Here is a 144,179-nt window from a genome sequence, read left to right on the forward strand (position 1 = left end):
TGCTATTGGAGGTCACTCATTCATAGGGTGGCCATAAGTCGTAATCGACTTGAAGGCACATAACAACAACAGCCCTTGTAAATCTGTCACTAAATTTTTCCATGTATCGCAAAGGATTGTGAGCACAAATTCTGGGTCTCAGTCTAAATGTGGGCTGCTGCTGGTCATGCCAGTTGAACCTAAATGTTGCAACACATAAACAGAGAATATGCTAGAATGTACCCATCAACTCTCCTTTCCCCTCCACTCACCTGTTGGATTAATACTTTGGAGAGGATTTGGTAATAGTGGACAAGCCGTCTCAAACACTAAAACTTGAAGTCACCTAAAGAAGCTGGATATGCAGTTAAGTTCAGGAAATACCTTTTTAACAGAATGCACAAGGAATGTATGGAACATGCTGTAAGGCAGTCCTGCCCTGTGCCAGCTTGTGACTTTAGGATGACCAGGTCTTTCTGGGCTTCCATTTATTTTATTTGACAAAATTTATATACTGCTTAGAGAACAAGACCTCTAAGTAGTTTACAGTAGACAGTCTAAAATATTCATTAAAAATACCAATAAAAACATTAAAAACAAATTAAATGAACAAAGGTTTAAAATATAAAATAAAATCAGTAATTTAAAAGACAATTAAGTGTTTTTAAAATTATTGATTTTATTTTATATTTTAAAACTTTTTTCATGTACTAAAATCATGCATCAAAATTACTCCATCACATATAAGCGGAGAAGTCATGCCTCCCTTCAATACACTCAGTGCAGAATGGGTTCTACCTAGCAAGGAAGGGGGAAATTGCTCCAAGCAATTGCCAATCTCCCAACAAGTGTCAAGCACCTCTCCCTGATGGGCATGACTGTCTTGTGAGTGGCTGGTTCAGAACCATCTGTCAGTCAAAACCCACCTGGATCAAGAACTTTGAAAAGATGTCTCTTGCCAACAGTCTTTGTCCCTCAACCTCTGTCTGACCAGCAACGCTGCTATGTTACAGGGGAGGAGACCAAAGGCTTGTTTGGAAATAGCCGCAGTGGGATAGACTTAAAACTTATTTTTCCATGCATGATTCTGCACCTTACTTTTGTCCTTTCCTTTTTCTTCATACAAATTCCTAAAATGGGCTGTTAGGTTGCCCCCAGGCAGAGACTGCTGAGCCCCATCGTGGCCGCTCCCGCCCAGCGGTGCCCACAGCATGAGGGGTGAAGCGGCCGGGCATCCTTTCCGGAGCAGGGGAACCAGCTCCGGGGCTAAGAAGGAGCCGGCCCAGCCTGGCCTCCACTGCCACCACCTCTTCACAGCTGCTGCTGAGGCTGCCAGGCCGCTCGGATGCCATCTCCTAGCAACTGCTCCTGTGGGGGCTGCTGCTGGGGGGGTCCCTGCAGGGGCGGCAGCTGGACGAAGGCGCCCACGTGGCAGATGCGGGCCAGGAGGCTGGCCTCGCTCAGGCATAGGAACAGCGACGGCAGCAGCTCTGGCCCCAGGCCAGGCGGCTGCGGGCTCCACTCCAGGACCCTCACCTGCGGCTGTGTGGGTGGCAGGGCTGCTGCTGCAGCTGTGGCTGTGTGCCGCTTGGCAGCAGGCAGGGGCTGCTGCTGGGGGGGTCCCTAGCTAGACGTGCTGGGCTGCGGCTGGACGAAGGCACGCACACGGCAGCCACAGGCCAGGAGAGTGGCCTCACTCAGGCGCAGGAACGATGGCGGCAGCGGCGGCAGCTCGAGTCTTGAGGCACCTGCTGGCAGCCGCTTCGTCCTCCTGTGTCTGCAGTCCCCGGCTGACTGAGAAAGGGGCGGGAAGGCGGCCAGCCAGAGCCTTCAACGTATGCGTGTGTCAATCACGCATGCGTGGCTGAGGGGGCCACTGAAAAGCCGAAGATCCACCTGTTTGATGTGAGCATGGCCGGAGACCAGAGACGGACCCCTTTTGCCGAAGACTCCGGCTGAAAACCGGAGATCTGGCAACCCTAATTCAGGATGATATTCTATGGAGCTTGGAGCCAGTAATAATTTGTGCTGGATGGTATTTGCTGGATCAATGTAAGTTTCACAAATGATGCGTTCTATGTAGCATTCAAGTGAGGGAACGGGAAGGATGGAACCAGAATCGACAGTGGAGCTTTTGATGTCACGACTCAGTGAATGTCAGACTGTGGTAGAATTAACCACCACTGGAAGAACTATAAATAAAAACATGTTATTACTGGACTTAAAACAGGAGTCTATGATAGAACAAAAGAACTACAGAAATTTCCACCAGTCCCAATGCTAGCATTTGATAAAAGCAGAATGGTCCTACCTCAGTAGCTTTCCAAAGAGATGGATGATATTTATCATATACTTTCACTTCATTAGCTCACCTGTCCCCATTCAGCCCTACACAGATCGTTCAGAAAAGCAGTCATTTCTGGTTTGGCACCATTATTACTTGAAGTCCTGTGCTAGCTATTAAATAGAACAGAGGATAAGATTCAAGAGTCACCTTGAGATAAGGGGATTGGATAAGAGGGGGGAGGGAATAAGATTAGTGGGAGTGATAAAAGGATATACACTACAAATGGAAAAGCCTACAAGTCTTTCTCCCAACTTCTCTTCTTCCTCAGTTTCAATTTCTTTCTTAAACCATGGTTGTTTACCAATCACTGCTCTATTTTCACAGTAGCACAGTAGTAGAACTGAGTGTGTTAACAGTGTGCAGTGCTTGTCTACATCTAGACTGTATTCAGAATGAAGAAGAATGAAGAATGAAGCTGACATCAGTGCTGTTCAAATGGCTACATTAAATCTGCAGAGGTCAATTACTTTTTCATGAATGCCTGAGAAGTCTTAACGGTGATGATGATGTCCTCTGTACATATATTGAAGTACTCCTTTACATTGTGTTTGAGTTGAACATCATACATACATCATGGACTTAAGGTTCTGATAGAGATCCCAATATGCCAAATCTCTGTACCAGTGCCCCTCCTGAATAAAACAACCTAGCCTAGTATTGCCAAGTCATATGGGCAGTGATTCTGTAACAGCCAAGTAGAAGTCTTTCCCATACCAGCATCCAATATGCTTTTAATGTTCAGAGAATGAGCCTGGTACTTCATGCATGCATGCTAAGCATGTAAAGCACATGCTTTGTCATTGAACCAGAGTCCCTCCATTGCTACTTCAGCAGTAGGAATGTTACAGGAATTCATCCAAGGGTGGCTCAGAAATTAACCCCCTCCTCAATATGGAAGACAAATGTCCCAACTCCCCAAATTTCCTCTCTCTGATTGGATCAAAATCCAAGTGCTAGCAATGGGAAGTCCAGGTAAGGGAAAGTATTTTTGTGGGCGCTGGGTATGGCTTTGACAGGAGTCACTGCAGAGGCATCTGGTTGGGCACTATGAGCACAGAATGATGGACAACAAAAGGCCTTCTGTCTCACCCAACAGGGCTTTTCTCAGGTAGGCTGTTGTGAAGACAGTGTGGGTAAAACTTCACCAAGCCAATCAAACTGGTTTAGGATTTTTCAACCTGTTCCCAATTTCTGTTGGGAAAAGATGGAAAAAATCCAAAGCTAATTTAAGGAGACTCTGAGAGGATTCACCAATCAATACTCACTGATCCTGAGAAGGAAATCGAGAATGCATAATACTGACATTAAAAAACATTCATGGACCAAGTGCATTGTCAAAAACTTGCCTTTACCCTTCTTCCATCTTTTGCATTGTCAGAAATTGTGGATTTGCATGCTAGTAGGCATCAGGCTGATGGAATTTGCAGGGGGGGAGGGAACTATCTTTAAAATTAAAATCCAGTGTACATCTGAAGAGAAGCTGATTAATGAAACAGTTGGATACCAAGACCTCCTGCTAGTATTGATAAATTTGAGTTTCTGTGGCCATCCTCATCCAAAGAGATCTACTGATCATAACTTGTCATCTTGTGAACACTTTAATATAAACCCTAGATTCATTAAAATGTTATGGAAATTTTGAGCAGACCTGAGTAGAGACCTTCTTCAATAATAAAGCATGAAATGCAAATGGACTTTGATTTTGGCTAGACCCTTGGCCTCTCAATTGTGGTGTGCCACAGGGCTCTATCCTCTCTCCCATGCTATTTAACATCTATATGAAGCCGCTGGGAGCAATCATCAGGAGATTTGGGCTGCAGTGTCATCAATATGCAGATGACACTCAGCTCTATCTCTCGTTTAAATCTTCACCAGAGTTGGCTGTGGAGACCTTGTCCAACTGCCTGGAATCCGTGAGTGGATGGATGGGAAGGAACAAGCTGAAGTTGAACCCTGATAAAACTGAGGTACTACTTGTGGGGGACAAGAGAAGGTTGGGTGACATCGACCTGAAGTTCAATGGGGTGAGTTTACCCCTAAAGGACCAGGTCCGCAGCCTTGGGGTTGTGCTTGATTCCAGGCTGTCCATGGAGGCTCAGATTTCGGCAGTGAGCCGGGCAGCCTGGTACCAACTACACCTCATACGAAGGCTGCAACCCTACCTTCCTGTTCATCAGCTCCCACTGGTGGTACACGCCCTGATCACCTCTCGTTTGGACTACTGTAATGCGCTGTACGTGGGGTTACCCTTGAAAACGGTCCGGAAATTACAACTGATACAAAATGCAGCGGCTCGACTACTTACGAATAGTCGCCGCCGAGATCACATCACACCAGTGTTGTTCGACCGACACTGGCTTCCAGTTGTTTTCTGGGCCCAATTCAAGGTGTTGGTATTGACCTTTAAATCCCTATACGGTTTCGGCCCAGTTTATCTCACGGAGAGCCTTCAACGCCACCAATTATGCCGCCCGACAAGATCGGCCACACAGGGCCTTCTCTCAATCCCGCCAACAAAAACAGCCAGACTGGTGGGTACAAGAGAGAGGGCATTCTCAGTGGTGGCCCCCACTCTTTGGAACTCCCTCCCACAAGATCTCCGGCATGCCTCTTCCCTAAATGTATTTCGGAAAGCCTTAAAGACCTGGCTTTTTCAGCAGGCCTTCGGGGTATCCAGGGAGGGTTAATTGATATAATTGTAATGCCTCCTACCCAGTTTTAATATTGTCGTTGCAGATCTATTGTTTTTATTGTATTACTGTAATTTATTAATTGTATTTTAATAATTTTGTAAGTCGCCTAGAGTGGCCATCGGCCAGATAGGCGACGAAGAAATTAAATTATTATTATTATTATTATTATTATTATTATTATTATTATTATTATTATTATTATTATTATTATTATTATTATTATTATTATTAGACGCAGAAGCATGGAAGGAGACAGATTAGTAGTAACAGGGCTGTGTGTTCATACTGGATTCTTTCAACAACAACAGCCCAGCAAGCACTTAAAAGACAAAGTACTGGTGGTCTGATATCTAAGAGAAAAGCAGGCAATTTACCAACTCATTAGAAACGTTTATTTACATTTGATTTGCAATCATTTCTTTTTTCTTAGGTCTCATGGGTTCCATAAGGATTATGAAAATTAATTTTGACTAGCTACCAGTTCACGATGTATCTGTACAACTGTAAATAAGAAAAGCAAAGTAATCTGCTCTTGTCAGCTATCTCCTGAAATCTACAACGAACATCATTCACCGTTCAAGGATCTCTGAATTTATTACCATCTCATTAGGGGATCTCTTATGTGGCCTACATGAAGATAAACTATAAATCAGAAAGCTCATGTGATGACACAGGAGAAATTTCCGATCAAGCAAAGTAATCTAATGCTGAAACGATGAAAATGATTAGTTACACTCTTATCATTTTCCACAGATACAGCCTAGAATCCCTACCACCACCATACAACAGGGTCAGGGCCAGTTCCAAAGGGCGGCCAGGTTGGGCACTGGCCTGAGGGCCCCACAGCTACATGAGCCCCTGGGGGGCCCCTGAGGGGCCCTCCACTCCCCTTCCATGATCCGTGGCACAAGCCGCACCGCAGATAGCAAGACAAGAGCTTCTGAGCCACCCGCCACCACCGCTGCTGCCCGCCACCCACCACCATCCCCCCCGCTTCACCTACCTCTCTCTGCTGTTCTTTGCGGCTGTGCACACTGCGCACACAGGGTTGCCATCAATCAAGATGGCAGCTGAGGTTTCCGTAAGGGACTGAAGCCTCTGCCGCCATCTTGGTTGATTTGTTTCCTTTCTGCTGCCCTGTCCCCTCAGTTTACTACTGTCTGCTACTCTGCTTGAGAGCCTCCCTTCTGCTGCTTCCTCCTCCTCTTCTTCTTCTCCTTCTCCCACAGCCTTGCCTCTCCCCGCCCACACAGTGGACCAGAGACAATGTGCTAGCTGCTCTCCTCTTCGCCTGCTCCGCGCTCTCTGCCCTTAGAGCCTCTTGCACTCCCGCTCATTCTGCTCAAAGACCTAGTGGCTGCAGCTGGTTGGCTCTGCCGCCGTCTTTATCACTGGCAGGTGACCTCCCCTCCTGTTCCCTAACTCCGCAAGCAGAAGACACACACGGCACAGCTAGCTCTTGCCTGCCTGTCCGCCAACCTCATAAATGTTTGTGTGTGTGTGTGTTTTGCTTCACCCTTGTTCACCATGAACCCCCCATGCTCACGTGCGTGCCTGTCCTCCTCTCTCTCTCTCTCTCTCTCTCTCTCTCTCTCTCTGCATGAGCCCTTAATAATCCAAATAGAATATATATGTATATATATAATCTTAACAAAATAGGATAGGCATGTCTCATTTTGAAAGATTCCAAATCCACAGATACTAAAGAGACAATGCAGTTCCACAGTATTCCCTTATTTTTGAAGTTTCCTACTAATCAATCCTTCCAGCCTCCATCACCTCAGTACCTGGTTTCAATCCTGTTTCTTTAAGAGTTTTGCTGTGCACAAAACAGACAAAACAAACTATGAAAAAGTGGTAATTGATGCTCATCTTTTTGATGCACCTCTTACTTGCCCAGCTAAATAAATCCAGAGTGTTTATTCTGTGCCCAAGCAGGAAAGGGGTACTCACCTCTTTCTGATGGGTGAATATTAATATGTAACAAAATTATAGCTGTTGCAACCCCAGATCTAATTGTTATGGATCATTTTCAGCAAGCCAGCTGCTGGGAAGACACATGTTTTAGTGAATGCCTTGACACACCAACACACCCCACTAGAATAACCTGAAAGGAAACAGAAATGTTTAATACCACTACCTGCAATTATTAATCCTATGATAAAAAGGAAGTAGACAAATTGCATACCCTAAGAAAATATTTTCATTTTCTTTTGCCCAGACAGGAAATGTATGTTTCTGATAGATCTCAGTTTGTAATTAATTTGGGGAAATGCATGTGTGTCTGTGTGTGTGTGAATGCACGCGTGCATGTACACACTTCTGTATGTTACAGATCTGTGTTTTGGGGAGGATCATACTTTTCAGAGTTGAGAAAAATGTAGGAGAACAAAACTGGAAAGCCAATAAGGAATTACATAAATACAGTAGAAGGAGCCAATTACAAGCCCCATCACCTCCTGTGAGAAAAGTTGTTCACAGAACATAATTTCCCAGTGAAAAGTAGTTGTTCTCCATCTGATACCTACTCCCTCCAGTTAGATAATTTTAGACTTTAAACTCCATGGTATTTACTGAAGAGTTTTTTGAATGATACTTCCACTGGTTTCAAAATATAATAAGTTATGCTTGCTTTATATGGGGACCTTCCTGCTCATTCTGCTGAGTGGAGCCATGGACCTTGCCCCTGAAATCTGCCCCTGACAAGACCACTCAGTCCCCTTTCTCCAGGCTGGATCTTTTTCGGCCATACAGGGAAGGGTAGCAACAGAAGATGTCTGGGTGGGTGCGAGCCGCATTGAGAGTGGGCTGTGCAGATGACACCAAACTGTGTAGGGCAGCCAATACCTTAGAACATAGAAACAAGATTCAGGATGATCTGGACAGGATAAATAATTGGCTCAAAACTAACAAAATGAATCTAAAGTTCTGTGGTTAGGCAGGAAAAACTAGATGGACAAATACAGGATGAATTTTACAGCAGTACATGTGAAAAAGGATTGAGAGGTTCAATAGACTGCAAGCTAAACATGAGTCAGCAATGCAACACAGTGGCTAAAAAGGCTAATGAAATTCTAGGTTGCATCAACAGAATAATAATATCCAGATCACAAGAAGTAACGGTACCAACCTATTCTCACCTGGAGTACTGTGTGCAGTTCTGAGTGCCACAGTTTAAGAAAATAGAGCCAGTGTAGTATAGTGGTTAGAGTGTTGGACTACAACCTGGGAGACCAGGGTTCAAATCCCCACGCATGAAGCTCACTGGGTGACCTTGGGCCAGTCACTGCCTCTCAGCCTCAGAGGAAAGCAATGGTAAACCACCTCTGAATACCGCTTACCATGAAAACCCTATTCATAGGATCGCCATAAGTCGGGATCAACTTGGAGGCAGTCCATTTCCATTTTCCAAATCATGGGCAACCAATGTGGTGCCCTCAAGATGTTGTTCACTACAGCTCCCATCAGCCCCAGCTAGCATGACCAATGCTCAATGATGATGGGAGATGTCATAGAAATCACCTGGAAGGCACCATGTTGGCTGTCCCTGGTCTAAATAACGTACTCATGCTACATGGTGAACAATGCGTTTAATTTTTAAAAGATATATGGATCACATAGTGAAGCTGAACGTTGCAGGTAGAAGCTGAATGCATATTGACCACATTAACAGTTGTCACTTTAAAGGAGACGAAGTGCAGAAATCAGCACATCCCTCTCCATTTCTAGGCTTGAGTTTTGTAGAAAGAAGGGAATGGATGAGGATCCTTCTGTGCAACACCTCTTTTAAAAAAGCAGGAGCCCCTTTAAAGGAGGCAATGATCAGCAGGGTTTGTGGTATGCTTCTCCCCTCTGTTGGCAAATGATAGCTTTTGTGCCAAAAATCCACTTTCGTAAAAACTTGGTGCATCACTCACTACTATTCTATAAGCCCTTTCTTAACCTCTATAATATAAAGTATGATAAGGGTTTATAAGGTACCTTGTTCTAGACACAAGCTTATTATAGAATAGAATGTTGTGGTGTATATGAGAACAAAATGAGTCCAATGAGTTTTAAAAAATGGATGGTGGTGGTGAAGAATGGAGTGGAGGGAAAAAGGAGCCAGAGGGCAAGAACATGGATAAAGGAGAAGGAGGCAGCAGCAGAATGAAGATAAAGAACTGTGGAGGTGAAAGATGACATATGTGTGTGTGTGTGTGTTTGAGAGAGAGAGAGAGAGAGAGAGAGAGAGAGAGAGAGAGAGAGAGAGAGAGAGAGAGTACTGTGTTTGCGCTTGGCACACAAAGTAGCCTCCACCACCCTCTCTGGCTACTGTGCTGCATTTGCAGTATTTTAACTTTTTGCATCTCAGAGGAAAATGTTTGCTTGGGTGAGTGTCCCTTAGTTGGGGACAGGGCAGGGTCCGGGAGGTGGTTAAGTGACAGAGATTATACTTGCTGGCTGAGAGGGGGGTTGCACTTGGTTTGACGTGCAAAGATCTGAGTAGTGCCTCTGCCTCCCTCCCCACCTCCTTGACCAGCGGAGAGACCACCATTGCTATCTTACGGATAAAAAGAATTATTCTGCTACCTCTGGATGTGTGTTTATTTTTATTTATTTATTTATTATTTAATTTGTATCCCGCTCTTCCTCCCAGCAGGAGCCCAGGGCGGCAAACAAAGTGCTAAAAATACTTTAAAACATCATAAAAACAGATCTTAAAATACATAAAAACAAAACAGTGTTAAAAACATTTTTAAAAAACAACTTTAAAAAGGCGTTAAAAACATTATTAAAAACATTTTTAATGTTGTTTTAGGCTACTTAGATGTGCAGCAGCCAAGGCCAGCACCTTTTAGGCATTTTTTAAAGTAACTGAAATGTAATTGTAGTGATTACTTTTGAGAAAAAGTAAAGTAATCCGTTACTTTCAGAGCCATTGTAATTGTAATGGTAATTACTACTTTTTGGGCCATGTAATGTAATCTTCCAAGCTCTGCTCATAGTCAAATTATGCTACTACAATATGCCACCAAGTTGAGCAGCTTTAAAACAGAATTAAACAAAATCACGGCTACTAGTATATATCTCCAGCAGGGCTGTAGTTTGTAGTCTGGTGCCGGTTCGGTTGTCATTTCGACAAACTGGCAGCTGGTTATGGTCCGTTGTAGTTAGTGCTTCATTATCTTTGGCTTTTCGCATATCATCCTTTTCCATTGCCAAAAACTAATGTTCTTTTTTCAAAGATGCCTCTGCTGCACACTGAATGCAAATGAGAAGAACAGCTGAGATGGAAATGAGGGAAGCATTTCCAGGGGAATTAGAAGGCCCCTTATGTTTGGGGAAGAAGTGGGTTAAAGGAACTAGCATGTAGGAAGTGGGTTTTGGAAGAGTTAAGAGCCCTTTGAGATGAGTCATGTGTTAATAAGAAAATATCAGATGCTGGCAGAATCCTGATGGAATCAGAGTGATGACCTCTAGACTTGTCATCTGTGTAGTGTGCAAGCTGGAAGTGGGGCAATATGTACAACAGTTGGGTATCTTCTTCAGTTTTGAAACCTACATGGTAGTAAATACAGCTCTAGGTTTTTACTCTCTCTCTCTCTTTCTTGGCAGTATGGATCTATCAGATGTTATATGTACCACAGTACTGATTAAAAATAAACATTATTTTTACTTTTTTTGACACACACACAAATTATTATTTATTAAATTTATATCCTCCCCTTCCTCCCACTAAGAGCCCAGGGCACCAAACAAAAACAGTAAAAACACGATAAAGCATCATAAAAACAGACATTAAAAAATATTAAAACAAAACATATTTGAAAATATATTAAAACAAAGGAACTATAAAAGATCTTTTTTTAAAAGCTTTAAAAACATCTTAAAAAGCAATTCCAACACAGATGCCAGTTTCTATGTTGTACTGAATGGAGGCCCTCACCTGCATAAGATGGTATCTGCAGGAAGCCCTCACCTGCAGAGTGCAGTGATCAACTGGGTATATAATCTTTCAGGTATCCTGGTCCCAACCTGCATACGGCTTTGTACACCAAAATCAGAACCTTGAACTTAGCTTAATAGCTAATGGGCAGCCAGTGCAATTCTTTCAACAGCAGGGTGACATGTTGGCGATACCCTGCCCCAGTGAGCAGGCATGCCACAGCATTTTGCAAAAGCTGCAGCTTCTGGACCAACCTCAAGGGCAGCCCCACATACAGTGCATTACAGTAATCCAATCTGGAGGTTACCAGTGCATGGACAACAGTGGTCAGGCTATCCCAGAAATGGCAGCAGCTGTCTTACCAGCCAAAGGTAATAAAAGGCACTCCTAGCCATGGGGGTCACCTGGGCCTCTAGAGACAAAGATGGATCCAGGAGCACCCCCAGACTATGAACCTGCTTTTGCAGAGGTAGTAAGATCCCATCCAAATCAGGCAACTGACCAATTATCTGAACATGGGAACCACCAACCCACAGCACCTCCATCTTGCTAGTATTCAAACTCAGTTTATTGGCCCTCATTGAGTCCACCACAGACACCAGGCACTGGTCCAGGGTTTGCATGGCCTCTCCCAATTCAGATGTTACAGAGAAGTAGAGCTGGGTATCATCAGCGTACTGCTGACACATTGACCCAAATCACCTGATGACCGATCTCATTACCATTACCAAGGTACCCTGTGGCACCCCATAGCACAACTGTCAGAGGCCCAAAAGACAACCACCTAATGCTATTCTCTGAAAATGACCCTGGAGGTAGGATCAGAACCACTGTAAAACAGTGCCTCCAATACCCATCTCACCAAGTCAGCTCAGAAGGATACCATGGTCAATAGTATCAAAAGCCGCTGAGAGATCAAGTAAGAGTAACAGGGTTGCACTCCCCCTGTCCTTCTCCCAATAAAGGTCATCCATCAGGGCGACCAAAGCCGATTCATTCCCATAATCAGATCTGCATCCAGATCGGAATGGGTCAAGATAATCTGCATCATTGAAGAGTACTTGCAATTGCTATGCCAAAACCCTCTCAATCATGTTTCCTAAAAATAGGGTATTTGCAACCGGGCAGTAGTTGTCAGAAACAAATGGTTCCAGAGTGGACTTTTTCAGGAGCAGTAGGATCATGACCTCTTTCAAGGCGGCTGGAACCACTCCCTCCCATAATGAAGTGTTGACCACACCCTGGATCAACTCGGTCAAACCCCCTCAGCAAGCTTTAATAAGCCAAGAAGGGCAAGGGTCGAGAGGACACGTTGCTGACTGCATTGTTGCAAGCATCTTGTCCACATCATCAGGATGCATCAACTGGAACTGACCCCAAGAAGCTGCACCAGACATTGCACTGGACACCTCACTTGGGATTACAGTAGATGTGGATGGGGCATCAAGATTGCTACAGAGGCAAGCAACTTTACCATCAAAGTGCCTTGCAAACAATTCAGAGTGTGCCTCCAAAGGGTCTAAAACTCCATTGCTTGGAGTTGATGTCAAGAGACCCCTGACAATACAGAAAAGCTCCACTGGATGGGTACTTGAGGTAGGGCTTCTTCGCCACCCTCACCACCACACAGTAGGCACAGTTATGATATTTTACACATGCCCGATCAGCCTCACAGCATATCTTTTGCCACTTGCACTCCAGCCGTTGTCCAGCCTGTTTCATTGCCCTTAGGTGACTGGTGTACCAAGGTGCAAACCGGGCTACACAATGTTTGTTGAGGGCACTCAAGGGCAACTGTGTCAAGAGCCTAAAGTGCTTCATTGTTCCACAGTGTGGAAAGGGCTTCAACGGGGTCACCTGCTCTGTCTACTGGGAACTCCTCCAGGGCATTCAAGAATCCAGTGGATTCCATTAGTCTCTGGGGGCAGACTATCTTAATCTGTCCACCACCCATGTAGGGGAGGATCAGAACCATAGCTCTAAACGTTACCAGGAAGTGGTCTGCCCATGGCAATATGGTGGCATCCACCCACCCATCTGCAGACCACCCCTTCCTCCATCTGGAGCAAAAACCAAGCTGAGGGTGTGCCCTGCCCTATGCTTCGGGCCGGTGACAACTTGAGACAGCCCCATGGTCATCATGGAGGCCATGAAGTCCTGAGCTGGAACACTAGAGGCAGCCTCAGCATGGACATTGAAATCACTCAGGACTATTGTTCTGGGCTCCTCCAATACCACAGCCGAGACGGCCTCCACCAGCTTGGAGCAGGGTGAATGGCACACCAGCAGCAACCCTAGTTTCCTTTCTCCTTGGCCCGACACCAGGTGCAGGCCCTCACAGCCAGCTCCAAGACAGAGTGGTTTCCTGGTGACAGAGATGGAACTTCTGTAGACCACAGCAGCACCCCCATCCCTGCAGCCTGTGCTGATGTTGCACTGAGCATCCAGGTGGGCAAAGCTGGATCTGATCAACTCCTCCCAGCCAACCCACCCAGGTCTCAGTAATGCACACCAAATTGGCACCCTCATCCATGATCAAATCATGGATGTACTACTTTGTATTATTTTTAATGTTCCTCAATAGCACGTTTTCTTTGGGGAAAGAGTCATATTTTTTTTTTAAAAAAAATCTTTTGCTGGCATGCTCATAGACTATGTATGTATATTAGGGATGTACTCAAATTTCACAAAATTTGAATTTGACACCTGATTTCCTATTTATTCACTTTTTTTTATCCTCACAGATTGGGTTTTGTCCTAGCAGTGTTTTGCGGTTTGAAAAATTGCCTCTATAATATTGATATTAATGTCAATATTTTCCTCAAAATATCAATATTAATACTGATATTTCCCTCAACATATCCTTTTTAAAAAAAAATTATGGAACATGGTATTTTTAAAAATATCTGTATTGATACTGATTTTTTTGAGGGAAAACCCCAAATCAATATTTATTGCATATAATAAACATTTATCCCTTGTGAAGTGGTACTGGAAGGAAGTGTGACACAGCAAAAATTGAACCGGCACCGAAGTGCAGATCCTATCCCTAATGTATATATCACATACATACCCAAAGGAATACACTTTCTTTTTCCCTTCCAGGTTTTGCACGTTTGCAAGATCCCTTATCTAAATTCTGAATGCTAGTAATTATTGGTTCAACAGTCAACACACTTAACTGGACATGTCAAGGGTTGAACTTGGTACTTTACACATGCAAAGCATGTGCCTTACCATTGAGCTATGGTATGGTCCCTGCTCTTGATTTATATTTCATCATATGACACTGAGATCTTTTGGCAAGATTTTTAGCTCCCAGGTATACATTAAGGCCTCCCCTTGAGTTACAGGCAACCATTAACAGTTCCTCTTAGTTTGGTAGGAAACAGAAGACTTCAATAGTTTTGTTGCTTAAGATTTATTTCATGGCCATTAGGCTTAGCTGTTCACAGCCCATGTAATTGCTGTTTCTAGGAAAGGAAAATGGGAAGTTACACAGTATGCTCGCTGCCTCTCCTCACTACAAACAAGAGACATGCTAAAAAATATTTTGTCTTTTGTCTTTTAGATGACAGCTGCCAATGCATATTGTTTCTATAAAATGTGGGTTTAAAAATTGTATGAAGGTACCATCATGATGACCCAAATGATTTCAGTGATAATATGCCGTATACTCTGGTGCTCATTATTGTACCACATGCAAAGTGTTGCAGTATGAGGATAAGAAGTATAGCTTAGATACCTAAGTATCCACTTATTTCTAGAGATTATGATCTTCATAAGCATTTGGGCTGGGCTAGGCTGGACAATTGACAGCTGCCTGAGGGGGCATTTGTACCATACGTGTAAAGCACCATTATACAATGTAAAAAGTCATTGATTCCCCCACAGAATCCTGGGAACTGTAGTTTGTAAAGGGTAATGAGTGTTGTTAGGAGACCACTATTACCCTCACAGAGTTACAATTCCCAGAATTCCCCAGGAAGAGGGATTGCTCCTTAAACCACTCTAACGCAGGGGTGAGGAACTTGTGACTCTCCAAACGTTGTTGAACTCCAACTCTCATACATACCAACGTGTACAACACAGATATTTGTAAGCATCCTTGATTCCTCTTTTGATACACATTAAGTCACCTCAGCCTGTCTTTCCCCCCTTGTTTTGAAGTGCACTACTCTACCTTACAGTTTTTCACAGTCCTGTTTCATAAATATCCCTAAGCTTCAATCTAGTAAAATATAGACGTAATCATACTTCTTTGGTATCAAATTCTAAAATGAGTCACAGCAGTCTTATATGACTGACATGTAGAGGCAAACATCTTGAAATGAAAGACATAATGAGGGACATCAAGCTTGTAGTAAAGGATGGAAATGAAACAGGGCTGTAAGCTGTACTTCTGCAATTGGGAGGTCATTTATTTTTTTTAAAGAACCGGAAGTTTATAGGATTTAGAACATTGTTTCATGGAGCTTTATGAAGCTTAGGGATATCTATGGAACAGAAGTGTGTGAAATGTATTTCCTAACAGGAGTTAGGCTGGGCATATCATAAGGTAAGTGGAGCTATTCCATAAAGCATTGACCACAGAATCCCTTGAGCGATGGAACATCTTGAGACAACTAGTTGTAATAGATTCCCATGGTGTAGCAACTGTAACAAAAGAAGGAAAAAGTCAACACATGTAGCAGGGGATGGGAGAAGAAGGATTGTTTGACCCCTACCAAACCATAGTTAGTTTTAAGACAATCCTAATTTCAGTTCATGATTCTCTACAGATTGCCTGCCCGCATGAAGCTTGTGAAGAAAGGCTAGTATGATGTACACAATCACTTCCTAGTATTACGGCCTTTGCTTGGCAATTTTGTTGTTGTTAGAAAAGGAAGCATTTCTTTTTCTCTAAATCTAATAATTTTCCATATTTCTGAATCTTTATCACTCCGTCCCCCCCAAAAAATCCTGCCTTCTTTTCAAGACCTCTTATACCATAATATAACCATTCATTATGTTTAAAATCAAGCCAACTTTGATTGAAATGCTTGTGTGAAAATTGGTTTCATAATAGTAAAATATATCTATAATATGGTCAATAAATTCTTAACTGAAAGCATTTAACAGGTTTTTGGGTTAGATTAATGATTAATCTGGTACAAAGTGCATATTATCCACTGTGTTTTCCTTCCACATACTTAGATTAATTGCTCTCTGGCCACCTTTGATTTTTCTTCCTATTTTCCTGCTGCCCCTACAGGAAAAAAGGGTAGAGTAGCAGCAGGTAAAATGATCGTGAATCTCAGAAATGCACTGGCACACCTTGCTGAAGAATAATATTTTTCATCTGAAGCAGCACTCTTTCAACTTTATCTCTCCTAAGCAGTAACAGTGGTATCCAATGGTCAAATGTATTACTGGCTAGTGTATAAATTCTAATGTTTTCACCATAGCTATATGATAAATCAGATGATTCTCTCAGCTCTAGACATGCAGCAGTGATCATTTACAAAACTGAAGCATTTACTAGATCTCTGGGACTAGCCAATAGTCCTGTATGGACTATTTATATTTCCAATGCATGAACTCTGAAGTTATATAATTAAGATGTCAAGTAAAAAAAATCTGTTCTATAGTTCAATAATGGTAACCTGCTTTATGTGCACATTTATTCCTCAATCCATTTCAGAGGGATTATGAACACCAAGCCACTAGCAACAAGAAAAAGAATCCAGGGTATCTACATTGGACGAGTTGAGAGATTGCCTTTCACTACTGCATGTGAAGAACAGCTCGCTAGCAGAAGACTATAATAACTGGGTTTTTCTTGCTCACAAATGTAAGACTATAATGAATTGTTCTAGTTTATAAAGTCCTCCAAACCAGGAACCTATTGAAGGAGGCAGACAGGATGTAATATACCCCCCTTTTTAAATGATATTTGATCATTTCTCAGTAGCATCTATCAGTTGTATCAACTAAGTGCTATTCAGAGTAGACCCATTAAATAAATTAACTTAAATTAGTCATGTGTATTAACTTCAATGGGTCTTCTACTATGAAGTTAGGATTAGTATTGAATACCACCCTATATCTTTAGCTAGGTCACTTCTTATAGACATTGGCAGAGCGATCCTATGCATATCTACTCAGAAGTAAGTTTTGGTGAGTTCAGCAGAACCTACTGCCAGGTAAGAGTTGCAGCCTTAGTTATGTATTTTTTAAAACAATTAAATGGCCTAACCAAGGCTAGCCCAAGACAGTCTGTGGCTTGAGGCAAAGGAAATGATGGCATTACCATCCCCATTCCATATACAGAAGCCAACTGGCCTGACAGCTGCATCTTACATCTTTCCTCACATTAGTAATGAAATAGTATCTTCCATCCCTCCTGAGCCAATAGGTCAGATTTGGGGACTCAAGACAGACCATGTGGCAATAGAGAGGAATGATTAGGAGTTTCTGAAGGAACAGCTGGGGGCTGTTGCCCCCAGCATCTGCTGCCTGAGACAGTAGCCTCGCTTTGCCTAAAGGAGGGCTGGCCCTGATACTAACCAGACATGGTAAAGACACAAATTGCTTTACATAACATGGGGGGGGGGCTGTTTGATTACATTTTTTGAAATGAATATATTCAAGAGCAAGCCTTTGAACCTTGTTGTGGGTCTCCTTCCTCACTTTTGAAAGCAAAAAACAGTGAGGAAGGAGAGTCACAACAAGGTTCAAAGGCTTGCTTTTGAATATATTCCAGATTACATTTCAAAATATGTACACATTTGACAAGGTTTACTTTTATTTATCATGTATTTATTTATTATATTTATATCCCACCCTTTCTCCCAGTAGGAGCCCAGGGCAGCTTTAGCTATATCGGTCCAGGTCAAACACACACACCCCAGTGTTAAGTCTTCCCTATGTCTGGTTAGTCCATATTACTATATTTCTGAAGAGACAGGAAACTTGTCTATGAAAAAAGATCAATATCATATATACATACCCTCTAAATTTGCCCACCCCTAAATAGCTAGCAAGCTGAAAGGAAACAAGGGCAGGATTCCTGTTCCCCTCCAGTCACCCACATTTTTCTGTTTCAGCCAGTTCATTCTGAAGGCTGAGAATGAGGGTTTAGTTGTGCTGGGATGAGGGTACTCTGCATATTCAACCCTTGCTTTCCTCTAGGTTTGTGGGGTTCATTCTGACCACAAGAGTTACAGTATTTTACTGCAAGAGTAGAAAATCATAGCAAGCTGCCTTTTATTGAGTCAGACCACTGGTCCATCTAGCTTAGTATTGTCTACACTGACTGGCAGTGGCTCCCCAAGGTTTCAGGCAAAGAATCTTTCCCAGCCCTACACAGAGATGCTAGGGGTTGAACCTGGGACCTTCTGCATACAACATGGATGATCTACCACTGAGCTATGGCCCTTTCCCAAATCCTTACTCTCACAAGAGATCCTCTTCTTCCCTGCCCTCCCTTTGAGATACTGTGGCTGTTCCTTCATGAGATATATCACTTTGCTAATATAGTTATGCTCACCATATGATTTGCCATCTTCACATAACAAATAATAAATCTATAATATTTTCCACAGAAGCCCCTCTCGTGGTATTTGTGTCAGAAATCAGGGTTCCAAAAAGCACAGGGAGCCTCCAGAAACCCAAAGATAGAAAACAGCAAGAAATTGGATTCAGTTCAAATTTCAAGCTAAATCTATTCAATTTGCACTTTCCAAAACAATATGAGAACAGTAACACAGCCATCCTTCAAAATTTACACTTATTTGAATTTTGCCAACCAAACAATGTTTACAAAAATGCATATGTTAGGGGAAAGTGTGCACCTATATGAATGAAAACAACGTACAAAAATGCATTATACAATGAGAAATTGCTTGCAAAAATATGTGCATTAGTCAAAAATGTGTTTATCAGGAAAAAAATCATGTTAAAATGCTGGAAAATATTCATGAGGATTTTGTTTAAAAATCACAAATTGCAGCAGAACTTAATTAAACTTAACTGAAGATTGGAAAAAGGAGAAACTGAGAGAACCAAAATTGGCAGAACTTTCCATCCCTACACAGTCATAGTTAAATTATGAAACTGCTAACACAAGATGTAGTAATGGCCCCCAGCTTGGATGGCTTTATAAGGGGATTACACAAATTCATGAAGGATAAAGCTACCAATGGCTACTAGTGTTTATGGCTGTTTACTACATCCATTATTGGAGGCAGCGATGGTGCTGGGGAACATGAGTTGGGAGGGTGCTGTTGCTAAAATCAGGCCAGAGATAGGGATCAAATTTAGGGAAATATGTAAAAAGAATGATGTTAATGTATTTTACTGCAGTTATTAGAATACAGAACTCAGTATGCCTAGTTATCAGTTATCTGGCCTGATCCAGCAGAGGGCTCTTCTTACATTCTTAAAAGATTTTTGGAAGGCAATGCAAATAATGACAGAGTGGACAGAGTGCACTCACCTACACTGCCCCTCGCATGTAGTTACTTCCTGTAAGGCCTGAAGAGAACTTCAGTGGCTGTGCAAGCAGAACTGCTAGAGGTAGAGCAAGAAGCAGAAAAATAATGTCAGAAACGAAATACAATGCAAGCTACCAGAGCAGGAACGAAGAAGATCATGAGTACTGGATCTAGCCACAGAGTGGGACTAGCATTTTTTTTAAAAAAAAACTACCCTCCTTCGTATGGCCTAAAGCTATGGTTTCTGATGACATGTGATGAAAGTCAAAAAGGACAAGTTTACTTTTAAATCTAATGAGCTGTGTCACCAAAAGGTTAATGAGGGATTTCAAAGACTCTGAAGTGTGACACAATTTAATACAATATTCCAGTCAGTGGTATTGCTGATGTATGGACTAATATGAAATATTAGACACCGGTGAGCAAAATGAGACAGAAAATTACAGGCCTTCATGGAGCTTGCTAAAATCAGGACAGAGATACAGATCGGATTTAGGAAGTTATGTTGAAAATGATGATAATATATTTTACTGCAGTTGTCAGGGTCTGGAGAATTCAGAAAAAATGCTTTCATTGAGGTGTTTGCCTTTATTTCTAAAGATACAAAATGCATGAAAGTGTTTGTGTTTTCATCATTCTGGGGTGCTTTTTGCTCAGATATTAGCAAAAAGCAATTGCCAAAATCAAAGATATTAATATAGAAAATGCAGAATTTCCATGGTGACAGTAACCTTAACTATACTGTAAACTATACAAACTATACAAACAAAACAACAGAAAAGTCAAGACATCATCAAAGGATGGAGTAAATCATAAGATGAAATCTAAAATGTCTTCTTTGGCACTGAAAATTGGAGCTGCATCCATACAACATATTTTTGCAATCACTTTGTGGTGCAATCCATATGGGAGGGCATCTAATGAGTAGGTGCCAAGGCATGTTGGCCTCCGCCATGTGCCTCAGCCTCCCAAAATCAGGCTTGTTAAATGAATTAGGGCATTCTGTAGGAATTCATCCATGTGGCTTTCTCCCTGAAACAAACTGAGAAAATTACCTCTGAGGAATAAGAAATATTTTGGATACAGTGTTATGTCATGTAAGAAGAGTGTACTTATATAGTACTGGGAGGGGGCTATTTTTATCTGGTGAAAAAGCATGATCCATTTCACTCCTGCCTCTGCAGCTGGTATTTACAAAAATGTTACAGAGATTCATGGATTCACATATTCATATCACATGTCTAGCTTAGCCCTAAGAAATGGAAGCACATCACATAATGGTTTTCCACTGGCCAAGGTGTCAAGGCACCATGGGGCTCAAATCTGAAACCCTGGAGTCAAGCATCTATACCAGGGATGAGGAAATTGTAGTCCAACAACATCTGGATGGCCACAGCTTCCATCATCCCTGACCATTGACTATGTTGGCTGTGGTTGATGGGAGTCCAACAAAATCTGGAGGGGCACTCTCTCATGCTCTCTCTGTCACTGGAGCCTCTGGCTGAGATCAGAATGCTCTTGGCCCTGAAGATTAAGTAATCCTGGAGGGTCAATCCTGTGTCACTGCCTTCAGTAAGAGTGTTTCCAGATACATGTGATATCTCACAAAAAAAAATTCAGGTCCAATTTTTCTGTATGCATGATTGGTATGTGAACATCCCCATACCACATGATTTAAGTTTTTTGCTTAAGTCTTTAACTATACTTGAGCTCCATTCTGATCAAGAGGACTTGCATAAGGCCTCTGCTTTAAAAATAAAGATTGAAGTCCTGATTTATGTGCTGCAATTAAATTCACAATGGTAACCCCACCCCTATGTGTTGAGGTGCTGAGAGAATAGCTCCTCCAAACTGAGTTGCTGAAATTCCAGCATTCCAACTAACAAGGTCCCGTACCAGTGATGGCTGCAGATATATACCGTAACAGGTTTTTGTTTAATGGATTCTTTCACAGAAAGGGGAAATCTGCAATAATTGGGGGGCAGGGAGGAGAGCTGGCATTTTGATGATGATGACATCATGTGGATAGTGTAAAAAAATTTGTATCCCTGAGCACCACTGATCCCACAATAAATCCCCATGTGGAAGAACCTTAAATCTCCAAAACTTCCTGTATTTCTTCAGTCTGGACAACCCATTGCTGCAAGAAGCCACTGGACTCTCCTGTCTGTGCTTCTTTATTACCTGCTTTTCATCCAGGTATTTGTTGCCTGTCAAACAATGGAAAGTTGGACCTTCCCAGCTATTGGAAATGAGCAGATTTTTCTTTTCACTGACATGGTAGAAAAAGACTCCTTGGGTGTATGAGGAAGTTCCCTTAGACAGGCAGGCAAAGAGATCCCTTATCACTGGTCCAGGGATTGTATCAGAAGGGGAAAAAAGGAGTTTCAACCAGATCTTCTTCATCTGGTTTGCATATACCATCCAATATAGAATTTAATGTTTTCATACCTCAATGTGACAATTACATCAAAGAAAGAGCCTTTCCTTATTGCAAAGCTCTCTCCTTTGCTTTTAATTAAACATCCAATTTGCACCTGGCATTGTGCATATTATATCCTACAAGTTTTAATCTATTTAATCAGTGGAGCTTTAGTTGATTAATTGGAGGGGGTAATTTTCATCAGAAAGGCAGAGACCTGAGGGTGTTTTTGTAGCTACATTTGGTTCTGCCATTATTACTGTAATGAGGAACAAATGAAAAATATTAAACATTGGCTTCTATTTTTACAAGCAGTTAGTAGTTTTTGTTTATTAAATTTAAGTGCTCTCAGACCTTCAATAACTCAAAAGGGCATTGCTGGGCAATATGGAAATATGCTTAGATATAATTAAGTGATCAATTAATGGATCAAATGGCAGGTGATAATCAACTAAAATTATTTAATCAGTTGACAGCCCATGTGAAATGGTATATTCTCATACAACCATCTGGTTTTCTCATGAGGGCATACATTGAGGCTACAAAGATATTTATAGGACAATTTAATAAAGTACTAAATCATTACTGTCTATCTGAAATAGTCATAAATGAGCACTTTGAAGCAGGACCAGTCAGCAGCAGTCAGCTATTTTTTACTGCTATCTCCTGCTGTTAACTTCATTATGACATGTCTGTTTTATTACAGCTGTGGTAAACTGATTTATATTATCCATGATGGTTAAGGTTTGGCCAACTTGACACAAATATCTTCCAGTTTAAAAGGGCCAAAATATATTTTAGGAGATTGCAAATTAGTCCTCAGTAGAAAGTACATGCATGTTCAGTTATCTATGTGTGTCATACCACATACAGTGAGCGCATGTATAGATATATAGATATCTATAGAATGGAACTGGATGAGAGCTAATAAACTGAGGCTCAATCCAGTCAAGACTGAGATGCTGCTAGTGGGTGGTTCTTCTGACTAGATGGTGGATGTCCAACCTGTCCTGGATGGGGTTGCACTCCCCCTGAAGGAGCAGGTTCGTAGCTTGGGGGTTCTCCTAGAACCATCTCTGTCACTTGAGCCTCAGGTAGCCTCGGTGGCACAGAGTGCCTTCTACCAACTTCGGTTGGTGGCCCAACTACGTCACTATCTGGACAGGGATAACCTGGCTTCAGTTGTCCATGCTCTGGTAACCTCCAAATTAGATTACTGCAATGCACTCTACATGGAGCTGCCTTTGAAGACGGTTCGGAAACTGCAGCTTGTGCAAAATGCAGCAGCCAGTTTGGTAACAGGGACCACACAGTCCGAACATATAAAACCGATTCTTGCCCGCTTGCGTTGGCTGCCTGTATGCTTCCGAGCTCAATTCAAGGTGCTGGTTTTGACCTATAAAGCCTTACATGGCTTGGGACCACAATACTTGATGGAACGCCTCTCCCGATACAAACCCACCCGTACACTACGTTCAAGATCAAAGGCCCTCTTCCGGGTGCCTACTCCAAGGGAAGCTTGGAGGGTGGCAACAAGGGAGAGGGCCTTCTCAGTGGTGGCCCCCAAATTATGGAATGATTTTGTTGACGAGGTGTGCCTGGCGCCAACACTGTTATCTTTTCGACTCCAGGTCAAGACTTTCCTCTTCTCCCAGGCATTTTAGCATGTGTTTTAAATTGTTTTTATTTTGTTTTAAATTTTAAAATTGTGTTTTAAATTGTTTTTAAAATATGTGTTTTAAACTGGATATTTGTTTTAATGTTTTTTGATTGCTGTAAACTGCCCAGAGAGCTTTGGCTATGGGGCGGTATACAAGTGCAATAAATAAATAAATAAACTAAGTTTATTGAACTAGTTCAAACATCTCTAAACTACACCTGATAGTTCCCATAATTGCTGGGTGAACTAAAAGTAAATTATGTTCATTTTGGAATAGAACAATTTCTAGTTCATCTTTGCATTTATCCTCCCCCCTCTACCCCAGGCAGAAGGCCTGGTCTCTTAGCTTTCATTAAAAAAAAGTAAGTCAATTGGATGTCTGTAAAGAAAATTAGAAAGAAAAACATGGAAGAAATGTTCTAAGGCTTATTAAGCAGATACGGAGGCACTGCTGTTGCTAAAGACACTCTACATGGCGGTTTCATGTGTGATTGGTGCCACTCACATCCCCTTTTAATTTGCATGGTTCACAAATAGGGCTGCCAGGTGTTTGGTTTTCGCCCGGAGACTCCGGTTTTGGGGGGTCCTCTCCAGATCTCCGGGTGAGTCAACTTAGTCTCTCAGTACCTTTAGTACGAAGTAATGCTCCCATGTGGATAAGCTTTTAGTTGCTTAGTCACTGTTGGTAAGCAATCAGAAAGAAGACATATGAAACATTTCCTGTCTCTTCCCTGCTGAAGAGATTCACTCTCTTCCAGCAGGAGCAGCTTGCAGTGAGAAGTACAGGTACAAGAACAAAACAATATCTTCTACCTTTAGCAACTGTGTGGCTGGCACAAATTAAACAGGGTAAGCCTTTTCTAGTATGGAAATATAATTATAAGGAAAGCTTCATATGTAAGGCATCTTATTACTTGTGTGTGGCCCCTGATTTAGTTTGGACCCTGTACTTCAGCACAATAGCTTGTAACATTCTGAATGCTGAAAAGTTTTGGCTGAAGATAATTTTTTTATGAACTAAAAAGTAGAGCTGTACACAGACACTCCCTAATCTGGAGCCATGAGTCAGGTTGACCTGGGCTGACCCAGGCACCACCTGCATTAGATCTGACCCCAATAAATTCAGGGGCAGGACTAATGTATAGTTAGGGGGATCAAGAAGCAGGAGGGAGAAGAAGGAGATGCTATGGCTCTTCTCCCTCCCCCAACAAAGGGAAGGAGAGTTCAATCCTGCAATATGCAGGATGCTCCTTCACAAGTGCCTTCCCTGCAAGGGAAGGGGCTTGCAAAGGAGCACTTACACCCCACAGGATCAAATCCTCCGCACACCAGCTGCTGAGTAGAGGCTTACATCCTGTGGGGTGCTGCTTCACAAGCTGCCCCTCTGAGGAGAAGGGGATTGTGAAGGAACACCAGCACTTGGCAGGATTGAATCCTCCATTTACCAGCTGGTGAATAGAGGACAGCTTCCACAGTGCAATCCTTACAGCCTTCCTGCCTGATGCTTTGCCCCAACAGCCCCAAATCACTCTGGGTGGGCTGACCCAATCCAAGATGATCTGGGGCCATCACCACCCAACTCAGCCTGGTTCAGTTCAGGATTCAGCTGAATTCAGTGCACACCTCTATTCAAAAGTTCATTTGGATGAACTTGAACTGAACTAGTTAATTTTGTAAAAGGATGAATTTGACTACAAATTGGTCCAGGCTATTTATCAGACTGTATCTCCCTGTATGAGCCTGCCTGGGCCCTGAGATCCTCAGGAGAGGCCCTTCTCTCAATATCCACATCTTCTCAAGTACGACTAGTGGGGACACGTGAGGGCATTCTCGGTGGCTGCTCCTAGGCTTTGGAATTCCCTTCCTAGGGAGGTAAGAAAGACCCCCTCCTTGCAGTCCTTCCGCCGGCAAGCAAAAACCTTCTTATTCCAACAAGCCTTTGGAACTGAAGGCTGTTAAGGATAGGGCATGAAGGGTGCTGCATTGCTAATGACTATTATATTATTTTTAAACTAGTTTGAACTCTTTTAGCTATGTGTGTGTATGGTTTTAATATTGGAAATAGTTTAATCTTATTTTAATGTAGACTTTGTCTGTTTTTAATTATATGTATTTTTATCTGGAAGCCGCTGTGAGTTCCAGTTTTGGAAAAATGGCGGGGTATAAATAAAGACAATAATAATAATAATAATAATAATAATAATAATAATAATAATAATAATAATAATAATACAGTTATTTCCTTTTTGAAATTAACTTTCCAAGCATTGCACACACCACATGTGCTACGGATTCTGTCTAGCCCTTTTCAGACAGGTGGGAAAGGGGCAGGATGACATAGGAATCTGACTTAGTCAGTCCATTGGTCCATCTAGCATGTTGATTCTGACTGGCACTGGCTCTCCAGGATTTCAGACTGGGATCTTTCTCAACCCTACTTCAAGATGCCAGTTCTTGAACCTGGAACCTTTTGCATGCAAAGCAGATGCTCTGTCACTGAGCTATGTCCCTTTCCCTAGGGTGTGCCTGCAATGTATATATGGTGATGATATGTGACTAAATTCATGTAGGATGGGGGTACTCCATCCCTATGTGATCAGAAACACACACATGCACATTCTGAATGTTTGAAAGGGGCTCCTGTGTTCCTTCAAATAATGTCCACGTGAAACATTAATTAGATGTACCAGGCAAAAGTTGTCTAGCTCAGGCAAATGAAATCATTCATACCCCAGCCTGCTCCAGCTAGAGTTCTGCTACCCATTTTGAAAATTTGGAGTGTGGGGAGTGAAACAGAACCCACCCAAAAAACATGGGTGGGTGGAGAATTATCTCTGATTTGGTGGGGGGAGGGTTGCTACTTGCCTTAATGAAACTTACAAGGTAATCAATAATTTTTCAAAAATAAAAATTCTTGCTTTATTAACTTTACCATAAAAGGAGGGGCCTCATGCCACTCAGAGTGGCCCAAGGCTCCCTGCACAGAGTATCGCTGGCTGTTCTTCCTAGAATGCTTTGGACCAATGTCATGTGACATCACACTGCTTCATTCCCAGAGCATTCTGGGAAGTGTGCCCAACAGGAAGCAATGCAAGGCTCTCTCCACAGCTTCCTGTGAGTCACGCATTCTTCAGGTTAGACTGAGTAATGTAAGCAGCAACCCACGCCGCAAAATTTAAGAGAAATGTCTCCCCCCAGTGCGGCCCCAAACTATCTCCAGGGTCTGGGTCAGACAGGATCTTCCACTAGGATTGCTCTGCAGGCCCTTACATTTTTAACTACAAGAATTGCCATTTGTGGCTAGCCATAAACCATTATGTGAGCATCATTTTAGCACCTGCAGGCATCGGTCAGTAAAAGATGCCTTAGGAGAGCATGATCCTACAAGACATCCTACAAATATTTTAAATAAATAAATTAAGTGAATTTCACCACAGCTCAACACTGTTGCATGAAATTATTTCATTTCATTATTCTTTGGATTATTTCAGATTGATGGACAAAGCAATTCTTAACATTACACCACTTCATGTTTCATTGGCGCTTTCTTGTTTGCTGGGCAGATGATGCTACAGTTCCAATCAATGCCAAAGGTTCTGAGGCTCTGAGTCTGATTGAAATTCACTGTTTTAAGCAATCTGTGACCATATAGTTCACTTGAAAGATTCTGCAAAATTTGGTAAACAAAGTGCTCCTAGAAATACAGGGTATTTTTAAGTTTCAGTTTCAGAGAACAATATAACAAAAGACATGGTTTCAGATCACTTTCTGCTCTCTTTTTAAGTTGTTCCCCTCTGAAGGGATTCAAAATATCATAGTAGACAGATGGGGGAGGAGATGCAGAATCTATGAACATCAAAGGAAATGCTTGCCAAAATATTCTTGTGCATTTTCCTTTAAACCTCCCTGCCTGAATAATCCATGATTAGAGACAAATATTAAAAAAAATTAAAACAAGGTGCATCCAAATCTACACTCTTTTAAATCTAAATGTTACACTCCAGGAAACTCAGCCTCAGAAAACAAATGCTTTATAAACAAATCACTAACTTCTTCATTTTCTTTTCTTTTTCTTTTTGGCCCATCACATATTGCCTAAAGAGATTAAGATTTTTTAAAATTTATTCATTACAATAAAACTATTTGCCAAATAATCTCTCCGAAAAGACAGGCATAGAAATTATGCTTAAACCATTTTATCTTGAAGTGTGTACACAATAGTTTGATGGCACACTTAGACAGATCAGAGAAGTCTGTTCCCTCAAGGGTAAATTATACAGGAAAGCTTCCAGTGCAAATAATTGCAAATCTAAATCCATGTTCTTTGCAGATAGCTAGGCTTGAGAATCCTTTGTTTGGAAAAACTTGTTCAAGTTGAAAAAAACACAAATGCAAGAAACATGTTTCCCTCCAAGTATAAAAAGCATGATCCAGCAACTTGGGGGGCAAGATGCATTATGCATGCAAATGGCTCCTGGGAACTGGGTTAACAGTAATATTGGCATCTGCATCTAGCATATATGTAGATCTTCTATCCTGCATTAGAATTCAGTGAACGCGGGCACTTCAGTTTTGCAGAATAATCCCCCCCCCACGCACACACTAGGAATGGAAAGATCTGTCTGTTTCAGTTCTCTCAGTTTCTCATTTTTCAAATGTTACATTCAGTTCTCTACATTACTACAGTGATCTGCAAAAAAAAAATTTAAATCCTCATGAAAATTCTCCCCCATTTTAGTAAGAATTTCTCCAAATAAACACATTTTTGTAGGCAGTTTTGACAAAAGAACACATTTTTGCAAGCCATTTCTCATCATTCTGTGCCTTTTTGCATGTTCACTCATGCATTCATTTTTATGCACACTTTCCCCTAATATATGCATAATTGTAAATGATGCTTAATTGGCAAACTGCATCCCAAAATTCTAATAAATGTGAATTTCAAAGGATGGCTGTGTTTCTCATCTTGTTTTGGAAACTGCAAATTTGAAAAATTCTGCTTGAACTGCGAACTGAATCAAAATTCTACCCATCCTTAGCACACACTCAAAACTTTAGGGGCACATTTATGTGTTACATTTAAGGGACCTTGAAGATTTTAAGAGATTACATTAAGAGCACAGCTGCAGTCCATAACAGTAACTTGAATTGCTAAGGCTGGGGGAAGCTTGCTGAGTCACTGAACCAGCTTCCCTGTATGCTCTATAATCAGTTTCCTGTACCCATATGGAAGAAGCTCCATCCATTATGACATTAACAATGGGTTACATCCAGTGCGAGTTCCATTCAGAGCAGATCTGTTGAAATTAATGGGCAAGACTAACTTGGTTTTATTCATTGCAACAGGCTACTCTGAGTAGGGCGAGCATTGGATACAACACAATGTGTTCACATGTAAAGACTGAATAGTAATTTTACATACATAGGCATGACCTCAAAGGACCATCTGAAGGCACACAACCTGATCCAGCTGATGAAGTTCAAGGACCCAAAGCCCTGGGTTTTTACCTATTGGTTGGTTTGTATGAATTTATTGTTTTCATTTTTGTACACCTTCTTAAAATCATAGGTAAAAGATGGTATCTATATGTTTTAAATAAGTAGGTATTACTTATTTAAGTAGGAAGCTGCCTCAGACCCATATGTTTAAGGTGCCCTAGGCAGGGTGCATGTGTAATGTGAGAAAAAGATACAGTTTGAGAACTCGGTTTTCAACTGCTAAATGTATTTCTGACGAACCTTAGCTTAAACATGGAGCCATTGTGCTAGTGGAAGTCAGAGCAAGGATTCCCAATTACAGGACTTTCCTCTCCCTCCTCTCCTGCATGCCTCCAATGTCCTACCCACATCTGCTTCAGAGGGTCAGGAGAACTCCCAAAACAGCATGTCGGGGGGGAGGGGAGATAGTTCTGTCAGGCAAGCAGAAATGCTTGCACTGATTGATTGATTTCCTTAATGTTACACTGTATACAACCCATCAAATTTATTGTTATTATTATTTACTTTTCATTAGAGATGCCCACCCTCAAATGAGTAATGAGGATAGTTTAAAAGAACACAGAGACAGAAAAAAGGAAAAAAGAGAAAGCACAGCTCATTCTAGAAGTAATTACATGCTGCTAATCCATGGGCACTAGAGTCACTGGGGCATAGGCTGTGTACCCAACATACATTTAAAGCGCACGCACACCCAAAGAATTCTGGAAACTGTAGTTTGTTAAGGCTGCTAGGAATTGTAGCTCTGTGAGGTCCCAGGATGTTTTTTGCGGGGAGATTGTGCTTTAAATGTATGGTGGGTATGCAGCCATCAACACTTGTTGTTGTCATGTGCCTCCAAGTCAACTGCGACTTATGGTGACCCTATGAATCAGCAACCTCCAAGAGCATCTGTCATGAACCACCCTGCTCAGATCTTGTAAGTTCAGGTCTGTGGCTTCCTTTATGGAATCAATCCATCTCTTGTTTGGCCTTCCTCTTGTTCTACTCCCTTCTGTTTTTCCCAGCATTATTATCTTTTCTAATGAATCATGTCTTCTCAGGATGTGTCCAAAGTATGATAAACTCAGTTTCATCACTTTAGCTTCTAGTTATACTTCTGGTTTAATTTGTTCTAACACCCAATTATTTCTCTTTTTTGTAGTCCATGGTATGCGCAAAGCTCTCCTCCAACACCACATTTCAAATGAGTTGATTTTTCTCTTATCTGCTTTTTTCACTGTCCAACTTTCACATCCATACATAGAGGTCAGAAATACCATGGTCTGAATGATCCTGACTTTAGTATTCAGTGATACATCATTGCATTTGAGGACCTTTTCTAGTTCTCTCATAGTTGCCCTCCCCAGTCCTAGCCTTCTTCTGATTCCTTGACTATGGTCTCCATTTTGGTTAATGACTGTGCTGAGGTATTGATAATCCTTGACAAGTTCAATGTAAAGTTACATAAATCTTTTGTTGTCATTACTTTAGGTTTTTTGATGTTCAGCTGTAGTCCTGTTTTTGTGCTTTCTTCTTTAACTTTCATCAGCATTCGTTTCAAATCATTACTGGTTTCTGCTGGTAGTATGGTATCGTCTGCATATCTTAAATTATTGATATTTCTCCCTCCAATTTTTGCACCTCCTTCATCTTGGTCCAATCCTGCTTTCCATATGATATGTTCTGCGTATAGTTTAAATAAATAGGGTGATAAAATACACCCCTGTCTCACACCCTTCCCGATGGGGTACCAGTCAGTTTCTCCGTATTCTGTCCTTACAGTAGCCTCTTGTGCAGAGTATAGGTTGCGCATCAGGACAATCAGATGCTGTGGCACCCCCCTTTCTTTTAAAGCATTCCATAGTTTTTCATGATCTACACAGTCAAAGGCTTTGCTGTAATTTATAAAGCACAGGGTGATTTCCTTCTGAAATTCCTTGCTCTGTTCCATTATCCAACGTATGTTTGCGATATGATCTCTGGTGCCTCTTCCCTTTCTAAATCCAGCTTGGACATCTGGCATTTCTTGCTCCATATATGGTAAGAGCCTTTGTTGTAGAATCTTGAGCATTACTTTACTTGCATGGGATATTAAGGCAATAGTTTGATAATTACTGCATTCTCTGGGATCCCTTTCTTTGGAATTGGGATGTATATTGAACACTTCCAGTCTGTGGGCCATTGTTTAGTTTCCCAGATCCCTATCATAAACTGTCCAAATAGCAGTAAGTTCCACAGTATTTCTGTATGAATTGTACACATGGCAGTTTCACAGAATGTCACCTTGCTTTTTACTGGAAAAAGTTATGTGGAAGTGCTGGGCTGACCTTCTCAATATTCTTCATGGCTTTATATATCTATTTAATCACCTGTCTTATTAGCCTACATCCAGAGGTCTTCCAATTTTTCTTATTTTTACTCTGTTTCTATGTAGGCCTTCTATTTTTGTTAGATCTTTTATGAGAGAGACTGACAAAACATGGAGTGTTAAGCACCCTATTGATTGTTTCTTGCAATAAGTTCAGCATGATGCCATTCTTTATACAGGAACAGAACATTTGAGATTCATTTTCTCCTAACCACCATTTTGTATTATCAGTTGTATTCATTTGTCAAATAGAGTACATTGCTAATATGTACCCTGTTTTAAAACGTTAAGGATAGACAACCTCTGCAGCTACTATGGATGTTATATGGAATTTAATGCTGCAATCCTATACACACTTACCTGGAAGTAAGCTCCACTGAACTTAGTGGGACTTACTTCTGAGTAGACATGTGTATGTCTGCATTGTAATTGTCCTTTCTAAGTCATTGTTGTATTTTGATGTCTTTTATTCTTTTACATGTGGGCTGTGCACACTCTCCCCTCTCCACCCCATGACTCCAATCTGGAGGAGGGCATCAGGCCAACCCACCCTGGGCTGACCCAGGGATCACTGCCCCAGCTCAGAGCCACTCCCAAATAACTTCAGGGGCAGGGCTCATGTTTAATAGGGTAAAAATCCCTTATTAAACATATGGGGAGAAGAGCAGTGAATGTAGGGGAGGGAGGCAGCGATGGCATCAGCTTCCTACATTTCCACTCCTCGACTCCCTAGTCCCTACTAAGCTACAAAAAATAGAAATAAACAAGAGCAGGATCAATTTTCCCTGGGTGATGCTGTTTTGCAAAGAGCTTTCGAGAGCCCAGCTCCTGAGCGGAGGTAGGATCCTGCGCAATGCTGTTTGCAAGGGTCTTCAGGAAAGCCCCTTGGTAAACAGCACCAGACCCCTGGAGGATTGCTGCTTCTGCTCATCCAGCAGGAAGGAGAGCTGCACCTGCCTCTTCTTCCTTCCTCTTCTTCCTGCCTGATGCCATGGCTCTCAGAACCTGACTTGACTTTGGCCCAAGTATGTACGAATGAGCCCCATTTAGCTTGGGCCTTGGCAGAATTCACAGCCCTAATATATTTGAAGTAATGCACTTCATTAACATAGTTTATTTCTAATTATATTCTAATCTGCCAATCAGGTTATTTGTATATTTGATACATTTAAGGTTGTTTTGTGCAAAATATATTTTGTGATCATTATTACTAAGATTTCACTTTTTTTGCTACAGCAGTTTTTCAGAGGCATCCCAGTAAAAAAAACAACTGAAGGAAGTATTTGCAAGGATATATTAAATGTATCAGGAGATGTTCCCAGGAAGGTTCTCTCACACATACAGGTGAACAACACAACAGCGTAAATTGTACTGCAAGTTACAACTGGCTATTTTGTATGCAATCATGATATATATTTTAAAACTTTGATAGATTATATTCTCTTGTTTCCAGTTAGCAGCAACATGCTGGCAGAAAATGGAAAAAAAGAAAGCGCAGCTCATTTTACAAGTAATTATATGCTGCTAAAAACAATCACATTGGGATCCCACGGCTTCACTGCAATGCAGCTTAAAATGTATTTTCTCTCTTTTGGAAATATGTAGTACATAGAGCTGAGTTAAATATTTATTTGTGAATCAACATTTATTGGTTGATAAATTTACAAACTGGCCATAGAAGCCCCCCAACGTCTATATCCAGCCAGCTATAAATCTGATTCAAAAATATAATATTTCCAAGCACTCAGGCCATAGGTGAGCAAGCACCTTGGAAGGAAGGAGGTAGGCTGGAAGCAGAAATCAGACAGGATGCAGACTAGTGGTCTGGTGGCATAGATTCAAGTTTCCCAGTCTGAGAGGAAGGCAGCAATTCTGGGAGTTTTATATCAGTGAGCAGAAATGCTAACCAGGATTGGGGTTGTTGGCCACTCTGGATGAGTTTGCATTCCCCATGAAGGAGCAGGTCCACAGTCTGGGAGTTCTCCTGGATCCATCTCTGCTGCTAGAAGATCAGGTGACAGTGGTGGCCAGGGGGGGCTTTCACAGAGCTTTGGCTGTTGGGCCAGCTGTGGCCATATCTTGGATGCTCAGATCTGATCTGACCACCCTCAACCATGCCCTTGTAACCTTGCATTTGGATTATTGTAATGTACTCTATGTGGGGTTGACTTTGAAGACTACTCAGAAGCTTCAGCTGGATCCAAATGTGGCTGCCAGGATGCTAACTAGAAAGATCTGCTTTGAGCACATTACGCCTGTGCTAAAAGAATACAGTTTGCTTCCGAGTACAATTCAAGGCCCTAAACGGTTTGGGACCTGAGTATCTGTCTGCCCACCTTCCCCTCATTAGTGATGCCCATCGCATGACAGCCAGGGAAGTGGGCCTGTTGCGAGTGCCCACTACATCTGAAACCCAACTGGCAAATACTCGCAACAGAGCCTTCTCTGTTGTGGCCCCTAGGCTATGGAATGTCCTACTTTGTGAGGTAAGACCAGCCCCTCTCTTCCCATTTTTAGACAGCTGCAGAAAATCCATCTTTTTATGCAAGCATTTGGTTAAATTTCTACCCTTTATGCCATTATACTGATGTTTTTAAGGATTTTAAGGATTTTTGGGTTTGTTTATGCATGTTTTTTTTCTGTTTTTGTATTTTTAAATCTCTGTATGGTTTTATGTATACTTTGTCTTTTTAAATCTACATAATCCACCTCAGGACCCACATTCAGGGCAAGAAGCAGATAACAGAAATGTTATTGTTTATATTGTTATCAGCCAGTTGCCCCACCAGACTGGCCCTCGGATGTCATAAGAGCTACTTAACAAACTCTTTCTTCATAAGAACATAAGAAGAGCCTGCTAGCTCAGGCAAATGGCCCATCCTGTTCTCACAGTGACCAACCACATGCCTGTGAGAAACCCACAATCAGGACCTGAGCACAAGAGGGCTGTTCACTCCTGTGGTTTCCAGCAACTGGTATTCAGAAGTATACTGCCTCCAACTATAGAGGCACAGCAAAGCCACTGTGGCTAGTAGCCTTTGATAGCCTTATCCTCCATGAATTTATCAAATCCTCTTTTAAAGCCCTCCAAGTTGGTGACCATTACTGCCTCCTCTGGGAGCATTTTCCATAGCTTAAATATGTGCTGTGTGAAGAAGTACTTTCATTTATATGTCCTGAATCTTCCAGCGTTCAGCTTCTTTGAATATCCACAAGTTCTAGTGTTATGAGAGAGGAAGAAAACCTTTCCCCTGTCCACTTTCTCCATGCCATGCATACTTCTATATACATCTATCATGTCACCTCTGACTCATCTTTTCTCTAAACTAAAAAGCCCCATATATTGTATGTAAATATTGTATGTATATATGTAAATTGATTCAGGATACCTCATGGGAAGTGATTTGTACATGAAATAAATAGTAAGTAAGTAAGGTTTATTGTTCATAGCCATTGACAGCCACAATACATATAAAATAATTACACTTGTCAAAAAGATAAAACATATCAACAAAGGGTATGATATAAATATCTAAAATGCATTTGAAGAATTAAAAAACAGATGATAATAATTAAGGTTGAATAATTTAAACGTTCATTCTGGAACCATTTACAGATTTGATATAAGCAAGTTAAGGTGATTGGTTTTGGGATCTCGCTCTAATTTTAGCCGCTGCTAAGGCGAATTTGGCTACTTGTGTAGTTATATACGGATCCAAGCCATCTAGGAGTATGCAGATTTGCTCCATAATAGATCTATCTGAGAGGGTTAAAAGAATAGGCTGGAGAAATTTAAGCCTTGGGGTGTCATACAGCAAGCAGGTTAATAAATAATGGCCAATGTCCTCAACTTCCCCTGACTTGCATGGACATAGTCTTTGATGCATTGGAGTATTTGTGTATCTTCCTTCCAGAAAGGCCAAAGGCATTGTCTGAAAGCGAAGAGCTGTGAACAATTTTCTTAAAGATCTAGTAGTTAAAAAAACAAAATAATGTTTCATCCCAAAACCTGTTTTGAACAAAGGATACCATAGGGAGAAGGCCGAATGAGTAACAGCATGCAAGTCCCATCTTTTAGAGTAAAGGTATATTCTTTCCTTAAGAAGGGACTTCGCTCACTGCGATGGAATGGTAGGTAGGATGTCTATGCTTATCCCATACAGCGCAAGTAATATCTTGGTCCTTTTGAACCATGAGAGCGGAGATGGATTTTGTATTTGCTCAAGTAAGCATTTCTTGGGCAGGCGTGATTCGCTCATGCAAGCCAGCTTGAGCCAGTACAGGGCAAGGGCAGAATGTGCCATTGATTGTAGCGAGTAAAGTCCGGTTTCGGTCCTCATTACTGCTATTGGAGTGCCTTGGGGTCATGAAATAAATAATAAAACAATAACAAATAAATGAACAATATCCAGCTGGAACTATGTTCAATCTCCTCCTCGAAATAGCAGTCTCAAAAGCAAAAAAAACTAGTGTCTGATTCACAAGGTTGTTGGCAAGGGTGGCTGGTGCCCACTGGGACTGATAGGGCAGAAGGCAGTGAGCCCAAACAGCAGGTGAAGCCAGAGCAAATGACAGGCAGAACTAGCTAACTGTCATTTTGTCCCCATCCTCCTCCCTCCAGCTGAGCTGTAAAAGGGCAACACCTGTGACTAAGGAGGAGGAAGCTGACAGGCAGTGACGTCCCCCTGGACCGGTTGTAAGGAAGAGGCAGCAGGTGGGAGCTGCTGAGGCCAGAATGAAGTTGGTGGGACAGATTCACCCTGATCAAGCAGCCTCTTTTTATTTATACATAGTCAGATGCAATATGCTTCTGAAAACTGGAGTGCTTGTGGGCTTCCCATGGGCAGGGCCGGCACCAGGGGGAGGCCAGGTCGGGTCCTGGCTGAGATGTGAGGGTATTGGTCCCATTCTGCAATCTGCAGTAGCTGCTGCCAACCTTACCGCAGATCACAGAGTGGGAGCTTCCAGGCACTTCCCCCCAATACAGTTAGTGAGGGCCACACATGCCCCATCTACATCTATCACCCTTGTAAATAATGTGTGCACTGCATGTGCATGTCTGCCATCAACCAAGATGATGGTGGAGGCTTCCCTAAGGGAATCTTGGTTGATGGCAGGCATGCGCACATAGCGCTCACATCATTTACAGGATAGATAAATGTAGGTGGGATGCATGGGAGGGTATTAGCCCTGCACAGCCTACATGGAGGGGTTGCGCTGCAGCACCATGGGCCTGGGGCAAGCTGGTACCCAAGGGCCCGGCATGCCTGGCACTGGCCCTGTCCATAGGCATCTGGTTAGCCACTGTGAGAATAGGATGCTGGGCTAAATGGGTCACTGGCCTGATCCAGCAGGCCCATCTTATGTTCTTAGCCTCCATTGGTTCCTGGTTTAAGACCAATGGTGTCTGACAAATATAAATCAAGAAAATACTAAGAATGCATCAGTTAGTTTGTGTTTTATTCCACGTGGGGGAATCCCTTTTCCAAAGAAATGTGATACTATCCAGATGATCTGGTGCACATGGGGCTCCTGTGGCAGACAGAACTCTGCAAATGCTCACACCCTTTCCCAAGTCAAGGCCAACAGTTGGAAAAAATCAGACTGCAAGTATTGCAGCCACTTACTTCAATTTACCTGAACAGAGTAGAGAGTTTCATAGAAGTGCATCCTAGATTTATGACCACACCACTTTTTATGGGCCTCTGATACACAAAGAAAAGATGCAGCCAACAATATTCTAAGACATTTCCTCAGTCAAATGCATCAGTCTAGCGTGCAAAGCGGTGAAAAGGGCAAATTCTGTGCTAGGGATCATTAGGAAAGGCATTGAAGAAAGAACTGTCAATATCATAATTATTATTATTTTATTATTTATTAGATGTATTAGTTGCTTGATCTCCGAAGGTCTCCCAGCAGCTTTCAAGAATGTTAAAACAAAAACAAATCTATTATAAAAACAACACCTCCCCCATGCAGTCACAGCCAGCTTTGGCAGCATAATAACAACAGATAATAATGCTGCTATATAAATCTGTGGTGTGGTGCATTTGGAATACTGGGTACAGTTCCAGTCACCTCACTTCAAAAAGAACATTGTAAAGTTAGAAAAGGTTCAGAAAAGGACAGCGAGAACGATCAAGGGGATGGAGTGACTGTCCTATGAGGAAAAGTTTCAGCATTTGTGGCTTTTTAATTTAGAGAAAAGGTGAGTAAGAGGCAACATGACATATGTATATACTGTTATGAATGGCACTGAACTCATCCAATGAAGCTGAATGTTGGAAAATTCAGGACAGACAAAAGACGGTTTTTCTTCACACAGTGCATAGTGACACCATGGAATTTACTCCCACAGGAGGCAGTGATGGCCACCAACTTGGATGACATTATAAGAGGATTAGACAAATTCATGGAGGATAAGGCTATCAATGGCTACTAGCCATTATGACTATGCTCTGCCTCCAGAGCTGGAGACAGTATGCTTCTGAATACCAGTTACTGGAAACCGTAGGAAGAGAAAGTGCTCTTGGGCTCAGGTTCCGCATGCAGGCTTCCCATAGGCATCTGGCTGGCCACTGTGAAAACAGGATATTGGACTAGATGGGCCATTGACCTGATCCAGCAGGCTCTTCTTATGTTCTTATGGCTTGTATATGTGTTTATGTTGAACATGAAAAACAGAAGTCAGCAACCTTTATCCTGTTAAGGGCTGCATTCCCAAAGGAGTACTTTATCTGGGGAACACATGGCGTTAGTGGGTGGGGCTGAAGCCAACATTGGTTGGAGCTAGAGCAAAAAGTAGGCTGGGCCCACTTCTTTTATTTCTCTCAGACATTCCTCCTTCATTGATAAGAGAGAGATAGACCACTCTTGTCAGAGACCTGAAATGGTCTCATGTAGAGGGCTTTTGAAATAGGCCAAGACCCACACACAATTAAGCCAAGGTCCATCAAGTTGTCCATCTGTGGCATATCAAAATAAAACATTATTACATTCTTGAATACTTTATCCTTTGTCTATTTGGCCATCACATTTCTTGGGAAAGTACATCCCCCAAATGCACTATAGCAACCATAGCAATGATTCCAAGGAACAATATTCTGCCTTTGTAGTGCATATTCATGGTCATCACAACAGTATGGTGACTATGCAAGCATCAGACTGCACTGAAAGCCTGAAGCTCATTGGTGGACCATCTGCTTTGTATGCAGTAGGTCCCAGTATATGTGACATCTCCCAGTGGAGCTGGGTGAAATACCCTGTCTGAAACCCTGGAGAACCGTTACCAGTCAATGTAGACAGAACTGGGCTAGATAGACTGTGTAAGGCGGCTTCGTATGTTCCTTACAATCCAGTTAATGTCATCAACATGCCATTAAGAACTGATTAAAATAACACAAGGATTGGGCAACTTAGAAAATTATCAGTTGAAGATTTGAATAATGCCTCTTCCTTTAAAGCAAATGGCAAAGCCACATTTCAGGAGTCTACATGCACCACTGATGGTTTCATTGGTTTTGAAATCAAGACTCACACCTGTAAACAGAATAATATAATACAGCCCATCAAATGGAAAACAAATTCCATGCTAGGGATCTTTAGGAAAGGTATTCAAAATAAAACAGCCGATATCATAATGCCATTATGTAAATGTATGGTGCAGCCACATTTGAAATACTGTGTACAGTTCTGGTCACCTCACCTCAAAAAGAGTATTGTAGAGCTGTAAAAGGTTCAGAAAAGAGCAACCAAAATTATCAAGGGGATGGAGTGACTCCCATATGAGGAAAGATTGCAGCATTTGGACCTTTTAGTTTAGAGAAAAGGCGAGCAAGAGGTTACATGATAGAAGTGTATAAAATTATGCATGGCAATGGAGAAAGTAGATAGAGAAAATGTTTTCTCCCTCTCTCATAACACTAGAACTTGTGGACATCCAATGAAGCTGAACGCTGGAGGATTCAAGACAGACAAAAGTGAGTACTTCTTCACACAGAGATAGTTAAGCTATGAAACTCACTTCCAGAGAAGGCAGTGATGGCCACCAACTTGGGGAGCTTTAAAAGAGGATTAGATAAATTCATAGGGGATAAGGCTATCAAAGGCTACTACCCATGATGGCTATGCTCTGCCTCCACAGTCGGAGGCAGTATGCTTCTGAATGCCGGTTGCTGGAAGCCACAGGACAAAAGAGTGCTCTTGCACTCAGGTCCTGCTTGCAGGTTGTCCACATGCGTCTGTTTGGCCAGTTTGAGAACAGGATACTGGACTAGATGGGCCATTGGCCTGATCCAGCAGGCTGTTCTTATGGTTCTTATAAAGAAAGAGTTTATTAGGTAGGCCTTGCCAATCAGGTTTTTGCATTCTATACCATTTAAACTGAAAAAAGGAATCTTGCCCATACCAAATGTAATTTTGCAATCCTTGTATAAAAAGGAAATTTCACAGTGACTAGTAGCAATTTGATTTTACTGAGAGCAATCATGCTATATGGCAATGAATAAAACTCAACATTCTCTAAAACACTGCAGCAAAAAGATAGAAGCGCAGGTTTCAAAAATGCAGCAGTTCTGCATATAATCAGCAAGGTATTGCACAATATATCAATAATTCAACCCATTGTACTCCTAGATCCCATAAATTGCTTTCTTAAACTTTTCTATCTGATTTTCCTATAATGAATTAGTAGATTTTACATTTGATCTCCCATTGGGTTTAGCAAATGTTCTTGGATTTCAGCTCATATCAATTCCTGTCATCATAGTCAAAGGTCAAGGATGATGGAAGTTGTAGTCCAACAAGATCTGGAGAGCCACAGGTTATCCACCCCGTTAAGTTCCTATAGGATAAAAAAAAAATGTTCTTTTCCAATAGAAAAGGACTTTTGCAACAATTCAATTATTTTGAATCCATAATTTACTCAAATTAAAAATAGTGTTTGTACATCTCTGCAGCTCTTTTTTTTAAAAGCAAACATCTCATCTTCATTTGATTTGCATATGAATTTTCCTTTATCTGCTATCTCAAATGTTTGGGGAATTATAATTTGTATGCTGCTATTTTATACATATTCTACATTGCATACAATTTATCGTGTGCTGGCTACCCATGCCAGTCAAAACATATTACCTGTTTCCTTTATCTACTCTATTGTTGAGTAATTATCCTTGAGTAATTATCCATGATATCCTTGAGTAATTTTAAGCTTTGAGATGGATCCCATTCCAATGAATGGAACAAGCCAAAAGAAACATTAAATCCAAGTGAATTCCATTTAAAAAGATAAACTAGCATCAAGGGACAAAAGCCGGGGGAGGGGGAGCAAGGCCATTACTACTGAACTATATGACCTGCAAAAATAAATGTTGTGTTTTTGTTTTGTTTTTTGTATCTGATTGCAATGATTCAACCAGTTGCCTGCAACAGAATCCTCTAGCAGGATGCTGCTCAGGGGCACGGCTTCCACATATTCAGCATTCGCATGTTCAGGCAAATGCCAGAATATGCCTAGAGTGACTTCTAGAGCCTGTACTCAGGAACAGCATACATACATACAGGAATCTAGCAAATTAACGTATTGGTTCCAAATGTATTAAGAAAACCACACCCACACAAGCAGGAGGGAGAACCATGTATGATTTTCTTTTGGACACAGACGATCATGTTCCTCCGTTTTATTTGCTTCCCAAGATATATAAAAATACTCATCCTACACCAGGTAGACCCATTATGTCGGGTTGTGGATCTGTTTTTGAACCAATGACAATATATATAGATCATTTTCGCAAACCTTTTTTTGGGTAAAATTGATGCATATTTAAAGGACACGGGAGATTTTTTGGATTTTTTTAACAGTACAGCCCCACACCCCACAGATTTCTGGCTGGTGACTATGGATGTAACAGCATTGTACAACAATATACTTCAGGATGAAGCTATTCATGTTATTAGTGAGATGTTGGATAAATGAGAAACTCTGCATCCTCCCACCCATTTTTTAAGTACACTTACAGAACTAGTATTAAAGAACAATTTCTTCCAGTTCCAAGATAAAATATTTTGGCAAATTTCTGGGACTGCTATGGGGTGTCAATTTGCACCAGAATTGGCTAACATATTTATGGATAAATTTGAAAATAGATATATTCTACATGATAGCAACCCCTTTTGAAGTAAGATATTGGTATACATGAGATTTCTAGATGATATTTTTTTGATTTAGACAGGCACTGAGGAGGGACTTAAGGAGTATGATATTTTCATCAACACCTTACATCCCACTATTAGGTTTGAAACCACCTATGATGCTAATTGCATTCATTTTTTGGATGTTGTGATTAAAAATAATTATGGTATCTTAACCACCAATATCTATAGCAGCGTTACCCAACCTTTTTCGACCCAACGCCCCTTTGCAAAATCTTTTTGTGCCCAACGCCCCCCTCAGATTAAGTATATGCCAGTGCTTCCTATTCTTCCCTTAAAATATGAGTAATGCATAAAAGGTATTTTCAATGATTATTACTGATCATTTTTATCATGCCTTTTTATTGCACTTAGATTACACATTGAATTCTTAGTATGATTTATTAATATACATACATATTTATAGAAAAGTAAATAAAATGAAATTTATTATAAAATACTAGTGTGATCCTTGAGCTTGATGAGTTTTGCCTAACTTCACAATATCTGGAGTATACTTGGATAGTAATAGTCTTAAGTCACCACGACTAACAATATCCAAACGGTTTCAATTCTTCACTAGTATGCGATTCACTGCACTAAATCCTCGTTCAACGAGATAAGAAGATGGAAAGGCAATATAAAGAAATTTTGCTTTTCTCCATAGAGCAGGAAATTTCAGTATGAACCAATAGAATACACTGTGTTGCTTAACAACAAACTCATTCAGTTTACCGGCATTGTTTCATTAAACAAGTTCATTTAAACATCACAGAAACAACGGGTAGCGAGTGTGTCCCATTCCTGAAGAAAACCAGCAAATAACTGACTGTCTGCGTCACCCGTTTGCACACGGCACTCATCCGTTGGAAGAATGTGCCCTCCACCAATACACCCAGCTTATCAAACACTCTCTCGTGATTGGTTCCAACACCCCCCAAGACAGCATCAGAACATTACCTAGTGCCAGGGCATGGCTAATATCCCCATTCCTTGATATGACACTGGCCGCTATTCAGAATTTCTTTACTAAAGAGCACACACTATTTATAGTGTTATTTCCATGAATTGAGACTATTAAATACATTCTAACTGGAGACAAAACAGTTTAAATTAATGATTTGTGTATTAAATATTTATTTATTTTATTTATTTATTTCATTCCATTTCTATACCGCCCTTAGCCTATGGCTCTCTGGGCGGTTCACAGCAAGGAATAAAATACAATACAGTAAAATAAAAATCAGGTAAAATCACTAAAAACATACAGCTTGAGCATGTAACACTTGGTATAAAATTAACTTAATAATAAACATTAGACATTAAAATGCCTGGGAGAATAAAATTAAAATTAAATGCTTCAACTGTCGCATCAGACCGCCAAATGTCAATGCCCCCCTAATGACCCCAAATGTCCCCCTAAAGTTTGTAGTCACGCCAACACCCCCCTGAAATGCTGTAATGCCCCCCAGGGGGGCGCTACTGCCCACGTTGGGAATCGTTGGTCTATAGGAAACCAACTGATGTCAATTCCTATCTTAGATATGACAATTACCATCCCACCTATCTTAGATGTAACCTACCATATTCACAGATGCTGAGGCTGAGAAGGATTTGTAGCCTTATGAGAGATTTCCTTACTCAAGCCAATGTGTTGATGAGACAGCTACAATACAAAGGATATCCCTGGAAGATTCTTAAGCAGACATTACACAAAGCTAAAAATGTGGATCATACAACTTTACTTACATCTAAAAGTAGACATCCTTTGGAACACAGGATGATCATACCGGTTACATATGATACATACACAACATCCATCAAGGAGATTATCAACAGACATTGGTATCTCCTAGAGGATATTCCAAGGTGTCAGGCCCATCCTATGTTTGCCCATAAACGGGGACCTAACCTTAAGAATTTGCTAGTGCATCCCAAACTAAAAACAGCTTGTTTGGTGAACAGCACTATAGACAATAGTCATACTGTGGGTCAGTTTCCTTGTGGCAATTGCAGTGTTTGTCCTAACTGTTTTAAAACTAAATCATTCATCAATCCTGCAGACCAGAAGGTATTTCATCTAAAATATGTTTTTACATGTGCTACTAAGGGAATTATATATGTCATACAGTGTCCATGCCCCTGTTTATATGTGGGCATGACCACTAGGCAAATAAGAACATGTATTTGCGAACATAAAAGTTGCATTAGAACAAAGAAAATGCATGCCCCACTAGTCAAACACTTCCTGGAGTTCAAACATGACAAGAAATCCCTCCTATTTTGGTGTTTAGAGAGAGTCAAAACTTTAGGCAGAGATGATCAAACAGCTAAAAAGGAGGGAATTATTCTGGATATATAAGCTGGATACTTCAATACCAAATGGTCTAAATGAGGAATTGGACTGGATGTCTATCCTATAGATTTACATATTTTCTGGTTTTTAGAATTTTTTATTGTATTTTCCAAGCCATTGTTTGTGAAGCCCTTGGGTTCTTTTTAGTATTCAAATCTTATCAGGACCCTACACTTTTATTGTTACCTTTGTTCATTATTTTAAGTATGGACAGAATCAGGCCCTTGCAGAAGGAAGTGATACTTGTTCCAGCTGTGGTTCATTGTGTGTTACATCATTGTTATGCTGTGTGCTGACTCATGACATATATACAGACCAGCCCTTCTTTCAACATGTATTGCTGACTGCTTGTGTTTACATGTTATTCATGAGTTTATTTTATTATACTTTCAATTTGACCAGTGGGTGAGTTTTTATAGGTTTGCTAATTTGAAGATATATATATATATATATATATACACATTTTAAAAAATACTAATTTTTTATTAATATTTTAATTTATATTTCACCATTATTCATTATTATTTAGGCTCACATTCTGATGCCTTATAAAAGCTGCAAACATTTATGTGTGTTAATTGTAGCAGCAGCACTAGTGAATTGGTAAGTTTATGTACTAATTTTAGCATTAATATACAGCCATGAGAGTGGCTGTATATTATAGCCAGAGTGGATTTTAAATTGAAAATACCCCCATGCCATTTTGATGCTTCCCATAAGCTCATTTCAAAACAAAACCTTACAAAATGTATAGTCCTGAACTCAGAAACGCTTGCTTAACAACCTTCTCAATTTTCATGGTGATACACAAAACAGTCAGAGAGAACAGAGAGTTCAAAGTCTAAAAAGAGAGGAAAAAACCACAGAGCCCTTTTGGACTTTTTTCTGTCAGAGTTCTCATAATCTGTTGAAATTAATTAAAAATCAGCCATGCTTACAGAGTACCTGTAATCCTATTACTGACCTTCCCCCATACTCTAGCCTTCATCTTCTGCAGTTTAAAAGTTTTTAAAAAATGCCTGGCTGATTTTTAATTAATTTAAGAAATTTAGCATTGAACTCAATGATAATGCAGGGCATGCTCAGTAAGAACCAACTGTCAGTGTTCTAAAAGCCAGACTCACAGCTGCTGGTCTTGCCTAAGCAGGGGGCCACACCCACACCAGACTTTGATTCACGTGAGACAGTCATGCCTTCCCCCAGAGAATTCTGGGAAGTGTAGTTTGTGAAGGGTGCTGAGAGGAGACTCCTATTCCCCTGACAGAGGCCCAGTGGCCAGAGTGGTTTAGTCAGCCACTCTGATTGAAGCTTTGCGAGGGGAACAGGGCATCTCCTAGGAACTCTCAGCGCCCTTCACTAATTACACTTCCCAGGATTCTTTGGGAGAAGCCATGACTGCCTAAAGTGAAATAAAGGCCTGGTATGGATGTGGCCAGGGACAGCTTTGGTTTACATTTGGGTGAGAGACTACATGTGCCTTCTGTAGAATAAAAAGGTGGGGAAAACACTAAAAAATGATACTGTTCACAGTGTTTTCCTTTAGGAAAGGAAAGTCTCTTCCCCTCTGCCCAGAGCCTGGCTATTCAATCTCCTTCCCTCCCCTCTCCTTCCTCCTACGCTCCCTGCCCCTCCCCCAGGTCAGTGTTGGGATATGACCTGGGAGACCAGGATTCAAATTCCCACGCAGCCATGAAGCTCACTGGGTGACCTTGGGCCAGTCATTGCCTCTGAGCCTCAGAGGAAGGCAATGGTAAAAGGTGCTGTACTTCACATATTCACAGAAACAGAAGCAAAAGAGAATGTTTTACTATAGGAAACTTCACTAAAATTGCAAAGTAAATCAGACATATTTAAAGTGACCATCTGAACTACATCAACTGTCTTAATAATGTTGCTTCCTCCCTGCTAAAACAAGATTAGCACAGCACATGTCTTCTTTCTATTATTTGAGTTGATTGCATGTGTTGCCACCACTCACCATATGCTCAGAGGCACATGTTACCAAATTCTTCCAAGCTACACAGCAAGTGGATTGGACTGTGAAAGACCAACCCAAATTGTGTTTGCATTTTGACAACTTTGTAGGGCAGTCCAATATCTCAGAGAGGAGGTCAGGTCTCCTGCTCCCCTGGTGCATTCACTATAGCTGCCCAATTTCCCTGCTTTTTAAAGTTGGATAGAAATATCAGTGGGCTATAGATATGTTCTTAAACTGCAAGGTTTTTTGCCTATTAGTGATGTATTCATTTATTTGGGCACACCCTGTGTATTAAAGGTGCTAATTTTTATTTGTTATTTTTAGAATTGCACAAATTGATTCTGTTTCAAGGAGAAGCCACTGAGGAAGACTTTTCTATAGTCAAAACGCGTCTGGCTCCTTTGTTACTTTTATCCATTTTTGGTGTGCAAATCAGGCACTTTTGTTGTAATCTAGTTTTCTTGGTGTGCATTCTATTGGCATCCTTATTGCTGTTATTCATTTCTGATGTGTGGTTTTTTTTGTTTGGTGTTCATATTCTGTATATTCTGCGGTTATTACCTTCTTATTATTGTTTGTGTATGTTTGTACCATGTTTTTATTATATTTTGTTCACTAACAACCAAGTATAGCATACCCATCTATTTAAAGTACCAAGTGATTTACTTTGGGAATTTTGGCACATTCTGTCCTTCATTATAATTTTTTATACTTTAGTATTTATTTGAATATGGTTTTGAGTGCGTTCATACCTTGATTTTTGTTTTTTTCTTTTCTAGTTGCTTAGAGAGTGCCATGGGATTCTATCTACATGAAACTATAGGATGAAGTCATCTGAAGTTTGGGGTGTGATATCATCAGTAACCTGATGAGACCCTGCTCTATTTCTTTTTCTCAGTGGTAGAGAAAACCCTAAAGCCTAGGAGCTATGAGATACTTGCTGCAGGTGAACAAACTGTAACAATCCAGATAATATACTAAGCTTTATTTCCCTACTGCACAAACAGCTAGCACACTGCTGCCCCCAAACTAGTCAAGTAATCAGTCCCAAAATATACCATCTTTATAATTAAAGATGCAGTGTGAAAGAAAAAGAATCCCCCACCCAATGTGTAGTTGTCCCTTATTAAACTACAAATTGACATGCACTCATTGTACGGGCAGAACTAAATGTGCCTTGGCAAATCCTCATTTGCCAAGGTTAAAGCAAAATGTTCCTCAGCCCTCAGGTAAGGGCATCAGTGGCAGAGCATCTGCTTTGCACACAGAAGGTCCCAGGTTCAGTCTCCAAAATCTTCAGATATGGTTGGGAGAGAACCCTGTCTGAAACACCTGGAGAGCCACTGCCAGTCGGCGTAGACAATGCAGAGCTAGATGGCCCAATGGCCTGACGGTATAAGGCAGCTTCCTGTGTTCCTCACTTGCTGAAGTGAAGTGAATGTGGAATTGGGAGTGTTGCTTGTAGGGGGGGAAAGCAGCAGAAGTGGAGATGGTCCTGCTTAACCCCTGCATGTGCCCACTGAGTCTGCCCTGAACTTACTCTTCCCAAAGCCATATGCCCCCCAGCTGAGCTTGTTTCCATACCTAGAGCCAAATTTGTGGGAGGAGGAGGGGGGAAAGAACAGAGGAAATGGGCTAAAATAATTGGGGGGGATTTTCAGGGAAGAATCCACTGGTGGGAAAAGTGTTAAATCCAGTAAGTCCCTCGCACCTATCAGCTCTGCCCTGCAAATATTCCTCAGCCTCCATATTAGAGTTAAAGGGTTGTGGACTTGTCTCATGTTTGTAAGACACAAGAGCAAGCCTACATAGTCATGCCCAATTTCCTGCAATGACACTAGCCCCAAGCTACAGATGCCTGTCACCACAAACAGTTAACATATGACTGTCATGGACAGCTTTGACAGCATCATTCTCTTGTTAGGGACAGGAACACAAAGATTCAGTCCGCACAATAGGTGATCAGGATTGAAAAGTTGACTGTACAGACACTATTTGGTGGTATATGCATGAGTCCCATCCACTCTGGGTCACTGGACATAAAGTCCTCACTCCTGAGATTTTGTAATAACCCAATGCCACACCTTTTGCCTGCACCGGACCCAGCCCAACAGATGATACATATGCAGGCACCTGCTTCCACATGTAGATTACCCTCCCTGGTTTGAGATAGCAGCATATTCTTCTGCATTTTGTCACTAATGATTACTCAAGGCCCTTAGATTTAGTACATTGGGAACCAATTCACACAAGTGATGATATAAGCCTTGTTACTTATTTTCAATCCTGGCTGATGGTTTGAGTAAGACTGTGTTGTCCATGGTCTGAAATGAATACCTGGCTGTTCCATTGTGAATGAACACAAGGAGTGTAAACCAGGTCAAACCACTGATCCATCTAGCCCAACAATGTCTACTGTCTTTGGCAATGGCTCTCCAAGGTCTCCAAGCAGAGGTCTCTCTCATCACCTGAAACCTGATCCCTTTTAACTGGAAATGCCAGACTTCAACCTGGGACCTTCTGAATGCAAAGGATGTGCTTTATCACTAAGCTGTGAATGGGATGTCTGATTCAGTGTGTCACCAGGAAAGCCCCAAAGTGGACTGAGCATTGGTACACTGGATCAGTGTGAGCATGTAACGATACATGCAGAGGACTCCTTTGCCAACAGCACACCTCAACCTGGGCTGGGTCAGGAGGGAAAAGTGCCTCACCAATAGAAATGGAAGGATTTGTTTATTTCTGTTCTCTCAGGTTCTCATTTTTCCAATTTAAATTCAGTTCTCCACATTTTCTGCAGCAATCTGAATTTTTTTTTTAAAAAAAGAAATCCTTATGAATATTTATTGTATTTTAGTGTGAATTTCTCCAAATAAATATATTTTTGTATGCAATTTTTATTAATGTACACATTTTTGCAAGCAAGTTTCCCTAGTATAGTGCATTTTTGTATGTTATTGTCACTAATATATTCATTTTTATGTGAAACTTTTCTAATATAAGCATTTTTGTAAGTATTGGTGGCAGAATGGATTGTAAAATTCAGATTAGGAATGGGGGGGGAAATGATTCCCTTCACATTAAAAGCTGAAGCTATCAGATTCACACTTTGCAAAACAATATGAGAAGTGAAAGAGCCATCCTTTGACATCTGCACTTTTTCACATTTTTGATGTAGTTCTCCAACCAACCAGTGCTTGTGAAGATGCATATATAAAGGAAAGTGTGCATAGAATGAATATATTATTGAAAATAACATTAAAATACATTATATTAGGAGAAATTGCTTGCAAGAATGTGTCTACTAATCAAAACTGCATACAAATATGTGTTTAGTAGGAGAAAATTGCACTAAAATGCTGAAGAATTTTCATGAGGATTTTTTTTTTTTAAAATTATACATTGCTGCTGAAATGTAGAGAACTAAGTTTAAGATTGGAGCAATGAGAAAGTGAACCAAAACTGAGAGATCCTTCCATCCCTAATTCAGATAAGTGAAAATTCTGAAGGATAGTGGTGTTTTGGTTCACATATTGTTTCAGAAAGTGTAGATTTGAATTTTAAATGCAAACTGAATCAAATTTCTCCCCCCTCCCTACTCACCATATAATCACAGGTCATGTGTTATCACCCCTTAAAATGCTTTATAGCAAGATAATGGTCCTGTTCATACATGCAGCAGCCCCTGCACAATCACCTCTAGGCACAGACAAAGCTGCCAGACGGCTAGATCTTGGTATCAGTGCAGGGCAGGATATGTATGAATTAAGGCCACATGTGGATAGTGTATATCTGGGGGGCCCAATCTGATAAGGTGATACTGCCATCATGGAGATTGACAGAACATCCACATAGAGGTGATAAGGCAAGTTTTTATATCAAGTAGCAAGTAATCTGTGGAACAATTGGTTGGTATGATTATTGCTTTGGGAGCAATAACTGCATTTCTACATTGTAAAAAGAAATTGGCATTATCTTAGAAACTCATAATTTCCTCTGAAGATCTCATTTCAAAACTGTTAGGAAAACATAGTTTATTACAGCCCTGTACAGTATCTTGCTAGATTTTAGATCTAGTATAAAGTTTTTTATATAGTAAGTCATTGTAAGAATATATTCTGCATAGGATGAAGAATTTAATCCCTAGGTCAGCACACATACACCCATTACCCAACAAAATACACAGATGTAAAAAACTGTGTGGGTAGTTAACCTTTGTGTGTGGTGTGGCCTGAGGGTCACTTTCATCCTTGGCTAACCCTGTGAAGGTCGCATTATAGCAGAATGCAAACTCTCACAGGTTGCACACCCACACACAGGCACACCCACCTTCTCAGTTGATCCAAGTAGATCAGCTGAGGAGGGGGTATCACACCCACCCTTCTCAAATGTTCAATCTTATGACCAGGGAGGAAGGGATTAGCATCCCCATCAGAATGATGGGCTCAGCAAAATTTAAATTTCTCTGCCCACCCCAGCATGTTGTCTACTTATAACAACTCTTTCTTTTTCCTATCCCTGCCAATGGCATGTTGATGAACCAGAAAAAACAAATTCAATGTGTTCTGAGATAAATGCTGAAGGAAAAGGAGGGGAGAGCACGAGCGCGCGTGCACACACACACCTCAAAAGAAGCAAAGCTGCAAAATGGTCCTGAAAAAAAATATTTATCAAATAATAATAGTTCTCATGAAACAATAAAATGCCCAGCACTTTTTTATTGATGGCAACCTTCCTCTGGGTGCAAGATGAAGGTTTTCCTGACAAAGGAATATCTAATTTATTATTCAGTATCACTCTGAGACTTTTCCACTTCTTCTAAAGCAAATTTTTGACCATTTGTCCAAAAAGGTCAGTTAAACAATATGATTTCCTGAGTTATACGAACAATGTGCGTTATCAGCAGAGATGAGACAGCACTACTCAGACAATATTAGGAGAGAACTCCTAAATATAGAATACAAAATACTATCATGTAGAATTACAAAACAGAATACTGGAGAGAAAGTAAAGGAAATTGCAGGCTCAGTGTCATGGATTATTGATTGGAAGTAGAATCAGCCAGGACTTGGAGACTGCGGGCTACAGAAAGGAAAGTGGTGCGGGCCAACCAAAGGCCAGATCCAGATTTTGGGGCAGCCTGTGGCAAGAAAATATCCTGGAGGCCTTTCCACTAGGTGTGCTCCTCCTCCCACCCCCATCAGGCTGAGAGCAGGCATGTTAGCAGGGAATGCAGCTCCTGGCCAGTCCTGCCACAACCATTTTTTATTATTATTATTATTATTATTATTATTATTATTATTATTATTATTATTATTATTATTATTATTATTATTATTATTATTATTATTATTTTAGCCAAAGGCCCTCAAGGCAGCTTACAAAGAAAAATAAACACAAGTATAAAAATACAGCAATAAAAGCAATACAATTTACAAAAATTAAACTAAATAACAAATAACATTATTAAGGGGAAAAAATGTCCTTTTTGTTCGATGCAAGCCTCACAAGGGTCTGTCCTATCCTTTTGACCCTCCAGCAAGAGTTTGTTGACACTTTCCAAAGTGGGTGAAGTTGACTTGGCCTTTGGACTTCTTGGTCATGGAGCATTTGCCTAGGATGTATTCCACGTTGTTGTGCACTGTGTTGTCGTCACACCCTTGGTATGGCTGAATATGAAATACGACCTAGATAGCATATCTCTTCACTCTGGGCCTGGTCCTCGGCAGCGGCAGCAGCAGCGGCTTCCCCTCTGGCTCCTGCGCCTCCTCCACCTCCCCCTGCCCCAGTGGCAGAGGCCCCCAGCCAGCACACCTGGGTGGCGTGGTGCCAGGAGAGGAGAGGCTCAGTTGGGGGCACTTCACGCAGGCAGGTCGCCACCTCCTCCTGCAGCCTGGCCTGGCCCAGCAGCACCAGCACCGGATTTACTCACCTACTCAGGCAATGAGCAAGAGATTGGCAGTGGCAAGGTCCAATTTCCACTGCTCATGCAACTTCCCTCTGAAAAGGATGAGGAGGAGCAGTGCAACACTGAGGAGGAAAGCAGAGAGAGTCTGGTGCCACCACCATTACTGTCCTGAAAAAGTTGCTGCTACCACTGCACAATGACAACTCAGTGGGTGGCAATGAGCCCTCTCAAGGTGCTAGACCTCAGAGCCTTCCTAATGATGCTGGCCTTGGTCCGATCATTGCCCAATTCCTCATGGATCTCAAGAACTTTAAGCAGTCACTGTGTCTACACAATGCTGGTAGAATCACAGTGATGTTGCATGCAACACAATGCTTGTGAATGACACTAAGAGAATGCATACAGCTCTAACAATGTAATTGGTTAATTGTTGGATAAGATGAAAAAATTAAAGGAGCATGGGCTCAGTTAAGATCCAGTAAGGATGGGGGGAGGGGAAGAGAGAGAACAAAAATGATAAAGGACAAAGTGATATAATATGCTCGTTTACAAGCAGTGCTCAGAATGACACCAAGCAAATATCACTAACAAATTAAATGCTAGGCAGGAAAATGAGAGATGAGCAGAAATTAGATAAAATGAAAGATATTAACAGTAATTCACATAAGACAACATCATAATTTGTGCTCATATTGTCTGAATATTAATTCAGTTTCTTTGTGGCTGTCCATGAAGCATGTTATCTGCCGAAGTGGTTAAATTCTGCTGTGATTCCTCCCATCTTTTAGACACTTCCCTAAGCATAGAGTGAGATATGCATGCAGCCAACTCTGATATGTGTCCATGCTCTAGGGACATAAAGAGCTGACTTACAAAACATTTCAGGTGAAGGTCACCCACTTTGACTAGACTGAAATACAACAGTAATGTCATTTTCTTAATCTTCTAGAAACCTTTCCTTCCAAGCATTACAGTTTCATCCCTCATTTCTTTTGTCTCATTTCACATCTCCTCTTATAGCTGCTTTAATATGCTTATTCGCCAATATCTCACTTGAATGGCTCCAATTCACTTACCGCTGGTAATTAGCTCAGAGTTCCTGAGCCCCTGTCATCTGCACTGCAGGCTGCTCTGTTTGCTAGATTTTTTTTTTTAACTTTTAAAAAATCCCTCTTTGTTAGAAACAAAAAGAGGCTCAGGACAGAGCCAAAGGATTGTGTGACCTGATCCTTCTGTTAGTTCTGGTTTGGCCTCATGTCTGTGCCTTCCTTCCTTGTGTTGAAGGTGGCCTGTCGGTAAAGTGGAGATTTTAATCTAGGCTAGTTAGTATGAGTACTAAAATGAGGAGTATCAGTGGATTCATTAGCACAGAGCAAAAAACAAAAAGTTAACAGTGTGTGCATAAGAAAGCAGACCTCCTCCAGCATTGACCCTGGCCCTAACCAAGGAAAATAGGAAGGAAAGTCAGACCCTTGGTCCATTTAGCTCAATAATGCTATGCATACTGGCAGTGGCTGTCCGGGGTTTCACACATGGAGAAGCCTGGGCCTGAACCTGGAACTTTTTGCATGCTTTTCAAGCCCTGTGGGACCTTCTCCCATTCTCAACATTCCACCCTATGCTGAGGTCCATGTCCTGGCACAGAAAAAGACCATTGCTTTTGACAGAACATATGTATTACAGTCATGGTTACCAAAGGTATTGTGAAAAACAAACCATAAACTGAACATTGGGCATAGGATTACTCCATTGTCAATACCTGTTGGGATTACCAACCTGTACAGTGCATATTAGCACTTCCCTCACAATTATCATATTTGTTTGTCTCTTACTACAAACCTTTTTTCTCTCAAAGAAGCTCAATTTTTTAAAAAAGGATACAGTACCATATTTAAAAGATCAAATAGCATTATCAGCTAAAGGTGCTCATCCTGTAATAACATTACCTCTCCATCCTCCCCCAACCAGTCTATTTCATGCAAAGCTGAAGTTGTGTAGAGAGCCAGTATCTCTGTTCTGCTACCAAGGAATGATGTGTCATTATCCTCATTAGCAGTCTCCAAACCATTTTTTTTAATGGTAGTTGCAGCTTCTTTGCTCTAATCTTTTGAAAATTAAGCAAAGCCTAAAATGTCATTCAGTTACCAAGAGAGGTTGGATTACAAGAATCAACAGCACCATCTGTTGGCAAAACAATGCTAAAAAGAAATTTGTTCTGTTTTCATTTCTTATGTTCCAGTATGAGCCACTTCTGCACACACTGCATGCTTTTTATGGAATATGCAAAAAGATATTGGGTGGTATTCAACCCAACCATTCTCAATGTAGATCTATTGTAGGTCTAACTTAAGTTCATGAATTGCAGTTGGCCTACTCTATGACATAGTCGAATACCACACATTATATATACCCATAAAACTATGGAAGTGATGCTAGTGATATTCCAGCCATATGAATTTGCTGCTGTGTAATATAAGACGATAGGCCTTTCTGTTTTTTAAGATCAGGCACTGAGAATCTCCTGAAAGTCTTGAAATCTGTTGGCTGCTGGCTACTGCTAAGTGAGCTGTTTCGATGGTGGCCCTAAACTCTGTAATCAGCTTTATTATGACAGAGTCAAGAGCTTGCTCCATTTAAGTGTGTTGTTGAGATTGCTTTGAAAAGCTTTCTATAGCTAACTTTTGCTTTATAATTAGTGCCTGCTGTCTTCATTTCTGAATAGTCCATCTGTCTGGGTTTTTTATTAACACATTTGTGTTTTTAACTTCGTACTCCACTTTGAGAATCCCAACTGAAAAATGGGTTATACATGTTTATACAGATATTCAGTGGGAATTATTCCCAGGTAAATTGGGATAGGATTGCAGACTAAATAAAATAAAATAAATAATAGCATAGGAAATAGCCCCAACTTCTTCCCAATTAAAGGTTTTGTGTAAGCCTTGCCTTATATATGGATATTTGGAATAAAAAATGCCATATTTGGTTTAAAACTCTAAACCTAATCATTAAACCCAACAGCATTATTAAGTCATCCAGAGAAATAACAGAATCCACAACACATTAATGTTGAATCTGGGGGAAAAAAACTTTATTTCAACTCACATGTTTAAAAGGAATCTATTTGAACAAAATAAAATTTGTAAGGCATTTACATCTTGGTGTGACTCTCTAAAATAAATACTTTTTTCATTTAAAATATTATGCAGAGCTGTTAGACACAACAGGAGTGAAGTCTGTTCAGATATTTGCATAGAATTATGCATTATTATTTTTAAAAAAATACATTCATTGATACAACAAAGTGGTGCAACAATCTGGCACTCAGCAGCAATATAAAAGAGCATACAGGAAGCCTTCAAAGAACAAAATCATAATGACCACACACAGTCTGAGCACACCTAACTCTATGTTAGACTGCTCCCATTAGAAGATACTGTTTGACACTAAAAAAAACCCGTAAGTTCTTTGCAATATAATCAGAAGAGTATTTATATACAATCATACACCAAAATAGTAATATGCATATAAATGTATCAGAAAGTGAACCCGGTGATTTCTGTAAAAAAAAAAAACAATGTTGCAGTCAATATGTTGCAGTCAACTGGCTAAAACTTAGAAATGTCTGTGCCAGTCTTATGTAAGCAGTTTGGTGTAAGCAATTGTACTTTTTATTTTGGCACAACGAGATAACGTACTCCTCGTAATTCACAAGGGGGAGCTCTAAAAAGCAATCCAACATGCACTACACTAGATTGCTATGGAGAAAAAGAAAAGAGACCCTTGCAATGTATGCCTTGGGCACCCACTTTTTGGATTGTGGCTGAAGTCTTTAAGGCACTTGGTTTAAGAGATGTTCTTGTAATCATAAATGTAATGGCTTGCCTAAAATGACAAAAGGTTATTTTTTCTACTATTTCTTTATCAATACATATTCTATTGTTTCTAGAATGATCAACAGTAATGTAATGTATTACTTTAATGTAATAATCCAGCATACACATAAAAACCAAGGATGTTTTCTAACCCTGAGGATGTATTTGCATTATAAAGGCACATACAATAATATTGATTAGTTTGCCGAGCATTGCAAAAAAAGATTTTCACTCATTTATAAACTGCTTGCATTTAAGTCATCAAAATTTTGAGAGAAAACAAAAAAGAATGTAGAACTAAATAAACTTGAGAGCAGCATCGGCAAAAAAGTATATCAAGTGCTTATGCTGCAGAGTTCCTAACGTGTGCTGGCTTCTGTTTTGTCGATCTTAGGGCATAATTACAGAATCCTTTTACTGCTGATGATCCCGAAGATCACTTTTCTGATACCCTTATAAAAACAGACAAGTTGTATTGAGTAACACTGTTGTTGAATTGTTCTCTCTGCTCCATAAATTAAACCAGCAATGTCCTTTCATAACAGCTAGGGCATTATATGATGTAAATTGCCTCTTCTCACCCTTCTTTAAAGAATTAATGGGAAGACATGGAATAGAGAATAAGGTGCAAAAAGATAAAATCCCTACCGATGCTACTTTTTATGAACACATGTAATATTCAGTCTGCAAGTCTCCATTTTATGGCACTAAAATTGAGGATGCCTGTGTCATGGGGGTATCTGAAGTTTAGAGAATGTTGACAATGTTATGGGAACAGCAAGGACCATAGATTAAATTTTATGAATGTCTAAGCATAAACATATTATTTCTTCACTTCTCAGATATACTTAATGAATGTTGCATATCTGAGTGTTCGGGCATTCACAAAATTCACTATGCATAGATGAAAGGCGACATTCTCCTAATTTCACAGTAAGGCACATAAAAATGTGCAAAGTAATTGATTTAATTATTTTGCAGGTTTAAGTAGTTGATATAATACAGATGATTCTCCTGACTAAAATTGGTATGTTTCTAAATAGGCATAGCCCAAAGCTTCATATAGTTACATCAGAGGGATCTGGAGACTTAACAACCATTTTTCTTGAGTGTATGAATTGGGCTTATAATAACATTCTCTAACAGAGATATTTGCTTTGAGTTAGTAGTCCTATGGTCAACTTTTTTTTTAAGTATACATAATGTTACACGACAGAGGCATTCGCCAGAGCAACAAAAGAAATCAACAAAACATATGAATCAACAAAAGAAGTCAAGAAAATCAGTGACTCACAAGGATTTTCACACACAAAACCCACAGGACACACTAGTAATTGTATAGTTTCTATTAAGTCAAAGTGCTTACATTTTAATAAAGTCTAAAAACAGGCACTCAGTTTTGTCAACCTGGCGAGCTATGTAAACATTAATCTACATTCATCATTTAAGAAACAGAGGTGTGAATAAATGTAAAGTACTTTGAGCTTATAGTTTACTAGCCAACAGTATTGCTGCTGTTTTGTAGAAAATATTATGAGAAATTTAAACAAGCAAAATTTGCACTTAAATAGCTAGTTCATCACAGTTCACTGACAGGCCACGTCAACAGGCCATGTCAGATACACAAGAGTACAGAAGCAGTTGGTGGGCTTATAGAGGTACCAACTGTATGAATAGATGCCCTCCCCCGAGTGGGGTCTATACACGTCGCTGCCATGATTTGCAGCTATATGTATTGGCCACTTCATGCAATAAGAGCTTCCACAGGATCCCCCCCCCGTGTCATGAATCTGCTGTGGTCCACATGCTCCTGCAGCCAATTACACAGACCCAAACCAGATAACAGAGAAAATAAATGAGACTCCTAATACTTGATCTGTTGGTCAAAGTGCTATTTTATATTCTGCAATATTCCATGGGTTGGACCCAGACCTGCCCTTCTGTTCACAGAAGAGCCTCTGATCCAGTGGTAGCTCCCATTGCAATTCATTTCTGGAGGCAATTTTTGCTGATTTCCTCTTCCCTCTACAGCCCCCTGTACTCTCTCCCAGGCTACTCTGGAAACTCCCCTGACGCTCTGATGCAGATTTGGAGAGGGGAGGCAGGGGGCTGCAATGCAAATTTCCTCTCCACTTTTCCCCCTCCTCCAGCGGAAGAATCCTGTTAGTGGAATTCCATTCCTGGAAAGTCAAAGTCCAAACCCATGTTATTTTTCTTGAATGAAAAATTGTTTCACATGACTGAAATACACCTGCCAAGTTGTTTTTTTTTTAATGAAACAGCACTAACACGATTAATATTTAGCAGAGCCAGCTGCTATGATACATTTGTATAAAGCTGCCATTTCAGTCTTAGATTTTTCTTCTGTGTGAATCCCTAAGAAAGGTTTAGTTGTTCACCATGTTAAAGATGTACAGAAGTCACTGTTTCTTCGTTCTTCTCTGAAGCCTCAGTTTGGTCTGGTGGAGGATTATATAAGAGAGCTGATATAATTGTAAAAATTATGGAAACTGCTTTGGAAAATGCGCCTGGAAAAGGGAAATAAATATTTGTATCTATTTATTACGTTTCAGCAATTTCAGTTTTGTTAACTTAGCAATTAGTTATAGCTTTTGTTATCATATTGTACATTTATTCATTAATGGAGGAACTGTATGATGAAGAACCAGAAATTTTAGAATGTGAGGTGAAAGCTGCTCTTAAAATACTTGGAAGAAACACATCACCAGGAACAGATGGCATACCAACAGAGTTGCTACAAGCTACTGAGACTGAAACTGTCCAAATTTTGACAAAAATTTGTCAAGAAATATGGAAAATAAACAATGGCCCACAAACTGGAAGCGTTCAATATATATTCCAATTCCAAAGAAGGGGATCCCAGGGAATGCAGTAATTATCCCATGCAAGTAAAGTAATGCTCAAGATTCTACAACAAAGGCTCTTACCATATATGGAGCAAGAAATGCCAGTCCAACCTGGATTTAGAAGGGGAAGAGGCACCAGAGATCATATTGCAAACATAAGTTGGATAATGGAACAGATCAAGGAATTTCAGAAGAAAATCACCCTATGCTTTAAAGATTACAGCAAAGCCTTTGGTTGTGTAGATCATGAAAAACTATGGAATGTTTTAAAAGAAATGGAAGTGCCACATCATCTGATTGTCTTAAAGCACAACCTATACTCTGGACAAGAGACTACTGTAAGGGCAGAATATGGAGAAACCGATTGGTTCCCAATTGGAAAGGGTGTAAGACAGGGGTGTATTTTATCACCCTATTTATCTATACGCAGAACATATCATACAAAAAGCGGGATTGGACCAAGATGAAGGAGGTGTGAAAATTGGAGGGAGAAATATCAATAATTTAAGATATGCAGATGATACCATGCTACTAGCAGAAACCAGTAATGATTTGATACAAATGCCGATGAACGTTAAAGAGGAAAACACAAAAGCAGGACTACAACTGAATGTCAAAAAGACTAAAGTAATGACAACAGAAGATTTATGTAACTTTACAGTTGACAATGAGGACATTGAACTTGTCAAGGATTATCAATATCTTGGCACAATCATTAACCAAAATGGAGACAATAGTCAGGAAATCAGAAGAAGGCTAGGATTGGGGAGGGCAGCTATGAGAGTACTAGAAAAGGTTCTCAAATGCAAAGATGTATCACTGAACACTAAACTCAGGATCATTCAGACAATGGTATTCCTGATCTCTATGTATGGATGTGAAAGTTGGACAGTGAAAAACACGGATAAGAGAAAAATCAACTCATTTGAAATGTGCTATTGGAGGAGAACTTTGCGCATACCATGGACTGCAAAAAAGACAAATAATTAGGTGTTAGAACAAATTAAACCAGAACTATCACTAGAAGCTAAAATGATGAAACTGAGGTTATCATACTTTGGACACATCATGAGAAGACATGATCCACAATAATGCTGGGAAAAAACAGAAGGGAGTAGAACAAGAGGAAGGCCAAACAAGATATGGATTGATTCCATAAAGGAAGCCACAGACCTGAACTTACAAGATCTGAGCAGGGTGGTTCATAACAGATCCTTTTGGAGGTCACTGATTTATTGGGTCACCATAAGACGTAATTGACTTGAAGGCACGTAACAACAACATTTATTTCACACCTCCTTGAATATTTCAAAAAGTTACCTATATTGAGATGTTAGATGCAAGTTGATCAATTAATGAATTAAAAGGCAGAAAAATAAGCTACAATTTATAGCCAGCATTTGGCCAACTAAGGGGCTGAAGGAAGGGATGTAATACTGCTCTGCTGGTGAAGAGGGACGCCACTGCCAGCCATGCATAAGAATGCATTGTGATTGGCACAATGAGCGGGAACAGCTCATTTGAGGAGGCAAAGTTATAGGAATAGTCTTCCAGCATGGGCATCATTGCCACTTAATTGGAACAAGAGGGATGAGGCAGAGCAAGGCTGGGGATGTGTGGATGCACTGGTGGGTACACCAGATTGGCTTCACCAATGTGCCCACACATCTGCAACCTCACCGTCACATCACCACTTCCCATCTCAGTAAGCAGCACTGACACCGTTGCCGGGAGGCTATTACTGCAGCTCTACCCCACCAGATGAGCCACTCCTGACAAGGAATGATGTCCAGTTTCACACTCATAGTTCCTCTGTATTGTCAGACATTTATGATCTCAGCACTGCATATATTCATACTATATCTGCATCTGTTCTTGTATGTCATAGGATGGAAAGTTCTGTCAATTTTGATTCTCTCAGTGTCTCATTTTTCCAATCTTAAATTCAGTTCTCCACATTTCTGCAGCAATTTGAGATTTGTTTTTTTAAAAAAAAATCCCCATGAAAATTCTCCAGCTTCTTGGTGTGAATTTCTCCTAAAAAACACATTTTTGTAGGCAGTTTTGACTAATGCACACATTTTTTGCAAGCAATTTCTCATATAACACATATTGTATGTTGTTTTCATTGCAAAATTCAAAGAAGTGCAAATTTCGAACGAAGACTGTGTTTTAGTTCTCATATTGTTTTGGAAAGTGCGAATTTGACTTGATTTGGCTTGAAATGTGAGCTGAACTGAATTTTTCATCCATCCCTTGTATGCCATAACTTCCAGCAAGCATCTGGGAAAGTTAGGTTGCCCCTTCCAAGCAATGGAAGTTTGAAACAACTAAACCTCGGAATATATGTTGTATTTGCTTAGCATATCAGACAAATGAGAAACAAAAGACTTAATTCTAACAATAGCTGCACTTTGCCTCCTCACCGTTTGAATTTTTTTTTACTTTTATTCAGACCCAGACTATTTAGAATATAGAGCTTTTGAGAGACACTTACTTATGCCCACTAACATATAGGCCATGTTGTGGTTGTTATAGGTCCAACATGCTCCTCTAATGCCACATTTATCTATATCCCACAGTGTACAGGTACTGTCTATTGCAACACCAAACAGGATTGGTCCAGGTATAGTGCCTATAGAAAATGCAATGATGCAAAAAATATTTCAAAATGCAAACTCAGACACTTAAAGCATGCTGTAAAAGAGAAAATGAGGTATTTGGAGACATCATATAAATCATAATGGCCTCATATACCTAATCAAGAAGGCACTTAACCAAAGCTTCAAACAAGTTTTGTAATATAGTTTTGCTTGAACAATGGCATAATTGCAAGATTTGTATTTCATATTTTAAGATTTTATATTTCATATGTGAAGATTAGGATTATGGTCCAGATGTTTCTGTTCTTGGTTACCCAACTTCTTAAACTCCCCACATCCCCTTACAAGGTCCCAAATAGCACAACAACTATCCTGTTCCAAACTGGGTGGAGCCCTGAAAAAAAGTATTCCTGTTAAGAGCTGGGCATACACTATAAGATTTTACTCTAACTACCTCTTTCCTTACCTTGTTCTGTTTTGAAAGTCTTATTTTTTTCACCAACTAAGAATATAATGTGACTGGAACTGCACCTTATTTCCTATGAGGTAAGTTCCAGACACATTATATTCTTAATTTGTGAAACACTATTTCCCATGTGGGGCAGATCTGGATTCCTCTTCTCCATCCCATTTGCCCTCCATCTGGGGCAGCAAGAGAAAAAAAACACCCACAGTAGGGCAAGAATATATCAGTGACCTCTGTGAGGAACCATGCATTCCTCCAGAGCAGGGGTGGGGAACCTCCAACCTACAGGGCTAATAAGGCCCAGCACAAGTCCCAATTTGGTCTGCAAGGCCATTTCCCCAAACCATGCCCACCTGCCCCACAACTGATATCATATGTGACATCAAGTGAGAGGCAGGTGGAAATTCAGCTGCCAATGCACAGTCAGGAGCCTTAAGGTGCTCTCCTTTGTGCATTTGCAAGGTAGGCTTGCTGTTAATCTCATTCAGCTGACTGGCAGCGAGAGCAAGCCGGCTGCTCATCCCAGCAGAAAGTGGAGCTTGAAGTCGACGCCTATCAGCTTCAAGCTCCTGGGAATTGGCTTGACTATGGCATTTCCCATGGGAAATTCTGTAGCCAGCTGATCATTGAAAGGGCTTGCAAAGAGGCGAGTAAGGCTCTTTGCAAGCCCCTTCCACCTTGCAAAGAGCTCTGCTCAGTGCTTTGAAGTGTCAATGATTAGCTGATTGGCAGCACTTCAAAGCACCACACAGGGCTCTTTGCATAGGGCACAATCAGCAGCAATAATCAGCAGCATCTCCTCCATAGCCAACATCAACTTAATATCCATTGAACAGATATGGTTTAAACTTGTGCCTGAATAGAGCTAATGATGGTATACATTAGCCATGATCCAAAACATTAAAGCCAGTCACCAGTGGAAAGGGAAAGATGTGAATTTGTGCAGGGCACACCCCAAGCCTTCATTTTCTATAGATAGCTATGGGACCTTGGGACATTTGTGATCCATAGGATTGAGACCATTATTCCTATTTAAGTATACAGGTTTTAGAAAACATACCCAGAATTCGTAGAAACAGCATGTGAACACCCATAGCAAATGATCGGGTCCTTTCTGGTACACACCTGTAAACCAAAGTTTGATTCATTGTTCAATAAACATACATACCATCCTCAACAGAAATTATCAGGATGGCTAACAATATAAAACATACATAACTGGGCTCCTGGTGGGAGGAAGGACGGGATATAAATAAAATAATTAATAAATAAATAGTTTTTTTTAAAAAAAACCCAGTATGAGTTAAAACAGATGAAAGCACCACCAAAACGGTTTCTAAAATCTCATCTGACATTAAAAGATTTGAGGTGTAAGAAAATGTCAGTGATGTAACTTTCCAATCTAGTGCTTCTTCCGTACATTTACTTTTTGAAGTTGTGTTTCAATTTGATACTTCTCATTTGGAAGTATGAAACTTATTGTTATTATTATTCTGAAATTTTGTAAATATGCTATCCTGTTAAGGAAAAAACAGTCTTAAAAAATAAACAAGAGAATCAGTAAGAGCCTCATAAACAAGGAAATGTTCAGTTATGCATCTGTAAATTGTTCTATGCTGACTTCTAGTTTTTAAGGAAAGACGAAATTATTCTGTGATTCTACCACATCAAAGTACAATTTGCATATCATATCATAATTCCAAAACACACACATGGCAAGAGATACATGCAGTGGAAACTGGTGGGTCTGATGTCACTCCAAGTTTTAGTTGGAAATTTCAAGGGCCTGTCCAAGTTGCTGTCCGACTAAACCCAGAACAGATTCACTCCCCCACTGATTTCGGAACCGCTAGTCTCCACAGGATACAGGGATATCTGCAGAAAACAAGTCCTTCTGCAACAAATTGTCTACAAAATATCTAAACTGTTTTTGCTATCCAGACTGTTAGCATGAACTCTGATATTCTGAATGTAGCAGAAATTCAGCACCATAAACTCCAGCCAACATTAACTAGTACCAGCATCCTCAGGCATCTGCCAGGGCCCTGGCACCCCCACAGGGCCCACTGCTGATGCCCATGCTGGGCCACTGTTAAACAAATGGTTTTGTTTTTCCAGTGCTGGGCTGCAGTGTAGGGAATTATAATGATAGCTCCCACTGGAGATTACCTGGTGGTGAACTACAGTACTGTTTACTTACTTACTTACTTATTTGATTTATATACCACCCTTCCTCCCAGTAGGGTCCCAGAGCAGCAAACAAAAGTACTAAAAACACTCTAAAACATCATAAAAACAGACTTTAAAATATATTTTTCAAAAAACCTTAAAAACATATTAAAACAAAACATCTTTTTCAAAAATCTTTTTTAAAAAAGCTGTAAAAACATATTAAACACTATATTAAGTTACTGTTGATGCCAATTGCCAAATAAACCAACCAGTGGGGGGGAGCTCTCGCATAAGAGAGGACCCATCTATTTGCCAAGGCCCCCTCAAATCTGGAAAAACCTCACAGTGGATTTTCCACATTCAGGTTACTATAGATTTTGTATTATCATTAAACCATGCTTGATAAAAATATTGTTGTGCAATGGATGATAACGACAAGATTATCCTGGATACTGTACTGCTAATTTACAATGTATGCAAAAATATGTAAACCAATGCTCTTTGTTATTGTGAATGTTATGTTTTAAATAGAACAAAATATAAACAGTTTTTTTTAAAAAAGAATAGTCAATCCTTCCCTCTACATACTGTACCTTATTTATTTATTTAATTAATTATTTCTTACATTTATATCCCACCTTTCCACCAAGGAGCTCAAGGTGTGTACATGGTTCTCACCACTCCATTTTATTCTCACAACCCTGTGAGGTAGGTTAAGTTGAAATATAATGACTGGCCCAAGATCACACATTGAGCTTCATGGCTGGGTGGGGATTCAAGTCCTGGTCTCCCAAGTCATAATCTAACACCTTAACCATTATACCACACTGGATCTCAAACTGTATGATTCCCCCTGCCCCCATGAGTCTATTTATGTTACTGATTTTTTTCAACAATTATACATCTCAAAACTATACTGCCAGTTATATTTTTAAATTATTTTGTAGATGACCACTCCACTGATGGCACACATGAGGTACGACAATTCCTCCCTCTGAACAAAAGAAAAAGAGATACTTTTCTAGAAATTAAATAAAGTTAAGATTTTAGTCAGTCCAACTAACCTCACCTTCACCCAAAATATAAGTGGGTTGTATCCTGAGTTAGGCATACTCAGAGGAGATCTATTAAATTTAATGGACATGACTTACTTAGGTCCATTAATTTCAGTGGGTCTACTCTAACTTAGTTCCTCTCTGAAATGTACTAGAGAAACAAAGAATAGAGAGGGGGGAGCAAGCAAGTCATTTTTATGGTCAGTTTTTTAAAAAATGAGAAAATTTATAGCATTTTACAGAGTTCTACAAATAGGATAGAAGGAGTATGAATGCTACCTTAGAATGGCCACTGTTGTTGGTGTAACTGCCATAAAAGTAAAAACAACAGCAAAGAAGAAAAAGACAAGAAACAAAGGTAGGCTTGTACACTTTGATTTACATTTCCCAGAAATAGCTCCATTGGTGATATTCTCAATGACAATTTTGGGATTCACAATACAGGAACAGCTATTGTAGACCTATAAACAATGCATATACAAGAATATTAGCACAACAAATTAAGTAATCATCATGGTCATTCATTTCCAGTATTAGCAATAATGAATAACAAAGTACTCAACCAATTGCAGCCCAGGAAGAAAAAACAATATCTTTGTGGAGCTACCTTTTTTTTTTTTTTTGAGAGGAGAGGCAAGCCCAGTCAGCCAATCCAAACCTTCTGTGCTGAGTCTGAAGTATTGCTCAGTGCACAGTGCTGGGGCAGGGGGAAATTATCCAAAATTGGGCTTGGATCCCAAAGAAGTTAACTTAAGGAAGTTCACAGGAAGGGAAGTTTCCATATGTGACATCAAATGTGGGGTAGGTAAAGACATGGCTGCAAAGGAATGATCGGGAGCTTAAAGTATGCTCCTGATAAGAACTTAAAGTATGCCCCCCAATGGTTCCTTGGAAAACAGGACTTGGTGACAGTGTACCTTCAAAGGGGCTCACTGCAATCACTGATCAGCTGATCAGCAGTGACAGGGAGCCCCATTCATGTTTTTTCATTTGCAGATATGATTCAAGTGCAAATTGCACCTCCAAATGGACTTCAAAGGGGAGTTACTGTAACAACTGATCATTGGTTACAGTGAATCTCGCTGAAGGCATGCTCTCATTGCCAATCAGCTGACTGATGCTGACATCACACCTTCAAAGGCGCTCACTCTCAGTGCCAATCAGAGTGAGCCCGTTTGAAGATGTCAGATGATCTCAGGTGATTGACAGGTGGGTGGTCCTGCCTACCAGTCTATGTTGGCCTGTTTGGGGGGGGATAAGGCCTGCCAGCTGGATTCAGCTCCTAACCTCTGACCTAAACCGTAACCCATTATATAAAATGACAATACCCTTGAACCTCCTTGAAGGGAAGCAGAGGTACATCCTGCATAACACGGATTAAAATACTGGACTCCATCTGTACCACAGACTGGTAAAAAGTCTGAACGCAAGCATCTACAATGGGCATTGCAGGGTGCAGTTAAATTTGATAATGTGCCTGTCCTGAAACAGAGAGATAAAAATTAACTGAACTAAACAAATGTACAAACCAATTAAAAACACATGTACACATAACGACAATTAAAAACAAAGAAAAAACAATAAAATATTTAAAACAAATGTAACTAAATCATGTGTCTGAGTAGGCTTGCTGAAACAAAAAGTTGTCTAAATCAGTGTAGTGAACCGACCCTCCAGCTTGGAATGGAATCATTGTATCTCCACACCTCCAGTTCCCAACCCACAGAGATGGTCAAGCAAGATACTGTGGTGGATGGTATCAAAGGGGTCATTTCCCTCCATCTCTCTTCTCACAAAAATCATCTTTGAAAGCAAGCAAGGCTGTTTCAGTGCCAAAAACAGGTCTGAAGTTGTACTGAAATGGGTCCAGATAATCTATTCCATCCAACTGTACTTGGAGTAGTACCACCACTACCTTCTTGAACACCTTGCCCCAAAAGGGGACATCCATGACTAGTCAATAGTTATCACAATCTTCTCAGTCTAGAAAACCCAGAGCACAGAATCATATCAAAACCCATTGCTCTAATCTAGAGAGCCTGAACACAATGGACAGCTGCTTTTATGTTGCTTTGTTAGAGAAGATCCATCATCAGCACAGATGATGAGCTTTGTCAAATGTGGCAGGACTGATGATTTACTGATGAATCACACTGTGTGTTGTGACAGCCCTGATTAGCTATCAAGTGATATATGCATAATTAGCCACAGAACACCTAATCCCAAGAACTGGACACATTGGGGTTTTTTTCTCATAGCAGCTATTGAGTACACACCATCAGGACTCTCTTATTCCTATTCTTTTGAACATTGCTTAGCAAGGTAAATCATTTTTTTTAAAAGATACTGACCCATTATACGTTTCAGAGACACCCGCAAATGGTTCATTCCCACATATAGCAATCAAAAAGACCGTATTTAATATGAGTGCCAATGAGCAAGTAATGACAATAAACTTGATTATGTTTTTGCAATTCAGTTTCAGCTTGGAAACTAAGGTGCCACTTATGATTTGGCCAATTGCTGCTCCTGGGACTAACACAAGTCCTGTGGGAAAACAAGGCAACAACAGTGATCAAAATAAAAATTATTATTGATAATGTTAATTAATAATAATACTAATTAATAATTCAAGACAAAAAACAGTGAATACATTGAACAGGTAAATGCATGTAAAGCTTTCATGAATAGAAGGGGAAGTGGGTCATGATGCTGACTCTGCCCAGGCATTGCACCCCACCCCTCTGCCCCATCCCCTTGATGTGCATACATTAAGCACCTGCATACCTAAAGGTGCTATAAATCAAGAAGGCAGGGACATTGGAGGGCATGGTGTTCTGTGGGTAGGGCTAATCCCCATTTCCCTTTCTACTCATGAAAGATCTACATGGGTACAACACACAAAAAGGGCTTAAGAATATCTTGGATGATAAATCATTTCTAAATAATTATGAAGTTCATTTATTTATTGTTACATATATATCCAATCTTTTCTTTCAAGGAGCTCCAAGTGGCATGCATGGTCCTTTCCCTCCCCATATTGTCACAACCACCTTGTGAGGTAGGTTAGGCTGAGAGACAGTAACTGGCCCAAGGTTACCCAGTGAGCTTCATAGATGGTCTCCTAGGCCCTAGTCCAGCTCTCTAACCACTATACTACACTGGTTCTCCACTCCTAAATCCATCTTTCAATTTACTTCAAATCATTTTGTACCCGTGTGGTTTGCAAGTAAATTCTCACTGCATATCACATAACCAATTGAGCTGTGATGTATGAATCAAGCATCACACAGAAGGAACCAAAGGTTATACCAATGATACTTCCTCTTTTGGCTAGCATACTCTCAGACTACATGTTATACTAAGCAGGTATGCATTTTAAAAAGCATGCCAACACAGGTGGTGTCCCCAGCAGAATTCCTTGCAGTACCGCCTCATCCTGGTGGCCACACACACATACCCAAATGTCATGGAACAATGTTATTGCTTTGGGGGTGGAGAGGAACTGTGGTCACATCCAAAATGGGTTAAAAGTGGACTTTTTAAAAGCTGCTGCCAACATCAATTAATAATCATACTTTCGCTAAAACATTCAGAACCCCTCTCAACATCAAAAGGTTTTCCCCTTCCCAATTTACTGTCTGTATATGGGGTAGCAAATCTGAAGAGGATATTTTTGCTCAGCCTACAAATACCTGAAATACCCAAGGGAACCATACAGTCAAGGCTAGTGTCCGACTTATCCAGGGCTAACTTGGAAGCAATTAAAGCCAGGCCAGGCCAACAAGTGATCTGTACTACTTAAGAACAGAAGAAGAGCCTTGCACGATAACATGCCTTGCACAATCAAAGGCCCATCATGGTACAGCATCTAGTTCTCACAGTGGCCAAAGAGACACCCATAAGCAGGACCCAAATGCAACAAGCACTCTCCCCACTTCTGATTCCCATCAACTGGTACCCAGAGGCATACCACCTCCAGTGTGGAGGTAGAAAGACAGCCAACATGGCTAGTAGCCCTGGATCATCTCAAGGGGAGCAGCATGGTGACCAGAATATATCAGCTCAGTTCTCAACTGACTCATTCATGCATTGAGGAAAACATATTTACTCAGAAGTAAGCCTCAAAGAGTTCAGTGGGCCTTATTTCCCAGTAAGCCTGTTTAGAACTGCAGACTTTATATGACTGATCAGTAAACAAGTTCAGAGCATTTCCTGAAAAATCAATAAGAGAAATACATTACCCCCTAAGGTAGCTGAATAACTTGATGTATAGCCAAACTGATTTTCTATAAATTTGGGCAAGAAAGTTGCAAAGCCCGTGGCAATGGAAGCTTCTAAGGCAGCAGCTATTACAAGACACATCAGCACAGGGTTCCTCAACAGCATCTAGAACAGAGATGAAGAATTATGTTCACTACCTACTCTTTCTTATGTTTTTGCAATTAACAGGCTTGAAATTACATGTATTTGCTGTGTGATTTAGTCGTAGATTATTGCTAGGGATAGCTGGATCATTCTAATTCAGGTTCATGGCACTCTTGCATGTGCATATTTTTAAGTAAGTTCTATCCCATTCCCACATTAATTTGCAAGAACAAACAGGAAAAAAGACATCGCTATGAGGTGATCTGAGGGCTGTCTTGTACATTTTAATTTTTTAAAAAATGTTGAAAGGCAATTGTTGAAAATCAATAGTTGCTCCAAGCAGTCTAGAAAACATGGTATCTGACGGAAACAGTGTTGTAAATGCCCCTGACAGTAACAGGACATGATGACATGCCACTCCTTCCAAGGTAATTGAACGGGGGGGGGAAATACAGCTGCCCCCATCCACATTTTGTAGCCACTTCCTGTGAAAAAAAATAAAATGTCAAAGATAGCCCTTTGACCACCTCATGCAGTTCATTGTGGATTCCCAGGAATTGCATTTGGAACTGCACAATAGTCCAGGAGGTGTGGATCAGATGATTAGTATATTTAGGAATATAGTCATGACAAATTTCGCACACAGCCCTAGTCATTGAACAAGTTAGCTAGTCTAATTTTCAGGATAACTATTCACCATAAATTCATTCTTGCTATTTAGTTTGTTATTTCTAACTTTAACTCAATTACTGCATTGACTTTAAAGCCAGTTATTAGAAAGCCTGCCAAAACGTCCATGCTGAAGTTTTACAGCTACTACACATTTTGGAAAGTTGTTTCATCACTATATATTTGGACACCTCTTACAATACTGTAACCAAATTTTCATGATGACTCCTGAGTTCAAGGAGGAGGTTTTCATCTATGCTTGGATACAGTTGGATGCTATTCCAAATCAAGATGATGGACTCAACCTTTCAACACTGCACTGATTTCAATCGCTGATTTCAGAACTTCAGAGATTTTTCTTCTGTTTCTTAGCATTCTGATGCAATACTGAATACAAGGCTGCCAGTTTGTAGACAGTCATATAGTACAACAAAATGTTAAGTCTCAAATATTTTCTCCTTCCCATGTAAAAGAATGCCTTGGAACATTCTGCTATAATTGTTCCTTTGAAGTTGCTATTTTTATAAGGAAGGAAACCTCCATTGGCTTCAATGGAGGCTTCTCTCCTGGTGCAAACAGCTGCTTCCAGGCAGGGGATTTCTGTCAGGACTATGGCAGGGAAGAAATAACCAAGTTCTCAGGGTGCAGAACTAAGTAAGAGTTAAATTTCCATAAGTAAGCTACAAGGCCAGGAGAACGAAAGTTGGTGTTCGTGCCAATCCCAAGGACATGTTGCCAAGCAACCGGGGCCCTGGCAGCTGCCTTATCAGTATATATTTGGCATGAAGTCACCGGTCAAGTGTGGGGGAAAAAGGAGTTTGATGGAAGAGAGCTTGCTTGTGACTGTGTTCAGAAAAAACCTTCTTGTCAGTAAAGTGACTCTTAAAACCTAGTGCTTGTCTGGCTGATTGCTTTCAACGGGATCTAGCCTGTCACTATTCTGTCCTGCTTCCTGGCACATCCACTGGGAACCATCTACACATCCAACAAGTGGTAGCAGAGGATGGTTCATTCCTGATGGATGGTGACAAGTTCCTGATGTTTTGTTCCTGAGAGAGGACAGGCGAGAGGAAAGCAATAGAGGCTAAACCGAAAGCTGAGCTGAAAGCTGTGAGAGAGACGTGGGAAAAACTGACAGTAGGACGAAGGTGAGAAGCTCTAATTACAAAGGCGGTGAGACGTGAAAAGTGAAAGTATGTCTGTTTCGTTGTCAGCAGGATTGCCCCTTGAAAGGCTGACTCAGAAAAATTATGCCAGTTGGAAACAGAGAATGCAGGCGTTTCTAGTGAAAGAAGACATTTGGCAAGTCATCGCAGAAGACCCACCCGCCGTGGTGCCAATTCCAGCAGACTGGAGAAGGCTGGATGAAAGGGCAAAGGCGTTAATTGTTCTTGCTATTGATGATTCTCAATTACTGCACGTGCGTGACACAGCGACAGCTAAGTTAACTTGGGACACTTTGAAAAATATTCATGTGAAAAAGACTGCTAGTAGTAAAATATATCTTGCGAGAAGATTGTATCAGATGCGCTTAGCTGATAATACAGCTATGGCAGAGCACTTAATTAGAGATGAATAGACTATTTGCTGAACTGGAAGAGCGTGAAGTGGTACATTCTCAAATGCAGAAGGTGTATATCACATTATCCTCCCTGGATTCGAGTTATGACGCTCTGGTGAGTTCGATGGAAGCGATGCAAGATGCTAATCTGACCATGGACTATATAGAGGGCAAACTTTTGCAGTAATTTCAAAGAAGACAAGAAATGGCAAAGCAAGAAAGGACTGAGTCTAAACACTTGGTAAACAACAAAGCAACGGAAGAAAGACTTTATGGACAAAAGGCATGTTATTTTTGTGGTTCCAGGCAACATCTTCAAAGGAATTGTGAAGCAAGAAGAAGAGAAAGAGGAAGAAAACCATTTGTACAGGTGATCTATGCTAGTAAGAATAAGCAACGTATTAACAATGAGCAGGGAAATAAATGTAATGATTTATGGGCTTTGGATAGTGGTGCTACAAATAGCATAAGCAAAGATAAATCATTGTTTCATACATTTTGTGAAGTAAATGATCAGGTGATATTGGCTGACGGATCTAAGAAAATCATACAGGGTAAAGGGACAGTGAAACTGGCACAGTTCAATACTATTATGACAGACGTGCTGTTCATTCCAGACATTGAAAGTAACATAATGTCAGTTTCTAAACTCAGTGAAATGGGGTTCAATGTGTTGTTTCAAAGGGGCTCCTGTCAAGTCATGAAAGGGAACAAAATATTCATGAAAGGGATAGTAAAGAACTCATTATTCTACTTACACTTGAAACAAACAAATCATGTGCTCATGTGTGCCAATGAGAAACCCCATAATAATTGTGTACATTTATGGCACAGAAAATTGGGGCATATAGGATATGAAAATGTGGTGAAAACAACTGAGAATAGTAATGATGTTACATTAAGAAACTGTGGTAAATATATAGCTTGCAATGTGTGTCAGCAAACCAAAGCAGTTGTAGCAGCAAAGAACACAGAAGCCATGCCTAGTACGAATGCACCTTATCAGTTGATACATGTGGATTTAGTGGGGCCATTTCAACCCATACAGGGAGGTGCAAAATATTTCCTGACTATAGTGGATGATTTTTCGAGATACTGCACTGTTTATTTACTGAAAGCTAAAAGCGAAGCTGCAGAGAAACTGAAACGGTTTATAACAAAGATTGAAGTGCAGTTTGGTATTAAGATACAGCGAATGAGATCAGACCAAGGGGGAGAGTTCACTGGACACTCATTAACGGAATACTTAGAGAAAAAAGGGATTAAACAGGAGTTAACAGCCCCATTTACTCCGCATCAGAACGGGGTAGCCGAACTCTGGAACAGGTTGCTTCAGGACTCGATGAGAGCAATGCTGTGTGACTCATCTTTGAACAATGGTTTTTGGGGAGAGTGTGTTCTTTATGCTGCATACATTCAGAACAGGTTATTCCATAAGGCTATTGGAATGTCTCCTTATGAAAAATTGTATGAAAGAAAACCCAGGTTACGACATTTAATTCGGTTTGGTGCAACATGCTGGGTGCACATTCCTAAAAGTAAAAGATCAGGGAAGATGCAAAAGAGAGCAGACAAAGCGTTCATGCTGGGGTTTGAAAACAAATACTACAGGGTCTGGATGCCAAAACAAAGGGCTGTAGTATTAAGCAGAAGTGTGCAAGCAATAGAGCAGGATTGGGGAAAGAAAACATATGTGGATTTGGGACACACTGATGTTAGCAATGCACAAGAACAGGCTGTCACAATACCAGTAAAACAAGAAGAAAAAGACAGCAGTAGTGAACCAGGCTCCACCAGTTCTAGCTCTGATAGAGAAACAGAGGAAACACCAGACACAGAGGAATCAAAGGAAGAAATAAAATTACGTAGGTCAGAAAGAACTACCAAAGGAATTCCACCAGTCAGATTTCAGATAAACTCCATAACAGGTCTAGACTTTAGTAACTGGAAAAAATGGAATGATGGATTTCATGAGAAGTAACTGTAAATGCAAAAGTTGAAGTGTAATGATTAAAAGTCTGTAATAAAAGTGATGCTGATTAAATGACATATAACTGATGTAAATGTATCATGTTGAGAAAATGATGTATGTGAATGCAAAAAATGTAAATGTAAGTGACATGAAAAGAAATCAAAAATATGAAAAATGTAAAGTGCTGTATATGGACATTTAGGTGGGGGCTTGTTGGCAGTTAAAGAACTAAGTAAGAGTTAAATTTCCATAAGTAAGCTACAAGGCCAGGAGAGCGAAAGTTGGTGTTCATGCCAATCCCAAGGACATGTTGCCAAGCAACCGGGGCCCTGGCAGCTGCCTTATCAGTATATATTTGGCATGAAGTCACCGGTCAAGTGTGGGGGAAAAAGGAGTTTGATGGAAGAGAGCTTGCTTGTGACTGTGTTCAGAAAAAACCTTCTTGTCAGTAAAGTGACTCTTAAAACCTAGTGCTTGTCTGGCTGATTGCTTTCAACGGGATCTAGCCTGTCACTATTCTGTCCTGCTTCCTGGCACATCCACTGGGAACCATCTACACATCCAACAAGTCCCACTGCTCCGCAAGCCCTCCTGCAGTTACTATTTACGTTTTTTTATATGTGAATGTTGATTGCATTCATGTCATGTCTAATTTGGCCTTAAGTGATGAACAGAAAACCATATTATGAAATAATAATCGGTGGTTGTGAATTGGCAAGTTTATTCTTTGAAAAATGTATGTGGCAATACATTGTATTATTCCTAGTTACTGCTTTTATCCTTTGCTTTTGCTTTTAATTTTGTTAATTATTTTGTCTAAAGTTAAATAACTGGATCAGGCAGTCAATCTTGCCTAGAACCCAATCACGCATGAAATATGAACACAGGGTCATGTCATATATGGAAGCATGACTTGCACATATGGAAGTATTCCTTGCACATTAAGCTCACAAATATGAGCAGACTAGGGAGGGGCTTTGCCTGCCTGCTCATTCTGCTTGCCAACCTCCTTGCTTGCCAACCCCAGCACCAGTACCCAGGCAACCCCACTCCCCTCACCAACCCACTTGCCTTGTCTGTTCCTCCACCTCCACTCTTCCGCACTGCCACTGCCCCGTGCCACCCCAGACAAACACTGCCACTGTACAGCACACCCAGAGCACACACCGCTCTCCTACCCACCCACTCAGGCTGCTGCCACTGTCCTACATGGCCGCCTCCAGGGCGTAGGCTTCACACCAACCTCCCGCCATGCCTAGGCAGCGGCTGCTGCCGCCTCCAAGTAGCCATCATTGTACATAGGTCACCCACTATGTACAGTGGTACAGCTCCCACCACCGCCTGGCCTGCTTGCCAAGGTGGGTAGTGGCAGATGGGGGGGAGCGTCTTCTGGTGCTGCACACTAGACAGCATAAGGCTTATGTCTTTATGCAGATAGACATGAAATTAGGAAAACTGTTTTAGATTCATTGCTTATATTACCCAGAGAGTCAGTACGAAGTCTTGAAAAGTCCTCCCACCATATTCAGCCTGCATGCTGGCTCCACCATGATGAGCTTCAGAAATCTTTTCAGCTTGTATTTTGTGTGTACCTAGAAGAAAAAGTACCTCATCAGAAAAAAGCAGTGCATCATGCTTACAACAAAAGGGCATCATTAACATCTGCATTTAGCACTAGAGGACAGAAATTGTGGTGGGAAACAGCTGCTATTTTTACTGTCTGGCCAAACTCCACATCTGGAATCTAAGTTCTCATTTGGAATCAGCCTGTTTTTTTGGATGGGCACACCTGTGTAATTCCCATGGTAAGCTAGAGTTTGTCTCCTCTACTCTAATATAAACCACTCCAGTATAAACAGTTAGAAGGCATCTGATACCATTACCAATCTATGATATGAAAAGCTCAGTGCATCTAATTCTTTTTTCTGTAAAGCAGAGTTTAGAATGACATCAGCATATCTGATTGACTCATACAAGCCTTTCTTCCTGCCAGCTGTGACTAGTTTGACTATTTAAAAAATAGTTTTATTTTTAAAAGTACAGCCAAGAGATTTAAAAGAGATCTCTGCCTTTTTTCTTTTTTTAAAAAAGAAAATGTCTTTGTGTGTCAAAAGGAAGTTTCCCCCTCAGTATTGCAGTTACAAGTTTTTAAAACCTGGATTTAATGACCTCATAGCGGCTCTCCTCTTTAGCCAGGGATATGTATTACTAAAGTAGCAGTGCAATCCTAAGCATGTTTACTCAGGAGCAAATCACACTAGGTTTAATGAAGCCGACTCCCAGGAAACTGAGCAAAGGATCACAGTCTTAGTTCAAAATCTAGTAAGCCAGCCCTGCTGCTGCATTTAGGGGCCATCTTGCTCATTCTTCTACATGGGGGGGGACTGGACATCTACCCCAAAGTCCTGTCCTGTTGGCGCCACTGAAGGAATTCATGAAGTGATTTCTTCTCAGTCTTTTGTCCAAGAGACATGTGCTTGTGCCATTTTTGAGAGTAATTAGAGAAAAAGAACTGTTTTTTCTGCAATCAAAGATTGAGGGCCCACCTGGCCAAAGCCGTTATAGCGCAAATGTGTGGAAAACTTTTCTTTTTCCCTTTTTAATACCATGATAAATTCTGTTTTCCTTAAATAAAATCAGGTTTAGTTTCTTCTTCTTATAAAGATATACCTGGGGTTCATTTGCACTTGTCTTCCCACACCTTCTTGGCCAACTTATTGTATTTTTAATGTTTTAATCTAAGGTTATTGCTTTTTAGCAAGTGTAAACCACTTTGATGATTTTAATGAAATAGTGGTATACAATTTTTTTTATAAATAATAAATAAATAAACATGCTATGAAGAGTTGTGTGCTCCCATAATTATTGGGGTCTCTTTTTATAAGTATTTATAAACAGCACTTTCATAAAAGTATATCATAACACCAATTTTATGGCACAGCTGCACTGGCTGCCAATTAGTTTCCAGGCTCAATTCAAAATGCTGATTTTGACAGAGAAAGCCTTATACGGCTCAGGACCACAATACCTCAAGGACTGACTCTTCCCATATGAGCCAATCCAGACCCTGCTTTCAGTATCTGAAGCCCTTTATGAGTTCTCCCTCCGAGGGATGTGTGGAGGGTGGTAACACGAGAACAGGGCTTCTCAGTGGTGGCTCCCACTTATGGTACACTCTCCCCACAGAGGCTCACCTTGTGCCATCATTATCTATCATTAGGCAGCAGTCAAAACTAATTCCTTCTCCTAGGCATTCAGCTCTTAATTTTTTGTAGGGTTTCTGACATTGTAGCCTCTTTTACTGGGTGGGTTGTTCCACCCTCTTATCCATGTATTGTGTTTTTTAACTTTTCATTGTGTTAGTTTTATATTGGTTTTAATCTTTTTGTTGTATGTTGCTTTGGGTTCATTTTTATGAAGAAAAGTGAATAATAATATCAAGGCAGTATGAAGTCTGAGTGACTCCTAGATATTGGTGTCATTTCATAAGAAGCATTCTAGCTGCCTAAAAAAAAGCTAAATGGTGATAGCCCATTATAAGTGTGCTTTATAAAATAAAAAATGGAGAGTCTCTCTAACTGTACTCTGAATCCAGATCCTCCACAGATATTAAAGTAGAGCAGTGCTTACCAGTCTAGAGCTAAGATAAACTACATAGAAGTCTCAGAGGCCATAATATTTATTGCTCTCACTACTCCAGAAAAATGGTGGACTGATGCTTCTGTTGGAGTCCTTGCATTCAGTACTTGAGATTATTTGCCAGATGAACTGGGGAGAAATTCAATATAGTACAAGCAGATGTCCATCAGCAATTGCAGTTGGCAGAATGGCAAGGGTGGGGTTGTGTTGCTCTCCCAGTTTTCCAACACTGGGCATCACTGATGCTTACTGAGAGAGGGCAGGGGCAAGGCATGGGGAGCTCAGAGCAGTGTGGGGCATGGCAGCAGGAGCAGATTGGCTTTGCTGCCGCACACTTCACCACACTGAGCTTTCCAAGCATCACCCCTCCCCCTCTCAGTATGTGGCAGCAACACATGGTGTTGGGAAGCCAAGAGAGCAACACAGCCTCACTCATGCCACCCAGCCAGCCACTACTGCCCATTAGCACAACAGGGCTTCTCTGTCCTCCCCTCCAGCTTCATACCCACACCCCACATGCACTCCCAAATCTGCTCTGGAGGATTGACCCTCTGGAGCAGATCTGGGGGAGAGTGCTGGAGGATGGAGAGGAGAAACCTGTTGCACTAGCAGAATTTCTCTTGCACAAGCAGGCAGACATAACTGGATCTCATCCTTGGTGTCCCTGGGAGCCAAAAGGTCAAACAAAAAATGATAAAGCAATGATTCCCAGGCATCTTTACAATATCCAGGTTGCCATAATATAGGAACCCTAAATCCAAATGCAGGCCAAGGCAAAGTATATATGTCGAGCCCCTTTCATACTAGAATTTTAGCAGTTCCAACTACAGTATATGTTCAAGGCTCTAGCCACTGAGGATGGCACAGCTCTCCTGCTTTAGAAAACATGTTTACCTGGCAATTGCTTTGGGAAATATGAAAATGGTACTACCAAAAGGCATGTAGAGAAACTGCATGCAACAAATGCCACCCACCAGGCTCCAACCCAGCGTGGATCTTCTGGAGTGATGTCTTCTCTAGAAATAAGTTTAGCAAAAACAATTAATACAGATATTATGAACTCAGTCACTTCACACTACATTTTGCCAAGTTATTCTGCTTGATAAATTATACAACTTGAACATAAAAACATAAGAACAGCCTGCTGCATCAGGCCAATGGCCCATCTAGTCCAGCGTCCTGTTCTCACGGTGACCAACCAGTTGCCCTTGGGAAACCCACAAGTAGGACCTGAGTGCAAACAGCACTCTCTCCTCCTGCAGTTTCCAGCAATGGCATCTGGAACTTTGGCTCATTTATCACATTCTGAACCCCTTATGTTATATAACTGATTACAATTATATAAACAGCAGTATTCCTGCCACACCAGCTGGGACACTTACTATCTTTTAGTGCTGCATCCAGCTAGGAATAAAGTTTTAGTTTCCTAATTTACTGATCAAAAAACAAAGTCTAAGAAATAGTAATTTAACTAACGACTTCTCAACTTCGTGGCTGTTCTGACCCAGGTCTCCTAAGTCCAGTTCAAGCAGCCAGAGGTTGTTATATGGGACCACATTTTTTACCATTTCATTCAATGAGTATCTATTTAGCTGTTCAACACAAACCTGAAATGGAAGGCTTAGGAAAATTATTCTTAAGAAAAATGGACTTCTAGGATTAGCACTACGGATATAAAAGAAGAAATTTCCTTACCTTACATGACGATTGAAATCAACATAAACATTAAGCAGCTGTCCTCCTAATACATAGCCAACAGCAGGACCCATCAACGACATGGCGTAACCAATTCCTGCAGAGTAGAAACATAAAAGTTTGTATTTCAGATCTCAAAATGTGGGTTTAGCCTAGATGCCAAAGCATATGTTAACCTCCTTTGGATTCCACAGAAGCCCATTCAAAGCATGTGGAATGAATGGGCAGTGGGGGTGGGAGCTGATCCCAGTAGCAAGCTTCACGCATATCCAGCTTATTTTATGATTTACTTTTATTTATCACCACATATTACATCCCACCTTTCCTCCAAGAGTTCAAGGTGGTATACCTCATTCTTCCCCCTTCCCCATTTTATCTTCAAAAAACCTCTGTGGGAGACCTTCTCTCGATCAGAAGACCTTCTCTCGATCCCACCGGTTAAAACAGCTAGACTGGTGAGGACTAGAGAGAGGGCTTTTTCAATAGTGGCCCCCACCCTGTGGAACTCTCTCCCAAATTATCTCCGCCATGCCCCTTCTATGATGAGCTTCCGCCGGGCCTTGAAGACCTGGCTGTTCAGGCAGGCTTTTGGGGTGGGTTAGGTTTTTACTGTTATGGTTTTAAATTTTAACGTTTTAATGTATTGTTTTTTATCTTGTATGTCGCCCAGAGTGGCTGGACAACCAGCCAGATGGGCGACTAATAAATTTAATAAATAAATAAATAAATAAATTGGAGTGAGAGACAGTGAATGGCCCAAGAACACCTAATGAGCTTCATGGGCAAGTGTGGACCCCAAGTCCCCAAGTTCAAGTTCAAATGTCTAATCACTATATCAATGGTTCCCAAAAAAAATTCCCCATGGACCACTCAAAAATTGCTGAGGGTTTTGACCGGCCCTTTAATGATTATTCTATCTGTTGCCTGAATTGTAATCCACCATACTAGATGCTGTATGATCCTTGTATTTTTACAGACACACTGTGGACCACCTGAATGAAGCTCATGGACCAGCAGTGGTCCATGGACCACAATTTGGGAACTCCTGTGCTACACCTCACTGACTCTCTTTTCTAAGTGAGTATATGAGCCTTAATGGGAACATCTGTTTTTTGCAAGGCTCCCAGTCGTGCCAAATGATTCTGCACATATATAGTTAAATGTGTGTAGGTTAAGAGCATCATCATGATCCCGTGCCCCCCAACATTCAGCCAAAATGATTTTAAAAGTCTGAAAAGGACTAATGAAAAGCAATTCAAAATCTTCATAAAACACAAAACATTTATTTTATCCCCACAACAGTTCTTCTTGTTGTAGGTTAGGCCAGTGGCTCCCAATCTTTTTAGTATGGTGACCCACAAGTCCAAATTTACTTGGTATGGTGACTCATCAATTTGTTGTTACATGACTCTTGAACCTTAGGTCTTCGGCAACTGTCAGTTTCATGCATTTTAACTGCAAGTTTGCCTATTTTATAACCATTACTTGAGGCATCCAAGAAAATATGCCCCTATTAATGTGGAATTTGTTGAAATATTGATAGTACAAACTTTTCACAATTTTTTAAATGGAAATGCAAGAACACCAATCATCTGATTGCAGGATATTGCTTCATTAACTATAAAAAAAATCAAAAACCATACTATTAAACAAGCAGTGTTAGATAGGACAAACTGAATGTTTTTAGTAGTTTTATTCTTGAGAAAGTCCATTTTGGCAAGTAACAGTGGGATGGCTGATCTTGCAATTTGCCAACAAATAGATCAATGTGGGGTTTGATAGTTGTCACACATAGTCCCAAATCATTATTTATTCATATTTCATCTTCATAGCAGTCATTACTGAAAAATCATATCTCGCAAAGATATATACTACCAAATGGTAGCAGTGCAGTCATTATCACTTCATCAGCAACCTCAGAATACTCAACAGGAACTGATTAATTTTTATAACTTTAAGTCAAGATTCAGATAACCTTACTAAATTTTAAATCACCTTTGCCTAAACTATTAACTAACCCTGGTGGCAAATCTGGTGGTGGTTGGCCACAAAGTGCTCATACACTGAGCTGTTTTGAGTTACTATTACAGAGCACCTCTGATGTGCAGGTGCGGGACCTGTGCATAAAAGGTGAGCTGTAATAGTCACTCCAGAGAACTCCCTGTATGAGCACCTTATGGTGAACCATCACCAGATCTGCTATTCTGTGAAAACTGGTTCTCCCTCCCAGCTCTGGTGCATTTTATTTTCTATGTCTGACCCTAGAGATAGAAAGGACCCATGCAGGGAGGCTAACAAAGCCCTTTGTGAGTCTCCCGATGCTTCTTCTTTCCACCTCTGACAGTGGAAAGTCTTGCAAAGCACAAGGCTGGCAATGTTCTTTGACTTGTGGTTCCCAAGCCCAAGAACCCTGCACAAGGAATTTCAACAAGTGGGCAGGACAACTCACCTGTTAATTATGTGATGTCATTATGATGCCATGTGATTGGCAGGTGAGTTGCCCTGCCCATCTGTCCAAGTTGGCCCACGAGATGGGGCTAAATAAAGATCTGTACCCCTGAGACAAAAGGCTCCCAACCCTGCAGTAAATGTTCATGTTTTCATCTACGCAATTACAGTTAAAGGTCCTGATCACCCCAAGGAAGAGATGGGAAACTTGTGGCCCTCAAGTTGCTGTTGGACTACAACTCCCATTATCTCTAGTCATTGGCCATGCTTCTTGGGGTTGATGGGACTTGAAGTTCAACATCTTATCACTTGTTGTTTGTCATCCTAGCCTTCTTTTGAGAGGAAGTATGGGATAAAAATTTAAGAAATAAATATGTTTTAAAGAAATAAACATCTGGGCTTCTTTAGAGAGGATGTGTGGGATAAAAAATCAAGAAATAAATACATTTTAAAGAAATAAACATCTGGAAGGCTACCTGTTCCCCATCCCTGCCCTGGGACTTACAAGCCCATTAAGTCTGCAGTCTTAGACACACTTACCTGGGAGAAATTCGCATTGAACTCAGTGGGGCTTACTTGTGTGTACACACATAAAGGATAGCATTTAAAGTAAACAAACAGAAGACACAAGAAGATGCTATGAACATGCTTCCAAAACTGATAGATAATCCGGATAAATGGAAATGTCTAGAAATAAAGTTTAGCTCAACTTACCTATGTAAACTGAAGACTTGTGTTTTGGGACACTATCATCGATGAAAGCTGTTCCCAGTGTGTAAAGGGGAGTTCCACCTGCTCCCAATAGGAACTGTCCCAGCATGAAGACATAGAAGTAGCTGGAGAGTTTAGATTTTCTTAAGCCAGCAACGCATGTGGCATTATTAACTGCAGCTTGAGATACTGGACAGGTTTCTAGAAAAGCAGGGTTGTTACATCAATTTAATGTATTTGCTTTCAGACAAATTATTATAGGCCTTCATTTGTCCAGGCTATCAGTGAACCCAACAATTGGTCCACAGGACTGCAGTGAAGAAGCTGCAAAGCAGCTTTTAAAGTGATATGGGGGTGGCAGAGATGTAGACACCAAAAAGCAACCTTTTCAGGGTATCAGAATCGTGTGTCCTCAGAAAGTGTTCAGGGTAAAAGAAAGATTCATTTCAACTGTGAACATTTAGTAGTCTTGCTCCATTCTCACTAGAGCCCAGTATGATAGTTGTCACTCTCTGTTCCAGGGCTGCCAATGTGGTATCCTCCAGGTATTGAGGATTATGACCCCATCATGCCTGACCATTAACGATGCTGGCTGGGGCTGATGGGAGCTATAGGCCAACAACATCTGACTGGAAGGCAATGAAGTTAAAATGAATCTTTCTTTCAGCTTTTGTTCTCCCTCACCCTCAATCTTCATCTGCAATTTGGTGATAATACTGATGTCATTAAGGAGTGATGGGTAAGTATTACTAAGATAACAATATTGCATGTTCTTGAAATACTCAAAAAGTGCTAATATTGTTATTATTAGATGTAATAATATGATGCCATTCTGAATCACCATTATAAATTGAATAACACAGTTTTATAAAATAACGTTGATACTGGACAGGAAAATTCATTATGCATAATATAAGCATTGCTGCATGAAGATCAGTTTTGTTGCTGAGATATCTTAACACCTGAAGGATTTTGCTTAATTGAAAAATAGAAGCGTGCTGATAAATAGATATCACATCACATAACTAAACGCAGAGCAAGTGAGACTATATTTCTGTTGGCCCAGTGAGTTTAAAATATTGAAGGCAAGCTTTCAAGTAATACAGTGTTCTCCTTCAAAAAGTAACATAGCATATTAGTAACACTGTCACTGGGACCTGGAACAAAATGTTGCAGTGTATCCTCCCACCTAAACAGACATCCCAATCCTCTTCCACCCTTCCATCCCATTTTCCCCCAACCATTTTCCTAAGTTTCATGGCTATTGATCATGCTCAGTCTTTCATGGCTATTGATCATGCTCAGTCTTTACTGGGCTTTTTTGGGGGGGAGGGAGAGATGTCCTTTCGTGTAATTTTTTTCCCCCACTTCAGACTTCGGGAATCCCCCAAGCATGCTGGTGCTTTCCTCTTGTTTCTTAATGGCCCGTGTTGGCTACAATCCTGGTGGCATTCACCACAAGAGTTCACTATTAGAAGACGTTATAATAATATGGGCCACTAGAGGGCACTCCCATTTAATTAATCAGAAGTATGAGAATCCTACCAAAACAGTGTTCACCTGTCAAAATGTAGGATTTTATTTTTGTTTTTTTTTATAAAGGAGACAATAAGTTAATGCTTTAGATACCTAATCTTTTTTTCAAATGAAGCCACAAACTGCTGAGGGAATTCATTTTGCATACAAAAGCACAGAGCTTGGAAAAGTTACTTTTTTAAAACTTCAACTCCCATCAGCCCCAGCCAGCATGACCACTGGATTGGGCTGATGGGAGTTGTAGTTCAAAAAAGTAACTTTTCCAAGGTCTGCAAAAGCAACAAACTTTAGCGTAAAGTAAAACTTTACATTTACTGATCATGTGCCTATCATAATAGCAAGCAAAAGGTAGAAGGAAGGTCCTCATATTTCAAGGATTCTTAAGGTGGAAAGGTGGAAAGCATCTCTTATTGTAACTGCCCAGGGCTCTGTCAATGTAGAGCAGACCACCCAGTGTCAAGGGTGAGAGGCAGCATTTGCATCCCTCCACTGTTACTGTGTCCCCAAGTATGATGATTCTGGAGGGGTGTCTTGGAACATCACACTTGTATGGGAGAAAACTAGGGCATGTGCCAGAGGACCAGTAGCAGTACAGCAGCAGGGACAGGCAGGAATAAATCACCGCCACTTATTTCACAACAGGGATAATGATGTCATCTCTTGGGGCGCTATCTGCCAATTCTCTGAATGTTAAAAAAAACCAAGTATGCTTTTCTTGGAGACAAATCCATCAAACAACCTTAGTGGAGGAAAAGGTAGGCGATGTTAGCTTGCAGAGTTAAGGGTTAAACTGCTGTTTTTATTTTGAAAAACTCCAGAGCCCCTTTATTATGATCAACCAAAATGTCAGAAAACAGTAAGCAAACTTTTGAGTCCACCAGAACTCTTCATCAAGCTGGATGTTAACCAAAACAAGGAGGGGCTGGTGAGATTTTTAAAACTGGTTCAATACTGAAGCCATGCTGTCTGCATCAATCAAAAATCCATTTTGCTGTACAGTCTTAGAAGGGGCACGGCTATGGTAGCCAAGTTTGCTGATGATACAAAAATTTTCAGGGCGGTTCAAACAAAAAGGGATGGTGAGCAGCTCCAAAATGATCTCTCTAAACTGAACGAACGGGCAAGTAAAATGGCAAATGCAAAAAGATGCACATTGTGGTAAAAAAACTCTGCGAGCAAACTTTTGAGTCCACCAAAACTCTTCATCAAGCTTAATGTTAAGCAAAACGAGGAGGGGGTGGTGAGATTTTACATTAGGGGGTAAAAAAATCTCCTGATTTCACATATATGCACATTGGGACTGAACTGATGATTGAGCAGAAACAAGACTTTGGGATTATGGTGACTAGATTGATGAAGATGTTGACGCTGTGTGCAGCTGCTGTGGGAAAAAATGGATTCCATAATTAGGAATCCTTAGGAAAGGGATTGAAAATAAAATGCCAGGATTATAATGCCAATATACAAAGCTATGGTGCAACTGCACTTAGAATACTCTGTATAGCTGTGGTTGCTGCATCTCAAATATTAAATTACAGAGCTGAAAAAGCTACAGAAAATGGTGAAGGTGCTAAAGCAACTCCCCCTGTGAGGAAAGGTTACATTGTTTTGGGGTTTTTTAGTTTAGAGAGAATACAGTTCAGTGGGCACGTGATACCGGTGTATAAAAATATGCACAGTGTGGAGGAAATGGATAAAGAGAAGTTTTTTCTTCATCCCTCATAATACTATGCTAGGGATAATTAGGAAAGGTATTGAAAATAAAACAGCCGATACCATAATGCCATTATATAAATCTATGGTGCGGCCGCATTTGGAATACTGTGTACAGTTCTGGTCGCCTCATCTCAAAAAGGATATTATAGAGTTGGAAAAGTTTCAGAAGAGGGCAACCAGAATGATCAAGGGGATGGAGCGACTCCCTTACGAGGAAAGGTTGCAGCATTTGGGGCTTTTTAGTTTAGAGAAAAGGCGGGTCAGAGGAGACATGATAGAAGTGTATAAAATTATGCATGGCATTGAGAAAGTGGATAGAGAAAAGTTCTTCTCCCTCTCTCATAATACTAGAACTCGTGGACATTCAAAGAAACTGAATGTTGGAAGATTCAGAACAGACAAAAGGAAGTACTTCTTTACTCAGTGCATAGTTAAACTATGGAATTTGCTCCCACAAGATGCAGTAATGGCCACCAGCCTGGATGGCTTTAAAAGAAGATTAGACAAATTCATGGAAGACAGGGCTATCAATGGCTACTAGCCATGATGGCTGTGCTGTGCCACCCTAGTCAGAGGCAGCATGCTTCTGAAAACCAGTTGCCGGAAGCCTCAGGAGGGGAGAGTGTTCTTGCACTCGGGTCCTGCTTGCAGGCTTCCCCCAGGCACCTGGTTGGCCACTGTGAGAACAGGATGTTGGACTAGATGGGCCACTGGCCTGATCCAGCAGGCTCTTCTTATGTTCTTATGTTGGTAAATTCAGGACAGCCAAAAGAAAGTCTTCACGCAGTGCATAGTGAAAACTATGGGGTTCGCTCCCACAAGAGGTAGCAATGGCCACCAATTTAAGAGTACTGGACAAATTCATGGAGGATAAGGCAATCAATGGCTACTGTCATAGGCAATATGCCTCTGCTGCTAGGAATTACAAATAGCAAGAGAGCTGTGGCACTCAGGTCTTGTTTGCGGGCTTCCCACAGGCATTTGATTGACCACTGTGCAAACAGAATGCTGGACTAGATGGGCCTTGCCCTGATCCAGCAGGGCTCATCTTATGGATGTTGTCATGAAGTGTGCCTGAACTTCAGAATTTATCATTGTTTGAACACTATGAGATGGAGTCTAACGCTGCCTGTCTTAACATCAGTTATTGGGCAAAAGTTGAGCTTTATTCTCCTTAACAGTCTTGCCAATTTGAACATATTTACTTTGCCTCATATAATTGGAGAAAGTAAGTCTATTTCCCTTTTCAAGGATAAAGTATTCATTCATTTAGTTTAGTTCAAGTATTTTTACCCCACTCTTCAGCCAGCCAGGCTCTCAAAGGGACAATCTCTTCTGAAACGCAAAGTGGCATCCTTCCAAGCAGCAGGTTGATTGCAGAGCTCTTTTGCAATACTCTGTCAGATACCTATTCAAACAAGTTGGATCCTTCCCCACTGTGTAACCTTTTCTGCAAGTCATTAATTCCACTTGTGGTAAAGAGTAATAGGATTATATTTGCTTTTGCCAGAATCTCAGAGAATGAGACCACAGAATTTCATGACAATCCACTTGTAATAAGAACCAAAAATAAAACAAAGGAGAGTTAAAAAAAAAAACTTGACAGGGACCACTTCTTTCACAAACAGTACTTCATTGTGACTGGGGGAAAAATAACTTTCAGTTACACTGGCAACTTTGGTTTCCTGGAAATCAGCCAAAAACATATTACATTGTAATGGTATCTAAATTACAGGAATTGAGATAATTAAGAGTAAAGTGACCTGCTCCAACTGTGCATGTTCTCTTTCCTTTGTTGTAGGATAAGGAAGGGCCATGCCTTTGGTTAAAGTGCCAGTTCTAATTATGTAATGTAATCGTATAATGATGCCCTGCGTGTTTTATAACATTAGGAACTTCTTAAAACTTTGTATTAAGAATCAAATTAGATACCCTTAAACATCAGTAAAAGGGTATCTATAAAAAATTTAAATGGTTGAATTCAGCAAGCAAAACCACTGTATTGCTGTCCGGTGCTTGCAGCATGTATAAAAACAATCCTGCACCCATTTCTGGGCATTTATGACTTCTTTCTGGATGACAAACTACTTTCAGTTTTCAAAGCAGTTTTGAGGCTTTGATGAAAAGGAACTGCAACAGTCAAAAGGCCAAAACAAGAGATGCATGCATGTACTTTTGGATTGCTGCCAAGAATTTCTCAGAAGGGGAGGGAAGGGATTTGGGATAAGATGTTAGTTACCTGTGGTTTGACTTCTCTGGTTAATTTTCTATTATATACTCCAAATGGTTCACTTTTTACTTGTATTATTATTTGATATCGGAAGCTATACTTGTTTTGTTAATAAATTTTCAAAATTAAACAAAAAGACAGGAAAAGAAATGTCCTGAGATGTGTGTATGTGTGCATATGCGTGCGTGTGCATGTGTCGGTGGGTGTGTGGGTGACCTCCAGCTCATTAGCTCCAACATTTCCTGAAAGGAGGTAAGGGGAAAAAATGGTTTGGCAAGAGCGGGTGTTCCTTTAAGACGGATGGGGAAAAGAAGAGAGAAAGCCACAAAGAATAAATCAGGCAGTTGTGCTGTTCAAGGTAACTCTCTAAAGAACAGGAGTAGATCGAGTTCAATGGAGTTAGACAAAGGTGAGCATTCAGAGTCTCTCAGGCCTGTCTCTGGTTACACAGACCCAGGATTCCCCCTCCCTGGCAGGAGAGCTTCTGCTAATAAAAGCTGCCATGTGAGAGCAGGAGACCATGGCGAGAGATTGGGGTGAGCATGTGTGCTGCCATCATGCCTGCCCCTCCCTGAGGCTGCCCACATGTTGGAAGAACATCTGAAAGGGAGAAGGCTCCCCCCATGGAATCCTGAGCACTCGGGCTTTATTTGGGTAATTTGTATTGTTGTGAGTTTGGGGATTGGAATGGATGATCCCTGTGAGTCCCCTTCCAGCCTCTGATTTGGAATCCTGTGTCTTGGGGTGAGGGGCTGGCTCTGCTGGCCAGATGAGTTTCTTTTGTTAAGCTAACCAAGTGGCCAGTTTGCTAATGGGTCTTTCAGGTGCCCAGCAACTGGTGAATGGGCCAGGAAGATCCTTTTGTCATTGAAACTCTTCAGGACAGCCTCCCCCCCTCCCCCCCCCCCCGGCAGCTAGCAGAGGTTTGTGCTTTGAGTGTTTTTAGAGTTGTATGAGAAAGGCTGGGAACTGGAGGCAGGCAGAGAGGCTCTCTATGCACCGTGACTTTAGGATCCCTCCTGTAACACTGCTGGGAAAGCTAGATATTGGACTGCTGATGCCTTGAACCCTTCCATCCTTAGCTCAGGTTGGAATGTGTGTAAATAAATAAACCATATTTCATAAAGACACCACAGTCTCTGCTGACCTTCTTCCCAAAGAAACCAAGCACAGGGCAAGCACTTGGACCCCTGGAAATCTCACCGCTCTGAGATTGGGGAGGCGTGCAACAGTATACTTAACAGGCGTAACAATTTTAGCAAAATCTCTAAGTAGTTTACACTTATGAAATATTATGAATGGAAATCCAAATACAATAAGTCCATGATAAAAATGGCATCATTTCAAATAACACACAGCAACTGGACAGGATAACCTTTCCAAACAGCAGAATGGGCCTGAGCAAAACAGTGAGATTGTTAAAGAGACATTTAAAACATCCAACAGATGGGGCTTCCTCAATCTCTTTGGGGAAGACATTCCAGAGGGCTGGTGCTACAACTGAAAAAGTCAGTTTCAGGGTGGCAACCTGCTGGCCATGCCATGCCAGCAGGGTCTTCTCTGCAATCACAAAGATTAGTTTGGCCTGTAGTAGAGCAGGCATTCTGCTAAGCATCCTGGTTCCAAGTTGTTTAGGGTTTCATATATCAATGGCTTGGTTCACACATTATGCTAAACTAAACCATCTCCCTAAGAGATCATGACCACTTTGCTTCTCCTTGGTCATTTGCACTCCCAGGGAAGTGGCTTGGCTTAGCATGCTGTCCAAACCTGGGCTCATGGTTTAGCTCTCTTAGACAAAACAAAAGCCACAAACCAGAGGGCTAACTTTGATTACAGCTTGTGATTACTCTGGAGAGAGCTAAACCACAAGCCTGGGTTTGGACGACATGCAAAGCCAAACCATGGTTTAGCTCATTGTAGCAGCAGAATGACCAAGGAGGAGCAAAGCAAACACTTTTTTTCCTCCCAGAGCCCCACCCTTGCACATTCATGCTAAACCATGGCATGGCTTAGTACAATGTGCTATCCTGCCAATAATAAAACCTTGAACTTCACTTGGTAGCAAATTGTAACGGTGTGCACAAACCCCAAGAATCACTTTGTATCTGTATCTATATGTCTTTTTGAAATTCTGATCTGTTTTTGAGTCATTCTGTACCCTCTCCATTGTTATCTGTCCTTCATATTCCATGCCACTGTGTATAAAATGAAGCTCTGTGTTTCCTTATTCACTTAAAAGGGGAATCTAAAAATGACTATAACTCTTCCCCCTTTTGACCAAAGTGGATGAAACTTTTCGGTACAGGAGTCCCTTCAGAGTGGATTAAGCCTGCCAAATTGCAGACAACTTTATCCAGGGGCTTTGGACAATACACTTTCCTCCATAATCTCTTAGAAGGGGGAAAGGGATATCTCTCTCTTTTCCCTTAAAATACTTTCTCCCAAAATATGGATAGCATGTAGGCAGGGCCATCGCAGGTGTGGCAGCATGCATGGGTGGGTGGGTGTGATGGCATGCATGGACAGCATCACTCTCTTTCCACATAATCTCAATAGTATGGCAGTGGACCAGGGTTTGTGTCTTCAATGTTCCTCTAAATATCCTCTGAATTCTCTCACAATCTCCTGTGACCAAACCCCTTCATCCCCTGCCTACAGCAACCCCTATGGGCCAAAAAGCACTGTGTTCTAGGACTACACTGCAGTGGGTTTATAGAGTGGGGAAAAGAGATACAGAGAGAGGGGGAGCATGGACATATGTGTGTCCCTTCATAATAGTCACAGCCAAGCCTCCTCACAGCCACAGCCACTTCTAAGATTACAGAATAATCTGGCAGGACCCTGCTGGGACCTGGCTCCCAAAATGTAAGGGGTCTAAAGACCCCCTGAGACCCTGGACAACTACACCCCTGGTGTCTGTCTATTTCTCTGTTTAAATCATGCAGGTTCAGGGCAGTTACAACATTTCAGTATTTTTTTTCTTTTTGCTATGAACTAACCTTTACTTTTTGTGTAATACTTCCAAAGTTTAACATATAACAAATTCACAGACTCAAGATTAAAAGTCCTCAACAGAAGCACTTAGGTGTAAACTTGCTTCCCAGCTCCTCCCCTCTTTTCCAAGATCCTTTCCTATTTCCAGTCCTTGGCTTCTCATGAGGAAACACAATGAAAAAATCAGTGTTTCTTTAAATAAAATTAACCAATTCTGTTTGTAAAACAGATCAACAGTGGTGATGTGTTGACTATGGGTTTGCATGAAGTGAGCTGTTTAGCTTTGTTGCATTAACTACTACTATAGTAACACAAGTTCTCTTTCAAGACTATTTCCCTGGAAACAAACTGAACCACAAAGTCGGTGGGCATTAAGTAATAATACCAGCCTTAGAGCAAATTGCTCAGGTGACCTCTTGGGTATTCCTTCCGTTATATCAAGTGTGCCGCACTTCATTTAGCAGGAGGCAAAGTCAATTTCAACTTGTATTTCAAGTTGAAGCAAGTTTATGCAGCTGTTGCGTGTCACTGTAGCCAGGAAATCTCTTCTTAAGACATGGTAGCAGTACTCTGAACAGATATTCATATGCAAGGTGGAAGACTGGGATCATGCTGGCCCATTTTACCCTGTATCTGCCTGATGTCTGTATGTTTCGTGATGTATTACTCCCAGCCCAGTAAATACTCTTCAGTTTTGAGGGCTGTTGATGAAATTGACCCCTATTTAATCCTAAACATATTCTCCAATGCATGGACATCATGCACGCCTGAAGACAGAAAGAACAAGCATAATCCCAAGCCTCCATCATGTTTAGTCTGAAAGAGAGTTTATGAGTGATGGGACAAGCTTATCAAATATAGTAACAATTTGCCATTGCTTTCAGATTAAATATATTTAAGTAGCTCCTGTGCAACATTATGAAAAATTATTCCAGTTCCAATAAAAGGCTGTAAACGAAGTGTCCTACACTGGAAACACATATATTGTCAAAGTTGAAATCAGAGTCAAAATCGTCAAAAGGAGAGCCAAAACCATCGAGAGAAGCATATGGTAGTGAACCAACTCTATTGTGCACAAGAGAGCCAGTGTAGTGTAGTGGTTAAGGTGTTGGACTACAACCTGGGAGACCAAGGTTCTAATCCCCACATGGCCATGAAGCTCACTGGGTGACCTTAGGCCAGTCACTGCCTCTTAGCCTCAGAGGAAGGCAATGGAAAACCACCTCATTTACCATGAAAACCCTATTCATAGGGTAGCCATAAGTCAGGATCGACTTGAAGGCAGTCCAGCAAGCAGCAGTTCAAAATGGAAATGTGCATTCCTGATCAGCCAGAAACATGCAGCCAGACAGTTCAGTGGCTATTGTGTTCTCTCTTGAATATACATTAAAAGGCACAAAATAAGGTATGAATGAAAGAAATGTAGTTGTGGAGATGAGTAAGATTTATGGCATATGACCCAAACAATTGATGAGTCAACATTAAAATCCTTCTGTAATCAATGAATGCCACATGGCATTTTCAGGTGTGTTTTTAGAAGTGTTATAGCGTTGGAAGGGACCTTAAAGGATATCTAGTCAAATGCAATGCTTAGTGCAGGATGTAACGAATCCCTGTCCCGCCTACATGAATTAACTGTACATGTCATTTAGATCCAATCTGATGCCCTCCAGATTTTTTGGACTACATACTGGCTGGGGCTGACTAGTGTTGTCCAGTCTGTCTTCAAGGGCAGCCTCACACAGAGTGCATTACAGTATTCAAGACATGAGGCTATCAGGGTGTGATCCACTGTTGCTAGACTATTTCACTTACAAGTGAGTCATCCAGCTCTTTGACTCTGAGGATACCTGCAGTCAGGGCCAGATTAAGCTTTGGAAGGCCCCTAGGCTGATTCTGAGTTGCCCGCCATCCCATCCTATCCCATCCCATCCTCCCCGTTTCACCTACCTTTCCACTTTTTTTGCGGCTGTGCGCACTGCGCGTGCAGGTTTGCATCAATCAAGATGACGGCCGAGGTTTCCCTAAGGGTCTGAAGCCTCTGCTGCCATCTTGGTTGATGGCAGCAATGTGTGCGTGTAACACGCATGCGTGCCATCAACCAAGATGGCGGCATAGGCTTCAGCTCCTTAGGGAAACCTCAGCCGCCATCTTAATTGACGGCAAACAGCAAAAAACAGCAGAGAAAAAGGTAAGTGAAGCGGGGCGATGGCGGGCGGTTCGGAAGCTCTTGTCCCGTGATCTGCGGCTCCTGTCCTGCTTCTGCGGATCGCGGGCCCCCAAGAGCTCTGGGCCCCTAGGCTTCAGCCTACTAAGCCTAATGGATAATCCGGCCCTGCCCTCAGTAAGAGATTAGACTGCTCCTCTTCTCCAGAAAATGGGGAGAACATGAAAAGAGAGAGAAAGAAAGAGGAAGCAGCATGTGATAATAATGACTTCAACATTCAAAAATGTTTTCCTTGTCAGCCAGTTGTTATATGCAGATGTCAAGTGACTGGTTATGTTATTAGGTTATCAGTGCATCCAAGTGGTTTAAAATGTAAATGTACTGCCTTCAAGTCGATTCTGACTTATGGGAGATGCTATGAATAGGGTTTTCATGGTAAGTGGTATTCAGAGAGGGTTTACCATTGCCTTCCTCTGAGGATGAGAGGCAGTGACTGGCTCAAGGTCACCAGTGAGCTTCATGGCTGTATGGGAATTTGAACCCTGGTCTCCCAGGTTGTAGTCCATCACCTTAGCCACTACATCACACTGGCTCTCACACCACACTGGCTCTCCCAAGTGTTTTACTCTAGACAAAATTCAAGGCTGCAAAATGGATGTGAAAGAAAGCTTTTTCAATAGCTAGGACTCTCTAGTACATAACTACTCACATCACAGAGGCCACTCCTTTTTTTAGTTAGGTCAATAAATAAATTATCAGCATCCATCAATGTTTAGCTGAATAAAGGCAATGGAGTAAAGGAAATGTGGTGCCTAGATTACCCACCACAGTCATCTGAACAATTTCCTGGTCAACAGGTATTTAATGTGCACATGAACAATTGCTTTATTTTCCAAGAGTGGAGGGGGTGAAATATTGCCCAGAGTATTTAATCAGTGAAAATGGGTGTACAGTACTTTTAAATGCAAGGTGAGCATCATTATAACTGAAAACATTTCTTTGTGACAAGTCCTTTTGAAAATTAGCTAATTATTGCCACCCTTCCAAACATCTTTAGAGCATACAATGAAGGCTCCAGCTCATTTCAATATGCTGGGCTGGTTTAAAATTTAAGCACTTATCTTCTATTTGAGTTAGTGTGGTCCCAGATGGGAGATGATTTCAAATATTGGTCATCATATATACTTGCATTCTTTAGTACAGCAGTAGGGAACTTGTAGCCCTCCAGATGTTGTTGGACCCCAACTCCCATCAACCCCAACCACTTCGCAGGGAAACCATTGAGAAGTAGGAAAGAAACCCAGGCATTGGCATTGTATATCATCATAGCACTGGCTAGAGTAATATGCAAAATTTTGGAAAGGTAATCAGGAGCCTGACGTAATGAAAACTTTGAGATATACTGTAAAATTGACTGCTAAGTTTAAAGACAGAGAAGTTCAATATGTGAATAAAACTTGACATTTTGGGAGGAAGAATATTTATAAAGTATTAAAAACAATTTCCCTCCTCCTTGATACAAGAATGGGTTGTAACTATTACTTGATGGGAAATATGAATCAATTAGTTATTAACCTGCTAAATTATTCACTTATTTATTTATGTTTTTTTAAGCAGACTGTTTATATACTTTATATATTTGTAACAATTGTACTGGTAATCATCTTAAGGTTGCATTTTTACAATCTTAGAGGATCTACTTTGCATACCAAATTCAGTATCCAGCATCTTCAGGTAGGGCTGGGGGAGATCCCTGCCTGAGATCCAAGAGACCTGATAGACAGTACTAAGTTAGATGGACCAATGATCTGACTCAGGATATCACAGCTTCCTATGTTCCTATATACTATATTATATTATACTACAGGCATACCCCGCTTAACGTCACTTCACGTCGCCTAGCTATAACATACATGCTCCATACGTCCCCATACCCCACTTAACGTTCGTGCGCTTCGCAATAATGTACACTTTATTGGCATGACGCCACTGCCATTTAGTGGTGATTGCGTGCAGTACAAGTGAAGACAATTGCTTCACTTAAAGTTTATTTTCGCTTAAAGTATACTCTCCGGTCCCATTGCGAACGTTAAAGTGGGGCATGCCTGTATATCATGGATTAGGGATAGTGTATATTGCATTTATATTGTACTTATAAATACCTTCAAATAAACGTTATTTTTAAAAAGAAGAGAGAAGGTGGACACACTTATTCCCATCCCTGGCAACCTCATTGTCTGGGACAGGTTTTGGCCCTCCCCATAACCCTGTGCCAAATTATAGTCTAATTGGTTCATCATGAATAACAAGGCCAGAACAAATCTTCAGAGCCTCACCCCTTCATCTGCAGAGGCCCACCCCAAGTTTAATTTATTGATTATGATATACTGCAGAGGTAGCCAACATGTGCCATCCAGTCATTGTTGGACTCCAAGTCCCATCTGCCAGCTGGGTATGGCCAATGTGCAGGAATGGAGGGAGCTGTAATCCAGCAACATCTGGAGGGCACAATGTTGGCTATCCCAATATAGTATGACACTGGAGCAGGATGGAATCCATCAATTGCTTTTTATATAAAGTTAGATTTTGCACTAAGCAAAAAAAAACAAAACCCACAGATGAGTACCATGAATCTCCAGTTTTTTTTTTAAAAAAAAAAGGTGGGAGAGACTCCATGTATATTGATTTTATAAATTCAACCTGTGTTTCATATATATCCTGGAATCATAGTTTTGAAACAACAATAAAAGACACTTAATAAGCCAATTTAAAATATAAGATGAACTTACCTTCTATTTTTTCACCATATATATATGGTCCACCAGTAAAATGTGGCAAGGAAAATACAAGCGATCCTACTGCTATCAAGAAAGACGCAAAGGCCAGCCATCTTGGTTTGTGCCCTCTTTCGCCATAGAAAGATATAAAAAGGCATAATACACAGAAGGAAATGTCATAGCCAGCAGATATTACACCAGTGAGGGAACTGTTCAAATCATAACGCTTCTCAATAGTGGAAATGCTCACATTTATTAATCCATTTACCACAATGCCTAAAAAAAGAGAGAGAGAATTAGACAATCAAATTATATTTATATATTGTTTTTTATGATAGCATCTTCCTATATGTGCTAGATAACGTTTTGTTCTCTAAATTTCAATATTAGTCCCCAAACTATTATATTAATGTGAAATCAAAGTAATTTGAGCCAAAATACACATAGTGTAGTTACAGCTGATTTTTTATACATCCATGGAATATATCAATTGCAGGTTTTATGGCTTGCAAATTTTGTTGTTATGTGCCTTCAAGTCGACTACGACTTATGGCAACCCTATGAATCAGCGGCCTCCAACAGCATCTGTCATGAACCACCCTGTTCAGATCTTGTAAGTTCAGGTCTGTGACTTCCTTTATGGAATCAATCCATTGCTTGTTTGGTCTCCCTCTTTTTCTACTCCCTTCTATTTTTCCCAGCATTATTGCATTTTCTAGTGAATCATGTCTTCTCATAATGTTTCCAAAGTATGATAACCTCAGTTTCATCATTTTAGCTTCTAATGATAGTTCTGGTTTAATTTGTTCTATCACCCAATTATTTGTCTTTTTCGCAGTCCATTGTATGTGTAAAGCTCTCCTCCAACACAACATTTCAAATGAGTTGATTTTTCTCTTATCTGCTTTTTAGAAGTATCAATTAATGAAAAATAAATGAAATCACAAATATCTGCAGTACAATAAAATAACTGTATTTACTTCAGTGGGACTTACTCCTAGGGAAGCGTACACAGGTTTGCAACTTTAATTGGTGTTAATTTGAAGTGTAGCTTAGGCCTAATGCTCATGTTATTTTTTTTATTTTTCAGATAGTCTCCATAAAGCCATTTCATCAGGGAAAATAGTTTGTGATAAATAACATACATTTTTACTACATTAGGGCACATTCAACCATATTAGTTGCCTTTAAAATATGGCATAGCTTCGTGGTGATTTTTAACTTAAAAGTATTCTGAGAGAGAAAAATAAGGTGAATTAATCTTCAGATCACAGGCTTTCAGCACTATCAATAAAAAAATTAAGTAACCTAATTAAATATTAGAGAGCCAGTGTGTTGTAGTGGTTAAGGTGTTGGACTACGTACGACCTGGGAGACCAGGGTTCGAATCACCACACAGCCATGACGCTCACTGGGTGACCTTGGGCCAGTCACTGCTTCTCAGCCTCAGAGGAAGGCAATGGTAAACCCCCTCTGAATACCGCTTGCCCTGAAAACCCTATTCATAAGTCGGGATCGACTTGAAGGCACTCCATTTCCATTTCAATTAAGTATTATGGATAGTATTCAACGCTACTCCTACTCACAGAATCTTTTTAAAGTGTTGTTTAATGTGCCCTAGGGCCTACAGGTGAAGGGTACACACTTACTGTTCTACCAGTCCCAGTGCATCTCCACCTCTCTTTTCTGAAAATGGGGGCACATGACGCTAGTCAGACCCTGCCTCTTTTTACTGTAAAACCTAGTGGGATCAGCTTGAGTGCTTTTTAAAAAAAATTCTTGAGAGGGATTTCGCAACTGATCAACCTGTTGCCCCTCCAGGAGTGGCCAATGGAAACACTTTACTGTAGGTGGCCAGCGTGCTCACAGCCTAATAATAGTACTCATGGAGGATAATGCTATCAATGGATACAACCCACACTGGCCATGCTCTTCCTTCATGTAGCTCTGAAGCATCCAGCAAAAAGCTTGCAAACAAGAATTGTCTAATTTTGTCTTTGAACTCAGAAGGAGTATTTCATTGTTCATATGTTAAACAAATTATTTGCACCTTAGCTCTTTGTGGACAACTACTTGTTCTTTTGTGTAATTAGGATTCCCATTAAAGATCATTTATTCCTCTTGAATATTTGCAAGCTTTATTCCACCTAAACCCTACAAGATCCGTGCAGGCAGAGGCCATACATTCACCTCACCTGTTTTGGAATGCAATGCTACAGGCCAATACTATGCAAGTTGTCTCAGAAGTCTCACCGAGTTCCCAAATCATTATACAGTTCATCATTTAATAAGTTATTTTTCTTTAGATACATGAATATGACTATCTAACTTTGATCCATAAAGAGCTCAAAGTTTGGTCACTTACTGTTAAAGAGTGACAGTGTAGTTGTGACAACAGTCGTCAGACCCCAACAGAATTTCATGCAAACTATTAGGCATTGGCAATCATAGCAGCCAACCTGTTGTACAGTTGCCCAATCCTTAATTGTCCCTTTTGAAGATAAAGACGTAATAGAATTGCAAATAATGCCAACTTGGTAGAACTTGTCTTTCAGGCCCTCCGCCCACTGACGTGGCACATGGCCTGGGTAAAGTTTTGGAGTGTGATTCCTGAATAAACAAAAACCCGATCATGCATGTTTAGTTTTCCTGACACTCAACAGCAGGAAAAGAGATTAACAATTATTTCAATATATGAAACCTGCATGCATAGGTATACCTGCATGCATGGTATCGCCCACCACTACACAAGAATGTAAAAAAGACCATCTGCACAAGAGAGAAAGGCCAACAAAAGAGGTGCTGATCCTGTAGTGCACCTTTTGAATGTGGAAAAAAAAGCCCCATCAGCTATTCTAGCTGTCTCTCAGCATGGCCACTGGATTGGGCTGATGGGAGTTGTAGTTCAAAAAAGTAACTTTTCCAAGCTCTGATTAGTATCAGCCAGCACCAGCCTCCCTCAGTCTAAATTATAATACATCTGTACAAGAGCCTTAAGACTAAATGCTATGACACAAGGATCTATGTACTGGGGGGGGTGTTGCCCAGTGACGTCACTAGGGTTGGTGTCACCCGGTGCAGTAACTCATGGTATCACCCCCATGGACCTCCTCCCATACCAGACCATACAGAATCCTTAGTAATGTTTTTTGTACTAATGTTACTCGTAAATCGTAATTCCCAGATATCACTGGCATCCACTTGGCCTTGTTGATTTATGCACTCCGTGTGGCATGATACAATATCCCTGCACAATAAAAAGGGTTGTTGGAAAGACTACACACACACACACACAGAGAGAGAGAGAGAGAGAGAGAGAGAGAGAGAGCCAGCTTTGGGATCGTCACACAAACAACCTAGAATATTTTTTCCCTTTCACAAGGACATGCAAAAGATTGAACCCAGGACCTTCTGCATGCAAAGCACATGCTCAGCCTACCACTAAGATATAGGGTAGAAAAGCACTCACTGTTCTGCTGGTTCTAGTGCTTCTCCACCACTTTCTTCTGCAAATAAGAACATAAGAAGAGCCTGCTGGATCAGGCCAGCGGCCCATCTAGTCCAGCATCCTGTTCTCACAGTGGCCAACCAGGTGCCTGGGGGAAGCCCACAAGCAGGGTTGCTGTAGTCCAGCTGCATCAGGAGCACACTGCATTGCCTAGGCCCATTTTAAATGAACACTGCCTAAGGCTCCAAGAGGTCTTCTGTAACTTTAAAAGTTGTGCAGGGAGAAGGGAGAATTCCACCTTGTGGTTTTTTCCATTACAGGGTTGCAAAAACACCTGCACTTGGCTGACTTTCTCTTCTCCTAAAGATACAGGATCAGTCTCAGGCCATGAACCTGACAACCCTAATCTCGTCTAGATAGTCTGGGCTTAATTTAACATGCCAGCGATGACCTTTAAAGCCCTGAATGATTTGGGACCAGGTGACTTAAAGGCTCACCTACATCCATACAAGCCTGCCCATACCCGTGTCTGAAGCCCACCAACAAAGGAAGTTAGGTGGGAAAGCACCCAGGCAGGCAATATTAAGCAAGCACCAAATCTGGATCTTTTCAAACAGGCCTCTACTTACCTTGACTTACAGAAACTAACTGGGGTAGAGGATGCAATTGTCTGGTCTGGCCTTGGTGTGTTTTTGATGTTGGACTGCTAGTTCGCATAATAGGGAATTGTTTTGTTGAGATTTTTTTTAAATGTAACCTATTGTATGTTATGTGAACCACCTTGGGAAGAATTCTATTTTTGAAGGGTGGTATAGAAATGTAAATAAAATAAGTATTTGGCTGTGGCTTAAAAATTCCCTTCCCATATTATGAACTGTTGCGATAGGAGTCACTTTTCATGGCTGCTTCACCCAAACAATTTTATAGGTAAGTGCCAAGCATTTTGTGTTATGCGCTCATAACACTGCAATGTGCACATGTAGCGTACACACAGTTCCAGTAACATGTGCCATACAAATACTAACACCATGGGACTGTGATTTGCCACAGTGCAATGTGTCAAGCACTGGACTCGGTACACCAGACAAATCATCTGGTTAACTTAACTCCTGGAGAGAAGTTTTATTTTCTAAGCTGAGCTTCCAAAAAGCATGCAGGGGGATAAAAAACACCCACATTTGAGCATTACTTTGAAATGCCAAGATGTCCACAAGATCCTTGAGTTCACCCTATGAAACACAAATATTATCCTGTACAAAAGAGGCAACACTTGGCATTTTTAAAATAACTGCATGCCGCCACCTAACCTTGGCATTCTTGATCTATGTACAAAAAGGTTAAGTGCAGAACACCACCCAGGTGTGGCAACTTCACCTGGGAAGAGGCCTCCAGTGCCCAAATGTGACTAGGGTAGAACCTGCCCTCAAGAGCAGTTCACGCATTCCCACATGGAGGCCATGGAGAATGGCCCCTTGCTGCGCACAACAGCTTTTTCACACCACTGCTGTGACATGTGTCACCTATCCTTGCAGGATCTCTCCCATGGTAGGCTGAACTGCCATACCAGCAAATTCAGTTCCCAATAGCTATTGCCAGCTCCAGGGAAATTTGCAAGCCCAAGCAGTCAACCACACCACACATCAAGAGAAACTGTTTCTATGTAAACAGCATAAATGAGCCCCCAAAACTCACCAGCTTAGAGAAGAATCACCAGTTTGCTCATATAAACATGTATGGAAGCGAGCAAGAAAGTCTGCTTTTGCCATCTGACTGGTGACTAATACGAAGCCCCCCCCCTTTTAATGCTCTGCCTGGCACCCACTTTACAATACTTCCCTCCCCACCCCCAGTTGAAATAATCTTAGCAGTCTAACCATATTTACAACAGAAACACTTTTTAGCGTTCGGGAGTTAACTACCGTTAACTTCTCTACCGTTGGTTTTCGTATTCGTAGTGGACAGCACGATGAAAATGTCGACCCAGTGTGTGGCAGCTGTGAAAAAGGCAAATTCCATGCTAGCAATAATTAGGAAAGGTATTGAAAATAAAACAGCCGATATCATAATGCCGTTGTGTAAATCTATGGTGCGGCCGCATTTGGAATACTGTGTACAGTTCTGGTTGCCTCATCTCAAAAAGGATATTATAGAGTTGGAAAAGGTTCAGAAGAGGGCAACCAGAATGATCAAGGGGATGGAGCGACTCCCTTACGAGGAAAGGTTGCAGCATTTGGGGCTTTTTAGTTTAGAGAAAAGGTGGGTCAGAGGAGACATGATAGAAGTGTATAAAATTATGCATGGCATTGAGAAAGTGGATAGAGAAAAGTTCTTCTCCCTCTCTCATAATACTAGAACTCGTGGACATTCAAAGAAGCTGAATGTTGGAAGATTCAGGACAGACAAAAGGAAGTACTTCTTTACTCAGCGCATAGTTAAACTATGGAATTTGCTCCCACAAGATGCAGTAATGGCCACCAGCTTGGATGGCTTTAAAAGAAGATTAGACAAATTCATGGAGGACAGGGCTATCAATGGCTACTAGCCATGATGGCTGTGCTCTGCCACCCTAGTCAGAGGCAGCATGCTTCTGAAAACCAGTTGCCGGAAGCCTCAGGAGGGGAGAGTGTTCTTGCACTCGGGTCCTGCTTGCGGGCTTCCCCCAGGCACCTGGTTGGCCACTGTGAGAACAGGATGCTGGACTAGATGGGCCACTGGCCTGATCCAGCAGGCTCTTCTTATGTTCTTATGTTCTTATGTATTGTCGATCGAGGTTGCTGTTTCTGAACAGGGAGTTTGTGTTTATTTGGACTTCTACTCAGCGGGTTCTTGCAGTTGCAGTTTGGTTTATGAAGTTTATGCACATTAAACATTTGTATTCGCGGTACTGTATATTTTGAATGAAAGTTGCCTAGAGGTATTTTGCATTAGGCAAGGAATCATAATCATATACATACATGTGAGATAAATGGGAAAGCAATCGCAGCAAAATTAGCCTCATTTTTAAAATGAAAATTTTATTTATTTATTAAATTTATATCCTCGTCCTTCCTACCGAAGAACCCCAGGGTGGCAATACATTCCAGTTATACTTGAGAACTTAGATGAGTTATGGGGGGGGGAATAGGATAACCCCCTTTTTAAAAACCACACACGCATGTATACACAGGAAAAAACCCCTAAAAGCAGCCTGCTAATAGCAAAGTTAGCTTTCTACATCCAGGAGCACTTTATGTACTAAAAAGGACTCTAAAAATCCATTATATCCCGGTCCTACCTTCGATTAATCGGGAGCAATCCCCCCTCCCTTCTTGGATGCCCCAGAATTTACGGCTACTGGGCACAGGATCGTGCCGTGGTGCTCAAAGAGACGCAGGCTGGCAGGTTTGGGAGGGCATCAGAAAGCAGGGCAGGCGAAGTGATGCTGCCGGCCCTCTCTACAGACTGGGGTGGGGAGGGCTGAAGGGAAGGTCTTGCACAAAGACCGGCCAGGGCTGCGGGTGCAGAGGGCGCTCCCCGTGTCACCCGGGCAGAGTTGGAGGCACGCTCAGCTCAGCTCTCCAAAATGCCCTGTGCGCCCACCGGCCAGCTCTGAAACTTACCTTTCCCTTCCACGTGGCGCACAAAACAGTCACTCCTGGTGGTGGTGGTGGTGATGCAACAACCTCAGGCTCTAGCCTAGCCTGCTTGGTAACAGCTGCAACGCCGCTTGAGGCCCCACCCCGCAGGACATCCAGCTGGTGCGGTGGTGGCGGCGGCGCCCTTCCCTGCTCTTCCCCCATGCCTCACGTTTCCTGGTGCCTTGCCTAGGGGCGGCTCTGGGTGTCACCCCCCTCATGGTGTCACCCGGGTGCGGCCTTCACCACCCGCACCGCCTTAGTGACACCCCTGGTGTTGCCTCCACCTTTGTAAAGGAATTGGGGTCAACAGACTAGAATCATCACTTTAGTCTAGATTATTTATTTATTTATTTATATCCCACCCTTCCTTCCAGCAGGAGCTCAGGGCGGCAAACAAAAGCAGTAAAAACACTTTAAAATGTCATAAAAACAGACCTTAAAATACATTAAAACAAAACAACTTTAAAAACATTTTTTAAAAGCATCTTTAAAAAGGGGGTTAAAAATATTGTTTTTTAAAAAGGGTTTTTTTAGAAAAAACATATTAAAAAGCAATTCCAACGCAGTCACAGACTGGGATAGGTCTCAACTTAAAAGGCTTGTTGAAATAGGAAAGTCTTCAAAAGGCACTGAAAAGATAACAGAGATGGCCATGCCTGCCTAATATTTAAGGAGAGGGATTTCCACAGGGTAGGTGCCACCACACTAAAGGTCCATTTCCTATGTTGTGCAGAACGGACTTCCTGATGAGATGGTATCTGCAGGAGGTCCTCACTTGCAGAGTGCAGTGCTTTACTGAGTATATAAGGGGTAAGACAGTCTTTTAGGTATCCTGGTCCCAAGCTGTATAGGGCTTTATACACCAAAACTAGAACCTTGAACTTAGCCCGGTAGCAAATAGGCAGCCAGCGCAATTCTTTCAGCAGCGGGGTGACACGTTGGCGATACCCTGCTCCAATGAGCAGGCTCGCCGCCGCATTTTGCACCAGCTGCAGCTTCTGGACCAACCTCAAGGGCAGCCCCAGAATTGACAATATCCTTGACTACAAAGTCTCCAAAATTGGAAGGAAACTGTAGAAACTAAAATCTTCTTCCAAAGTGTAGCAGCCCAACCCACTTTATTGCAAAAGGGAAGTGTCAGTATCATCTAGCAAATGCACCATTCCACACAGAAGAGAAACACGTTTCAGCACAGCCTCCCACAACAAAGGGAGGCAAGATTTGGGCTCAGCACCATCAAAGCATGAGAGAAGGTGGGAGGGGCAGGCTGAAGAAGAGAATCCTGCCCTCAACACAACCTCAAAACAAGAGTACCATACCACTTCTGTGGTGTGGTTGACACTTCCTTATGGCTCCATCCCACACTGCTTCTGTCATATCTGCGTATAGGAACTCACATGGGAGAGGCTGATGAGCATTGGTCATAACCTTGTCTTCAGTCCATCCCATGCGATTTTATGCGTACAAATGTTACCAAAGTGATACAAGATGGAGCCACAAGGAAGTGCAATCAAGCTGCTATAATAATGAAAACCTGGCTCCGAAATTCAGCCTCTCAACAAGAGACAATCAGACGTCTGTTTCCTTTGTTCCTAAGGACATGTTGCAATTGCCCCAAAGCCCAGAACTAGCGTTAGTAATCAGTGATGGGCATCATGAAGTATGTGCGATCACTTCAGCACACAATCTTGAAGGATCCCACTATTGATTGACTGACTGACTGATTGATTGATTGATAGATTATGTTGGAGGGGTCAGTGTGGAATCCTGTGTTTTTAATGCTTTCAACCCACAATTGATCATAATTTTCACTCCCGTGACCCTCACCCCACCCCATCCTGCCATAAGGGTGCGTTTTATCAGGCACATCTGAAGTCAAGAGGCGCCAGATCGATCAAGTCGTCCCCCTGATGGAACTTAGGAAAAGCCCCCACCCCACCTTCTTTTTTTCCTTACCTTGAAAGATAGAGAGGAGGCTGTAGAAGAGCAAGTAGCCTTTGGGGTTGTTGCAGATCTGCAGGGCAGGGGGCGTGAACTTGCCGAAGCCGCAGAGTTCTTCGCCCGGTTCAAAACTGGGCGAGTCGCCGATCGCCGAGCGACCGTCGTGGGAGACCACCGTCGTCTTCTGCTCTTCGCGAGCCGGACTGGAAGGCTCGAAAGCCAAGTTATCCACGCCATCTTTCTTCATAGTGCACCCAGCCGGAGGGGATGGGAATGGGGTCGGTCTGGCTCAGCCGGCAATCCCGTCGCAGCCCCTGAAGCACCCGGTGGCTCCCCCGAGAGGCTGGAGCAGAAAGAAAGATGGCAAGGATAGGGATCAACAGAACTGGTTGCAAAGACCGTCCCTATTTAAGGAACCAGGAGTTGTGGCCACATCCGAGGATGAAACTCTGGAGGAGGTGAAGACCTTTGGAGCGATGTCAAGCGCGGCTCTGCCCAAAGAGTTGCGCTGACTGGAATGACCAGTTTGGGCTCACATGGCCAAGGCGACGCTTGTTGTCGTTCTGCTCATCCACGCGTGAGTAAAACGCGTGGAAGGAAGGCGGGAAACAAGAACAATCGCACTCAGAACACAAGCACTTTCTTCCCGAGGGTCTCTGTCTCTCTCCCAGCCGCCCCCTTCCCTTCAAATAATTTTGGATTCAGTAAAAATAAAATAAAAGGGAACCTGTAGGTGTCACTAGTGCCCATGCTAACGGTTGTGCTACCTAGTTTTTTACAGCTGCCTTTCTGCTCCCAAGATTACTTTCCTTGAAATCATCCAAAAAAAGGGAACACTTGCAATGCAAGGTTCCCTCCCCACTTCCCAAGCAGTTAAATGCATACAAACATTGTGTGGCAGGTATTTACATATAGATATACCTATACATGTTTATTTATTTAAGCATATGAAATTGATAACCAGCTAAAGCTATTATCCAGTGTTTTGGTTTGGTGTGGTTTTAAAATGCTACTACTTCTGGCAAACAGAACCGGTAAAATAAGTTAACTATTGAAGGCCACTGAGCCCTCTAAGAGTGATCTGGAATGTTGCAGAGAGCCTGCTTTGTGACAGTTAAGAATGACAGTTGGTCAGTGACGCCATGGCAGCCAGGCTGATTTGGACCCAAATTAAGGCCTATCACACACTACAGAGTCACATTCCTTCTGAATCTGATCCTGAGGTTTCAGTGCTACATTGTCTCTCTAGCGCTATACTTCCACTGATTGCAGCCAAATCAAAGTCTGTGGAATTACTGGCAGGTTCAATGAAGACTCAGCTTGTTAAGAATTAATAGATATATGGGTTTTCTCCCCCCTCCCCCCTTTGTGATTAGATATGCGTTAACCCATTCAGTCACAGTGTTGGCAAGACTCAAAACTTTGCTGCTTCAGGTATATTAAAACTACTTCTAACAATGAAGAATGCAATTTGTATCGTTGGTGGACACTAGTAGAGTCTATCTTCTGAGGACTTTTTTGCTGTCTTTTGTTGTTTAATGTTGATTTTAATTATTATATATTGTATTTTAATGGCATTTTGTTAGTAAGCTTCACAGAAAACATTTTTTTATGGGCAGCTACATACATTTAATAAATAAAGCATTGCCGTTTCTTACAGAAGTAAACCCTTATTTGGTGTGGAGCAAAGCTCTGGAAGCAAGTGACTAACAAAGAGCCGGTCTCTGAGATTACTCGTTGTGTCGCTGCTATCCCTTATTTTAGGAATGGTGGAATCCTGACTTCTTCCTGCCTCCATATGGTATGAAAGATAAAAGGCAGGGCTGCACCCCATTCATAATTGTCCAAGCAACTGATGTTCAAATAAGATGCATTCTGAAGACCACTTATTAATTACCCATTAGCCCCCTTTAATCACTTTGTTGAATTTATCATTCCAGTGGTTACACTGCATACACAAGACACCGGCCTTTTTCTTCATATTAATTACTCCGTAGAAATTTACTACTCACTGGTTCTATATACAAACAGGAGAAGAGGCAGTAAAAACATTCTGGTTTACAATGTTGCTTTTGTCTCAACTAGTTTGTTTATGTAACCTCTTTCCATTCCCTGGACACCATTCCCACATTGCCTGTTCTAAAGCAGCACCCTGGTCTGTGTGGAAAATAAAGGGAGAAAGTCCTTGTTAATTTCACTGAAGTTAAAATATATCATATTTGCGGTCTCATTCGGCACTAATGTCTGTACATGTTGCTTCTGATGTGACTAAAAATGAGGGTTTCCACCTGTCCTTTGTTATGAGATCAATTAAATTTTGATTATTTTTGAGATGGATAGCATATGCATGCAATAGAAGACTGAAATCATGGAAAAATACAGGAGCAGCTTGTACCACGGTCAAAAGCCAGGTGAAGCACTCTGAAAGGCTGCCTACATTATACACAGTCATTACCCCTAAGGTATGCTCCTTGTTTCGTGATTTAGCCTGCAGTCCTAATCCCATTTACCTAGGAGTAAACCCTGCTGAATTTAATAGTACTTAATGCTCAATAGATATAGTTAAGATTGCACTGTCAATTCCTAGCCTCCTGTGACACTTCTTGGATTGCTTGTTAAATTGGAAAATTAAGTCACTAAGAAATGACTGACAGGTATGATCACAGTTAATGTTTACCTTTCTATTACCTTTCTATTGTTAGATCAGGAAGGAACAGGATCTTCAGTAGGTTATCACTTCTTAAGTAACTCAGTTATATAGGCATCCTGACTTTGATAAGACAGAAAAATGGGATGTTTAGTCTTTCATTTTAATCATTAAACCCCCATCTCCGGCATAAAATGAGTTGCTTTCTGCCTTAGCAACTAGAAATCTTTTGAATCCAAAAGAGACTTCATTTTCCAGTACAGGAACCTTCCTATAGGCCTCCATCCTCATGCTCCTCTTCTCTATTGCTCTGTTGCCGAAGAGGTACACAAACCATTCCATCAAACCCCAGCCTCACAGACTTATGAACAAATATTAACCCCCCAATCCCTTTTTCCTCTCTGGCAAGACTATCAGCTGGCCAAAGCCTCACCCTCTTCCCCCTTTCCCCATCTTCTGCTTTCAAACCAAATCAGCCCTCTATTTCTTGAGGTGATCTACTCTCTTTCTCCCCCTTGCTGTACTCTCTTCATATGTCTTGGCTGTTTCATCCCAAAATCTCAGATTCCCCTTCTCTGGGTACTTAACCTATAGTCAATGTCACCCACTATTTATTCCTTTATTTATTTTGCGGCCCACCTGCTAGCATTGCTCCAGAGGACTTTCACCTGGTTCCTTTTTTATTCTTAGCCCTCAAAGCCTCCCCTCAACAATCGCTATCGCTATCCTGTCTTCTGGCAACCTCCCCTTCTCTTTCTCATGCAAGTCAGCATCTATTTTTTCTTCTGAGAACACCTGGAGCCCTTCTCATTTCAATCAAATCCTTCTTCCTGCTCTCTCTCCTTCCCTGACCAATTTTACTGCATTCTATTTTTTCTACAAGTTTTCATGCATTCTGATAGATTGACTCATTTTAAACTCAGCCTTTTGTTAGTGTCTTCATTTTTATTGGGGAGAAGCAGCATCAGGAGAAATGTTTTGTTTTTGAGGCCTAGGATCCCTTCCAGTTCAGTGATTCTTGATTCCGAGGGTTATTGAGCCTGAAATCAGCCAGGCAGATCTGGCTCAGGGACATTATCTATCGAAGGCAAATCCATTGTTTGATGAACGGTTGGCCCAACATGGGCTGCCACTGAAACTGAATATAGGCTGATGGTTGAATGACTCAATAGTATGCCTCCCCTCCCGCAAGGAATGCTGTAATTCAAATGCCTGAAATTTGCAGAGAGAGATGAAGAAAGGCACAGGGTTGCTTTCTGCAAAAATCTGATGGTGCTGGCTGTCTCACTGAACCATCTGATGAGGGAGTAGCAGACCTTGGGGAGGGGGTATCTATGGTGATGTTTAATGCCATACCTGTATATCTGAAAACAAAATACAAATGCCAGCAAGCCTCGAGGGACCACATTCCAATGGAAACTGAACTCCAGTAAGCACAAGAATTCCTGAAACTGCAATAGGACCCCTCCAGACATATGGGTCAGAAATATCTCTGTTAAAGAATGTTATACTCCACCACAAGGTGTATAGAGAGTTAGAAACCAGGATCCAATGCAGAAACATTTTGACAGTAATACCCTAGAAAATTCATGATGATTTGTGCTCATGATGCTATCAGGCAGTAATACAATAGCACACTTTCAATACTGTTTGCGCCTGCAAAGGTTTTGGGATGGTCACACTGCTTATTTCCACTCAGTGCCTATCCTGTAACTTCCTGCTAAAATCCTGTACCTTTTATACCACAACTATTCTGGTTTATGTTTGTCGCACTTTTGTTGCATTATGCCCCTCTAGACAGCAATAATGTGGTAGCAGTGAGGAAGCATCGCAGAACAAATTAAAGCAGAATAAATCAACCACTAATACCTTATTGTCGGGTCAAGAATATTTTGCAGAACACATCCGCAATAAAACACCAGTCTGGAGGGGGCCTTGTAGTGTTCATAACAATAAGGTACCATTAGGGAGAGCAAATGTACATTTCTAAACATTTGGTGAAAATCCTACCCCAATGAGTGAGAGTAAACATTTAACCTTCTTGTTGCTAGTTTAACCTACCAGACAGCACCACTGTAAGAACAAATTAACAGCATGCATGTTTTTTCTGTTGCACTTTGTAGCCCACACCCATGAACAGAGTTGGATGGTATTTGGACTTTACTTTATTATCTCTGCTCCTAATCTGATCAAAGCATAGCTGAGGTTTAAAAGAACTTTGTTGCAGTTCATCCTCAGGTCAGTACATGACACCTTCAGGTGCTCAATATCTGTGAAATGCCTACAGGTGAGAAATATCCCTGCTGAAGAATATTATACTCCACCGCAAGGTCTATAGAAAGTTAGACACCAGGATCCAATGCAGAAACATTTTGACATTAATACTTTACAAACCCAGGAACATCATGCTTTAAAATAGTTCTCCTCCATATCATCCTCCTCTGTAGACCGGGGGGGGGAGTACAAAATGATTCAGTAACAAGGAAGTTGTTAGATTTCTTACTTCTGAGATACCTAGTAGAACTATTGAAGAATGTTTTGTGCAGAGCTCCCTGAGAAGAGGGATTAATTTTCAACCACTCTGGGAACTGTATCTCTGTGAGGAGAATAGGAGTCTCCTAACAACTCTCAGCACCCTTAACAAACTACAGTTCCCAGGATTCTCTGGGGGAAGCCATGACTGTTTAAAGTGGTTTAATAATGCTTTAAATATATAGTGCAGATGGGGCCTTAGTTATGACAAAAGTAATCTGTATCAGAATCAAAGGCCACAAACAAAGTTATGCACACTTGTGTCCCATTCAAAACAGTGAGGGCTTAAGCATGGTGCATTATAGCCAGACAGGTTTTACTTGAAACTTCTTTCACAGATGAGAAGATCCTTCACTTAATATGTTCTACTATTCAAAGAGTTCATCCACAACTCTACTACATATAAGGTAAATCATACACTTTGCTGCTGGGAAACGTGAGTGTTTTAGAGGGATTTTCACAGTATTGTTTATTTGAATAAAGCTGTTAGTGTTATTTTTCCAGCTTTTTCTGGCCCCAAAATTGCTTGTGACAGTATTTCCCAGCAAATAGTAAGTCATTGTCCAGCTCATACAAATGTCAGGAGCCCTGGTTTCAAAACCTGCCCCCACTAGAACATTGCCCAGCACACTGCCAAATACAGTTAACAGGTGGCTTCAGATAACTTGGTTCTCTCTGGGGTGTTTAGCATTAAAACAACCTGAGACATTACTCAAATAATGTGATGGCCTCAGAAAGGTTCTTTCTCTGTACAATTTGCCTTGTAAGAGTTGCTTCTGCAAACTCAGTGGATGAATTTCACAAACCTGACCCTATGTTCTTATGCCTACTCTAGCCTGCTCCCCTTTCAGATCTCAGCCAAATAGTTGCCCATGCATTTCTGGCACACTCCTACACTTTCTGGGTGGACAGTATGTTTTATGCTGATCATTCACTTAACATGCCCTTTGGTGTGGAAGAACAAGACAGACTATAGGGTTGTAATCTGTTTTGAGATAGAGGGCCTGTTCTTGTAACACAGAGCTAGCCAGTGTGTGGTGACCTCCAGATGTTGTTGGACTCCACCTCCAATCAGCCCCGGACAATGGCTAGGCATGATGGGAGATGTAATTCCCAAAGAGAAGAACTGGAAACAAAAAACAGTCAGCAGTTAGGGTTGCCAGATCTCCGGTATTTGCCTGAAGACTCTGGTTATGGGGGTCCTCTCTAGGTCTCTGGGTAAGTCACCTTAAACCCTTTACCCTTAGCTTCCATTTTAAAAAAAGTTTCTAGGTGATGTTATATGTGCGGTCTGGTTCAAGAGTTATACACCAAAATGTCAGCCCCCCCCCTGGCAACTTCTGTTAAAGCTGGCTGCTTTAATCCCTGCCCTTTCAAGTTTTTAGCCAACAAGTGAAGTCAGAGTTGTGATTGACAAGAGATTTGCTGACCTCCAGACAAGGCCTAGCACCCATTGCAAATCTTAAAAACAGTTTCCTTTTCCTGTTTGTCTTCACATCAGAAGTTGAGTGAGTGTATAATATTTTATACTTTTCTAATTATAAGGAGTCAAACAAGTTTAATTTTAATGGGTTGTTAAAGAGGGCAGTTTATTTGACTAATTCATAGCCTTGTTTTGAAAACCTTCCTAATATGAATTTTTAATCCATTACCCACTTTTCTGGGAGTTAAGCTTCAATGTTAATCCCACATACCTGGGAGTTAACCCCATTGAATTCAGTCGGGCTTACTTTTGAGTAGACATGGTTAGGATTGTGCTGTAAATCAGTGGGACTTTTGAGTGAACCTAGCAAAGGATTGTGTTCTACATCTTTCTCTACTTCTCCAATCATTTTTTTAAGCAACTAGGTAGGGCTTATTTGGATTATTATTAGAATTAGAATTTATTACCTGCCCTTCACCCAAAGGTCAATGCTTTTATTTGGGAGGAAACTAATACTGATTTTTTTACAAAAAAATGTTTTGCAATGACTAACTGGTTTTGACAATAAACTATTATATAGGATGTATGTATTTTTACATTTCCAGTGTGTGGGTATATGGAATAGGGTTGGAAACCAAGCCGGCTTACAACAAGAAATAAATCAATTTAAAATCCAATAACTATAAAACAAGTATAAAACAATTGCAAAACAGCTTAAAGTGGCATGATTCTGAATTTTGGGTTGGGTGAGTGAATGTCATTATCATTTGAAATTGCAGTCCTCCTGTTTGAATACATTGAATACATTGGGACTTACTTCTGAGTAAACATGCATAGGATTGCACTGTAAATACCTTTACAGGTTGTGTAAATAATAAACATATTTGCCAAATAATAAACATATTTGCCATGCAGGCTTATATAAATATTTCTTCATACTATGTCTCAATATGTATCTTGATTTCACACTATGGTTGTACATTATCATTCCCCCTACATCTTAAGCGTGCCCTTCTTGCTTGTGGTGGTCATGGTCCTTCTCCAGGGCCAGTTCCAGAGTACGGTCAGGTCAGGCCCTGGCTGAGAGCCCCTGCAGCCTAGAGGGGCCCCTGTAGGGCCCCTCTGTAGGGTGAGAAGGTAGCTCTCCTATTCCATGATCCGTGGCAGTGTTGACTCCTGACCCTGCCGCAGATCAAAGAGATGGAACTCCCAAACACCCGTCCCATACAGACTGCATGGGCTTCAATAAGCCAGCATGCATACCCCACCTAGCTCTCCTGTTGCTGTGAATGCTGTATGTGTTGTGCTGGCATACCTGCCATCAACCAAGATGGCAGCAGAGTCTTCCCTAAGGGGCTCATGCCCCTGCTGCCATCTTGACTGATGGCAGGCATGTGAACACATTGCATACAACATTCACATGAGGCAGTGGGAGAGGTAGGCAGGGCTCCATGGGTCTGGGACAGGCTGGCACCCAAGAACCAAGTCATGCCTGGTGCTGGCCCTCTCCTGTCCTTCTCCATTGTTTTCACAGTGATGTGCAGATTAGACTGAGAGATGGTGAGTAGCCCATGGTCACCAAATAAACTTTGTGGCTGATTTCCATTTTATAAAATAATTAAACATTTATATGTAGGCAAAGTTTATGAAGTAATGCAGATCCATATAAAACATGTAAAGCATATCCAACTTGCATTTAAAGCACATGACTTCCCCCAAAGAATCCTGGGAAGTGTAGTTTCCCCCTCACAGTTACAGTTCCCACCTCCCTTAACAAACTACAGTTCCCAGGATTCTGTGGTGGGATTCATGTGCTTCAAACCTGTGTTGAATGTGCTTTAATTGAAGGGTGTGGATCTACGTATGTTGTGCATTCATTAGTGATTTGAAAAGCAATTCTAAAATATAATTTTTAAACAGGGGGAGTGCTGTAGCACAGTGGTAGGGCACATGCTTTGCATGCAAAGATCCAAAATCCAATCTCTGGACAAGACTATTGCCTGGAATCCTGGAGAGCCAATGCTAGTCCATGTCATCTCTTCTGAGCTAGATAGTACCAAAGGGCGTAAGTCGATATAAGGCAGATTCCTTTGTTCCTAAAAGAGGAAAGAGAGCCAAGGGCCACAGTGACTCTGAAACATGTTTATGTATTTTATCTACAACATTTATATACCACTTTATTGTAAAAAAACCTCAAAGTGGTTTACAGAAGGAATTATTGAAATTATTGGCGAAAACAGTTAAAGACAGGTATTTAAAAACATTCAGAATAATAAAACCAACGAGTTAAAAACAGATAAAAAGCATAATAACTTTTGCATGCTTGGGAATGCTTGCCTAAACAAAAAATGTTTTTAGCAGATGTCAAAAAGAGTACAATGAAGGCACCTGCCTAATGTCAATAGGCAGGGAGTTCCAAAGTGTAGATGCTGCCACACTAAAGGATCAATTTCTTATGAAAGCAGCACAAGTACTATGTGGCGCTCATAACATGGAAAGCACTCTTTGAACTTGGCCTGGTAGCAAATTGACAACCAGTGCAAATTTCAGAGCAGAGATATTATGTGCTGACAGGGTCTCACTCATGTCAGCAATCGTGCTGCAGCATTCTGCACTAACTGCAGCCCCCAGGTCAGGCTGTGCTGCATGGGGATTTCTGTGACCTTGGCTGACTGGCTGCCAGGTATTTTTAGTTTGGGGTTTTGGTTAGGAACAAGTTTTCTGTGGGATGCTGAGTTTTCTGCCTTACTCATAGGAATCTTGTGATTGGTATGGTAATGTATTTCAGTAATCATCACTGACTTTTGTTTTTCTTTTCCATTTGCATTTTATTTATCTCAGACCTCACTCCCTTATATCCATAAAAGTAATCAGTGGCTCCATGTGCTCAGCTCAAGCCCCTTTAAACCCACTGATGATGCACCTTGTTGTTTGCATGATGGTTTGTTTCTTGCCCAAGAGTGGTAAAAGAGAAATCTCATACTGGGAAGTGTGGCTTCAATTGCTGTTGTTCCCAAGCTACTGCCTGTGAAGGTAGTCCAAACAATGTGTGTTTTCTCTCTGTCAATTATTACTCACTGGAATTGGGTTGGCTGTCAAAGTGGGCTTATAGCAGCCCACAGGAAAGGCAGGAAAGGGTAAAGAATCTTCTTAAGGGTAAAGAATCTTCTTAACTCGTCATCATTTCCAAAACCTCTCTGCAGTGAAGGGTCAAGTTTGTAAAGAGGTTTGGAGCAGCCACATTAAAAAGCAGGCAGAGCATTACAGGCAGGGGGTTACCAACCCTGTTTTGATATCAATATCTTCGCAGAGGATCACTAGTCAAGTCTTACCAACAATGCAATCCTAACCATATCTACTCAGAAGTAAGTCCTGTTGAGTTCTGTGGGGCTTGGTTCCTTAGTAAGTGTGTTTAGTGTTACAGCCTTCAGAGGCATCCATCTTTACTCCTGAGTGCTACCATCTAATATCTCCACCACTAGGCTCCCTTGTTCTTACAATGGCCTTCTGGTGACTGGCCTGGCCTGAGGGCACTTAAACCCTTCTTGCCATTAACAAGTAGGCCAGATTAAATGTTAAAATCTCTAAGCAGGTGAGAAAGCATGATTCTGTCACTTCAGCTGTACCTGGGAACACCCTCATTTAACTAAGATTTCTAGCTTAATTTCCAATTGGATATTTTTTTTTTGTTTGAGTGGTATGCTCCAAGCAACTGTGGTTGATGCTTAACATATTATGCTTAATGACATCACTAGGGCCCTGCCCCATGACATCACTAGGGCCCTGACCAGGGCTAGCGGCAGGCATTACTGGGCCCTTGGGCACCAGCCTGGCCAGACACGCAGCTCCTGCCTGTTCCCCCTACCTCTCTCCTACTGCTGTGCATGCTGCCCGTACAGGGATACCATCAATCAAGATGGCAGCAGAGGCTTCCCTAAGGAGTTGATTCCACTGCTGCCATCTTAATTGATGGCACGCATGCACGGTATGCTACAAACTTTTGCTTACTTGTTTATAAGATTTTTATCCCATTCTTTACCCATGGAGCTCAGGAGAACCTACAAGGTTCTCTTCCCCCTTTTAGTCTCACAGTAATTAGCCCAGAGCTTGGAAGTAATTCATTACAAAAAAGAATTACTTGTAATTAATAACTTTTCTTTACATTTTGATTGTAATACAATGAGGACTAAATTTATTACTTTTGAGAATATTTGTAATGTTTCCAGCATTACTATTGGGCATTACTTGGGGGGGGGGAGCAGGGGAAATCTTCTGCTCCTGATTTGTGGATGAAAATCATGGGCCTCAAACTGGGCTTCTGTGCAGCGTTGCACTTCCCTTGTGCTCTGTGTGTGGGTAAGAGGAGACAAGGAAGAGAGACGGAGAGCGAGACGGGGTGCAGTGGAGAGGAAAGAAATGTTTTAAACATGGATGGTGGTGGAGAAAAATGGAGTGGAGGGAGAAAGGAGCCAGAGAGCAATTGCGGTCGATGGGTGAAATAATACGCAGACAACAGCAGCTATGGTTGAATAAAAGGCCACTTTATTAAATTATAAACAAGAAAGTTTAAAGCGACCTGCAGAGGTGAAACCTAAGTGAGGGAACTAACTATAGGCAAGCAGCTTGCCCTACAGCTCTCGGGCGACCAGCCCCTGCTGGGGCAAAGGGCAAGCCCCCTTTTGCTTACCCCTTGCCCCAGGCACACCTTGTAGGTGAGTAGGGAGGCCTTCCCACATCACCACCCCCCGGGGCCGTAGAACCCTCAGGTGGATGAGGTAAGTTGGCCCCAAAAGCAGCCCATATCCTGCCCTCGGGCCATAAAACCCTGAGAGACAGGCCTCCGGAACCAACAATCACCTTGAAAGGTGCCTAAGGGGGCCACCTAGCTGTCGTTACCTATTTCCCTCCTGCACTTTACCGGATCCGTGTCCAAAATATGTCCACATTAATAATTTGATTTGAACCAAATTAGCCAAAACACAGCCTATTAATCACGACACCCCCTAGCCCAGTTCCCTCCATCCCCCAAAGTGTGGAGCAGGCAAAAAACCTGCCCCCCAACAAGAGTGGGCAGGATAAAAATTCCTACTCGGCCCCGAAGCAACCATGGGCACACCGCAAAAGAGGGAGGGCAGGACGGGCATCGCGAGCCAAGAGGAAGTCAGAGGGGGCTGAGCAGACTTAAATAGGCCCTTAGCTCTGCCCCCTCTGTGCAGAACGTCGCGCGTCATCCCAGTGTGAAGCGCGACGTTCCCTTCCTCAAAATGGCTACTGTGGCTTCATCCTCGGCCACAACTGTGCTACTGCTCCCCAGGGCTTCGCGCAGGTAAGCAAAGCTGCATGAACATGGATAAAGGAGAAAATATATATACTTGGAATGCAAAGTGGCCTCCACTGCTGTCCCTGGCTGCTTTGCTGCATTTGCAGTGTTTTAACTTTTTTGCACCTCAGGGGAAAATATTGCCTTGGGTGGGTGTGCAGGGCAGGTTCTGGGAGATGGCTGAGTGGGAGAGATGACACTTGCTGGCTGAGAATGTGTGTGGGGGGTGCATTTGGTTTGACACATAAATATCTGAGTGGTAGCCTCTGCCTGCCTCCCCGCCTCCCTTCCCAGCAGAGAGACCACTACTGCTATCGTATGGATAAAAAAAATTATACTACCTCTGTGTGTATGTGTTTATTTTAAATGCTGTTTTAAGCAACTTAGGTGTGCAGCAGCCAAGGCCAGCTCTTAAGTAACTTAAGTGTAATTGTAGTGATTACTTTTGAGTAATGGTAAAGTAATCAATTCCTTTCAGAACAATTGTAATGGTAATGTATTCCTTTTTGGGGCCATGTAACAGTAATTGTAATTTATTCCTTTTTAAAAATAATCTTCCAAGCTCTGAATTAGCCTGAGATACTTATTTATTTATTTACAAAGATGTATAGACCACTTGATCATAAAACCCTGTAAGTGGGATACATAATAACATTATTGATAAAACACAGCTAAAATCTGCAAAACTGTTAAAAATAATTATTGATAATTAATTTATGTATAAACAGAGATAAAATCAGTAAAACTTTTAAAACAAGCATAGATAAATAAAATATATGCCTGGATATGTCTGCTGAAATTTAAAATGTTTTCAGCAAGCATCTAAAACAATATAGCAAGTGCACCTGCAGGACCCAATGCAGTTTCATTGACACAGTGGCTGTGTTTGGATGTAATGCTAAACTGTGGTTAGGTGTTACACAACAAGAAGATTGGAAGCTTTTGCTTGCATTTTCAGTGGTGGCCCCCGAACTGTGGAATAGTTTCCCCGATGAGGTGCGCCTGGCGCCGACGCTGCTATCTTTTCGGCGTCAGGTGAAAACTTTTTTATACTCCCAGGCATTTTAAACTGTATCTTATGTGTATTTTATAGTGTATTTTAACAGTATTGCATTATTGTTGTATTTTGGTGTAGTTTGGTTCCTTGCTTGTTTGTTTTTTTATTCTGTTATATTTATTGTATTTATATATTGTGCTTGTTTTATTTCTGATGTACACCGCCCAGAGAGCCTTTTAGGCTTAGGGCGGTATATAAATTAAATTAAATAAATAAATAAAATAAATAAATTTTTTAAAACCACAGTTTATTGTTATGTGTGAATCCAGACAAACTGTGCTTAATGTTATCCATGATTTAGGCAGAAACAGGGCAACCTCAAACCATGGTTAATGAAGGTGGCATGTTTCCCCAAACCATAGTTAACTTTAACCTCAATTTTAAGTCTGGAAAGAAAGATAAATTGTTAATGACGACATAAATGAAAGTTTCTGATCTTCTCCTTGCAGCCACACTGGAGAAGGAGAGTGGAGAGTTCACAAGGCAGAACCCCATGCCTGCAACACTAAGCCACTGTGGGCACCAGGCATTATGTCTGAACCAGATCAGTAGATGGCTAGCTGAATATGGGCTGGATCTTCAACTAAATGGAAAAATGATCAACAATCAAAAGTTTACAGAATCAGTTGTCATCAGTGGGGTGGGGGGCACACTGAAAACAAAAATCAAATAGCTTCTTTTCAATATTTGAAGTGACAGAAATTGCCAGCAACCCCTCCAAAGGCTAAGTTGTATTTGGTCTTTATTGCAGACAAATTTCACAGCAAATTTGAGATGACACAACATTAAACATGTTTGCTAGTCATGCATGAGTGGAGTAGTACTGATAGTCAGAACAGATATATATTTTTCACACTACACTTTGCTAGAATTTTGAGTGCACCAGAAAAAAATGTATTTAAATTCTACAAAATGGGCAATATACATACAGTATTTAAGAAGTTCCACAATTAGGAAGTAAAATAAATTCTAGATAAAGTCAACAAAAGAAAAAATGAATCAAAAACATAAACTTCATTCAGGCTTTTTTTTAAAAAAAAGTAGGGGTCAGTTGGGCTTCCTTTGGGAGGAAGGGTGGAATATACATTTAGTAAATAAAATAATTAATTTTGGGGGAAATCCCCCTTCAGATTTCCCATTCAAACCATTGGTGGAGTCAATAGCAGATACTGGGGACAGGGATGGCATGCGCAGCAGCCATCCGTAACCTATACCCAACTGATGCTTTGGGTAACAATCCCCATTAGCCCCTGCCAGCATGACCAGTGGTCAGGGATGATGGGAGTTGTAGTCCAAACTATCTGGAGAGCACCAATTTGTGGGAGGCAGGCTGAGGATGGCTATTTTAAAAGAACAGTTCAATAGGATTAGTGTCTTTTGTTGTGTTGTACAGGTGGCAGTGAAGACTTCTCATAAATACTATTGACCTAGTTGACCTTTGTTTTTATTGTATTTTTAATGTTTTTTATGGTATGGTGGTGGTTGTTTTGTAACTTGTAAACCACTTTGATGTTTGTAATGAAATAGCCATACACAAATATATTTATAAATAAATAAATAAAATATGTGCCAAGGCAGGGTAAAAAGGGCAGGAGAGAGAAAGATGAAGACAACAAATATAGGAGAGAAGCAGTGGATGGGTGAGAGAGAAAAAATGTGGTTTCTGTCCCCTGTCTTTTCCGCCAAGTATATGGAACCTCTAACAGAGTTGAAAATGGACCGCCTAATGTATCCTACACATTAGTCAATTTCCTTCTGCCACTGTTTGTCACTTTAGAATAGACCCATCAGTGAACTAAATTGTAGATTTCCTATCTTAGAATTTACCTAAAAATTAAATTAATTTACCTAAAAATTAATTTACCTAATAAATTAATTTACCTAAAAATTAAATTTACATTTACATTTACATTTTACCTGCATTCACATTACTTCCCTTAAAGTCATTTGGGAGCACCAAGTCACTTTCCAACCATACCACATTTCCTCATATGAAAAGCCCATTGCGCAATTCTGTTCTACCCTCGGTTAACCTGGTTGCTTCTGCTCCCCTACACCCCAAACTACATTTTTAATGCTTCTGCCTCATGTTTTGCAAGCCCCTAATTTCTCCTTCTCTACTGAAAAACTCTATTTCTCTCATTTCTATGTTACAACAATGCCATGACATCATTACACTGCTTGTTTTCCAGTGCATAGTCTATGGAAGCCTAAGCTCAAGCTATGAATGGCTTGTTACTATTAACTGAATACCTTGTGGCCCAGCCAGTTATTAAAGAGCTTGCCATCTGATTTCACTTTCATTACCATTTTTCATTTTCCCCAATTCATTGTGCTTAATATGAGGTAATTATATTTGCATAGATTTTTACTTGGACCTGATTCCAGCTTTTGTGGGCATTTACGAAAAAGCCATCAGTAACTACCGCCATCCAACTTCATAACAGTGTATTGAGGTGGTTGAGTGTCAACACAAATGGAGTCAAAATGAGGTTACTAAGAAACACAAGGGCCATATCAGCATGCTTAGGTGGACCTTGAGGAATTCAAAACTACAAAACCTTATAAAGAAAACAAAAGAGGGAAAGAACACCACCATGCCAAATTAGCCCAGTGAAAATGAAACATGTGGTGGCCTCCAGGAGCCATGACATTTGGAGCATCAGTTGGGAATTTAGGTCCTTGAAGGCTGACTTCATTAGCTGGCTGGCTCGTTGGCACCCTGCATAGGAACAGTTCCCTTAGGAGGTGAAGATAATTAAAACATTTTGTTGCAGGTCCCACAATTGCGCAATTCTTCCACCCCCACTGCTGTGAAACAGGCACTTTTTAGCTAAGCCATGTCGTTGATAATCAGTAGCTGTGCAAGAAAGGGGTTGAAAAATTCTTTGGTCATTTGTTCCTCTTTCCACACCTTCTCAATGCAGGGAAGGATGCTATGGAAAGATGAATGAAAATGCTGGGACCCATTCTAAGTCACAGGGACACAAGTAAGGGTAAATAGGAATGGGCTTTTTAAATTGTTTCTGCACTGCTTTGCCATTTCATTGACACATACTCTGGGCAGGTCAGTGTTACTGCACTTGAAAACATGTTGCAGATGTTGGAATATGTGGTTCAGCTCCAACTTGTGGGTTGAGGCTGCATGGGGTTAAAAAGGGTAGCTAGAGAGGAGACCTCCTGATTGCTAGGCTAGTACCTATCCTTTGATCTCCTGCTGTCTTTCCCTTCCTGCTAGACTGATATGCATAGGATGTTGACCACATCTCCTTCCTCTTCCTTCTTCTTTCTCTTGAGAGGGAGAGCAGACATATTATCTTTGTCTCTCCCTCTCCTCCAAGCATGAGGGCAAACACTAGGCTTAGTGTTTGCATCTCCAACTTAGCTAGTTAGCTAGATGTAGAACTCTTTCCTATCAAGTATGTACTTCCAGAATAAAGTAGTTATTTCTTATTTTAAAGTTTAAAGTCTCTGTCTGACTAATTTGCAGGGAAGTTGTAATCTTTAGCAAAGATTCAAACACATAAAGGCTCACTCAGTCTCTTCATTCCCAATTTCGCCACTCTGTGACAGTAGAAAGGAAGATTCCCACAGCTGGGCAGATCCTATCCAACAACTCAGCTAATTAGCTATTAAGCCAGACCTGAGAATTCAGCTTCAAAGAATAAGGACCAACTTAATGGATTTCATTATTATATGGATATTACAAACTAGAATAATAATAATAATAATAATAAATTTAATTTTTGTGTTGCCTATCTGGCCGAAGCCACTCTAGGCGACGTACACATTAAAATACAACAGTACAATGTAAATACATAATAAAATACAGTGCAGTCAACAAGAATCATTTTAAAAAGCAGCAGTACAGAACAGTTTAGGGCCATCACTAGACAATTTTAAAACAATATAGAGAAATTAGCCCACCCCGGGGATCCTCCATGAGGTAACTGCCTCCATGTGGTATTTTCATGCTGCTGTCAGATCAGCACATGCATATTCCTCAACACAAGAACCATTTCCATGTTTGCAATAGCTACCACTGGAATATGCTGTGCTGGCACAAAAATACTTGATAAGGAGGAACAGCCACAGCCCTGTAACCAGCCTTCTTTGTTAGGTGGAGCAGCCATCTTTCTAGGTTGGGCATTGGGGGGAAGGTGCATAGTGCCAGCCTATTTGTCCCCTCCCGGTGGAGAGAATGTGAGGGCCAAGCCAGAGGAAGGGAAAGGCAGTGACCTCCCCCTCACTCCACCATGCAGAGAGTGTGTTAACTTACATAATAGGCTATGTAAAGGTCAAGTCAACAGAAAATTAGTATGAGCACCAGGAATTAAATGACTCAATTTTTTTTTGTTTCATAAGAAAAAAAGGATATTAAGCATACAGTGAACACGGGGATACCAAAAGATGTTAACTCCTCCTTGAGGGTCCCTTCTTCTTGTCTTGTTCTGTACCTTTAGATTTTCCTTCCTGTTGGACTAACAAAAGAAAACCTTTTAACTGGTTGCTATATAAAGGGCTAACTAAGCAATTCGAAGCTAGCTGTGGAAAGCAATTGGAATTCTTTGTTACTGGTTGCTTTTGGGGAGGGTTGATTTTTCTGCCCAGAAAGCCTGAGAAAGTCTCATGCTGAGCTGCATACATTGGGAAAATCACAAATTAGACCTGAGTTACATCCTAGGTGGCCAACCAGCCAGCTAACTGTAGTGTGCACAGCAGTGTTTCTGTTCCTCTATGGCTGTTTTCATCCTTTGCCATCAAGTAGTAAAGAAAAAGAAGAAAAAATAGACACTATAATTGTGAGCAGTATGAGTGCTTTAAAAGAGTAAAGAGTAACTTAGCGTAGATATTTTTCCAGATCACTTTAAGTTATCTATTTATTTCACCCTTTAGCAATAGCACCCAATCCTGCTCTCCTCATCATAATAATTACAGAATAATTACTTCTTACTTCTTACTCTTACATTATAATTACAGAATAATTACTCTTACTTCTTACTGTAGGCAAACATGATTCTGTATTGCTGGCTGAGTAGAGCACACAACTAAAACTGAAAACCAGAGCAAAGGAAGTTCAAAGGGTGAAGTGTAACTCTAGCCCATAATACAAAGTTCTAATATATAGCTCTTCAAGGGTCATGTTACTGTACAGGCTGGTTTTTTCAGGATCACTTAAGTAATGATAGGATGATTGTGATCGTGAAAGAATCCACTCTCAGCCAGGAAAAGTCTTAAGTGAGCAGAATTTTGGGAGCCTTATTCACTGAATTTTTCAGAGGGTTCTCCACACCTGCAGTAGTCTTAGAGAAGAGCATGTGGCACACTGTTTGATTAATACAGTTTTTAAGAAATAAAAAGTTTTGAGATGTCAGGGCATTTTGAGGAATGGATATAGATAATAGAATCATAGAGTTGGAAGGAGCCTATAAGGCCATTGAGTCCAGCCCCCTTCTCAATGCAGGAATCCAAGTTAAAGCATACTGTAACGCCAAATGCCTAGCCCCTTGCCCAGCACAAGACAGTGCAGTTTGAGATTTCAGAAGGTAATGAACATGGCTGGTGGTGAAGAAGTTAAAGGTTTATTAGAGCAAAGAGATTTACATTTAGGCTATAAAACACTAAAACAAACTACATAGCTAGCAGTCTCTGCTTCCCTCCCCCTGTTTTACATGCTCTAGAAACCTCTAGATTAAGGCTCTTCAGTCATCTTGATGTTGGTTCTCGCTAGTTGTCTTGGTCTTTGTTGTTCCTGATGTTGTCTTGGGGCTTCGTCAGCCCCCTGAAGGCTTAATCTCCCTGATCTAGGAGTCCCATGTTTATACCTGAAATACCCTCTGGGAGGGGCACCTTACCCCTATTAGATCATTATCATTCTGATTGCTGGCTTAACCATCAGGCAATCTCTCCTGACCTTGCCCTTGTGACACCTTGGACTGAGAATGCAGCTGCATTCTCAAGGTTGATTACTTGTTTTGACTATCGGGCTAGTTGTTTACATTAGTCAAGTGAGAACATTTGTAAGCCAATTACCTTGCCATACCTTTAAAGCTCGAGAAAGCCATAAACAATCCCACCTGAGAGAGCAGAAGCATGGAATAAGCTGCATTGTTTTGATTAACTGAGTAACTCTTCTCACAGATTGTTTCTGAGTTGAAACTTCTCTTCCAGGTTCTTCTAAATAATATCACAACGCCTATGTTTTGAGCTCTTCAAACTGCAATACATTACAATCACAGTGTGCAAAGCAATCAGCACCCCCAAAAATCGGGTTTGGGGCAATAATTATGGGACAGATGCCATTCACATGCCATTTCTACACCTCCTCATACATCAAGATTCTTCCAGTGATTGGCAATACACATACCCAACAGGTGTCTGTCCAGTTGCCTCTTGAATGCCTCCAGGATTGGAGAGCCCATCACCTCCCTGGGTAATTGGTTCCATTGATGTAATGCTCCAACAGTCAGGAAGGTTCTCCTAATGTTCAGCTGATATCTGGCTTCCTATAACTTGAGCCCACTATTCCATGTCCTGCATCCTGGGATGATTGAGGAAAGATCCTGGTCCTCCTCTGTGTTACAACCTTTCAAGGACTTGAAGAGTGCTATCATATCTCCCCTTAGACTTCTCTTCTCAAGGATAAAAATGTCCAGTTCTTTCAGTCCCTTCTCACAGGGATTTGTTTCCAGATCATCCTCCTTGCCCTCCTCTGAACCTGTTCCAGTTTCTCTGCATCCTTCTTAAAGTGTGGTGTCTAGAACTAGATGCAGTACTCAAGATGAGGCCTAACCAGTGCCGAATAAAGGGGAACCAATACTTCACATGATTTGGAAACTATACTTCTGTTAATGCAGCCTAAAATAGCATTTTCCTTTTTTGCAGCTACATCACACTGTTGACTCATATTCAGCTTGTGATCAACAACAATCCCAGGATCCTTCTCACCTGTAGTATTGCTGAGCCAAGTATCCCCCATCTTATAACTGTGCATTTGGTTACTTTTTCTTAGGTGTAGAACGTTGCACTTATCCCTGTTAAATTTCATTTTGTTGTCTTCATCCCAATGTTCCAGCCTATCAAGATCCCTTTGAATTTTGTTTCTGTCTTCCAAGGTATTATCTACTCCTCCCAATTTTGTATGATCTGCAAATTTGATAACATTCCCTGCACCTTCTTATCCAAGTCATTAATAAAAATGTTGAAGAGCACTGGACCCAGGACTGAGCCCTGTGATACCCCACTTGTTACGTCCCCCCAGTTTGAAAAGGAACCATTGATAAGCACTCTTTGAGTTCAATTCTGTAGCCAACTGTGGATTCACCTCATAGTTATTTCATCCAGCCCGTATTCAGCTAGTTTGCTAATCAGAATATCATGGGGCACTTTGTCAAAAGCTTTGCTGTAGTTGAGATATATTATGTCCACAGCATTCCCACAGTTGACCAGCAGGGCTGGTTCCAAAGGGCAGCCAGGTGGGGACCTGGCTGAGGGCCCCTGGGGCTACAGGGGCCCCTAAGGGGCCCCTCCACTCCCCTTCTGTGATTCACAGCAGGATCATTGCCACGGATTGCAGGACTGGAGCTTCAGAGCCCCCACCATTCCCTCATTCAACTTATCTTTCTCAGCTGCTTTGTGTGGCTGTGTGTGCAGCGTGTGCAGTGCTGCCCTTAACCAAGATGGTGGCAGAGGTTTCCCTAAGGGGCTGAAGCCTCAGCCACCATCTTGGCTGATGGCACGCATGCATGCTACATGCGTACATCCCTGCCATCAGCCAAGATGGTGGCAGAGGCTTTAGCCCCTTAAGGAAACCTTGGCCACCATCTTGGTTAAGGATAGACCTACATGTGCTGTGCATGCAGCCACACAACACAACCAAGAAAGATAGGCTGAATGAGGGAATGGTGGGGGCTCTGAAGCTCCCACCCTGTGATCTGCTGCAGCAATCCTGCTGCGAATTGCTGACTGGGAGTGCTGGGGCCCGGGCAGGCTTGTGCCCAAGGGCCCCGGCATGCCTGGGGCCAGCCCTGACTATCAGGGAGTTTACGTGATCAAAAACTGAGATAAGATTAGTCTGGCAGGATTTGTTCTTGATAAATCCATGTTGGCTTCTAGTAATCACTGCATTGTTTTCAAGGTGCTTACAGAATGACCACTTCATAACCTGCTCCAGAATTTTTCCAGGGATCGATGTCAGGCTGGCCGGTCTGTAATTCCCAGGTTCTTCCTTCTGCCCTTTTTGAAGATAGGGGCAACATTAGCCCTGCTCCAGTCATCCGGCACTTTACCCATCATCCACAATTTCACAAATATAATAGACAGCAGTTCCAACAGTTCTTCAGCGAGTTCATTCAGTACTCTGGGATGCAGTTCATTGGGCCCTGCAGATTTGAATTTGTTCAAAGTGATTAGGCATTCCTTAACCATTTGTCTATTAATCTCAAACTGCAATCCTGCCCCTTGAGTTTCACATTTCCTAGGAGGGTCATAGACCCTCTTTGAGGCGTAGACTGAGGGCTCATCTACACGGTGATTTAGTGTGTGTTTGGTGCTACTCACATCTCTTTTTAATTCGCATAGTTCACATGACATTACTGGTAAACAGAATCTATCACACAGTTCTCCCCCTGTAAATCCTTACTAACCCAATCCACTGATAATATGAAAAGTTTAGAACAATACGGCTCCACTCCACTCCACACATCTTTGAAGACAGTTTGCTTCTATGATTTTTAGTGTGAGGGTGAATCATAACTTTCAGTTCTTCCCCTTTCTCCACCCACTAACTCTCCCATGAATTCCATTTTGTTTCCTGTGATTTATCTAGCAACTTCTGACTGCTCTGTCCTCCCACTTCACCTTGTGCTGCAGCCTCCCTTCTTTCCTCCTCTCTCCCCAAGTAAACTTCCTTCACTTCTTGTAACAAGCAATGGGAATTGCTGTTGGATTTTATCATTCTTTCTCATATTCTCAATCTTTGTGGAGAGAATTTTGAAGTAACATCTCTCTGTGCCTGGTTTCTAATTCCCCCCCCCCTAAAAACTCTAAGTGGATTTTTTTTAAGTTACCTCAAAATATTGATATTAATAACAATATTTTAAAGAAAATATCAATATTGATATTGATATTTTCTCTAAATATTGAAATTGGTATTCTCTTTAAAATATTGATATCTCTTTTTCCAGTGTGGAAAAATTAACTCAGAAAAAGCAAGGGGCAGCAGAGAAAGGGGGGCAGACGACCCCACTTCTTTTCAACCACCAAACTTCAGGAAGTGGTGGGGTCAGAAGGGAGTGGAAATACTGCCCAGGTCAAAAATATTTGCACATGCCCATTAACTGATCAACCAGAGGGAGTAAAAATGTAAAATTAGAGGGAAGGCTACAAGGAAACAGTGACACTAATCCTTCCCAGAGGAACACCTACACGTGTGGATGGAAAACAGTGGATTTGAAGCTACCATTGGGCATAAAGTGTGGACCTTGCAAATCTATTATGATGGTAAAAGCAGTGTATTTGCTACGAAGAAATGCTCCCATGTGGATAAGCCCTGAGCCAAAGTAGGAACTGAGCATTTCTGCCTTGTCTTTGTCATCTGTTCTCATTTTGCCATCCTCATTGAGTAGCTGTTCCTCCATTTCTTTTCTCTGTCTTTTATTACGGATGTACCTGAAGAAAGCTTTTTTGTTGCATTTGGCATCTCTCACTTACCTCAGCTCATTCTCAGCTTTAGCCTTCCTGACACCATCCCTGCAATTCCATGCTACCTATACTTTTCCTGTGTGGTCTGGCCTTCCTTCCACTTCTTGTCTGTGTCCTTTTTTGTTTTTAGGTCATCTCTAAGCTTTCTGTGAAATCACATTGGCTTCTTCTGCTGTCTTCCCTGCTTTTTCCTTGACGGAATTGTTTGCCATTGTGCCTTCAGAATTTCCTCTATTAGAAACTCCCACCCATCTTGGACTCCTTTCTCATTAAGATGCCATGGAATCTTACAATTGTTCTGAGTTTATTAAAATCGGCTTTCCTGAAGTCCAGAGTATGCATATGGCTACTCTCAGCTCTCGCTTCCTTTGAAATCAAAAACTCTAGTATAGCGTGGTCACTTTCCCCCAGAGTTTCTGTAACTTCCACTTCATCCACCAACTCATCTCTGTTGGTTAGAATCAAGTTAAGAATAGCTAATCCTCTAGTTGCTTCCTCCACTTTCTGTAGGAGAAAGTTATCTCCAGCACAAGTCAGGGATTTCTTGAAGGAGCTATGTTTGGCAGAATTTGTTTCCTAACAGATATCAGGGTAATTAAAGTCCCCCATTACTAGTACATCATGCCTCCTAGAAACAATGGCAATTTGCTTTGCAAAAGTTTCATCCTTATCTTCTCCTTTATTGGGTGGTCAGCAGTACACTCCAACTACCATTTTCCTTTTATTCCTTATCCCATTAATTTTAATCCAGATACTCTCAGTGGAGCTACCAAGCTCATCCTCCTGTATTTCTGTGCAGAAATATATATTCTTAACATATAGCTTGACTCAGCTTCCCTTTCTATTCCCTCTGTTCTTTTTCAATAAGTTATGTCGTTCAGTCACTGTATTCCAGTCATGGGAGTCATCCCACCAAGTATCAGTTATACCTATATAGTCGTATTTACTTTCCTATATTAAGAGCTCAAGTTCATCCTGTTTGTGTCCCATACTCTGGGCATTAGTGTACAAGACCATCGAAGGACATGTGATTTATGTCCTGGCTTCCTTCCTACATTTTTATTAAGACTATAACTGGACCACATTGGGGACTTCCGGTTTGACCTTCTTCCGGTTAACTGCTATCTTCTCAGCTCCGGTTTGTTTCTCTTTTAATTTATTTTTACATAATTTTTACTTGGGCAGATTTTATCTTACCTTGGCTAAACTTTTCCTTAGTCTACAAGGAACATCTGATCGTTAACGACCCCGTTTTACTGCAGTTAATCCTTGTTTTATGGCTCCTCTCACTCCGTGGAATTATAAATCTTAAAAACCTTCAAAGAACTTTAAAACTCTCAAGCTTTGACAGCCTATTAACCTCTTAGTCTTATAATCTCTAATTAGTGTGATTTATACAGCCACTTGAACGGAACGAAGCAACTTTTTAGACCCCAACATACAAGAACCTAGCCACCAAAATTGCCTCCTCCAACTCTGGCAAGCTCTATATATTCCATTAACCTACACTTTATGCTCCTATAACAGCCTAAGCAGAAGCCTCTTTTACCCCCTGGAAGCTTACTCAATGGATACTATAACACCAAGTTTACGACAATCCAAAATTACAAACTTCTTTCTGCCTTTACAAGGTTCATCCCCCGAACTCACGCAGCTATCCTTAAAGCCACAAGCAAACATCGAGCAAATTATAGCACATGATTGGACGCTGCAACACCTTTACACGGATAATTCTTTCATGAAATCATCTATGGGTAAATCTTTGGCAGACGAGCTACAAGATGCTGGTTTTAATAATGCGTCAATCCTATACAATTCAACGACTCCATCTTCTTTCCTAACAATTGACTCCTTAAGTTTGACTAATGGGCTGATAACCCCCCCTAGTGAATTGAGAAAGGAACAGCCTTCTCCAGCACGGATTACAACACAGACAGAGCACTCAGCTCTACTAGATGAATTGAAGCTTGTGAAAACATTTATCTCTGAAACAAATCAATTACTTACCACACTAGTGCAGTCATTTCGCTCATTGACTTCCTTACCAAAAGACAATCAAATTACTTCTGTCACCTCTATAGGATCACAAACCCAGAAGAATGAAACCATAAAAAATCCAACAAAATCAAATCAAACTAAGAAACCAAAAAATATTAAGAACCCCAAATAGGCTAACTCAAACAAGCTGAATTATAAACCACTTTTTAAAATACTGGACTCTCAAAAGGCGCCAGCACCTTCCAACCAAGTGCCTACGAAGAACAGGAAAATTCCTTGTCACTCAAACTTGGACCACTCTGAAGCAAACCTCCCAATACAACTATCAAGTACTCATCACGAAAAGATGGCGCCTTCTTCCACACACCCCCTGAACTTCAATCTTCATACTCTCAACTAATTAAACGCAGCACAAGACGCAATTTATTATCTTTGCAATCTCTAGTTCTCCAATCTGATAAAGTGGCTATTTCTTATAAAGCCATAACAAATGAGCGCCGCTATTCTTTACCAAACATCCCTTTTATGGACGTCGTCATAGGTAAAGCTTTGGGTGTCTTTAAACGCAGGAACTTCATTAGATCTATGAAAATTCTTCCTTACACCCCATATGAATGGCGCGTAATCATTACATGCCACTCCTGTGCTGTTGTCACTCAACTCCTGCAATCAAGATATGTGCTGGATAAAATGGGTTTCTCTGTCCAAAGATATTACATAGACTTATCTCCTCCCAGCCCACTGGAATTACCCTACTCTTATCTACCATCTAGTAGCGTGGTATCACTTAACACCAACTCCAGTGTACCTCTGAATATCTCATCCCATAATGATTCTGCATTTAATGCATCTAACCATCAGGAGAAGGTGGCACATTTACATACTCCAGTGATACTTGCACAAGCGCTGGAACCCGAAGAAACCCAACTTGAGGAGCTGTATGCCTCACTACCGTCACCGGAGCGTGAGTCCTTAATTAACAGGTTCTTAAGTTTCATCCACTGACTCAGAATGACGCCTTAAATCAAAAACTCAATAGAAACATCTTCCTCCTATAAAAAGCCAGCCCAATTAAGACAAATCCCATCTGATGGTAGCGAAATACTCTCAAATGTAAATTTTCCCTTGTGCATCGTGGAAGACACGACAAAACCAAAAGATATTCGACGCAAAGCATCTAAGCGTCAGACTGAAAAAACCAACCCAATAATCGAAACATCTACTTGCAACTCTAGACTCCACTCACGTAACAAAAATGGAGCAATCTTTATCGACGACACAGACTCATTAAACCAAATAACACAGCTAAATTGACATCTCCACAAACCCCCCCAAAATGTGAATTTTTTCCCACTCAATGCCAATCCTATACCTGCAACGACTCATAAACCCCTAACTGTCCTTTCGTGGAACATCGCAGGCTGGAACGCCAAATCAAACGACCAAGATTGGACGAGTTATCTCTCCAGACACGACATCATCTGTCTTCAAGAAACCTGGATAACTCACAAGCCATATTTAAATGGCTTTTTCACCTTATATTCACCAGCCCAACCTGTAACAAAAGGCAGAGCAAAAGGGGGTATGGTGATCTTTATTTCTACGTCTTTGGCTGTAAAACTGCTTCATCTCCAAAATCTGGATACCCTAGCGATGGCAGCCTTAATATCGGTTGGGAAGACTTCTATATTGCTTGTAAATGTATATATCCCTCCCTCGCGAACATACGCCAATACAGAACAATACTGGGAAAAATTAGATCATTATTTGTTAGATCTTGAGACGGCCCACCCCCAAGCTCATTTGTTATTAATGGGAGACTTCAACGCGAGGATAGGCCCAAACCACCACACCTTGTTTGCCTCTAAATTGTGGCACGGTGAGGTATGCGATCAATCAGCTTTTTCCCTTGATAGACAATCGAAAGATACTATAATCAACCATGGAGGAATATGTTTAATTCGCTTTGCTATCTCTCATCACCTGACTGTTCTAAACGGCCTTGAAAAGCTAGACACCTGTGCCGAATATACATTTTTATCCCAAATAGGCAGCAGCGTAATTGATTACGTGTTGACCTCAGCATCCTTTCTTCCCTCTATAGAAAATTTCTCCATTGGCACAAAACTAAATAGCGATCACCTCCGTCTAAATTTCTCATGTCTAGTCTACGAGAGTTTTCGCCTAACAGCTGAATTTAAGCCATCGATAAGCTATTATAATTCTCAATACAAGCGATACCCATGGACGGACTCGCTTGCCGTAATGATAGAATCCTTTCTATTGTCCTCAAAAGCTATGGATGTCAGGGCTCACTTAATGAACTCAGAGTCCTCTGAAGAACGGCTTAACCTATACGTATCCCTTATAGACCAAATAGACAAAAAAATGAGATCAGCGTATGTAGGATCTGAAGTGTCTAGAAACAGTGGCCCTAAATGGTTTGACAAAGATTGTCTGTCGCTTAAACGTAAATTAGCGCAAATCTACCTTTATTACCGCCACCAAAAATTAAACCAACTCCCTTCAATTTATTACCAAATTAAACGAAAATATAAAACAACGTTAAAAATTAAAAAAAAAACAATGCAAAGAGAGAGGAATGGAATAATCTAATTAGAGCATCAAGGACAAAAAATTCCAAAAAGTTTTGGTCTATAATTACGAAAGCTTTCAGACCCTCCCGTCCAGTATTCTGTAATATCTCCTCGTATACATGGGAAAGCTATTTCTCGACCTTATTTAAAAACGCCCCCCCCAGAGTACCTAACATTTCCTTTTCCCTAGATATGCAGTCACTCACATCCTGGCCACCAGTTGACCCAATTGAAATCGAGACCTTAATCGCTGGATTAAAATCTGGCAAAGCCCCTGGGTCTGACAACATTCTCCCCGAACTCTTAACAAATTTTCCAGATTGGTGGGCCCCTTTACTAGCAAAATTCTTCACCAGCCTCAATGACTCAGGCATTTTCCCATCTTCATGGCAGGAGGCTATTGTTATCCCTATTTTTAAAAAAGGCGATAGAGAGGATCCATCTAACTATCGACCAATAAGCCTCCTACCAGTAATAGCCAAGATCTACGCGTCATATCTGAAAGAAAAGCTCCAGCAATGGATGAACAAACAAAATATACTTGGCAAGGAACAAGTAGGATTCAGAAAAGGCTCTTCGAGCCTGGACCACTGCTTGATTCTACAACACCTAGCTGAAAAATATAGTAAACAAAAGGGAAATGGACTATTTGTTGCCTTTATAGACTTAAAGGCGGCATTTGATTCAATCCCCCGTGATATTCTTTGGGCAAAATTATCCAACTCTTCAATTGATAAAAGACTTTTGTTTCTGATTTTCCAGCTTCACCAACAAACTTCCTTGCGTATCCGTTGAGGAAAAGAGGGAGGGCTATCAAATTCTATTCCCACTGAAAAAGGGGTCAGACAAGGTTGCATACTCGCACCGTTCCTTTTTAACCTGTTCCTAAATGATCTGAACGAAAGCTGCCTTTCCCACGATTTTCATTCCCCTAAGCTAGCAGATGTGCGATGTCCCCTCTTACTTTATGCTGACGACGCCGTGCTCCTTTCATTGTCAAAAGTAGGTTTAAAACGCACTTTAAAGGCTTTTATGTCGTACTGTGCAGTGAATCATCTAAAAATCAACTTTGACAAAACAAAAATTATGGTTTTCTCCAAGCGAATAAGTACTCCACTTTGGATTGTAAATAATCATTCTATAGAACAAGTCTCACATTACAAATATCTTGGAATAAATTTCCATTCCTCAAAGAATTGGGCTTTCCATATAAAAACAACCTTAAGGCAAATAAAGTATTCCCTAAATAGTTTGATTCAATTTTTCTATTATAAAGGAGGGCAATTTATCCCTGCGATTTTGCAAATATTTAAAAGTAAAATTATCCCACAAATTCTATACGGAGCCCCAATTTGGATTCACTCCTGGGACCCCTCAATTGAAGTAATTCTATCTTCCTTCTTAAGACGTTTATTAGGAGTTCCCAGATGCGTGCCCTCGGCGGCTCTCAGATTGGAATGCGGTTTTCTATCAATGGAATGTCAGGCTTGGCTGACAACCGTTAACTACTGGGTTAGAATTTCATCCGAATCCACGCCCAATTTAATAACTCTACTCTGGAATGACAATTGCCATTCCAAATGGAATTCCAAACTGGAATCGAAATTACGCCATATAGGCCTCTCAAAAGAGTATTTAAGATCTCAACCTCCTAAAGACGCATTAACAATAATCCGCTCAAGAATCAAGGACATCGATTATCAGATAACATTTACCCAAGCGTCTAAAAGATGTTCTCCACTATATCTGAATTTGAATCTCCCCCCTGAAAAATTAAGTATATACTTAGATCACCTCACAATCCCCAAATTTCGACAAGCGTTTTCAAAAGCAAGATTCAATGTTCTATACTCAGCGATTCTCGAAGGGAGGTTCAAGGGGATCTCATATGAACAACGCATATGCCCTTGTGATATAGATATAGAAACTCTCTCCCATAGTCTTTTTGCTTGCCCCCTGTATTCACAACTTCGATCCAAATATCTCAAAGATCTACTGCTAAAAATTTCCCATAAGTCTCCAGAAGTATCAGTTGCATACCTACTATCTGGTACTGATAAACAAAACACCATGCAAGTTGCTAAATATATTTATGCAATCCAACAGAAACGTAAGGGCCTCTCCCAGCACTAATCTTCAAATTCTGTTAACAGCCTTCCTAAAGTTATATTATATGCTCATCATTATGTATCACCCTCTCCTATGGGTCTATCGACTGTAAATAAAGATTTGATTTGATTTGAACTGGACCCCATTAGAGCCATTCCTTCAGTTTCTCTTACTGTGCACAAGCCTTTGTTTGTTACCACAAAGTTTACATCTCCCTCCCCCTTGGGATTCAGTTTCAAGGTCTCCTGATGAAGTTTTCCATGCTGTGGCCAAACACATTCTTCCCAGTCCTTGTGAGGTGCAACCCATCACTTGCCAGCAGTCCATCTTCCAGGAAGTATAGCCGGTGGTCCCAGAATCCAAATCTCGCATTGGCACCAACTTTGTAGCCAGTCATATACCCAGAGTATTTTTCTTTTCCTTTCTACACCTCTTCTAAATACTGGAAGGATGGATGAGAAACTATCTGGGTCCCAAAGTCCTTGAGTTTCTTTCCCAGAGCTTCAAAGTCTGACGTGATTTTTTTGTAGCTCCACTTGGCAGTATCATTCTTTCCGACATGGGTGAGCAGAAAGGGATATCTATCAGTGGGCTTTATGAGCGATGGCAACCCTTTCATCATATTTCTAATCCGTCCTCCAGGAGGTAGCATACCTGGCGAGTCCATGGATCTTCTTGGCATACTTGGGTTTCAATCCCACACAGTAGGGAGTCTTCCACTATTAGTACTCTTCTCTTCTTGTTGTGAGGCGTGGTTTCATTGCCTCTGCTTGACTGAGCTTCAGCCTCTTGCTTGCTGTCATGTGGGGTCTCCTGTAATTCTTCCCCTGCAGGCTGTCCTCCAGCCTCATCCTCAAGTACCTGGAAGTGGTTCCATAGTTCCACCAGTGAAGGATGTTTTCGAGCTCTTCTCCTGTCACCCTTTTCCACAGAGTTTCCTCCACTTTCTTGTTGTTGCTCTTCACAACAGTCTCCTCTTCTGCATCAACACGCTGTTGTTCTTCCACCTCCTGTAATTCTCTTTGCTATTGTTCCAATGTTATATCTAAGAACTCTTCATCCTCTCTTATACTCTTCAGTATGGCCACCTACTGTTCCAGGTCCCTCACTTTTTCTTCCAACAGTGCCACCAGCTTGCACTTGTTGCATGTGTACACCATGTTGTTCTCAGGCAAGAAAACAAACATTGCACACACCTTGCAGGTCACCACCACTGGAGTGTCCTTCCATTCCATAGTCTCTACTGCCTTTTGTTTCTTTGTTTCTATTTGTATTGAACTGGCTTGTGCTTTGTCCTGTCCTCCTTCAGGGTAAATAGGAGAGTCCCACTGGTATATGGTGCGCTGTGCAAGGGGGAAAAAAATTTAGGGACCTCCCCCGCCAAACTCCTCTGCCAAACTCTTTGGATTTGCACTATTATTTTTTGAGGAGACACAGTGCTTTTATAATGCATATGAATTCTTTATTCATTTTACTAAAAAGAATCAAGCTTTTATTTGTATTTTTTGAAAAATGGTTGCAAAACCTCCTTTAATAAGGAGCTTGGTGAGGGGTCTTTCTGAACTCCTGTGATGTCACTGGCACTAACCAAGAGGCATCCTCAACCTCTGTAGAATCTCCTTCATCTTTCTTCTGGAAGGATGAACCAGAATTTCTGAGGCAGTCCTTGAAGCATGCCACAGCAAGATGAATTTTTAAAAAATGTAAATATGAACTGCTGTAGGCAATGATGCCATGTTCAAATCACATGGAAAATGTCACATTGTATACAAGACACAGGCTGGAAAACATTACTAAAGTGATACAGGGGGATGGCATCAATAAAATAATACATAGACATGATTCATTGTGTGTAGCTCAATTTGTACTCTCATTGAAAGGTGGAAAACATTTTAGCTAGTTTTCAAATTCTGCATTTTATAGAAACTCATAAGCTAAACTCCTTTTGGGAGGAAGGGCAGGATATAAATTTAATAAATAAATAAAAACTCAAGCAAAGAAGCTTTCTAAACAAGACATTTTCATGTTTTCCCCTCCAAAAATGTGTAGGAAAAGTGTCCAGGTGTTTGAGTGAACATTCTGAACATTGTTTTTTCCTCAAGAAGAAAAAAAATGACCATATTTTTGCCAAGCTATATAAAACAAATTACCAGAAAAGGTTTGAAAAACAATACTTATATTTGGTTTGAACTACTTCACATTGAGAGTCACCCTGTTCCTCAATATCCATTGGTGTAAAGCAGGTGTGGGGAACCTTTGGTCCTCCAGATGTTGCTGAACGACAATATCCATTTTCCCCAGCAAGCATGGTCAATGGCTGCGGATGATGGGAGTTGTTATTCAGCAACATGTGGAAGGCCAAAGGTTCTCCCCACACCTAGCGTAAAGGCATAAAACCATGATGTTGCCCTTTTTTGTCAACAGTAAAGCTTCCATTGGAATTGACAAGGGAAGGTGCTGGGATCAGGTTCCTCAATGAAAGGACAACAGCAGCAATTGAGCAAACTTGTTGGGTGACTTTAAATTCAACCTGCCTGAACCTCCAGTGACAAGTGATACATTTATGTGAATAATGTGCTGACACTTGGCACAACATAAATCAATGGCACCATTGAAATCATGCAGCTAATATAACCTAGACAGTAAGAAGGGCAAATCAGTAAACACTGTAGGTCACCTCTTATAATCCTGCCTATTTGCCCATAATTAGATTTATATCAATGAAGCTGTCACTTTTTCACAACAGTCTAGTAAAAACCCAGAAGGTCAGAGAATCCATTTGACAAAATAACTGTTTCTCTTATAGGAAAATTCTGTCTTTGTGTGTATTATAGGTAAGCTTCTTAAGTGCTTGGTGCCATGCATCTTTTTTTTTTCTTCATTCACCAAAGAAAATTCTTTGGTTTGTTTAAAAACTACTATAGTGTTGCATCACAAGGGCGTCACTAAGGGGGTGCGGGTGGTGCGGGCCGCACCCGGGTAACACCATGAGGGGGGTGACACCCAGAGCCGCCCCTAGGCAAGGCACCAGGAAGCAGGGCAGGCGGAGAGCTGCCCTGCCCGCGCTAACATGTGAGGCATGGGGGAAGAGCAGGGAAGGGCGCCGCCACCACCGCACCAGCTAGATCTCCCGTGGGGTGGGGCCTCAAGCGGCGTTGCAGCTGTTACCAGGCAGGCTAGGCTAGAGCCTGAGGCTGCTGCACCACCACCACCAGGGGTGACTCTTTTGTATGCCACGTGGAAGGGAAAGGTGAGTTTCAGAGCCGGCCGGTGGGCGCACAGGGCATTTTGGAGACCTGAGCTGAGCGTGCCTCCAACTCTGCCCGGGCGACACGGGGAGCGCCCTCCGCACCCGCAGCCCTGGTCAGTCTTTGTGCAAGACCTTCCCCTCAGCCCTCCCCACCCCAGTCTATAGAGAGCATCGCTTCACCTGCCCTGCTTTCTGACGCCCTCCCGAACCTGCCAGCCCATGTCTCTTTGAGCGCCACGGTGCGATCCTGTGCCCAGTAGCCGTAAACTCCGGGGCGTCCAAGAAAGGAGGGGGGCTTGCTCCCGATTAATTGAAGGTAGAACAGGGATATAATGGATTTTTAGAGTCCTTTTTACTACATAAAGTGCTCCTGGATGTAGAAAGCTAACTTTGCTATTAGCAGACTGCTTTTAGGTTTTTTTCCTGTGTATACATGCGTGTGTGGTTTTTAAAAAGGGGGTTATCCTATTCCCCCCCCCCATAACTCATCTAAGTTCTCAAGTATAACTGGAATATATTGCCACCCTGGGGTTCTTCGGTAGGAAGGACAAGGATATAAATTTAATAAATAAATAATATTTTCAATTTAAAAATGAGGCTAATTTCACTGCAATTACTTTCCCATTTATCTCACTTGTATGTATATGATTATGATTCCTTGCCTAATGCAAAATACCTCTAGGCAACTTTCATTCAAAATATACAGTACCGCAAATACAAATGTTTAATGTGCATAAACTTCATAAACCAAACTGCAACAGCAAGAACCCGCTGAGCAGAAGTCCAAATAAACACAAACTCCCTGTTCAGAAAAAGCAACCTCGATCGACAATATGAAAACCAACGGTAGAGAAGTTAACAGTAGTTAACTCCCGGACGCTAAAAAGTGTTTCTGTTGTAAATATGGTTAGACTGCTAAGATTATTTCAACTGGGGGTGGGGAGGGAAGTATTGTAAAGTGGGTGCCAGGCAGAGCATTAAAAGGGGGGGGCTTCGTATTAGTCACCAGTCAGATGGCAAAAGCAGACTTTCTTGCTCGCTTCCATACATGTTTATATGAGCAAACTGGTGATTCTTCTCTAAGCTGGTGAGTTTTGGGGGCTCATTTATGCTGTTTACATAGAAACAGTTTCTCTTGATGTGTGGTGTGGTTGACTGCTTGGGCTTGCAAATTTCCCTGGAGCTGGCAATAGCTATTGGGAACTGAATTTGCTGGTATGGCAGTTCAGCCTACCATGGGAGAGATCCTGCAAGGATAGGTGACACATGTCACAGCAGTGGTGTGAAAAAGCTGTTGTGCACAGCAAGGGGCCATTCTCCATGGCCTCCATGTGGAAATGCGTGAACTGCTCTTGAGGGCAGGTTCTACCCTAGTCACATTTGGGCACTGGAGGCCTCTTCCCAGGTGAAGTTGCCACACCTGGGTGGTGTTCTGCACTTAACCTTTTTGTACATAGATCAAGAATGCCAAGGTTAGGTGGCGGCATGCAGTTATTTTAAAAATGCCAAGTGTTGCCTCTTTTGTACAGGATAATATTTGTGTTTCATAGGGTGAACTCAAGGATCTTGTGGACATCTTGGCATTTCAAAGTAATGCTCAAATGTGGGTGTTTTTTATCCCCCTGCATGCTTTTTGGAAGCTCAGCTTAGAAAATAAAACTTCTCTCCAGGAGTTAAGTTAACCAGATGATTTGTCTGGTGTACCGAGTCCAGTGCTTGACACATTGCACTGTGGCAAATCACAGTCCCATGGTGTTAGTATTTGTATGGCACATGTTACTGGAACTGTGTGTACGCTACATGTGCACATTGCAGTGTTATGAGCGCATAACACAAAATGCTTGGCACTTACCTATAAAATTGTTTGGGTGAAGCAGCCATGAAAAGTGTCTCCTATCGCAACAGTTCATAATACGGGAAGGGAATTTTTAAGCCACAGCCAAATACTTATTTTATTTACATTTCTATACCACCCTTCAAAAATAGAATTCTTCCCAAGGTGGTTCACATAACATACAATAGGTTATATTTAAAAAAAATCTCAACAAAACAATTCCCTATTATGCGAACTAGCAGTCCAACATCAAAAACACACCAAGGCCAGACCAGACAATTGCATCCTCTACCCCAGTTAGTTTCTGTAAGTCAAGGTAAGTAGAGGCCTGTTTGAAAAGATCCAGATTTGGTGCTTGCTTAATATTGCCTGCCTGGGTGCTTTCCCACCTAACTTCCTTTGTTGGTGGGCTTCAGACACGGGTATGGGCAGGCTTGTATGGATGTAGGTGAGCCTTTAAGTCACCTGGTCCCAAATCATTCAGGGCTTTAAAGGTCATCGCTGGCATGTTAAATTAAGCCCAGACTATCTAGACGAGATTAGGGTTGTCAGGTTCATGGCCTGAGACTGATCCTGTATCTTTAGGAGAAGAGAAAGTCAGCCAAGTGCAGGTGTTTTTGCAACCCTGTAATGGAAAAAACCACAAGGTGGAATTCTCCCTTCTCCCTGCACAACTTTTAAAGTTACAGAAGACCTCTTGGAGCCTTAGGCAGTGTTCATTTAAAATGGGCCTAGGCAATGCAGTGTGCTCCTGATGCAGCTGGACTACAGCAACCCTGCTTGTGGGCTTCCCCCAGGCACCTGGTTGGCCACTGTGAGAACAGGATGCTGGACTAGATGGGCCGCTGGCCTGATCCAGCAGGCTCTTCTTATGTTCTTATTTGCAGAAGAAAGTGGTGGAGAAGCACTAGAACCAGCAGAACAGTGAGTGCTTTTCTACCCTATATCTTAGTGGTAGGCTGAGCATGTGCTTTGCATGCAGAAGGTCCTGGGTTCAATCTTTTGCATGTCCTTGTGAAAGGGAAAAAATATTCTAGGTTGTTTGTGTGACGATCCCAAAGCTGGCTCTCTCTCTCTCTCTCTCTCTCTCTCTCTCTCTCTCTCTCTCTCTCTCTCTCTGTGTGTGTGTGTGTGTGTGTGTGTGTGTGTAGTCTTTCCAACAACCCTTTTTATTGTGCAGGGATATTGTATCATGCCACACGGAGTGCATAAATCAACAAGGCCAAGTGGATGCCAGTGATATCTGGGAATTATGATTTACGAGTAACATTAGTACAAAAAACATTACTAAGGATTCTGTATGGTCTGGTATGGGAGGAGGTCCATGGGGGTGACACCATGAGTTACTGCACCGGGTGACACCAACCCTAGTGACGCCACTGTTATGTCATAAAGCACACATTATAGTAGTTATGAAAAACTTTGGTGAAAGCCTATCCATTCACGATGAGGGTGCTTTCAGATGGGTGATTATTGTGGCATTCTTGCAGCATACATATTTATTTATTTATTTATTTATTTATTATTTAATTTGTATCCAGCCCTTCCTCCCAGCAGGAGCTCAGGGCAGCAAACAAAGCGCTAAAAACACTTTAAAACATCATAAAACAGATCTTAAGATACATTAAAACAAAACAACGTTAAAAACATTTTTTAAAAAACAACTCTAAAAAAGGGTTAAACACATTACAAAAACATATTAAGCAATTCTAACACAGACGCAGACTGCGATAGGTCTCAACCTAAAAGGCTTGTTGAAAGAGGAAAGTCTTCAAAAGGCGCCGAAAAGATAGCAGAGATGGCACTTAACTAATATTCAAAGGGAGGGAATTCCACAGGGTAGGTGCTGCCACACTAAAGGTCCATTTCCTATATTGTGCAGAATGAACCTCCTGATAAGATGGTATCTGCAGGAGGCCCTTACCTGCAGAGTGCAGTGATCGACTGAGTATATAAGGGGTAAGACGGTCTTTCAGGTATCCTGGACCCGAGCAGTATAGGACTTCGTACAGCAAAACTAGAACCTTGAACTTGGCCTGGTAGCAAATAGGCAGCCAGTGCAATTCTTTGAGCAGCGGGGTGACATGTTGGCGATACCCTGCCCCAGTGAGCAGTCTTGCCGCCGCATTTTGCACCAGCTGCAACTTCCGGACCAACCTCAAGGGCAGCCCCACATAGAACGCATTGCAGTATTCCAGCCTGGAGGTTACCAGTGCGTGGACAACAGTGGTCAGGCTATACCGGTCCAGAAACGGCCGCAGTTGTCTCACCAGCCAAAGCTGGTAAAAGGCACTCCTAGCCACTGAGGTCACCTGGGCCTCTAGCGACAAAGATGGATCCAGGAGCACCCCCAGGCTACAGACCTGTTCTTTCAGAGGGAGTACGACCCCATCCAAAGCAGGCAACTGATCCATTATCCGAACTCGGGAACCACCAACCCACAGTGCCTCCATCTTGCTAGGATTTGGACTCAGTTTACTGGCCCTCATCCAGCCCACCACCAAGTCCAGGCAGCAGTCCAGGGTTTGCACTGCCTCTCCCGATTCAGATGTTACAGAGAAATAGAGCTGGGTATGGTCAGCATACTGCTGACACCTCGCCCCAAAGCTCCTGATGACTGCTCCCAAGTGCTTCATATAGATGTTAAACAGCATGGGAGACAAGATGGTACCCTGCGGCACCCCACAGCACAGCTGCCAGGGGGCCGAAATACAGTCACCCAAAGCTATTCTCTGGGAGCGACCTTGGAGATAGGATCAGAACCACTGTAAAACAGTACCTCCAATACCCAGCTCATCAAGTCAGCCCAGAAGGATACCATGGTCAATGGTATCAAAAGCCGCTGAGAGATCAAGTAAGAATAACAGTGTCGCACTCCCCCTATCCTTCTCCCGATAAAGGTTATCCATCAGGGTGACCAAGGCCAATTCAGTCCCATAACCAGGCCTGAACCCAGATTGGGATGGGTCAAGATAATCTGTTTCATTCGAAAGTATATAATGTTGTTGCCATCAAAACACCAGCCTGCATTTTTCCCCTGTTAAGAAAGCAATCAAAATCATCTGTGCAACAGTCAGGGGCGGGGGTTCGCTTGGGAAGAGCCCTGCTGGCCTCCACCTGCAGAGTGACACCAGCATCACTCCATTGATACAGAGTTCCACACTTTGGCCCCTGAACAAGAAGTGCTGCTGATCGGCTCCCTCTGGTGGCAGCAAGCAAAAAGCCACAAACTAGGGTGTTCTGTGGTGGAAGAGGGGCTGAGTCAGCCAGGGATCTGTTGGACCAAACTGATCCTGCTGCTGCCACATGATGGCATTGGGTCTGATCCAGGCTTGAATGCTGTGCCAACTCCAGCATCACTCAATGACTGTTCCCACCTTCCCACTGCTTTATTAAGTCCATCTGGGCAGCAACCAGTGTTATAATTGTACCCTTGATCTGGTTTTATTCTTTCTTGGAAAAGAAGGAAGTTTAAAAAAATGTTGCCAATTATCTATTTGCAATATCTTAATGACCCATTTACAATATTAGGCCTCTGTAGGGATGGAATCCATTGGCTGGTGCCGCTTTGAAAGCATTCCATTAACCTCTAACAAGTAGGGATGGAAAGATCTGTCCATTTCAGTTCTCTCAGTTTCTCATGTTATCTCAGTTTCTAATGTTAAATTCAGTTCTCTACATTTCTGCAGCAATCTGTGAATTTTAAAAAAAATCCTCAGGAAAATTCTCCACCATTTTCGTATGAATTTCTCCAAATAAACACATTTTTGCAGCCAGTTTTGACAAAGGGACACATTTTTGCAAATAATTTCTCATCACAGCATGCCTTTTTGCATGTTATTTTCACTCATATATTCATTTTTATGCACAGTTTTCCCTAATATATTCATTTTTGTAAATATTGTCTAGTTAGCGAACTGCATCCAAAAATTCTAATAAATGCAAATTTCTAAGGAAGGCTGTGTTTCGGTTCTCATATTATTTTGGAAAGTGCGAATTTGATACATTCTGCTTGAAAAGCAAACTGAATCAAAATTCTCACCCATCCCTACTAACAGGTAGTATCAACTCAGTTCGTTCTTTATCTGGTACCTATGGCTTTTAATGGTCTGGTTTTTTTCATCCAAAATAATATTAATATTTTTATTTTTATTGAAAGTTGTTATTGTTGCTTTTTAATAATGTTAACAATTTTAATAATGTTATTACCTTATTTAATTTTTGTAAATTGTACTGCTTTTATTGATATATATTTCTATATTTGTGTTTATTTTTTGTAAGCTGCCTTGAGGGCCTGGACTGGAGATGGAACTGAAACAGCCTTGGTCGCTCTGGTGGATGATTTAAGGAGGGCGTTGGATAGGGGAGAACATACATTCCTCGTCCTCCTGGATCTCTCAGCGGCTTTCGATACCGTCGACCACGGTATCCTTCTAGATAGCCTGAAGAGAATGGGAATAGGGGGCACTGTTTTACGGTGGTTCCGTTCCTATCTCTCAGACAGGCATCAACGTGTGGCATTGGGGGATGAGGTTTCAGACCCTTGGCCTCTCAATTGTGGTGTGCCACAGGGTTCTATCCTCTCCCCCATGCTATTCAACATCTATGTAAAGCCGCTGGGAGCCATCATCAGGAGATTTGGGCTGCGGTGTCACCAATATGCGGATGACACCCAGCTCTATCTCTCGTTTAAGTCCTCACCAGAGTTGGCTGTGGAGACCATTTCCAAGTGCCTGGAGTCAGTAAGCGAATGGATGGGAGGAAATAGGCTGAAACTAAACCCTGACAAGACCGAGGTGCTGCTTGTGGGAGATAGGAGAAGGTTAGGAGATATAGACCTGGTGCTTAATGGGGTAAAATTGCCCCTGAAGGACCACGTCCGCAGCCTCGGGGTCATTCTTGATTCCCAGCTGTCCATGGAGGCTCAGGTTTTGGCAGTGAGCCGGGCAGCTTGGTATCAATTACATCTCATACAGAGGCGATGACCCTACCTTCCTGTTCATCTCCTCCCACGGGTGGTGCATGCCCTGGTCTCCTCTCGCTTGGACTACTGTAATGCGCTCTACGTTGGGTTACCCTTGAAAATGGTCCAGAAATTACAGCTGGTACAGAACGCGGCGGCACGTTTGATTAAGAACAGCCGTTGCCGTGATCACATCACTCCAGTGTTAGAAGACCTACACTGGTTACCAGTTGTCTACCGGGCCCAATTCAAGGTGTTGGTATTAACCTTTAAAGCCCTATACGGTCTCGGCCCAGTTCATCTGAAGGAACACCTCCAGCATCAACAAACAAGCCGCCTGACGAGATCAGCCACTCAAGACCTTCTCTCGGTCCCACCAGTTAAAACAGCTAGGCTGGTGTGGACCAGAGAGAGGGCTTTTTCGATCGTGGCCC

General features: G+C 41.4%; 1 protein-coding gene and 1 long non-coding RNA gene across 5 annotated transcripts; one reads left to right on the plus strand and one right to left on the minus strand.

The window, feature by feature from the left end:
* The first annotated feature begins 44,252 nt into the window (after positions 1-44,252).
* Positions 44,253-50,531, plus strand: LOC133363757 (uncharacterized). The gene is made up of 3 exons (XR_009757790.1): positions 44,253-44,302; positions 46,655-46,821; positions 50,420-50,531. It is a non-coding gene; the product is annotated as an uncharacterized LOC133363757 (long non-coding RNA).
* Positions 50,532-54,903: 4,372 nt separating this feature from the next.
* Positions 54,904-104,854, minus strand: SLCO4C1 (solute carrier organic anion transporter family member 4C1). 4 transcript variants are annotated; one of them, XM_061623298.1, is made up of 14 exons: positions 104,329-104,852; positions 95,320-95,583; positions 81,888-82,085; positions 78,726-78,822; positions 77,925-78,046; positions 74,874-74,983; positions 69,066-69,210; positions 67,173-67,368; positions 66,150-66,303; positions 65,101-65,282; positions 62,655-62,719; positions 61,023-61,160; positions 58,058-58,186; positions 54,904-55,342 (listed from the first exon to the last, which is right to left on the minus strand). In XM_061623298.1, the coding sequence occupies exons 1-13, from the start codon at positions 104,558-104,560 to the stop codon at positions 58,062-58,064; spliced, it is 2,028 nt and encodes a 675-aa protein (XP_061479282.1). In that variant the 5' UTR covers positions 104,561-104,852; the 3' UTR covers positions 54,904-55,342; positions 58,058-58,061. The 4 variants fall into 4 exon arrangements, with proteins under 4 accessions (XP_061479282.1, XP_061479291.1, XP_061479274.1 ...); XM_061623307.1 differs by having other exon boundaries at positions 54,904-58,117; positions 104,329-104,854; XM_061623290.1 differs by having other exon boundaries at positions 54,904-58,186.
* Between the last annotated feature and the right edge of the window lie 39,325 nt (positions 104,855-144,179).

Source organism: Rhineura floridana, chromosome 1 (genome assembly GCF_030035675.1).
Source record: "Rhineura floridana isolate rRhiFlo1 chromosome 1, rRhiFlo1.hap2, whole genome shotgun sequence".
Classification (NCBI taxonomy): Eukaryota; Metazoa; Chordata; class Lepidosauria; order Squamata; family Rhineuridae; genus Rhineura; species Rhineura floridana.

What these genes read in the sequence shown, in the direction of transcription:
- SLCO4C1 (XM_061623298.1), bottom strand. Translation starts at nt 104,560, where the DNA reads ATGAAGAAAGATGGCGTGGATAACTTGGCTTTCGAGCCTTCCAGTCCG. An exon ending in CCTCCTCTCTATCTTTCAAG is followed by an intron (nt 95,584 to 104,328) that starts GTAAGGAAAAAA and finishes CTCTTTTTTTAG; the next exon opens with GCATTGTGGTAAATGGATTA. An exon ending in CCCTTCAAGGAGGTTCAAGG is followed by an intron (nt 65,283 to 66,149) that starts GTATTGTCATTT and finishes CATTGTTTATAG; the next exon opens with GTCTACAATAGCTGTTCCTG.